Source organism: Cibotium barometz, chromosome 26 (assembly GCF_041138505.1).
Source record: "Cibotium barometz isolate CiBa-2024 chromosome 26, ASM4113850v1, whole genome shotgun sequence".
In the NCBI taxonomy this organism is placed as follows: Eukaryota; Viridiplantae; Streptophyta; class Polypodiopsida; order Cyatheales; family Cibotiaceae; genus Cibotium; species Cibotium barometz.
In genome coordinates, this window is record NC_141071.1 from 37616358 (window position 1) to 37760536 (window position 144179).

The 144179-nt window shown below is 42.6% G+C and overlaps 1 protein-coding gene across 4 annotated transcripts; it reads right to left on the reverse strand.

The window, feature by feature from the left end:
- Positions 1-22546: 22546 nt before the first annotated feature.
- UBP26 (ubiquitin-specific protease 26) lies at positions 22547-89948 on the reverse strand. Of its 4 annotated transcripts, none has more exons than XM_086820579.1 (15): positions 89807-89948; positions 89451-89707; positions 88452-89051; positions 47038-47293; positions 46170-46909; positions 45835-45943; positions 44254-44435; positions 43874-44158; positions 43537-43744; positions 43286-43360; positions 42655-42864; positions 42301-42558; positions 24090-24231; positions 23829-23959; positions 22547-23426 (listed from the first exon to the last, which is right to left on the reverse strand). In XM_086820579.1, the coding sequence occupies exons 2-15, from the start codon at positions 89525-89527 to the stop codon at positions 23223-23225; spliced, it is 3477 nt and encodes a 1158-aa protein (XP_086676705.1). In that variant the 5' UTR covers positions 89528-89707; positions 89807-89948; the 3' UTR covers positions 22547-23222. The 4 variants fall into 4 exon arrangements, with proteins under 4 accessions (XP_086676705.1, XP_086676707.1, XP_086676704.1 ...); XM_086820581.1 differs by having other exon boundaries at positions 22547-23414; positions 89807-89929; XM_086820578.1 differs by having other exon boundaries at positions 89451-89862.
- Positions 89949-144179: the final 54231 nt, after the last annotated feature.

Here is a 144179-nt window from a genome sequence, read left to right on the forward strand (position 1 = left end):
ATTAATTATGCAAGAAATATAAATATGTTTTTATGATTTGTTATATTTTAATGAAGTGTCATTAATTTTTAATTCTATAGATATAAGTTTAAAAATAAATATAGCTTGAAGTATATATTTAAGTATAAATAATAATATAAGTAACTATGTAAATAATAATAATAATAATAATAATAATAATAATATAACATGAAATAGAAGTATGATTTATTATTTATTATATTTTAATAAAGTGTCCTTTATATACTAGAGTATAAACTATGTAAATAATAATAATAATATAATAATAATATAATGTAACATGAAATAGAAGTATGATTTATTATTTATTATATTTTAATGAAGTCTCCTTTATTTACTAGAGTATAAACATAAGGTATAAAAATAAATATAAGGTTATAGATATTTGTGAGTAATATAATAAACACAAGTATAATTTTATTAAAAATATTATAAATTTAAGTGTAAGTATAAATATAAGTATAAGTTATAGATCAAACTCATTTATACGATCTATTCTCTAGCTCTCCCTTTGTGTGCTAGCTCTCTCCCACTACCCATTATGGCCGTCTCCCCTGCTTTCACCGTGTGGGGATGAGCAACTCGCTATGCTCACCTTGGGGACCAGATCTGTAGCATTATATGGTAGTGATGTGTGTGAACACACTTAGGACCACCGGGGTACTTTTTTCCTCACTAGGAGGTTTTTTTCCCCGTGCGTAATCTACTCATTTTGGGATGTGTACTTTTCTTTTGTATTTGGCACACATTTGTTCATCTATTCTAGTGAGTTTGTGTGCTCTCAAGCTTCTCTATCTTGTGTGTGTGCATTGTTGAAACCCTAACCCTAATTCCAACAATTGGTATCAGAGCTAGCTTCCTTGACACTTGATTTAGTAGTCTGCCTCCCTTCTCACGACCCTATTTTTCTGTCTCCGATTGAGATACCCTCTTAGGAGAAGAAGGTGTATACTATAGTGTTCTGTATACTTTGTATACAACATTTTCAGGGTCTGCGGTGCAATTTAGGTGCGTTTTGGGCACCGCAAGGTTTCTGCAGACGTTCTGGAGAGGCGTCATTTTGGATTGGTTCTGTTTGGTGTTGGGTGTTTGGGCTGTGTAGCAGCAAAGATTTGGTGTGCAGTAGCATCCATAATGTCTTCGATAACATTAGCCATCATACTTTTTCCATTGACACTCTATTCTCTACTCTGTGTCATTTTTCACACTTTGCAGGTGATTCAGTTAGTTGGCAGCCATCCAGGGTTGCATTCAGTGAATACTGAGTACTTGCAGTGTGTTGAAAGATTTTGCATTTGGTAGAAAGTCATGGCTGGCAATAGTGATGTATTCAACATGTCTATTGAGGACAAACTTGATGGGACTAACTATCCATTGTGGTCCTATATGATAAGGCATGTACTGGTTGCTAAAGGCCTTTGGAATGTGATTAGTGGTAGTGAAACTCATCTTGTTTTACAACTACCAGTGCAACCGGGTGCTGCAGGTACATCTGAAGTAGAATCTGATACAGATGTGGCTCCTCCACATGCACCACCAGTACCTCCCACTACTGCTCAAATGAGATGGAATGGAAGAGATGCACAGACACATGCATTGCTTGCACTTTCTGTGGAGCGAAGCATTATTCCTCATATTCGATCATGTAAGACTTCAAAATAAGCATGGGATGCACTTACTGCATTATACCAGGTGCACAATGAGGCACGTGTTGCATATCTGCACAAACAGTTGGAGCCTGAGCACATGAATGAGAGAGACTCAATGGATAGCTTCTTGACCAAGATCAAAGATTTGAAGGAGCAACTTGCTAGTGTGGATGAGATATATCCTGATAGTACATTGGTGCCCATAGTTCTCAATGCATTGCCGGATTCTTATCAGAGTTTTACCTCTATCCTTAGACTCATGATGAAGGGAAATCCAAATGCCCTTACATTTGATGAGCTGGTTTCAGTACTCTTGCAAGAAGAGCAGTCTAGGCAAAACAGATCTAATATGCGAGTTGGTGACCAAGCTTTTGTTGCTAATCAGAAATGCAAAGGTAAAGCTTCTTCTCATGGTGGCTATAAGCCAAAATCAGAATCCTCAGGTAAGGATGCAGATAAAGAAGATGATAAGCCTAAAAAGAAGGGCAACTGTCACTATTGCAGGAAACTTGGGCACTACATACATGAGTGCAAGAAAAGGCTGGAGAAGGAGAAAAAGAAAGAATCGGGCATGGTTGTGGCTTTGTGGCTGATGCATCTGCACCAAGTGCAGAGAAGAAGGAATCTGTAAGTTTTGCTCAAGATGATTGGGCATGGACTGTACATTGCAGTTATGACCCTTCTGTTCATGTGATGTATGCATGTCAGTGGTGGCAGAATCGGATGCTTGGTACTTTGACATTGGTGCTAGTAAGCACATTACTTCACAAAAAAGTTTGTTCTCATCTCTGGAATCTGTCCCAAGTGCAGGAACCGTCACATGTGTAAATGGTTCCTCATATCCTGTCAAAGGAGTTGGTAGAGTTGTGCTCACTGCTACAAATGGGGACACATTTACTCCTTCAAAAGTTTTATATGTGCCAGAGGCATTAAGAAGAACTTGCTGTCAGTTTTAGCCTTAGCCTTGTCAGGCTTGACAGCAGTGAAATTTGTGGATGACAGATGTACAGTTCAGGATAGAAATGATGGTTATTCTATCATTGCCTCAAGAACCTTGTTTCATGGCCTATATAAGATGGATGTATTTGAGAAGTCTCTAACGACTAGTGCTATGAGTGATGTAGAATTATGGCATGCACAATTTTGCCATCTTAATTATGGCAGTTTGTTATGCCTTCAAAGGCATGATATCGTGTCTGAGTTGCCAACTCTTGAGACCCCTACTAGACATGTATGTGAGGGGTGTATTCGTGTCTGAGTTGCCAACTCTTGAGACCCCTACTAGACATGTATGTGAGGGGTGTATTCTTGGTAAAATGCATCTGCATCATTTTCAAAGGATGGATCTGTGTGAGAGTTTATACGAAATTACAGCTTATATATAGTGATATATGTGGTCCCATGAGGACACCATCTATTGGGGGATATCTCTAATTCATCACTTTTATTGATGATTATTCCCAGATATAGCTGGGTGTATCCATTAAAGTAGAAGTCAGCCCCTCGATTTGAACGAAGGGTGCCAACTTTACATTCACATGCATTTTCAACCATGGATACGAAGTGCTTAAAGCACATAAAAACCTCCACAATAAAATGAACAATCATAATGATATGGAGATGCCCCACCATTCTTCTCATAGCATTGAATTGATTTTATAAATCTCATCATCAAAATCATTCAATAGAGAAATATCATCAATATAAATAAAATTGATGAGACAACATAAGAAATATATATAAAGCAGTTCTCAAAAATATTTGGGATGATATCCCAACTCCTTACAAAAGGAGCATTGCTACCCCATAAAAAAGCTCAAACTTCTTGTGAAAGATAAAAGGCCTCAATAGTTTTAGCATCAATAACATCCCAAAATAAGAAAATCTCAACTCGGCATGGGAATAATAGCTAAAATGGAGTGTAATAAATAAAGGTAAATGAAACATTAAACCTCTGCCTTGATGAGATATTGCTGTATCTACTCAAGCACCCTTGTTAGAGCATCATAGATCCCATGCTATAAGCAATTTAAAAAACGGCTTCATCATCATTGGCTTTCAGGACACAATAGTTACAACATCAATGGTAGGAGGCATTGCTAGATTGTTAATGTAGGGGCCTAACTGGACGAGAATCCCAATGCTGATGATGTGGATGTTGGTAAAATCTAAAATTAGTCAATGACAAGTGGTGGCTATCTTCCGGATGCTGGAAAGAGATCATAAATCACGATCTCTAATGTGTTAAGTGCATAGCCTTCACATAAGATATTTACAAATAGAACATACATATAATAGAGAGAGATCTTTGTCATTCTATTAATTGTACTAATGGACTGACTTGTGCTTCGCACATCTCCGCAAACCGCCAAATTTAAATTCTACCCCAACATCCTCAAACCTCCTCCTCCTCTTCTCGAACCTCCAAATTCTTGCCACATGGTAGCTTTGTGAAACTCTTCCTTTATATAATAAAGAGATCAAAGGGTACATTGCCAAAGCCTACATTGAGACTGAGGTTCTAGCACCATTATTAATAATGTCCTTGCCTAATATCCATGTGTGTGTGTGTGTGTGTGTGTGTGTGTGTGTGTGTGTGTGTTTGTGTGTGTGTGTGTGTGTGTGTGTGTGTGTGTGTGTGTACTATCGAATAACATTCCCAGCTCCTCCCAAATGATCATTTCTTTTTCATTTCACTTGGAGGTCTTTGACCTTTGTCAAAATTTATGGGCCTTGTTGCCAAATTAAAACTTGTGTAGTTGATGTTGTGATTAGCTTCTAAGTTATCATTCCATTTGGAGGTGACCCTTGTCTAGGTTAAAGACCGAGTTACAATGTCATTGCTTCACTAGTTAATTGACTGGGTTACAGTGTCATTGGCAATTACGAGAATAAGAAAGCCCAGGATAGTACATTTTGAATTATGAGATTGTTAAACACCTCCTTAGCATTGGAAATGGATCCATTCCAGTTATCATTCCACTTGCGTCCACAAGAAGCATTAAGAATATATTCATCATCATGTGTACGGTTGATAATGGTAGCCTAAAAATTTGGATCGTCAATGTGATCTTGATCATCAAGAAGTAGAATATCCACATGAGGATGAATATCATCATAAACTATGGCATCACCATCAATAATAAGATCATCACCATGAGTAATAATATCATTATGTGAACATTAGGTATATCATCAACAACATGTGGAATAACATCATGTGAGAAACATCATCAAACGGAAATCATAATATGATTGCATAAAGTATCTACATCATGTGACATTGAATCATCCCCATTTGCATTAAGGTGTAATGGACTATCATCACTATCATCAAAATAGGAATCCGAGAGACAATTAGAACACCGAGCTAGGTGTGCAAGTGAGGAATCTCCTTATCTCTCACAATGGCCATCACCCTTCTCTATCATTGCCACCTTAGCCTTTGCCACCCTCTCATTCAAGAGCTTATATGAACCATCCATTTTGGAATACACATCATACAAATTCCACAAAGCGCATGCGTGTCCATGGTGTTCACCACAATAAAATGAACAATCATAATGATATGGAGACGCCCCACCATTGTTCTCATAGCATTTAATTGATTTTATAAATCTCATCATCAAAGACATTCAATAGAGAAATAGCATCAATATAATTTAAATTGATGACAACATAAGAAATATATATAAAGCAGTTCTCAAAAATATTTGGGATGATATCCCAACTCCTTACAAAAGGAGCATTGCTACCCCATAAAAAAGCTCAAAGTTCCTGTGAAAGATAAAAGGCCTCAATAGTTTTAGCATCAATAGCATCCCAAAATAAGAAAATCTCAACTCGGCATGGGAATAATAGCTGAAATGGAGTGTAATAAATAAAGGTAAATGAAACATTAAACCTCTACCTTGATGAGATATTGTTGTATCTACTCAAGCACCCTTGTTAGAGCATCATAGATCCCATGCTATAAGCAATTTAAAAAACGGCTTCATCATCATTGGCTTTTAGGACACAATAGTTACAACATCAATGGTAGGAGGCGTTGCTAGATTGTTAATGTAAGGGCCTAACTGGACGAGAATCCCAATGCTGATGATGTGGATGTTGGTAAAATCTAAAATTAGTCGATGACAAGTGTGGCTATCTTCTGGATGCTAGAAAGAGATCATAAATCACAATCTCTAAGGTGTTAATTACATAGCCTTCACATAAAATATTTACACATAGAACATACATATAATAGAGAGAGATCTTTGTCATTCTATTATTTGTACTAATGGACTAACCTGTGCTTCGCACATCTCCGCAAACCGCCAAATTCAAATTCTACCCCAACATCCTCAAACCTTCTCCTCCTCTTCTCGAACCTCCAAATTCTTGCCACACATGGTAGCTTTGTGAAACTCTTCCTTTATATAATATAGAGATCAAAGGGTACATTGCCAAAGCCTACATCGAGACTGAGGTTCTAGCACCATTATTATCAATGTCCTTGCCTAATATCCGTGTGTGTGTGTGTGTGTGTGTGTGTGTGTGTGTGTAGTATCGAATAACATTCCCAGCTCCTCCCAAGTGATCATTTCTTTTTTATTTCACTTGGAGGTCTTTGACCTTTGTCAAAATTTATGGGCCTTGTTGCCAAATTAAAACTTGTGTAGTTGATGTGATTAGCTCCTAAGTAATCATTCCACTTGGAGGTGACCCTTGTCTAGGTTAAAGACCAAGTTACAATGTCATTGCTTCAATAGTTAATTGACTGGGTTATAGTGTCATTGGCAATTGTCAACAAGAATAAGAAAGCTCAGGATAGTACATTTTGAATTATGAGATTGTTAAACACCTCCTTAGCTTTGGAAATGGATCCATTCTAGTTATCATTCCACTTGCGTCCACAAATAAGCATATCAAGACATGGAGAAGCATTAAGAATATATTTATCATCATGTGTAGGGTTGATAATGGTAGCCTAAAAATTTGAATCATCAATGTGAGCTTGATCATCAAGAAGTAGAATATCCACATGAGGATCAATATCATCATAAACTATGGCATCACCATCAATAATAAGATCATCACCATGAGTAATAATATCATTATGTGAACATTAGGTATATCATCAACAACATGTGGAATAACATCATGTGAGAAACATCATCAAACAGAAATCATAATATGATTGCATAAAGTATCTACATCATGTGACATTGAATCATCCCCATTTGCATTAAGGTGTAATGGACTATCATCATCAAAATAGGAATTCGAGAGACATTTAGAACACCGAGCTAGGTGTGCAAGTGAGGAATCTCCTTAGCTCTCACAATGGACATCACCCTTCTCTATCATTGCCACCTTAGCCTTTGCCACCCTGTCATTCAAGAGGTTATATGAACCATCCATTCTGGAATACACATCATACAAATGCCACAAAGCGCATGTGTGTCCATGGTGTTAACCATCATAATGATATGGAGATGCCCCACCATTCTTCTCATAGCATTGAATTGATTTTATAAATTTCATCATCAAAATCATTCAATAGAGAAATATCATCAATATAAATAAAATTGATGACAACATAAGAAATATATATAAAGTAGTTCTCAAAAATATTTGGGATGATATCCCAACTCCTCACAAAAGGAGCATTGCTACCCCATAAAAAAGCTCAAACTTTTTGTGAAAGATAAATGGCCTCAATAGTTTTAGCATCAATAGCATCCCAAAATAAGAAAATCTCAACTTGGCATGGGAATAAGCTGAAATGGAGTGTAATAAATAAAGGTAAATGAAACATTAAACCTCTGCCTCTTGATGAGATATTGCGGTATCTACTCAAGCACCCTTGTTAGAGCATCATAGATCCCATGCTATAAGCAATTTAAAAAACGGCTTCATCATCATTGGCTTTCAGGACACAATAGTTACAACATCAATGGTAGGAGGCGTTGCTAGGGCCTAACTGGACGAGAATCCCAATGCTGATGATGTGGATGTTGGTAAAATCTAAAATTAGTCGATGACAAGTGGTGGCTATCTTCCGGATGTTGGAAAGAGATCATAAATCATGATCTCTAAGGTGTTAAGCGCATAGCCTTCACATAAGATATTTACACATAGAACATACATATAATAGAGAGAGATCTTTGTCATTCTATTAATTGTACAAATGGACTGACCTGTGCTTCGCACATCTCCGCAAACCGCCAAATTCAAATTCTACCCCGACATCCTCAAACCTCCTCCTCTTCTCGAACCTCCAAATTCTTGCCACATGGTAGCTTTGTGAAACTCTTCCTTTATATAATATAGAGATCAAAGGGTACATTGCCAAAGCCTACATTGAGAATGAGGTTCTAGCACACCATTATTAATAATGTCCTTGCCTAATATCCATGTGTGTGTGTGTGTGTGTGTGTGTGTGTGTGTGTGTTTAGTATTGAATAACATTCCCAGCTCCTCCCAAGTGATCATTTCTTTTTCATTTCACTTGGAGGTCTTTGACCTTTGTCAAAATGTTGCCAAATTAAAACTTGTGTAGTTGATGTTGTGATTAGCTCCTAAGTTATCATTCCACTTGGAGGTGACATTGCTACCCCATAAAAAAGCTCAAACTTCCTGTGTGAAAGATAAAAGGCCTCAATAGTTTTAGCATCCCAAAATAAGAAAATCTCAACTCGGCATGGAAATAATAGTTGAAATGGAGTGTAATAAATAAAGGTAAATGAAACATTAAACCTCTGCCTTGATGAAATATTGTTGTATCTACTCAAGCACCCTTGTTAGAGCATCATAGATCCCATGCTATAAGCGATTTAAAAAACAGCTTCATCATCATTGGCTTTCACGACACAATAGTTACACATCAATGGTAGGAGGCATTGCTAGATTGTTAATGTAGGGGCCTAACTGGACGAGAATCCAAATGCTGATAATGTGGATGTTGGTAAAATCTAAAATTAGTTGATGACAAGTGGTGGCTATCTTCCGGATGCGGAAAGAGATAATAAATCACGATCTCTAAGGTGTTAAGCGCATAGCCTTCACATAAAATATTTACACATAGAACATACATATAATAGAGAGAGGTCTTTGTCATTCTATTAATTGTACTAATGGACTGACGAACCTCCAAATTCTTGCCACATGGTAGCTTTGTGAAACTCTTCCTTTATATAATATAGAAATCAAAGGGTACATTGCCAAAGCCTACATCGAGAATGAGGTCCTAGCACCATTATTAATAATGTCCTTGCCTAATATCCATGTGTGTGTGTGTGTGTGTGTGTGTGTGTGTGTGTGTGTGTGTGTGTAGTATCGAATAACATTCCCAGCTCCTCCCAAGTGATCATTTCTTTTTTATTTCACTTGGAGGTCTTTGACCTTTGTCAAAATTTATGGGCCTTGTTGCCAAATTAAAACTTGTGTAGTTGATGTTGTGATTAGCTCCTAAGTAATCATTCCACTTGGAGGTGACCCTTGTCTAGGTTAAAGACCAAGTTACAATGTCATTGCTTCACTAGTTAATTGACTGGGTTATAGTGTCATTGGCAATTGTCAACGAGAATAAGAAAGCTCAGGATAGTACATTTTGAATTATGAGATTGTTAAACACCTCCTTAGCTTTGGAAATGGATCCATTCCAGTTATCATTCCACTTGCGTCCACAAATAAGCATATCAAGACATGGAGAAGCATTAAGAATATATTCATCATCATGTGTAGGGTTGATAATGGTAGCCTAAAAATTTGGATCATCAATGTGAGCTTGATCATCAAGAAGTAGAATATCCACATGAGGATCAATATCATCATAAACTATGGCATCACCATCAATAATAAGATCATCACCATGAGTAATAATATCATTATGTGAACATTAGGTATATCATCAACAACATGTGGAATAACATCATGTGAGAAACATCATCAAACGAAAATCATAATATGATTGCATAAGGTATCTGCATCATGTGACATTGAATCATCCCCATTTGCATTAAGGTGTAATGGACTATCATCATCAAAATAGGAATTCAAGAGACATTTAGAACACCGAGCTAGGTGTGCAAGTGAGGAATCTCCTTAGCTCTCACAATGGCCATCACCCTTCTCTATCATTGCCACCTTAGCCTTTGCCACCCTCTTATTCATAAGCTTATATGAACCATCCATTTTGGAATACACATCATACAAATGCCACAAAGTGCATGCGTGTCCATGGTGTTCACCATAATAAAATGAACAATCATAATGATATGGAGATGCCCCACCATTCTTCTCATAGCATTGAATTGATTTTATAAATCTCATCATCAAAGACATTCAATAGAAAAATATCATCAATATAAATAAAATTAATGACAACATAAGAAATATATATTAAGCAGTTCTCAAAAATATTTGGGATGATATCCCAACTCCTTACAAAAGGAGCATTGCTACCCCATAAAAAAGCTCAAAGTTCCTGTGAAAGATAAAAGGCATCAATAGTTGTAGCATCAATAGCATCCCAAAATAAGAAAATCTCAACTCGGCATGGGAATAATAGCTTAAATGGAGTGTAATAAATAAAGGTAAATGAAACATTAAACCTCTGCCTTGATGAAATATTGTTGTATCTACTCAAGCACCCTTGTGAGAGCATCATAGATCCAATTGCTATAAGCAATTTAAAAAATGGCTTCATCATCATTGGCTTTCACGACACAATAGTTACAACATCAATGGTAGGAGGCGTTGCTAGATTGTTAATGTAGGGGCCTAACTGGACGAGAATCCCAATGCCGATGATGTGGATGTTGGTAAAATCTAAAATTAGTCGATGACAAGTGGTGGCTATCTTTCGGATGCTGGAAAGAGATCATAAATCACGATCTCTAAGGTGTTAAGCGCATAGTCTTCACATAAGATATTTACACATAGAACATACATATAATAGAGAGAGATTTGTGTCATTCTATTAATTGTACAAATGGACTAACCTGTGCTTCACACATCTCCGCAAACCGCCAAATTCAAATTCTACATCCTCAAACCTCCTCCTCCTCTTCTCGAACCTCCAAATTCTTGCCACATGGTAGCTTTGTGAAACTCTTCCTTTATATAATAAAGAGATCAAAGGGTACATTGCCAAAGCCTACATCAAGACTGAGGTTCTAGCACGATTAAAAATAATCTCATTGCCTAATATCCATGTGTGTGTGTGTGTGTCTCTCTCTCTCTCTCTCTCTCTCTCTCTCTCTCTCTCTCTCTCTCTGTGTGTGTGTGTAGTATCGAATAACATTCCAAGCTCCCAAGTTATCATTTTTTTTTCATTTCACATGGAGGTCTTTCACCTTTGTAAAAATTTATGGGCCTTGTTGCCAAATTAAAACTTGTGTAGTTGATGTTGTGATTAGCTCCTAAGTTATCATTCCACTTGGAGGTGACCCTTGTCTAGCTTAAAGACCGAGTTACAGTGTCATTGCTTCACTAGTTAAATGACTGGGTTATAGTGTCATTGGCAATTGTCAACGAGAATAAGAAAGCTCACGATAGTACATTTTGAATTATGAGATTGTTAAACACCTCCTTAGCTTTGGAAATATATCCATTCCAGTTATCATTCCACTTGCATCCATAAATAAGCATATGAAGACATGGAGAAGCATTAAGAATATAATCATCATCATGTGTAGGGTTCATAATGGTAGCCTAAAAATTTGGATCATCAATGTGAGCTTGATCATCAAGAAGTAGAATATCCACATGAGGATGAATATCATCATAAACTATGGCATCACCATCAATAATAAGATCATCACCATGAGTAATAATATCATTATGTGAACATTAGGTATATCATCAACAACATGTGGAATAACATCATTTGAGAAACATCATCAAACGGAAATAATAATATGATTGCATAAAGTATCTACATCATGTGACATTGAATCATCCCCATTTGCATTAAGGTGTAATGGACTATCATCATCAAAATAGGAATCCGAGAGACATTTAGAACACCGAGCTAGGTGTGCAAGTGAGGAATCTCCTTAGATCTCACAATGGCCATCACCCTTCTCTATCACTGCCACCTTAGCCTTTGCCATCCTCTCATTCAAGAGCTTATATGAACCATCCATTTTTGGAATACACATCATACAAATTCCACAAAGCGCATGCGTGTCCATGGTGTTCACCACAATAAAATGAACAATCATAATGATATGGAGACGCCCCACCATTCTTCTCATAGCATTGAATTGATTTTATAAATCTCATCATCAAAGACATTCAATAGAGAAATAGCATCAATATAATTTAAATTGATGACAACATAAGAAATATATATAAAGCAGTTCTCAAAAATATTTGGGATGATATCCCAACTCCTTACAAAAGGAGCATTGCTACCCCATAAAAAAGCTCAAAGTTCCTGTGAAAGATAAAAGGCCTCAATAGTTTTAGCATCAATAGCATCCCAAAATAAGAAAATCTCAACTCGGCATGGGAATAATAGCTGAAATGGAGTGTAATAAATAAAGGTAAATGAAACATTAAACCTGTGCCTCTTGATGAGATATTGCTATATCTACTCAAGCACCCTTGTTAGAGCATCATAGATCCCATGCTATAAGCAATTTTAAAAACAACTTCATCATCATTGGCTTTCACGACACAATAGTTACAACATCAATGGTAGGAGGCGTTACTAGATTGTTTATGTAGGGGCCTAACTGGACGAGAATCCAAATGATGATGATGTGGATGTTGGTAAAATCTAAAATTAGTCGATGAAAAGTGGTGGCTATCTTTCGGATGCTGGAAAGAGATCATAAATCACGATTTCTAAGGTGTTAAGCGCATAGCCTTCACATAAGATATTTACACATAGAACATACATATAATAGAGAGAGATCTTTGTCATTCTATTAATTGTACTAATGGACTGACCTATGCTTCGCACATCTCGGCAAACCGCCAAATTCAAATTCTACCCCAGCATCCTCAAACCTCCTCCTCTTCTCGAACCTCCAAATTCTTGCCACATGGTAGCTTTTTGAAACTCTTCCTTTATATATATAGAGATCAAAGGGTACATTGCCAAAGTCTACATAGAGAATGAGGTTCTAGTACCATTATTAATAATGTCCCTTCCTAATATCCATATGTGTGTGTGTGTGTGTGTGTGTGTGTGTGTGTGTGTAGTATCGAATAACATTCCCAGCTCCCAAGTGATCATTTCTTTTTCATTTCACTTGAAGGTCTTTGACCTTTGTCAAAATTTATGGGCCTTGTTTGCCAAATTAAAACTTGTGTAGTTGATGTTGTGATTAGCTGCAAAGTTATCATTCCACTTGGAGGTGACCCTTGTCTAGCTTAAAGACCGAGTTACAATGCAATTGCTTCACTAGTTAATTGACTAGGTTACAGTGTCATTGAGTCGGCAATTGTCAATGAGAATAAGAAAGCCCAAGATAGTATATTTTGAATTATGAGATTGTTAAACACCTCCTTAGCTTTGGAAATGGATCCATTCCAGTTATCATTCCACTTGGAGGTGACCCTTGTCTAGCTTAAAGACTGAGTTACAATGTCATTGCTTCACTAGTTAGTTCACTGGGTTATAGTCTTATTGGCAATTGTCAACAAGAATAAGAAAGCTCAAGATAGTACATTTTGAATTATGAGATTGTTAAACACCTCGTTAGATTTGGAAATGGATCCATTCCATTTCACATGGTTTTGATGTTTACATCAAATGGAATTGAACCCCAACACTACGACTTATTGTAAGCTTGGAAACTCTCAAGAGTTGCATTATAGGTTTTGCCCTTATTAGATCTAGGAGGTTTGGATGTGGGTGTTCTGGTTTGGGTATGGAATTTTGAGGTAATCGTGGTTATGTGGGTGTTCTTTTTTGGGAAACCAATCTTACAACTTACAAGTCTTTCTCATGGGACTTACATGACCATAACTCACATGACTACTTACAAGTCTTCTTCATGGGAATTGCTTTTGTCATGGGAAAAGCCCACAGCCTACATGACCACTTGCAAGTCTTCTTTGATTAACTTCTCGATTGGATGCCTGTGATAGAGTACCTTTTCAACTAGCCATATTCCTTAGGCTTCTCATCCTTTCGAAACTTGTCAACGTTTCTTGTTTGGAATAAATTACTTTTTCAACATGTCGTTTTCCCTAGGCTTCTCATCCTCATGAACCTTTGCTATGAGATTATGCACCCGTGTGATGTAATCTCGCACTTGATCTCTTTCTTGGTTTACCTCATGTGATTTGTTGAATGTGTTGATCCCAAAAACCTACATGCTAGAATTGCTTTATGTAAGCTGCATGTAGGTTATCCCCCATATCTTTGTGGCTAAGAACATTGGTGAATCCATCAATGACCACTGAACAAGTAGTTTCAAAGTGTGTATAGGTACTTTAGAGCATCTCCATGTAGAGGTGAACATGGCTCCAAAGATGAAGTGAGAGGAAGGAGAGATGGAGAGATCAAGCCATGGTGACTTGGTGCATAGACATGAATGGGTGGAAGAGAGAGAGAGAGAGAGAGAGAGAGAGAGAGAGAGAGAGAGAGAGAGAGAGAGAGTTGTTGCATAGCACAACAATGATTGTATGATAATACAAGTCATTCTTGTCCTCCCATATCACGATTTTGTGGTCATCTGGCTGCAGGCTTCTTCTTTGTTCCTATGACAATGTTCCATACTCCTCCTTGTATTAAGAGAAGTCGAATCTTAGTCTGCCATGTCTGGAAGTTTTTCCCAATAAACTTCGCAATGGACATGTTGCTTCTATGTGCCTCTATAATATGGGAAGCTATCAAGTGGTGATATGGCTGATTTAGGAAGAAATGCACATGTTGGTTGTTGATTTCTTTTGATAAGGAGATGATCTTGTTAGGGAGATGTTTGTATGTGTTGAAAATGCATGTCGGCGATAGTAGGGAATATTGTGCATCAAAAAAACGTACCAATGAAGAGAGCAGTCCAAAAAAAAAACATAGAGTTTTATCATGTGTTCATAAAAAAACCAAATCATTTGGTGGCGATGGGTAATAGAATGGATGACGAGCTAAAAAGACGTAACATTGAATGAGAAGTGAATGATGGTAGGTTGTAGAGAGAAAAACATAGTTGAATGGAGGAAAAAAAATGCAAGTGTGATGGTAGGTTGTAGAGAGAAAAACACAGTTGAATGGAGGAAAAAAAATGCAAGTGTGATGGTGAGTTCACCCATGCTCTTATACCTTGTAGTTGAGAACATGGTTCCAGCCAAGAGAGAAAGAGTGAGAGGAAGGAGAGATGGAGAGACTAAGCCATGGTGACTTGGTGCATATACATGGATAGGCGAGAGAGAGAGAGAGAGAGAGAGAGAGAGAGAGAGAGAGGAGAGGAGAACAATGCTTATATTATGATAATACTTCCACCATGTGCAATACTTTATATAGGCACCAAGCCCCTATCTTATGTTCTCTTAAGAAGAAGGGGTGTTCACACCTAAAGCGTTCACACAATGTTCTCTTAAGAAGGGGTGTTCACACCTAAAGCGTTCACACAATGTTGGATATTTAAGGTAGTACTACAGTGAGGCCATGTACTTATGCCATATGCACTTTTATCCCACTAGGTTTCTTCCCATAGCCATCCAAGTGTGAACATTCGTACCTTAGGGTTAGCTAGTATATAAAAAACCCCAACCATTGTTTAGGGTTGTTGCCCATTTGTACTTTCTCCTCCTTTGTACTTGCAAAGAGCTTCATCCCTCTCCCCTTTGAGCTAGCCATTCTATCTCACTCTACACCCTTGTGTTCTGATTGAGCATTATGTGTGTGTAAGTTCAGCTCCCTTGTGAGCTAACATTGTGTGTGTGTGAGTATGAGCTAACGGTGGTATTAGAGCAAGCATCAAAGCTTTGGATCTTTTGCAAGCCTTCATTGAAGGTTCTGATTGAGCATTTTGTGTGTTAGTTCAACTCCATTGTGAGCTAATAGTGGTATCAGAGTAAGCATCAAAGCTTTGGATTTTTGCAAGCTTTCATTGAAGCTTCACTTCTTGCAGTTTTGGAGCTCTTTTCTCTTGTTTCTGGTTTTGCTTCTAACATTGAAGCAATAGGATAGACATCTCATTCAACCTCTCTATAGTCATCTCTTCAACATTATAGTTGTCTCTTCTGCAAGACAACAGGTAGCTTTTTCAATCTCTTCAAGCTATAATCGTCCAACTTACTGCAATCAACAAAACGACTTGCTATGATACTTGAACCTGTAGTCCCGAGTTTTAACAACAGACTCGACTTCTTTAGCTCCAACAGGTGACTCGTCTTCTACAATCTAGTATCCAATAGTTGGATGCAGTTGGGTGCAATGTCAATGTTGTTACCATATTACTACTTTCATCAAATTTCCATCAAGACACTGCTTCTCTACTAGAACTTGACCACGTGGAGGATAACTTGACATGTGGTCAACTAGTTCTACCAGTTCTTCCCCAGACAACCAAAGTGCCAAGAATGAGGACTCAGGTTAAAGAAAAGAAGAAAAAGAAATCTAACAAAGGTTCTACTAGTTCTACCCCCCAGACAACTAGAGTGCCAAGAATGAGGACTTTGTAAATGCTATCCTTGAAGACTTCTCACTTATAGATGTTTGCAGCTTTAATCTTGACCATGATTCATGTCTCAATGAAACTACCAGTGCAACTGCTTCAGAGAATTTGTATCTTGATAGTGGTGCTTCTAAGCACATTACTTCTCAAAGAAGTCTAGTCAAGAATATGAAACCTGTGCAGGATGGTCACAACAGGATGGTCACACTGTTATGTGTGCCAATAATTGGTGAGATTTACCTTACTACTACTAGTGGTAAGGATCTTTGTCTTCAAAATGTACTTTGTGTTCCAATATAAAGAAAAAATTGCTTTTAGTACGCCCACTCTAACAAGGGGGGTCTTAATGTTGAATATGCATATGATAAGTGCATTATCTGTGTGGTGATAGAGGACATGACATGAAAATTGTGCTTATTGGAACTCTAAGTCAAGATTTATATAAATTGGACATATATGACAAGTGTGATGATGCTTATTTGGACACTTCAAATGCAATAAAAGATGCCCAATTGTGGCATGCTAGGTTTGGCCATACATTGATTGGTGGATTAATGCTTTTACAAAAACCTAGCATGCCCAATTGTGGCATGCTAGTTTTCCCATACATTGATTGGCGGATTAATGATTTTGCAAAAAATATGGAATATTAGAGGACTTGCTTCAAGTTGATCCCCCACCCAAACATGTTGTGGCATGCTAAGTTTTGCAAAAATATAAGATGGTAGAGGACTTGCCTCAACTTGATCCCCCACCCAAATATGTTTGTGAAGGATGTATTCTTTTAGCAAACTCTCCCACCACAAACCTTTCCCAAAGAATGCAACGGCTAGAGTTGACCACAAATTGTAGCAGTGCACACACTGATGTGTGTGGTCCAGTGCGGACTCTATCAATTGTCACGGCTCTTTAGAAGTAACCATCCAAAGTGGTTGACCACAAATTGTAGCAGTGCACACACTGATGTGTGTGGTCTAGTGCGGACTCTATCTTTGGGAGGAAATCAATTGTCACGGCTCTTTAGAAGTAACCATCCAAAGTGGTTGATGCTTCTACTTCTTCCATTCTTTGTACTTCTCTCCAAAAACAATGATTGGATGCCTGAGATAAAGTACTTTTTCAACCAGCCATTTTTCTTAGGCTTCTCATCCTTTGGAAACTTTTCTATGTTTCTCATTTGTAGTAAATTACTTTGTGAACATGTCGTTATCCCTAGGCTTCTCATCCTCATGACCCTTTGCCTATGAGATTATGCACCCTTGTGATGTATTCTCACACTTTATCTCTTTCTTGATTTACCTCACGTAATTTGTTGAATGCATTGATCCCAAAACCCTACATGCTAGAATTGCTTTATGCAAGCTGCATGTAGGTTATCCCCCATGTCTTTGTGGCTTTTGTCAAATCGACATATTATCCACCTATAGCACCTACTACATTACCCATAGAGCACATCATTGGAAAAGCTATTCGTGTAAATTGTGTCCTTTCTAATGGACTAAGAAAATTGGTGAATCCATCAATGATCACTAAATAAGTGGTTTCAAAGTGTATGTAGGTACTTTAGAGCATCTCCTTGTAGGTGAACATGGCTCCAAAGATGGAGTGAGATCAAGCCATGGTGGCTTGGTGCATAGACATGGATGGGTGGAAGAGAGAGAGAGAGAGAGAGAGAGAGAGAGAGATTTCTGCAGGATGAGGTGGAAGATGTGTTGAAGCATTTGCTTAAAGGAAAAAGTCCAAGATGGGATGGGCTCCTCAATGAGCTAGTATATCGATGAGTTGAAGGTCCCTCTCGCTTCTATTTTTTAGTAGGTGTGGAATACTGGTATCATGCTTGCGAGTTGGAAGATTGGACTTGTACATTTATTGCCTAAAGTTTCATCCCTAGTTAATCTACGTCAATGGAGACCAATCACATTGATGGAGAACATGTATAAGATATTTGCAAAGGTCTTGGCCAACAGGTTGCAACGATTTCTTCGTACTTTGATTCATCCAAGAAGGCAATATGGATTTATTAAATATCAAAATATTTTGCATAATATACAAAATATACAAATTGGAATTGATTATGCAAAGGCTTCAAGGAAAGAGGTAGTTATGATTCAATTGGATATTGAAAAGGCTTATGATCACGTTAGTTGGTCTTTTCTTTTCACAGCTTATGCGCACGCTATGGGATTTGGCCCTCGCATGGCTTCTTTGATTTATACTATCAGCCAACGTGCAGTGGCTAGGCTTATGATGAATGTTGGGGTGACTGAGCCCATTCATTTGATGAGATCGATCAGGTAGGGATACCATTTAGCCCTTGCTTATTTGCAATTGTTAAGCTAGTGGAGGACGGTGAAGTTGTAGGGTGGCATACTCTTCCAAGTGGAGAGTAGATGGTCGGCCAAGCATTGGCAAATGATTCTTTTATGTCCCTTAAGGGTCAAAGAGATAATGTTCAAAAGACTATGGCTGTTTCGGATACTTTTGGTCTTACTTCAGGGATATACATTAATATGCAAAAATTTGCTCTGATAAGCTGTATCGAGAATGATTTGCTTGGTTTGGGATGAAATGGACAGGTCATACAAAGGGAATGCATCACACACCACTTGGGTTATTCGATTGGAGTTGATGTTGATTCACAAGCTTTGTTGGCATGGATTTCTGCAAGGATAAAAGGTAGATTTGTGTAGTGAAAATCTTAGGGTTCGCCTATACATGTTCAACTCAAAGTGGCACAATCCATTATGATTAGCATGATATCTTTTTTGTTGCCTTTATTGCCTTGGGGATGAAAAAATCTTTGCATCAGATACAACCACCAATTATATTTATGCTATGGAAAAGGGAATGCATCACACCACTTGGGTTATTCGATTGGAGTTGATGTTGATTCACAAGCTTTGTTCGCATGGATTTCTGCAAGGATAAAAGGTAGATTTGTGTATTGAAAATCTCAGGATTCGCCTATACATGTTCAGCTCAAAGTGGCACAATCCATTATGATTAGCATGATATCTTTTTTGTTGCCTTTATTGCCATGGAGACGAAAAAATCTTTGCATCAGATACAACAACCAATTATATTTATGCTATGGAAAAGAGCAGAAAATAAGCCAGGATAGACGTGGATTTCTTGGTGGGAATATGTTACTACTCTGAAGAGAAGTGGAGGGGCAACCCTATTAGATGTCAGATTACATTTGGTCGCTAGGAGATGGCCTTTGCAAGATATGTATCTCAAGAGCCATGGGTGGTAATGGCTAAGGCCCTCATAGAGGAGGTCGCACTTATGCATGGTAATACCAGGATTGATGATACATGGTGGGATGTAGTGAATGATTCCCAACAGGTTCAAGTGGTGGCTTTACCTCTCCTTTCTCATTTGATGATCTCATGGAAGGAGGTGTTAGCACACACTAAATGAAAGCCTTTAGATCAACAGCTGCAGTAGAATTCCATGGCTACTTCACGACTTCTGGAGTGGCAGGTGAGGTATTGGCTACTTTAGGACTTCTGGAGTGGCCTAACAAACTTATTTAGTTGCCAAAATTCAATAGAATGGCTTGATTGGGGACTAGTGAGAATTATGGATGCTTTGTTGCCACACATAGAGACCACTTATTGTCTTTTCGAAAAATCCATCAATATTTTCGAGTTCCACCTGGATATGTACAGTTATGGGAGAAGGTGAGGGCACGACTTACACCGTTTGGTGATATTCCTCAGTTTTTGGAGAGTCAGTAACCTTGGTTAGATTGGGCATTTAGAAATCCTCAAGACATTGTCCAGTGTACAACAAATTAAGTATACCATATAATGGTGGAAGATAAGCGCTAGATCACTGAGAAGGCTAATAGAGTATGAAACATTAGAAAAAGTAGGGCCTAGTGGAAGGAAGTAATCTTACATGGCTAGTGGTCTAAGATTTCGTATCAGGGAAAGGTGTTCCTATGACACATGCTAGTTGGATACCTATCATTGTTGGGGAACTAGTTGCGAAAGCGATGGATTACTTTTGGTAATTGTGTGTTTTGTACTACATGCTTGAAAACATGCCCGCGTCTTTTCATTTCATGTCCGATGGCAAAGGTGTGGGATTTCCTTTCTCGCGTATGTATTCCATTCACAGATAGGCTCGTATTGGTTAAAGAGTAGATTTTTGACAAGATTACAACTTGGCTGGATAACCTAGAACATTCAATTTTCTTTCAATTTTTAATGTGGATAAGTTTGTGGCATATCTGATTAACTAGGAATGCCTTCATCTTTGATGCAAAAGTTGGTATTACAGCTCATAGAGGTCGTATAAAAGAGCTACTATTATGGCAAGTCTCTTCCTTCGCTCAGCTCATTCAGTGGAGAATGACACTGCTACATATTGAATGAGGATACTCCAAGCTCCACCTATGGTTTTCAGAGTAATTAGTGAGAAAAAGCTAGTACATCACAAGGCGACCCTTTGGCCATTTGTAAAGTAATTTTTGATAATATATCTTCTATTACGAAGAGAGAGAGAGAGAGAGAGAGAGAGAGAGAGAGATGTTGCATAGCACAACAATGATTGTATGATAATACTTGTCATTCTTGTCCTCCCATATCATGGTTTTGTGAGCATTTGCATGTTGGCAATGCCGTCATCTTGGCTGCCACGTGGAATTGGTCCCTCATGTAAAAAGGCTTTGTTTCAAGATATTCCCAAATTACAATACACGCCACCTTTGCTGCATATTGACACCATTGGGAGATATTGCTAGTATGACAAGTACTCAAATTTACAATACCTCGTATATTTGAAATATATGGAGTAACATTATTCGCTGTTTTTCACCTCGGCCTACATACATGGATCTTCTAGCGCTGTGCACACAAAAAGGAACACATTTATAAGAGTGGAAGCACAGTATTTCCTTCTCCTCTACTCCTACAAGGCTCTTCTAGTAACATAGTGCCTCCCAATCGATTGAGCCCTCCCTTCCTATCTAGATCCCTTTGTATGATTGTATTTTACTTGGTAGAAGTCTTTTGAAAGCAAAAAATAAAAAGAGACCGTTTATTGGAGGGGGGGGAGAGAGAGAGAGAGAGAGAGAGAGAGAGAGAGAGAGAGAAATTAAGGTAATTGTGTGTTTGGTACAACATGCTTGGAAACATATGCCCATATCTTTTCATTTCATGTCATTCGACAAAGAATGTGGGATTCCCTTTCTCCCGTACGGATTCCGTTAACAAATAGGCCTGTAAAGATTACTCTCGATTTTTGGCAAACTTCGAATGGGCCGGATAACCCATAACATTCAGTTTTCTTTAATTTTTTCAAGTGGACAAGTTTGTAGCATATCTAGTTAACTAGGAATGCCTTCATATTTGATGCAAAGTGAGTATTACAACTCACATAGGTTGTATAAAGAGCTACTATTGTGTCAAGTCTCTTCCTTACGGTCAGCTCATTTGGTGTAGAATGACACAACTATATATTGGATGACAATACTCTGAGCTACACTTGTGATTTGGAATAATTAGTGAGGGAAAGCTAGTACATCACATGACAGCCATGTGACCATTTGTAAAGTAATTTTTCATAATATATCTTCTAATAAGAGAGGAAACCTCATATTTGTAACTGTGCACACAGACAATGATTTGTATATAGGTTATGGGGGCCAACAAAGAAGGGTCAAGAAAGGGACGAGACAGCAAACTTGAAGAAAGGGAGACGGCTGTGTGCCTACAAGGGATGCAAGGAACAAGCCCTTAAATATCCTAGAATCTGTTGATAGTCTTAGGAAGCAGCAGTGCACATGCAACGACCAAGAAGCCCGTCTCCACTACTCATTCCTTCTTAAAGCCTAGCGAGAAGCCATATTGCCACCATGCAGGATAAACTGTGGCGTGCAGATTCAACAACTCCTGCAGAGTCAAACTCAAACCAAAAGTAGCCCAATCCATTGCTCAGGCGGATGATTCTAGCCTCAAGTTGTGTAAGAGGTAACACAGGCTACTCTTACCACCTGGCATTCGACCCCATGAATATGATACAACGAAGTTTTTCTTGGAACAAGCTGAAGGTCGTGTAAGTCTGCAAGATTGCCTTTGAGCGTCCCTGGTCAAAGGTGATCAGATGCCGTCCTATGGGTGCCACCAAAGAAACCTGAATGCCAACTCACCGTACCTGCCTGACAAGCAAAAGCATGCAGGAGGAGGTGGCACACACTAGCTTGCTTTAGCTACATAGAAGCTCTGCAAACAAAAGATGTGATTGACAAAACATCTGCAGACAGCCTCCAGAAGCCATTATTTCACCCGCTGCTTAAACAACATGACTTTAGCATCCCTCTTGTGAATTTAAAGCAGACATCTGGTGAATTTAAAGCAGACATCTGCCGCCATACAAAACTGAGCATTTTTAAAATTTACAACACAATGACAAGAATTTCTGGATTGGCGTCGCCATTTGCAAATAGCATCTTCTGTTGACTCCTTGTATGAAGATCTTTCATCCACAGCCAGGGGTGGGGCCATAGACGCATACATGTAGGGATGGCTTCCCAAAAAACAGCCACACTGGGCCAATCACAGCTAAAACCACACCAAGAGATCCGAAAAAAAGGTGAACCAAAACGGACAAATGGACGCCCCCAATCTTCACCTTCACCGGAGCTATAAAACACACAGATGACTTTTGTGAGACCAGAAGAAAATCATTCCCTTATGCAGAAAAGTCTCCTGAAATTTTTGCAGCATTCAAGAGCACTCAGTCTCAACAACAGCATCATCTTGCATAAGCACCTTCACCTTCTTGCCAGCCCATTCAGAGATCGCACCCACACCTGTTCAAGCTCTTCAGACACGAACAAAACACCTTGTAATCTTTCACCTCATCTTGGAGAAGATCTCATGGAGCTAGTCTTCAGCCAAGCTGAGCCATGCCATCATCATCCCCTCTGTTCACCTCCCACATTGAGAATCGCGTCTTTTGACTGACACCTGCCTGTACATGCTCCTGACTTATCCTGACCTCCCAACAAAGAGCTCGCTGACAAGCCTGGACTGGTATTTGTCTCCACATAGTTGAAGCAAGCTGGTCCATTTAAACCCTCTGTTGAACAACCATTCTTTTCACAAACCTGAGGTAGCACCTGCCCACAAAGAAAATTCCATTAGTTGAAGCCCCTTCATAAACTGACCTTATCCCAGAAACCCAGTGAAAATCTAGCTCAAGAGCATGCAAAGTGTGCTGGGCATATTTTGGCCAGGTGGTATGGTCGTCGACAACCTGACATGCAGATGGCAGGGAAACCTACATGCCAAAGCTTTAAGAGGGTGCAGAAGACATGGTAAAGAAGATCAAGGTGCAAACAGGTCTAAAGCCATTAGAGGATAATGCAAGCTCTTAGCTGGCGCTACGAACCACGAGAGCTTCTCCAGATGTGTTAAGAGCCTGACACAGACGTGGAGGTAGTAAACCGTGGAAGAGAGTCTTGATGAAACCTTTAAATATTCATTTTTCTCGTGTGTAGCATAAGCACTATTGCACTTACATCTGAACCAAGTGACTCATTAGCCTCCTTCAAAGAGAATGATCTCGCAAGAGTAGGCAATCTAGCAAGAAGGGTGCCACTGAAGCCTTCCTCCATAGATACTGAGTTAGCATCTTGCTTATAAAATTCCTCTGCACACATGCCATCCATGTAACTGCAGTGTATTACACCTAAAAACTTCACTGAACAAACAGCACGGGACATTAATAAAACAAATCATAAATAAAATTTTAAGAGAAGCATTGATAAAAGAGCTGACACCTGCTATATCACGGTTTTCATGTAGCCCCGTGTCCATAACCCAGAGATGGGCACCAGGTAGAATGTTTAAGTCAGATAAAGTGGCGGAATCATCAGTCAACTCTCTTGTGCAGAAGTATACACGCTGGTTTTCTTTTACAACCTGTACACAAGAAGTCATGGTGCCTTGTGTTATAGCCTGCAAAAGAACTCGCAATGGGTCTTCTGTAACCAAGCCTGAGCCAAAAACAGTTGAAAACCTGAAAAATTAAAACAATTTTCCTGACGTTCATGAAACCTTGCCATGTGTAGTGTCTCTCAAAAACCAAGCTATCTTGACACGGAGGAGGATGAGATAGGAGCTGGAGCTCCTTCTAGCAAGTCTTTCAAGTGGGATACTTCTTCCTACCCTAGCAGCCCAGCAAATTTGACAGGCTCAGAGCCACCAGACCTGGAGGGGTCTGCTGCACCTCGTGCAATGTCTGTTCTCACTATGTGAGCATTACCTCATTCATACCCTCCTGTGGCCAACAAGAGAAGCCCTAGTCCTTTTTGTAGGCCTTGTGTGGCTCTTCCTTCCCGTACCCTCCCAGGAAGGCCCCCTCTCTTTCGCCTCATTAGGAGTACAAACATTTACTTGAATCATTTTGTGAGAAAAGATATATTTTGCTATTACTTAGATCTCAACTGAAATGGTGTTATCTATAGACCTGCACAAACCAAACTTTGTCCCAGGTCACAAACGCAAAGCAGTTAAAGGGTGTTGCTTGGCACATAGCTTTGCCTTTTACAACTTAAAGACAAATCTCCAGTTCCAGAGAAAATGCATGTTTATTGTCCCGCAACATTACAGATAGGCCGCTATTGGTGCTAACGAAGAAATTCATGTTTGGGTTCAAAGGCAAAACTTTCTAAACTTATCTCGAATAATGGAAGTGAGTGTAAAAAAACATCCCAACAACTAGCTGCTCTGGAACACCAAAAGCACGTGCACTTCATGTGCAGAGCGCTCTCCAAATATTCTATTAGGTCTCTGGTTCAACTATTAGTATCAAAGTTGAACCTCTTAAAATATTCTAGAAAATACTATGATCCAACCAACTTGATGATTTAAAATTTCTGATCATGCTATTTCTATGTGCGCTTGCAATCTCTGCAGAACTGCAATACATTTTTCTGCTTTAGCACCAGTTGTTAGTGTGCTCAAAATTTCCTGATCTCACCATCCTACCGCTTGTCTTGCTTGGTTTTGATGCTACTTGCCTACTTGACACACATTCTGCCTCCTCTGCCATAGGCCTTGTGTCCAACCACGCAGGTGCCGTCTTAGGAATTCTGCCCACTTGGTGATGGACACTCCAGTCATTGCAACATGACTACTCCTGCTGCCTGATCTCACCCACCACAGAGCTTGCTGCTTGAGAGCCATAGAAACAAACAAACGCGTTTTGTGGTTTGGAAACCTACAAAACAATTCAACCTCAAAACGCGGTTGAAACCTCACAAAACCTCTAGGAAAAAAATACTGCCCAAAGTTTTTGCATTTTTCCCTTTTCTTTTGCCAATTTCATGCATGTATTTTTGCCTTGTTTCAGTCCCTTCTATGTGACTCATTTCAAGGTTGTTTCAGGTTGTTTCAGGTTGTTTCGAGCCCATTTGCAGCCCTTTGACACACCATAGCCAATTTCCTCTTTCCTTCTCCCGCGGTTGAAACCTCACAAAACCTCTAGGAAAAAAATACTGCCCAAAGTTTTTGCATTTTTCCCTTTTCTTTTGCCAATTTCATGCATGTATTTTTGCCTTGTTTCAGTCCCTTCTATGTGACTCATTTCAAGGTTGTTTCAGGTTGTTTCAGGTTGTTTCGAGCCCATTTGCAGCCCTTTGACACACCATAGCCAATTTCCTCTTTCCTTCTCCCTCACCTATTTTTGTCTTGTTTCCGACCCCTCTATGCAACACGTTTCAAGGTTGTTTCAAGCCCTTTTGCAGCCTCTCCTCTTCTCCTCCTTTCTCTTCACCTTCAATGTGGGGATTTTTTATTTTGGGAAGATAGCAGAAAAAACACAAAAATCCCCAAGTGGGATTTGGGAATTTTAGAAATGTCACTTCAATTTCACCAAAAATAAGTGACATTTAAAAAATCCCTAAGTCCAATTTGGCTGATTTTGAAATTTCACTTTAATTTTAGTGAAATTTATGTAATATTGCAAGAACCCCCAAATCCAATTTGGGAATTTTAAAATGTCACTTCCTTTCCTAAAGGCTTTAAATATTTTTGAATATTAATAAATACTTTGATTTTTCAAAAAATAGAGGATTTTTTGTGGACGACTGAAACGTTTCTATGCAATACATAAAAAACCTCAAAGAAAGAAAATGAACCTTTAAATGTCTCTGGCCTCACTAGTATGGCGTCCAATCCCTCATCGATTCTCCAATCCGGTAGAGATGACCATCGCTGCCTCCCCGGTGAGGGCTCCCCCGCCAGAGTCCCCAGGTGGGGCTCCCAGGATCCTGGGATAGTCTGTGGACTACAATTTCTTCCGGTGTCTGCCAATGGAAGGGACTGACATATTTGAGGAGACAGTAACCTCTGTTCAGGTATGTGTGGTTTTTCACCACTCTAGGCCCTCTACGCCAGATAATGGCGCGATGATCTTCTCTTTCCCCTTCTGTGTAGGCCTGAGGACAGAGTGGGATCCTTAGTTAGTGGTAGCTGCCATTCAGAGCCAGGCAGTCGAGCTCTCCCACCATCTCCACGATCTCCGTATCACCGACATTCTCACCCATTTCTGGCCTTTGGCTAGAATGGAGCTTGGAGGTTCAGCCCATTGAGGCCAGGACGAAGCGATGGTAGTATCCAGTATGGAGGTGCTGCTCTTTGTGTTCATGCATACCTCCGCTCCGGTACCTCTTCCCCCCTCTTCCAGATACCTATACTGTGAACGATGGAGTCCGGAGCATGCATATGCACATGCTCGTACAGAGTGGCGTCACATGGAGGGTAGGAGCAGGATTAGTACCCACCTGGCGCGCCTTCGGCCCCACACGGATTGTGATTATTCCGGGTCTAAACCCTCGCCCAAGACTCTTTGAGTGGAAGGCAGTTTTGCTAATGCCGCATCACACCAAGATTGATATGCGGATTGTTTCATGGAACATTCAAGGTTTAGGGGGGCCTCGGTGCTTTTAGAGACGAGGCGTCCTACGAGGCGAGACCTTCAAAGGGCCATAGTGGGGGGACCCATAGACATTCTTTTCCTCTAGGAGCATCATCTTTCAGAGGGGCACACCCGCAGATGTGGGAAGATTCTTCCAGGCAAGAGTCATACTTTTTGGTCCCCATCCTTCGGCCCCTCGAGGAAGCAAGGAGGAGAGTGTATTTCTGTCAGTGAGCAGTTGTTGTCGACCGTGACTAGCTCAAGAGTCATTGTCCCACGGCGGGCACAGTGGATTACCATTACTATTGGAGAGGATAACGTTGGCTTCCTCAACATCCATGCTCCGAATGCTACTGTAGGTAGAGCCCTCTTCTGGAGCTCAGTACGGCAAGCCCTCCCTCAGGCTGACTTTTGGTGCTTGGGCAGTGACTTTAACATGATAGAGGCAGCAGAGGACAAGCTTGGAGGTGGCACGGCCACAATTTCAGGAGCAGAGTACTCAACCTGGGAGGAGATGATTCTCACAGTCAGGGGACAAGACCCTTGGCATCTTCCAAAGTTTGGGCGTAGCCCTGGGAGGGTCTGCTTTTCGAGATCGGATAGGAGGAGCACCGGCCCCAGCCTCTCTAGACTTGACAGGTTTTATGTTGATGAGTGGACTTGCAGCCAAGATGGTATGATTGGTATTTTGGCAAGTACCTCCTTTTCTGATCACGCCCCGGTTATTTTGTCCTTAGAGGACCCCTGGAGGCATGTGAGCTCAAGGATTCCGGACAGCCTCATTCAGGACCCCGAGATATGCAGCAGGATAGAGTAGATATGGGCGAGATTGGATTTTCTTTCAAGCTCCGCTGTGTGCACATTGGATGAGGGCTTAGGGGAGATCAACAATTTCTTGCAGGAGGCAGCCCTGAGTAGATTAGAGGATTTCCGGGAGCAGGAGAGGAGTTTGAGGAGTGGTCTTGCCTCTTTACAGCGACTTCAGGAGAGGTCCCTGGATAGCCAGTGGATCGAGAGTCGGATTGCCGCCGCTCGCACGGAGATTAGATCCATAGAGGAGAAGAGGGTGGAGTACAGATATCATGCTAGGGCCTCTTTCTGGACATAGGCAGGCGACAGAGTCACAGGGGATTTCTTTGAGATAGTTGGACCCCACAGGAGGACAGATGGAACTATCGTTTCAGATCCCCCCCCCCCCAAGTGAGAGCCATCGCCACGGACTTTTTTCGATCCCTCCTCACTGGTGCCCCACCATCTTCACAAGTGATGGACGCACGCGAGAGGGTCTGGCGGCATACGAGGGAGGGGGTTTCCCCTTCTCTTCGGTCATTTTTATTGACACCATTTAGTGCCGAGGAGTTGGTGGAGGCATTGATGGCACTTTCCAAGGGCGGACAGGCTTCCGGTCTCCTTTCTTCGCCATTGGGACCTCATGGAAGGCGGCCTTCGAGCTGCGTGCAATGAGATTATGATTACAGGTGCCATGCCAAAGAGGCTCTCAAAGGGCTTGATTCACTTGATTCCCAAGGAGGGTCGTGAAAGATTGAAGATCCGACAGTGGAGACCCATCACTCTCCTTGGGACAGCCTATAGGATATTGGCCAAGGCCATCAGAAGGAGACTTCAGCCTTTTCTCCTAGACTTGATCCATGACACTCATACTAGCTTTGTCCAGGATAGGAGCATCTTGGACGACATATTTACCTTCTGGGAGGCGACAGCTTCAGCCAAGATGTGGCAGCATGACCTCATTGTGCTTCTCCTAGATTTCGAGAAAGCATATGATACGGTGGATTGGAGCTTTCTGGAGGGCACAATGAGCCGGATGGGATTCCCCGTGGAGTGGATTCATGGGGTTTCAGGACTCTACTCAGCCTCGCATAGCCAGCTTCTCATTCAAGGGGCCCAAGGTGATAGATTTCCCCTTTCCCGCTCGGTTCAGAAGGGCTGTCCATTGGTACCTTACCTCTTTCTTTTCGTCACCCAGGCCATGAGCAGTTTTCTCTTTGCCTAGGAGACCGGGCTCTAGGGATTGCGTCTTCCCCTCCATACGCAGGAGGAGTTGCTCGATTCGGAGTTTGCAGATGACACAACCTCCTTCCTTTAAGGAGATGTTAGGAATCTCCATAGATTCGCGGAGGCGATTGAGATTTTCTTCCGCGCATCAGGAGCACAAATCAATTGGCAAATTCGTGTGGTTTTTGGATAGGTTTAGCACCCGCCCCAACTTGGAGACCAGTTGAGGCTTTCCAGTGTATCCCGAGGGGCACTCCAGTTCGCTATCTCGGTTGCCAGGTTGCCATTGATATCTCTCCCGAGCAACAGCTCGCTCCGCTTCTTCTGAGTATTCGAAAGAAGATTTTATATTGGAGCTCGACGAGGCTCCCCCTAGCAGGTAGAGTGGTGGTGGCGAACTAGGTACTTCTAGCCACCATGTGGTACATCACTTCATGCTGGGCCTTTTCTCGGGCATGCATTGGCCAGGTACAACGATGGATCCGGAACTTCTTAAGGGCCAAAAGTGATGGGAGGCCAACCAGGGCCAAGGTGAAATGGCTAGTGATCATTCAGCCACAGAGCTGAGGGGGGTTCGCCTCATCGATCCTGCTATTCAGAGCCGTGCCTTGTTGGGCAAGTTGATTGTCAGAGAAGTCCTTCCCGGTGGTGAGCCCTAGAAGGATTTCTTATTGGCCCGGATCTTAGCCCACACTCTGAGCCTTGGGGACCCATGGCCACAGTGTACCCGATGCATCTTCACAGAGATGCGAGCTGGTGGTTTTAGCCCAACTTTTGAGGACAGATTTGCAGCCAGTTTACTTTGGACTTGGGATCATCTCAAGCTAGCCCTCAAACAGCGCCCTCAGACAGACAGTACCAGTTCCCCCAGAGGAGCAGCTTTAGCATCCTTTGGTGTGGAACCCTCTGATCTGTTTACCCAGTGGCCACATGTTAGTGGCCCGACCGCATGTATCTTGGGGAGCCTTGAGGACGGGACCAACCAGGTCTCTTGGAGATTGAATTGCACACAGGCAGTTACCCCTGGAGGAGCAGGAGAGAGGCCTGGCTGAGATAAGCTCAGCATCGACATTGACTCAACTATTCCTCAGGAGTGGCTGATGCCTATTCCAAACCCGACCCCCCCCCCCCCAATGTGGCTAGGAGTGTTCACCAAACATGATATCCTCATGGCGGTCCATGGAGTAGAGCTACTCACTTTTCTATTAGTTCCCAAGGCAGATTAGAGAGATCAGAGTCTCCCTTGGAGGATTTCAAAGGCTACACCTTGCGGAGGATGAGGGTGATCGATTTTTGGGCATGGGAATGGCACATAGATCTAGCACCGGCCAAGGCGGCCAGGGAGAGACTATGGCGGCTATGGATTTGGGAGTGCCTACCTCTCACGTGGCTATAGCGGGACCCGGGAGAGTGGACTTGGCATGATCCTGTGGATCGGGAGGAGACTCTGGATGCCCCCTTCTTTGCATATACAGCACGGCTAAGCCATAGGATCCAGATGTCTGAGATAGATGGCACACCACAGCAGCAGCACATCGGCAGTCACAAGGCCTATCACAGCGCTTCCTTTCAAATTTATGGAAGAGGCTTTGGGACAGCTTTCGACCTAGAAAGATCACACTCATCACACTCTTTCTTTGGCTGATGGCTTACAGGAGTTTGGCGGTCGGTACTTGGCTGGCAGTTGGGGGTCGGTTAGCAGCTTGTCCGCGGTGTGGCCACCATCAAGAGTCTCAGCGACATTGCCTTTGGGATTGCTCGAAGGCTCAACAGATTTGGCACCCAATTCTCTGCATCTTCGCTATAGACAGGGCATTGACCCGGATCATCACTTGGGGCACTGCCACTTGGGCCACAGAGGCTGGAGTGATCAGGGCTTATGAGGAGAAGGGGGGAGGACTAGCCGTTCAAGTCTCTCACCATCGTATTGCAACAGTACTAGTCACAGCCCCCTCCTACAGGTGACTGGCGGCCAGGCTCATGCCAGAGATGGGAGATTTTCAATAGCATCGCAAACTGGCACATTTGGCGTGCTAGATGCAGTGAGGCCATTGAGGGTACCCACACTCCGCCAGTTGAGACCATCAAGAGCATATGGCTCAATATCATTCACACCCTCCATGGTCAATGGGGGAGGTTCTCACCGCATGCGGAAGCCTTCTTGAGACTTTGGAAGCCTGCCCTTTCCTCACAAATAGAGGTGGTGACCCCATTTGGCATTACAGTCCACAATGTGGTTGTTCCCCCCCCCCCCCCCCCCTTCCGCCTGTATGAGATAGCCTTCTTCTCACAGAGGAGCCAGCCGGAGAAGATGAGGCGAGTTTGTGTTTAGCCCTTCATGGTGGTTGTCATGTGCACATTGTGTATCTACCATGTGCTACACGCACACAAGACTAGCTTCAAGGTTGGGAAAGCTTGGAGCTAGGCAGGCTGATTGGCGAGCTGAGTTAGGGATAGACTAACGGGCGGGCACCCAAGTATGGACGGGCAGGCACCCAAGTGTGGACAGCCGATGACCGGCCAAAAGCCTATAAAAGGGTGGCCAAGGTTAGTCATTAGTTCATAGTGTCTCGCGAGTCCTTGTGAGAGCTCTATGGTCAGGAGCCTGGATCTAGTGCAGAGGTGCACCTGCTTCATGCAGCCGAGGCCGGCAGCAGTCTCGAGGCCCGCGAGGGTAGCTTCGTGGCGGTATGGGACGTCACGAGGTAGAGATTGGTCGGTACGTCCATCTAGTTAGCTCACCTCGTGGCTCGGTAGGGACAGCCAAGACTTGTGGGCTTGCCCACGGCTGTCGAGTTTGGGAGGTGAGTCAGACCTGCACCCCCTTCACGTTTGTTTCGTTTGTTTGCAGGTTTCGAGTCTTGTACCAGGAGCGTTCCACGAGGAGATTCTATGGGGATTTGACAATGGTGTCAGAGCAAGCCTCGTGAACGAGCAAGTCGGTAGGTAGAGAAAAGAGGTCGAAGAAAAGGTATGAGTTCGAGAAGCTTGCTGTTTGTTCTATGCATACTGCTGTTTTTTCAGATTCAGTATGTTGCTTTTTCATCATGGGAACCCGTGAAGAAGGGTTGGTCTAGTTGGGTTGTTTGTTTTACAAAGAAGAAGTTGGATGTGTTTTTGCAACTATGTGAACAGTTATGAAAGAGAGAAAACGGAAAAACCCTTCGGCTGTTTGTAAGAGAGAGAGAGAGAGAGAGAAGTAGCGCATGTGTAGCTGTATCGCCTGTGGGATTGCAGCATATGAGTGGCTACGCATAAGTCACTGTGTGGCGCATAAGTGGCTGCGCAGCCCTTATGAGCGAAGACGCCAGCCGTATGAGCTTTACACCAGTTTCAGGCAGGCGGGCTGGTACATGCTATTAGGCGGTATACACAGGCAAGCAAGCGGTGCACACAGGTAGGCGCAGGCACCCATGATGATGTGCGGGTGGCCAGGTATGCCAAGCAGGCGGTTGCGCCCAGGTACACACGCGCAAGCTCGTACACGCGTGCAGGTGCAGCCGAGTCAGTATGCGCAAAGGCCGATTGCAAGTGGACACGCTGCAGGAAAACGCGAAAGCAAAGTCGCCGGGTGGTAAGTTTTTTTTTAGCTTTATATATATATATATATATATTCTTTCTTTTTTTGGAAAAAAAAAACACAAAAGCAAAATCTAAGTAAGCTTTTGGGAAAGCCTATAAATTCCTCTTAAGCGGGCTTCTTGCCACACATCTCTCAAGTCCTCAAGCTCTCAAGCTCTCGAGTTCTCTAGCACTCTTATTTGTGCAAGATCAACTTTTTCTCTTACCTTGCCCTCTTCAAGATGTCGACCCAAGAATCCGAGTTGGAGCCCCTTATCGAACGTGAAGGCCTGCCGGCTACGGACGACACCGATGCCGATCTTTTCGACGATTATGTGTCAAAATCACATTTCCAAGAGTTTAAAGTTGCTCTCGAAGCTTCTTCCTCAAAACGTCAAGCACAAAGCGCCGCGCAGATGCAGGCTTTACAGAACTCCATCTCTTTGTTGACCACTACCCTATCTATTCTTTCGGGTATGGATACCTTGGCATCTGCTTTGGGCCCCAATATTACTCCGGAACAGTTTGGGGGCGAGCAAAAGCAGCGTACCAAGGAGATAGTGGACACTTGGCTACATAAGTGGCAAGTCCATTTTCAGTTTCATCCATATGACGATGGAAAAAAGATCCAATTAGTAGCAGGTTTTCTCTCAGGCAAAGCTTTGCTTTGGTGGAAGGAACTCAACCCTAAACCAACGACTTGGACACAGTTCGAAGATGTCTTCAAGAAAGAATTCCTCAAGAAAGAGGATGACTATGATGTTGTTCCCCGGTTTACTACTTTGACTATGACCTCGCAGAACCTTACTTATTAGGTCTATCTACAAAAATTTACGGACTTGCAGATGAAAGCTATGAAGATGGTTCCCACAACTCTTTTGGGGTTCTTCGTGGCCGGTTTACCCGACTCATACCGTTTATAGGTTAAAAACAACAAATGCAAAACTTTGGACGAAGCCATTCATTCCGCTCGTATCTATGATGATACAATGGTCTCTTCCAAGTCTAAACCCGTTACCGAGCAGAGAGAGAAACACAAAAGGAAGTTATCCACACCAATAGCTAGCACGACTGAAGGAAAATCTTCGGACCAACCTTCAAAGAATTCAACTTCAACACCAGCGAAGAAGAAACGTCTCCTTAAGGCTTTGAAGCTCAAGGAGGAGGGATGTTGCTTCATCTACGAAGAAAAAGGACACATGCGTAATGAGTGCCCGAAGCAAAAGGGTGCAAAGACCAACGCAGGACCCAAGCCAAAGGCAGCTAACCATTTGTCTTTGACAGGTACGTCAGTTACTGTACTTTCTCGCCCTAGTACATGTTCTGATTGTTTGTTCAACTCTAAAGTTTTTAACTTGCATGATCTTCTCCGAGTTTATGGAAAAGTGAATGGCTATAGAATCCACATTCTTCTAGACCCTGGTAGCTCACACAACTTTGTTAATTACAAACTTGTGCAAAAATTGGGTCTTGATACAACGCCCAACGATCATACCTAAGAGGTACGCCTACTTGCGGGTCGGCAAGTACGGGATCGAAAGGTGGAGATGCTACCGATCCGGATTCATGACTACAAAGATACTCTGGAAAACTATATTATGCACCTAGAACATGTAGACTTGTTATTAGGGATTGAGTGGTTTAAGACTCTTCAAGTCCAGATAGATTGGTCTAGTCATATTTTTTCTTTTTAGCATAGGAACACCCAGTATAGTATCTTAGGTGATTGTATACATCCCTCTCAAGGACCTCTTGTAAATACAATTGATTTTGGCAATATAATGGATTCTTCTTTGCATACTGCTTTCCATTGTGTATTGATTCCACTTTCTTCATTTCTCATACCTTCTATGGATGTCAATGAATTAAGTGTATTTCAAAGCAAAGAATTACAGAAGATACTTGATTCGTTTCAAGATGTATTTCCTAAGGAACTGCCATCGAGCTTACCACCTGAAAGGGCAGTAGATCTGTATTGACCTGATCCCTGATGCTCACCCTGTTAGTATTCCACCTTACAGGATGAGCCAAGCTGAGGAAGATGAGTTGGCTAAACAACTCAAAGATTATTTGAGGATAGGCCAGATCCGTCCAAGTAAATCACCTTGGGGTGCACCTGTGTTGCTTGGGAGAAAGAAGCACAACACCTGGAGAATGTGTATAGATTACAAGAGATTGAACAAGCTGCCAATTAAGAACCGTTATCCTCTCCCTAGATCAGATGACCTGATTGACCGGTTAGCACGAGCGAAATATTTTACGAAGATAGATTTACGTACTGGCTATCACCAGATATGTACTCATGAAAGGCATGTCGAAAGAACCGCCTTTCGGACTCGGTATGGCCATTTCGAGTTTCTCGTATTACCTTTTGGATTAACCAATGCTCCAGTTACTTTTCAGCAAATGATGAACGATCTTTTTCCTGAACATTTGGGAAAATTTGTGGTTGTGTTCTTGGATGATATTTTGATTTATAGTCGTACTCTTGAGGATCACGTTAGACACCTTACGATTGTCTTAACTATTTTTAAGACAAAATCGACTATATGCTAAATTAAATAAATGTGAGTTCTTCATGACAGACATCATTTACTTGGGACACAAGATCACTAAAGATGGATTGAGCATTGACTATGACCGAGTTCAGAAGGTTATAGACTGGCCTATACCGCGAACAGTGAAACAACTTCGTTCTTTTCTCGGTTTTGTTATTTTTCTTCGGAAATCTGTATGGGAGTACTCTTATCTCACACTACCGATGAGCGACTTGTTGAAAGGTCGTGGACGTAAGTCAAATCAACCTATCACTTGGAATAACGATCTGGATATGGCCTTATCTTAGCATTACCCGATCCTAGTCGAACTTATGTTCTTGAAACTGATGCCAGTGACTATGCCATCGGGGTTACTCTATTTCAAGATGATAGACTTGTTGCTTTTGAAAGTAAAAAGCTAGACGACACTCAATCTCGTTGGCCAACCCTTGAGAAGGAGCTTTATGCTGTGATTCACGCTCTCAAGGTTTGGAGACATTATTTATATGGCTCCAAGTTTGTGATATTGACTGATCATCAGTTAATCAAGTATGTGTGTGATGCAGATGATTTGAGAGGAAGGAAAGCTCGATGGACTGAATTAATGCAAGATTTTGATTTTGAGATTCGTTATAGAAAAGGTCCATGAATAGTGTCGCAGATGCGCTTAGCCGAATTAGAGAGGTGAATACTTTGTCGTTCACCGAGATTTCTACTGATTTATTTCAGTCATTGAGAGAGCTTTGCAGGACTGATAGTTATTTTGGTCCATTTCGGCAGAAGATCCAAGACGGAAGCTCATTGATTGACCAAGACTCGATGACTGAGCAGTCTACCATTCAGGTTGCAGGAGGATGATTCGGAATGGTTTACTATTCCGTAATGACAGAATTTGTGTACCACAGATCCCGAACATTAGGTCCAAGATTCTTAAGGAGTGTCACGACGCCCCTTCTGCTCGACACCCTAGGGTACACAGGACATTATCGTTAGTGAAACACACTTTTTATTGGCCAAAGATGAAAGGGTATGCAGAAGATTATGTTCTCAAGTGTCAAGTTTGTCAAGCAAATAAAGCTGAAAGCTTTAGACAAGCTGGGTTGTTGCATCCTTTGCAAATCCCAGATAATAAATGGGAAAGTATTTCCATGGATTTTATTACTGGATTGCCAAGAACACATCAAGGCCACGATTCTATTTGGGTTGTGGTAGATCGCTTGACAAAAATGGCTAGATTTTTACTAACCCGGAAGACCATTACAGCTACGCAATTAGCAAGGCAGTTTATCGAGCAATTGTTTAGACTGTATGGGTTACAGCAGGACATAGTTAGTGATAGGGACTCTAAGTTTACGAGTGATTTTTGGAAACTTGTTTTTGAGAAGTTGGAAACAACTTTGAATTTGAGTTTCTCAGATCATCCTCAATCTGATGGCCAGACTGAAAGAGTGAATCAAATTTTGGAGGATATGCTTCGGGCATATGTATCCAAAAGACAGAGTTCATGGGAGAATTATCTTCCTATGTTAGAATTTGCTTATAACAGTACTAAGCTTATGAGTCCAGATTTTAGTCCTTTCATACTTATGTATGGTTTTCAACCTAGATCACCTGTTACAGTGGGATTCTCAGGACTTCAGCATGATGCAGCACGTAATTATTTGCAAGATATGCAAGAAATGTTACAAGTTGCGAAGAAATCTATTAGAAGTGCTCAAGACCAAGACAGATTTTATTCTAATAGACATCGTTCACCCAGAGAGTTCTCTGACGGAACGATGGTGTATTTGCGAGTTCCGAAAGATTCCTAGACTTTACGGACAGGTCGATCTCCGAAATTATCCCCTAGATACTCTGGACCATTTCGTATTACACGACGGATTGGTTCAGTCGCATATGAATTGGATTTGCCTTCTCATGTCAGAGTTCATCCTGTATTTCATGTCAGTAGACTTAAGGAAGTATTGGGTGGAACAGACCAGTTAGTTACTCCTCAAGAAATCATAGATGTCGAGGACATGACATTTGTTCCACACGAACCTGAAAAGATTCTTGGATTTCGTGAAAGAAGATTGCGTAATACGCTTATCACGGAATACAAGATCAAGTGGAAGGATCGTGTTGAGGAGGACTCTACATGGGAGACATTGACTACTCTTCAAAGAGATTACCCTGGCTTTTTAGTGAGCTCAGGAGTGAGCACTTAGAGAAAGGGGAGTATGTCATGTGCACAGTGTGTATCTACCATGTGCTACACGCACACAAGACTAGCTTCGAGGTTAGGGAAGCTTGGAACTAGGCAGGCTGATTGGCGAGCTGAGTTAGGGATAGACTAACATGCGGGCACCCAAGTATGGACGGACGAGCGCCCAAGTGTGGACGCCCGATGAACGGCCAAGAGCCTATAAAAGGGTAGCCAAGGTTAGTCATTAGTTCATATAGAGTCTCGCAAGTCCTTGTGAGAGCTCTATGGTCAGGAGCCTGGATCTAGTGCAGACGTGCACCTGCTTCATGCAGCCGAGGCCGACAGTAGTCTCGAGGCCCGCGAGAGTAGCTTCATGGCAATATGGGACGTCATGAGGTAGAGATTGGTCGGTACGTCCATCTAATTAGCTTAGCTCGTGGCTCGGTGGGGACAGCCAAGACTTCTGGGCTTGCCCACGACTGTCGAGGTTGGGAGGTGAGTCAGACCTGCACCCCCTTCACGTTTGTTTCGTTTGTTTGGAGGTTTCGAGTCTTGTACCAAGAGCGTTCCACGAGGAGATTCTATGGGGATTTGACAGTTGTACTTAGCCCTTTGTGGCTTTTTTTCTTTAATTAATTGAAGGACCTCTTTCTTGGGGGGGGAAGGGGACCTCCAGCTCCTCGCTTCAACAGTTGCATCCCTAGAGGCCTCCACTTTGGTGTGCAGGATTGTTGGTAGCCGCCCAGTGCATGGACAACTTAGAAATCTTGTTTAGGCTAGCCTCCTTGGAGCGCCTGTAAAGATCATTGATATTCATCCTTTGGGGACGCAGTTACTACCAGGTTGAGTTTGACTCGCCAACAGCGTCAGATAGGGTCATGCAGTAGAGCCCTGTCTCACTGCGTACGACCCAGGCCTTCTTTGCAAGGTGGCAACACAGCTTTGACCCCGCATCCAACCCACTCACTGGCGTTTGAGGCTTTCCCGTGACAGTCTGCATCCAACCCCATCCTGCAGAGAGTAGAGTACTCCGGCCTCCTAGGCCAACGTTTCATATGCAGGCAGATGGGAAATCTCGCCAGAGCTTGTCCTCGTCGCCAGTCCCCACCCCCCCTCTCCCAACGCACAATCCCAGCTCAAATCATCATCAGGGGGTTGGAAGAGATGCAGGCCCTCAGTTAGCAGAGCACCAAGACCCAGCAGAAGATGGCTCTACCGTCGGAGAGTGCCAAACCATTGGCCGATGCCCGAGTTGCCAACCAACTCCCAGAGCTGAGCGGCATCGCCGAGCGTGCTAAGCTGGCAAAGTACAGGACGATTCGGTTTTGTTAGAGAACTATTTTGAGCATTTATCATAGCATCCACCCGTCGGAGATGCCCCCCCCCTCTTTTCTTAAGTCACTTCGAGGGTCCCACCACTGGCCCCTCCGATCTGGCGACCATTACCCCGTCGAGATTCCAGCTGGCCCCACCGAGCCCCTGGCAAGCCCCTCTCCGATGGATCACTCCTAGCCGCTTCCATCTCCCTCTTCCCTGCTTTCCCATCCCCATCCCCATCCCCATCCCCATCCCCATCTGCCTCCTCCCAACCCCCCCCCCAATCCGCATCCTCAACCCTCGCCTCCAACTCTTCCCGCAACAATCCCCCCTTGCCCTAGCCTCCTCTTCTGAGCCCACACTCCCCCCTCCCTCCGCCTCTCCTGAGCATTCCCGACGCCCTGCGGCAGCAGCGCCCAATCCGAAGCGGAGGCAGCCGGCGAGTTCCATCTGTCGTTTGATTCATCGCTTCTCGGAGCCGATGCAGATGACCATTGACGCGTCCCCAATGAGGGCTCTCCCGCCAAAGTCGCAGCCCAGTATCCTGGATTACAGTTTCTTCCCATGTCTTCCTAAGGAAGGAACTAATATTTTCGACGAGACAGTGGCTCCCATTCAGATCTGTGTGGTATTTCATCATTCCAAGCCAACCACAGAGTGGTGTGATGATCTTCTCCTTTCCCTTGAGTGCAACCCCAGGGATGCAGTGGGACTCGAAGTCAGTGGTTGCCGCCATCTAGGGGCAGGCAGTAGAGCTTTCGCACCATCTTCATGATTTGAACATCACCGACGTGCTCACCCATCTCTAGCCCCTAGCTTAGATGGAGCTAGGAGGCTCAGGCCATAGAGATCCGAACGGGGAGGTGGTGTCCTCCAACCTGGAGGTGCTGCTCTTTGTGTTCCTTCATATCTCAATTGCAATACTCCTTCCCCCCCTCTTACAGATACCTTCATTGTGATCGATGGAGTTTAGAGTATGCTTACTCTCACACTCGGACAAAGTGGCGATAGATGGAGGACAAGATCTGAGCCCACCTAGCGCGCCTTCGCCTCAAGACCGACTATGTCTACTCCCCTTCGAAACCCACGCCCAAGACTCTTCGGGTAAAGGGCCGTTACGATAGTTCCGCCTCCCACAGAGATTGATATGCGGATAGCCTCATGGAAAATTCAAGGTTGGGGGGGGGGGGGGGGGGCGGCGGGCTCAGTGCTTTCAAAGGTGAGGTGTCCTTAGAGGAGAGCTCCATAAAGCTACAATTGGGAGACCCATTGACCTTCTTTTTCCTCAGGAGCACCATCTTTCCGAGGGACGTACCCGTCGCTATGGAAAGCTTTTACCAGGGAGGAGTCACACTTTTTGGTCTCCCTCTTTTGACCCCTACAAAATGCAAGGGGGAGTTTGTATTTCTGTTAGTGAGCAGCTCTTGCCGGCAATGGCTCGCTAAGGTGTCATAGTCACAGCTCAATGGCTTCCTCTTGGCCCGGATTTCAACGCGTGCTCCAAGCCTGGGGGGCCCTGGCCGCAGAGCATCAGATGGATCTTCACAGTGGGCATGTGGCTTTAGCCCAGCTTTTGAGGAAAAATTTGCAGCCAGCCTACTCCGAGCTTGGGATCACCTTAGGCCGGCCCTCCAGTAGTCAACTCCGGTAGCCTCGGAGGAGCGTCTTCGACAGCCCCTGATTCGGAACCCCTTGATCTGTTTACCCAGTGGCCACATGTTGGAGGCCCGACCTCATGTATCATGGGAAGCGTTGAGCGTAGGACCTGCCAGGTCCCTTGGAGATTGGCTTGCATTCAGACAGCTTCCCTTGGAGGCTCAGGAGAGATGCCTGCCTGGGATCCAGGGTAGAGGCAGACAGCCTCGACATCGACTCTGCTATTCCCCAAGAGTGGGTGACCCCTATCCCAAGCCCGACCCTCCCCCCCCCACCCCCCGCCCGGTTGTTGGGCATGTTTACTAGGCATGATATTCTCTTGGCAGTTCATGGCTCACTTTTTCTATTGGACTCGATGGCAGATTAGAGTGATCAAAGCCCCCTCTGGATTGACTTCAATGGCTGCACCTTACAGAGGGTAAGGGTGATCGGATTTCAGGCACATGAGTGGCACACGACCCCCCCGCCGGCCAAGGTGGCCAGGGAGAGACTCTGGTGATTATAGATTTGGGAAAGCCAACCACTAACGCGCTTCCAATGTGACTCGGGTGAGTGGTCTTGGTGTGATCGTGCTGACCCGGAGGAGACACTGGGACCCCGTTCTTCACATACATCGCGTAGCTAGGCCGCAAGATTCAGATGCCCGAGGTTGAGGGCACCCCAATAGCAATAGCACATTACCAGTCACACCGCCTGGCACAACGTTCTCTCTCAGATTTTTGGAAGAGGCTTTGGGATAGTTTTCGCACTCGAAAGACCACCCTCTTTCTTTGGCTACTGGCACACAGGAGTTTGGCGGTCAGCACGTGGTTGGCAATTGGTCGGTCAACCAGCTACTTGTCCGAGGTGCAGCCACCCTCAAAAGTCTCAGCGACATTGTCTCTAGGATTGCCCGAAGGCTCAACAGGTTTGGCAGTAATTTCTCCAGATTTTCACGATGCACCGGACCTCGACCCGCATCATTTTATGGGACACTGTCACTTGGGCCATTGAGGATGAGCTTGTCGTGGCCTATGAGGAGGAAGGTGGGGAGCTAGCCCTTCAGGTCCCTCACCTTCGCATTTCGGTAGTAGCAATCCCAGCCCCATCAACTGATCATTGGACTCCAGGTTCGTGAAAGAGATGGGAGAACTGTAGCAGAATTGCAGCTTGGCACATCTGGCGAGCTAGATGCAGTGAAGCCATCGAAGGCACCCACACTCCACCTGCAGAGTCCATCAGGAGCATTTGGCTTGATATCATTCATACCTCCGCGACCAGTGGGGGAAGTTGCAGGGTGGCTCTGACCGCATGCGGAAGCGACGGGAAGCCTTCTCGAGGCTATGGCGGCCTGGCCCTTTTCTCACAGATAGAGGTGGTGAGCCCACTTGGCACTATAGACCACCTGTGTGGTTATTCCCTCCCCCTGTATGGGATAGCCTTCTCCTCATAGAGCGGCCAGCCAGAGGAGATGAGCATATTTCTCCACCCCTTGATTTCTTGATCCTCACCCCGCACATGGAGGTGAGTTTGTATCTAGCCCTCCGTGGTTGTATTTAGCCCTTCATGGCTGTTTTCTGTTAAGGATCTTTTCCCATTAAAAACAAGAAAATGGAACTACAACAAGAGGAATAGGTAAGATCTCTCTTTATCTATTTCTTCTCTTGCACCAAATTTAATTTCCTGGTATTTCTGTGAAAAAACTAACAAGTTTGAGATACAAAAACCAAAGACCCTTCCCTGACCTGAAAATGTTCCAAATGCTAGATCTGAAATTGATATACCACTGCAAATTTCAGGGTAAGTAGTTTCTAGCTTACTGAAAAAGATTCCCAGATCAGCAGCTTGAGTTGATATACTGTGGTATCTCCAGAAACCTTCAAAACGATCCGCTTGTTCGAAGATGCAGGGCTTCGCCGGGCTCGCTTAGATACACGTCTCTCACCTTTTGAAGGCTCAAGAAGTGATTTTGGGGGCTCTTTCCCATCTACCATATCCACGTAGATTTCTTCATCAACATACTGAAGCTTCTTTATAAGCTCTGAGCTCTCCCTTTCCTCTATACAAACATTACACACCTGTTGCATCATAACTAAGTTTAAACTTCAAATCAAATATGCAGAACCATCAATCATGGTGCTAAAGATCACCAGAACATAATATGATCCCCAAACCTCTGGTTTCGTGAACAAAATTGGAATAGTAGTATCATCTTGGCACCCTTCAAATCCTTCCGTAAGTGCAGTTTCTCCTGTGCTAGTTACAGTACCCCCTTGCTTTGTGGGCTCCACCACAAGGGCTTCAACAGATTGGCACGGACTGACATTCCATCGCCCACAAAGTTCTTTCCAATCTTCCTCAGAAACAACTGTGAATGTGTCATCCTGAACAAAGGCAAATATGTTTTTCCCTGAACATAGAAAATGCTAAAACAGATAAAAACAAGTGCATGCTTAAGCTTGTGAGAAGCCATTACTTCAAACAAGAAACTTGGCTGCCCATAGCTCATAATGAATCCCTAATTACCATCTTCCACACAAGCACGCACACGCTTCCATCTGCACCTAAGCATGCCCATGCACACCTGCTGCCACCCAGCCCACTTTGCAACCACTCGCAAACTTGGCAGATTTTAAGCAAACATAACCTAAACTTTCATAGTTTTACCTCCAGCTAAAAAGTTCCTACTCTCTCATTCGCTCTCTCACTATAGACACACATAGTAGTACCTCTAACAACACTTTCCTCGAACTATCATCAGGAAGCCAGAGAGAAGAAGAGACAAATTGATAACACAAAGCTTACATTTGAAATGCTTTGCACAAGTTCGCCACGCCGATTCCTCTGCAAGTTTGGGGGTCTAAAGAGAAGGCGTTCATGCTGCAAGGCATCGTGAAAACCAATACCAAAGGGAGCAATCGAAGACCTTACAAATCAATACAGTTTTTGCACTGGAAAATTACACTTAAAGACACTCTAGCAACCAGGACAATTTTCTGTTGCAAATTAACAATGTGAAGGACGTTTTGGAGCCATCAATTGGAATATTTGCAAACCTTCTGGCAGAGAAGGTCCCGTAAGCTGTCCTCCAGCCCAAGGGGTTCTTCAGCCTTGAGTGACCTCTTGCCACTTCCTCCCAAATATGAGCGCCATTGGCACAGCCATACTGAAGGCACTAGATAATATGTAGTCCCAGGAACTACCACAATACTCTCTCCAGAAAACAGCACTTCATGTTTCTGTCTTTCTTCCATCTTAGTAGCCCTGAAATAAAAGAAAGTAGTCGAAAACCACACTGATTGTCGCACGCCTGCGTGTGTGCGGGCATCACTCATATAACACATCCATATTTCGCAAGATTGTTACTTGTGAACAGAAATAGGGGATTCTTACCTGAGATCTTGCTGCTGAGATGCAACCTCCATCATCTCTGCATCACAGATCGAGCAAGTAGGAGTATCCACAGGGAAACCTAGGCATCCATCACCCAAGTTTTCTTGGATTTGTAGTGCTACTTTTAAAAAATATTTCCAAACTTCCTCAGGTACTGCCTGGCGCTTGGCACCCGTAAAATTTTCGGGAAGCAAAGCATTGTGAGGGCAAGTTATGGCAGCGGTAGGAGATGCATCAACATCAGTAGGAGCTTCTGTTGCTTTACGACGCAACCACGTTTGAAGCCTGCAAAGCACACCCAGAGCTTAGGCCTCTTCAATGTCCGGTAACCCTTTTGAATCTCTTAGCCTGAATATACTTAATCATAAGAGGGAACCTACCATGTTTTAGAGACATAGTAGGATTCCCTCTGGATTCCAGCAGCAGCACTAGCATCTTCGACCATTTGTTTGATTTTCATCCTTTCGTTTTTGAAAGAGCTAGCTGATGCAACACTCCTGGCATTCTCCATGACACATTCAATACAGCAATCGTTTGCAGAAAGCTCTGGTCCACCTCCATACTAATGCATTATAAAACAGGAGTGAGAAAGGGACAATTCCTTGAACGTACAAAAAATGAGTGGTGTAAAGCAAATTGGGAAACTTTGAATCAAGACTTGTGGCAAAGCAATTGATAATATCTATCTGAAATCATAGTCGCAAGAAACGTTTCAATGTTTTCAAGGTTTTGTCTAGAAATGTTTCATCCCTAGGAAAAATAAAACAGGTCTTTAAGGGGGGGGGGGGGGGGGGGAGAGAGAGAGAGAGAGAGAGAGAGAGAGAGAGAGAGAGAGAGAAGGGCAAGATGGACATGGAGGAAGAAGAGAGAGAGGAAGATGAAGGGAGAAGAGGAAGACGAAAGGAAGAAGAAGGGAGAAGAAAGCGGCTGCAGCAGATGAAGAGGAGGGAGTGCACACATGAATACTCTCGATGGGAGTAGACACCATGGAAGCTTCCTCATGGGCAAGAAGATGAGTAAAAATGATTAGTATGAGTTGACTATGATTAGGCCCATTTGAGTTCACTATACTTATTATTTGGCCTCTCTACACGTCCGGCCTCATATGTCCATGGCCTTTGGCCCATACACACATATCCTACGCTAATATGTATATGGGCATGGTCCACCACATAACAATTATAGCCCCTTACCCTCTTCAAAGACTACAATGAACATAACAAAAACCTCACCACCAAAGATACAAGCAGCAATAACGAAGCCCAATCTCTAGTACCATACACAGAGTTGGAAACCATACATTGCTGCACCCAAGAAATTTGAACCACCATCGAACAAAAAAGGGATGTAGAAGTCGTGCACACACACAGACCCCCAAAATTTTTAAAAAAAATCAAACTCAATACTGTTGTAAAACTTTTTAGCTGAGAGGTTTTTTAGAGTTTCAGATATGTAAGTTTCTAACCCTAGAAACAGAGCTTTTTAAATAGTATGTCTAAAATGCATGTGTTTATTTGACAAGGATAAAGAACAACGGAAGACTTGGCTATAAAATGCATGTGTTTGTTTGACAAGGATAAAGAACAACGGAAGACTTGGCTATAAACATCCAGAGGTGCCTAGACAGAACAACTCAGCTTTTAAAGATCAGCTAAGGGCGGTCAGGACATAACTATCATGCAATTTCCCATAAAATAGGAGCTGAATTAGCTTTATGCTTTCTAAGAAGTGTAGGAGGAGAGGCAATTGGTTGTTTTGTGGGTGTTGGTGGGGGTGTTGTTTTTTTTTTTTTGGGGGGGGGGGGGGGGGGGGTGGGGTGCGCTCAAGTGATGCGTACAACTGACGATTTGACAAATTTTTGCAAGCATTAAAAAGGTCAATTTCAACACATAACATTGATTATTTTAGTAGTAATGCATACAGCAAGAAAACAACCCTTGCTTGCGCTTATGCCGACATACCTTAGATTGTAAGCTGGCCCAAGCTCCTTGAGAGATACGCTTCATCACACTAACTTTGGCTGGGGGCACTTTGCCATGTTCACATAACAGCTCACCATTGTCAATGGGACTGCAAAAAAAGACATGAATGCATGATAAAGGCTGCTTTAAAATACCTTTATTATACACAAGGTAAATGACGCTTAGAAAACCAACCATCTTGGCCTGCATTTGAAATCCTCACTACACTGCAAGGATCAGACCTATGAACATCTTAAACCCAAACCTTCTTGCAAATACTATCACTTAAAATATCCCATATGTAGCCCAAGAGATAGGTTTTGGAAGTTTCTTACAGAGGTTCAAGTTCATCAGCCCATGAGCGAAGCCAACTACTTGATATCCAGAAGCATTTATCATCTTGTCTTTCCACTGAAATCTCCGATAAAACAGTCTTTATTTCATGCTTCCGATCCACTCTATCTGAAAGCTCTTTGTTGATCTTCAACTTATACTCTGCACACCTGTCTGCTAGCTCTTTATTCTGATCATCTATCTTGCGGTGCAAGTCATCAGGCAGACGAAAAAAATCATCATTCGTAAAGACAGTTCTTGCCCCAGGCGGTTCTCTGAGATTGTAGATCAGCATATACGCGTCCGCCGAAGTCAGACAATTCTTGTTTTGATCAGGTGCTTCATCCTGTGCTTTCATTTCTGATACCGGTAAGACCTGTGGCACCACATCACAAGATGCTTCTTGGGAGCTAGAAGCCTTTCCGCCTCTAGCATGAGTTTCCTTGACAACTGTTTCCCTTTTGGAGGGGGCCGTGGAGAGTTCCCCAAAAGGATGGGATCCAAGGCTTGTTACAAGCTCATCATCAAACTCCCACCACTCTCCTGTGACATCGTCCTTGATGTTTGCCACGTAATGCCCACTATTTGCTGTGGTTCCCTTGTGAATCAGAATGCCAGATAGATCATATAACAAAGGCACTTCAAAATGCATCCCATTTAATCCATCAACACTTAACCGGAAGCTCATGTCAAGAGTTTGTGGGAAGCTAAATTTTGAAGTCACCTTCTTCTTTGTTGCAGTCTGTGAGGAAACATGAGAAACGATCCCATAAGGTACTAAACTGGTAACCATCACAGGTAATCATACCATCAAGGAGCTTGACATTCCCAAACATTACAAAAAGAGGACATACATCAGTGGGAAATGACCTTGGCATCAAATACAAAACGCTTGAGTTGGAAATTTAGCACTGGTGGAAGTGACCTCAACTTGCTGCAGTGAGTTGCATCCACTCTCATATTGCAAGACTCACATAAGAATTGATTGTCCCCAATCAGCTGTTCTATACTAAGGTAGTCATCAAGGCTTTCTTCCAGACTCGTCAACCCCTTCACATTGAGCTCCAGTTCATAAAAATCCACAACTTGCTTTGATGCAGCAGACTCTTGCCCACATTTTGAACACCTTCGAATCATCAAGATCAATGAAGGAGAGAGTTAATAACCACATTCAGACAGTTAGATGACGCCTTATGATATATCTGCTATAATCCCCCCAGTAAAAAAATCCCAATCTGCAGTTTGCCCTATATGAGCTCAGAGTTGATAAAGAACCAACCAGAGATTTTCAGCAAAAAGCAACACAAATGCATCCTGTAACAATAACCATAGGTCTCCAATAGCTGGCATCAGACAAATTGTGTGTGTGTGTGTGTGTGTGTGTGTGTGTGATATGCAGCGGAAGTCTTTGTATTGGAAGATCCTGTCACACAAATGCTCACATCGTCTTCTGTATCTTGAGTTTCATGAGTTTAGCAATCCACTTTAATACTTCAAACTTTCATGAGATGAGAGAGAGAAATATGAGAACTGTACACCAAATTGGGTCCCGAATTACCCACTGAAGGGCCCCCTATCCCGATAACGAGATAGTATTTGCTTTATTACTTTAGAGAGAATGACTGTGGACTGTAGATAAGCCAAACGCAAAATCTCGGAGGATCTGAACCTCGCTCAACTGTACACGGCTGTAGAAACACCTCAATGAACTGATCTCGAGCCTATGCACTCTTCCCAAGGGCATGAGGAAGGGCTGCACACCTAAGGCTGAGAAAAGAAGGCGGTGGACCGTTCTAAGCTATGTTAGAATGCTGTAAATGCTTATGAATGCTGTGTTACCTTCACCAGATGATTGATGTATGCCTGGATGATGCACTGAATGCTGGATACTGATGTAGACTGATGAATCTAGGCTGAAACTGCTGGAAAACTGCAAACGCAGGGCTGTAGACCTGATTACTGGTGTAGGACTGATGCTGGACTGAAACGCAGACTGTAGGGGCTGCTGCTGGACAGACCGGCTGCTGGACATGCAGAAAACGCAGGTGTACTTGCTGGATATGCAGAAAACACAGGTGTACTTGCTGGTTATGGCCTGTGTATGACTGTATGGCTGCGTTGAAGAACTGTGGGCTGCTGTACTGCTGCGTTAAAGGACTGTGGATGGTTGAAGGCAAAAACGCAGATGCTCAGAGCGCTGGAGAAGCAAAACTCAAGTACTCCAAGGCTGGATGAGACTAGTCTAGTGCTGAAGGCAAGGGTACTCCTAGGGCTGAGGAGGAAAGCTCTTAGCACACTGAAGACTGAATGAGAAACTAAGCCCTATGCAAGCCTATTTATACTAGATAGGGGTTGGTCAAGTTGGCTAGTCATAATTTAATAAACTTTATTTTTATAAATGACATTAAATGCTAAATAAATACCATAAAATATGGGAAAAATACCAAATAAATCCTAGTAAATTCCCTAAGGCTTTTGGGATGTTCTAAATGATGCTGAAACCGGCCTCTGATAGAAAACCAGAGTGCGGTAGGCGCAATCACTCGTCCACTTGTAGTCTAGATGAGAAACAAAACACAGATTGGGGCTAGAGTGCCCAAATCTGAAAACACAGCGACACTTGTTGGCCCCAAAGCTTGGCGCCCCTTGCGGTATTTCTTTATTCAATTAAAATAATATGTATGGCTGAGTACAACACAAAGACCATCCAAGAGTTTACACCTGTAAGTCCAATCTGACGGCCCACAAATCCTTCTCAGCACAGAGGATCTATGCACACAGATCTGTGTCCTCAAGCAACACACTGTGCCTCCCTCTGATCAGCCAAGATCACAAAGCAGGCCAGCCATGGGCATACATCTGGCATAACTCAAGAGCATGATACATCTTCTCAGCTCAAACATACATGTGCTGTCCAATCTCTGTCTTAATCCCTTGTCAATCTGCCAAACTCCTCCTCTCACAAGGAGCCAGATAACACATACCTGTAGCAGACATCAAGCAATAGAAAGAGAGATAGATGAACAGAGTCAAGGCTTACCAAGTTCAGCTCGTGAAACAACACTGGAGGAAGCAACAGCACTAATCTGTGCCTGCAGGCACTTGAATCCACAATCCTGCTTCACACGTGTGCTTGCACTTGCCTGTATCCTCCTCCTGATACTCACTCCTATGCTGTCCTTGTAAAGTACAGATCTGAAAATCAGCACAGTACCCGTCTGTACCGCCTCGAGATACGTGCCAGGCGTTGTACTAGCATAAACAACCTGCTGTCCACTTCTGTACCAGCCTGAATCAGCATACACAGGTCTGTCCAGCACCCAGAAAAGCGCCGCCTGCACCAGCAGAATTCAGAAAAGCATGCGTCAGCCCTGTCCGTACACTGTACGGCTGTCGTACAGGGCTGTACGACCTGTGTACTTGCTGGTACAGCCTGTACTGGCCTGTGCGCAGAGTTTCCAGCAGTAGTCTGTGCGCAGCCAGCAGCAGAGAAGAAAGAGAGAGAGAGAGTCTGCCCAGTTCTGGCCGTACAGTGCTGTACGGCTGGTTCCACTCAGAAAAACAGCAACCCAACTGGTCTTCAGCAGTCGCCTCCTCCTTCTTGAGCTTTTCCACGCTAGAACATCATGCGCATGAAGGAACCTCTCCTTTTGCTACACGATTCCCCAAAAAGGGAAGAGAGAGAGGGAAGAGAGAGAAAACTCCTCCCCAATTTAATCCCTAGGGCCCCAACTTAATAAGTTCCTAGGGCCACTAAGGCCTAGGGGCAAACTCCAATAATCATTAAAAGTTTAATGTCTAGTTCCCCCCTTCACACCTAGGGATGTCCACACATCTTAAACACTGTCCGGGCACCCCCCATGTGAATCATAAAATATTCTGACTCTGCAACCACCATGCCCACACTTGTCCTGCTCCATTTTCACAGGGCCATGACATACCCCCCTCTTGAAAGATGGCAAGCGTCCTCGATTGCATTCTGGTGATGCATCAAAATATCCAAAGTGAAATATACAATATGGCAAGATCAGCGTCCCAATCTCTCTGAGCCATACACATGTATCAACATTCACTGCAAACCAATGGCATAGTAATAGTCCAAGTTGTATACCACTGTGAACCATACATATCCAGAAAAATCTCCATGTGACTAGTACACATATATCATAGAAGTCCCATAAACAGATGTACTGTCAGCCTCAGTACCTTCGGATGAGATAAAATCTGCACCAAGCGACCTCTAGATGTCATCTGAGCCTGTCTGTACCAAGGGAGTGGAGGTGCTACCCCCCTCTTGAGCATCAGGTAATGCTCCAGACCCATGCTCTGCTGAACCTGAATGAGCCACAATAAGAGTCGGCTCTAACTCAAAGGCATCGAGATAAAGCTGCAAAACCTGAGGTGAATCTGTTAAGTCACCTTCCTCCATCCACTTCGCATCCATCGGTGAATAGTTCTTGAACTTCACAAGATAGCGACGGGAAACTTTACCTCGTACCTTCCTTTCTTTATGTGCCAGTATCTACTCTGGAATCAGAACCTCATCAAGTTCCTCAACTTCCGGCTGAGCCTCATCTGATACATCCTCAGGCACATCCCCACGGAAAGGTCTAAGAAGACTCACGTGAAAAGCATTGTGAATCCTCCAGTGATCTGGTAACTTCAAACGATAGGTTACCTCACCAATCTTTTCCAAAACCTGAAAAGGCCCATAATATCGCATGCTCAACTTAGGGAATAAGCGCTCTTTACCCTTCATCTTCTTGAGTCTAGCCTTTTCAAAGCGCAAAAGAACCCAATCACCCAATGCAAACTGTAAATCACGTCTGTGACGGTCTGCGGCTTTCTTTTGCTTCTGCTGAGTTTTCTGGAGGGCCAACTTAACTCTCCGATAAGCTTCATCCAAGCTCTCCACATACTGATCAGCCTCAAAGATCTTATCCTTTATATGCAAAATGGGTGGTACTTTCTTCCCTCCTTCTACAATCTCAAAAGGCGCCTTGCCTGTCGAGCTATGTACAGTGTTGTTATATGCAAACTCCACCAAAGGAAGATACTTTTCCCATTGTTGCTTGTGCTCTGACACATAACACTTGAGAAGATCCAACACTGTAGAGTTAGCCTCTTCTGACTGACCATCTGTCTGTGGATGAAATGACGATGAAAACTTGAGAGTTGTACCCATGTTGTCAAACAACCCTCTCCAAAACAAACTCGTCATTCGTGGATCACGGTCACTAATGATAGACATAGGCAAGCCATGATACTTGAAGATGTTCGCAATGAACAACTTCACCATATGATCCACTTTAATTGTCTTCTGCACGGGAATGAAATGAGCCTGCTTACTGAACCTGCATATGATAGTCCAGATGCCATCATTTCCCGTTTGTGTCCGTGGAAGATCAAATACAAAATCCATGGCAATGCTCTCCCAAGGTCTATCCGGAATAGGTAAAGGCTGTAATAACCCTGGTGTCTTCTGACGGTCAAACTTTACCTTCTGACATACGATGCATTGCCTCACAAAGGCATCAACATCTCTTCTCAAGGTTGGCCAATAAAAGAAAGTCTCCATTGCTTTTACCGTGGCGTCAATACCTCTGTGACCTGCATACGGTGGAGCATGACTTTCAATCATAACCTTGAGTCGCAATGGCCTGGTAACACAGTCTGCCATGCATCAATAAAAACCCATCTCTGAGAGTGTAATGCTCATGCCGCTGACCCTCAGACATCTGATCATACAGTCCTCATCATGGGCATACTGCTCTTTCATTTCATCAAGCTCATGATGATAAGCAAGTGAAACTGCAGAGACCTGTGGCTTGCGTGACAAAGCATCTGCCACTACATTCTTTTTGCCTTCCACATGTACAATCTGGAAGTGAAACATTGACAAAAAGTTTGCCCAACGCATATGCTTCTGTGAAAGCTTAGTCTGCGTGAGGAAATAACGCAAGGTTTGATGATCTGTCTGTACAGTGAAATCAGCCCCAAGCAAGTAGTGTTTCCATGTAGAAAGAGCGTGAATTACAGCCAACATCTCTTTCTCATACACCTGTAAATGCTTCTCGGCATCTTGCAAAACTCTACTCTCATAGGCTATCACATGTCCCTCTTGCATGAGAACTGCACCAATGCTACTTCCACATGCATCACACTGGACAACAAAAGCCTTTCGGAGGTCCGGTAACACCAATACTGGGTCCGAAGTAAGCTTTTCTTTGAGCTTTTTGAATGCTGTAATTTCCCGATCAGCCCATCTAAACGGAGTTGCTTTCTTCGTCAAAGCATGAAGAGGCGAAGCAATTTCAGCAAAGTGCCGTATGTAACGCCTGTAATAGGAACACAATCCTAGAAAACTGCATACATCATGCACGGTCCTCAAAGCTGGCCAATTAAGTATTGCTTCCACCTTTGCTGGATCCATACAGACTCCATGACCAGACACAATATGCCCCAAGAAATGTATATCCTGCAAGAAAAACTCACTCTTCTTGCCATTAACTACCAACCTATGGTTTCTGAGTTCTGCAAACACAATGGCCAAATGCCTTCTATGTTCTTCCTCATTTTGTGAATGCACAATCATATCATCAAAGAATGTGCCCACAAACTCTCTATGAGGCCTGAAAATCCTGTCCATCATTCTGTTAAATGTGGCAGGCGCATTTGTTAAACCAAAGGGCATAACCAAGAACTCATAGAACCCAAACGTGGTTCGGAATGCTGTCTTATGCACATCCTCGGGTCTAATGCGTATCTGATGATACCCGCTTTTCAAGTCAATACGACTAAAAACTGTGGAGCCCTGTAAGCGGTCCAAGATATCATCGATCCTCGGTATGGGGAATCGATTCTTGATGGTATTCTTATTCAGCGCCCTGTAATCTATACACATGCGCCAAGAACCATCCTTCTTCTGCACTAAGAGCACAGGTGAGCAAAAGGGTGATGAGCTAGGCTGAATCAACCCCTTATTCAATAGCTCCTGCACCTGACTCATAATCTCTTCCTGTTGGGCTGCACTAACACGATACGGCGGTCTATTCGGTGGAGTACTACCAGGAATCAGATCTATGGCATGATCTTCTGGCCTCTCAGGAGGTAATTCTCCTGGCAATGACTCGGAAAAACAGTCTTGAAACCCACTTAAGAAATCAGCCCTGTCCTTATCTAACATTGACAAATTAGACTTAGACTCATCATCCTGTGCATCCTTTACATAAATCAAGTACGCGGAAAGATGCTTTTTCATTACTGATGAAATCGCCGAAGCGGATACAATAGGAACAGATTCCCCTTTGAGTTTTACATCCAATACATGCTCTTTCCCTCTATGAGTCAGAGTAATTTTCCTATTGTAAGTATCCACCACCGCATGTACCCTGTGGCACCATGGCATCCCCAACAAAACATCACAGCCATCCAAAGGCATGATGAAGAACTCCTCGCTGTCCACATAACCCTGCAAATGAAGCCGAAGCTTCCCAATGATAGGAGTAACGGGTTCTGCATACCCTGGACAAGCCATATTTGCCTCATGTAACGGCCCCATGTCCTCTGCGCGAATCCCCAATCGGCCAGCCAAATCTGGTGAAATGAAGTTGGCTCTAGCACCTGTGTCAAAGAAGATCAAAGCATTCTGATCTCTCACTTTGCCCCATGCCCTGCACAACTCTGTAGCTTCACCACCTAGCTGCTCTCCCACAAGATCAAGAACTAAGCCTGCAGAAGGCTTCGGTTTCTTTGGCTTGGGCTCTCCTTTGTTGTCAGGATCCTTTTTGGACGTTCTTTTGGGACAATTGAATGACATATGCCCCTCTTCAGTACAGTAAAAACACTTTTGAGCATCTCTCAAAGCCTGTCTTTCCTCAGAAGTCCTCTTGGGCATTGGCAACTTCTTATACTTTGTCTCTGTAGACCCTTTAGCATCACGGGAAGCATGCCCAAATTTTTCAGCTTTCTTGCCCAACTTCTTACTGCCTTTAAATCCAGATGAACCACCTGTGAGTAACGCATTAGCTGTCATAGCATTTTCAATCATCTGTGACATGTTCGTTACTCTTGTCTTTATACAATAATCTCGTACCTCCTTGGGCAGCCCACAACAATACTTCTCTACCTGCTCAGATAATGGCACGGCACGATAAGAAGTCACTGGGAGTAGAGCTTCCCAAAACTTCTTGTTATAATCCTCCAAACTATCACACTTTGAAGCATCCAGCTTGTGCCATGCGGTCATAACATCCACCTCAAATGTAGATGTGAGCCATACGGAAGAGAAAACCTGTTTGAATTGGACCCATGTGATGGGTGCTATGCCCTGCAAAAGAAGAGTAGACCACCACTGCAAAGCATTGCCCTTGAGAAAAGTGGCAGCTTTCCTCACCTTTGAGGACTCTGTATAATTCCCACCAGAAAAAGCAGCATCAAACTGCTGTAAAAAGGTAAGTGCCTTCAATTTATCCTTGGCTCCACTGAAAGTGTCAAACTTCACTGCAGCTCCCCCTTCCTTGTAATCCTTCGCCTTGCCCATAGGCGTTAGATTATCATATGGAAGTGGTTTCGTAAGATTGCTGCCCCCAACATTCATACCCATCATTGGGTCAACATTTCCCATTCCAACACCAGGCATACCATACATCCCAGCCATGTTTCCATACATTCCATGCGGCATACCTGGCTGCATGCCACCAAACATATTGCCTTGCATCCCAGGTTGCATGCTTCCAAACACATTTCCTTGCATACCGGACTGCATACCACCATACATATTCCCTTGCATGCCAGGCTGAAAACTGGCTCCAAAAGGCCCATACATACCCATGCCTCCCTGAGGATAACCCCCAGTCATGGATTGGAACACCGAGCCACCACCAAAATACCCTGGATGCATGTTCTGCTGAGGAATAGGTGGCTGTCCATAGAAGGAACTCTGTGGGTTAGCACCAAAAGCATGCTGCATGTTTGAACCGAGCATCATCATCCTCTTTACCATGCACATCTTCTGGCTGTGTTACATCCTCATAAGGCTCAACATCTGCAGCCTGTTCTCCTGCAAAAAATATCCTCACATACATCTCTTTCAGGAGAAGACTCTTGCTCTTCTTCTTCTTGATAGAAGTACTCTTCCTCTGTATCAGACATGATTGCTGAATTTTCAGCGATGGCTTTCTCCAAAGCAACCACGAGCTCACCCCCTTCAGAAAGTTGATGATTGGTCCCGGCAACGGAACCTTGAAACCGGCCTCTGATAGAAAACCAGAGTGCGGTAGGCGCAATCACTCGTCCACTTGTAGTCTAGATGAGAAACAAAACACAGATTGGGGCTAGAGTGCCCAAATCTGAAAACACAGCGACACTTGTTGGCCCCAAAGCTTGGCGCCCCTTGCGGTATTTCTTTATTCAATTAAAATAATATGTATGGCTGAGTACAACACAAAGACCATCCAAGAGTTTACACCTGTAAGTCCAATCTGACGGCCCACAAATCCTTCTCAGCACAGAGGATCTATGCACACAGATCTGTGTCCTCAAGCAACACACTGTGCCTCCCTCTGATCAGCCAAGATCACAAAGCAGGCCAGCCATGGGCATACATCTGGCATAACTCAAGAGCATGATACATCTTCTCAGCTCAAACATACATGTGCTGTCCAATCTCTGTCTTAATCCCTTGTCAATCTGCCAAACTCCTCCTCTCACAAGGAGCCAGATAACACATACCTGTAGCAGACATCAAGCAATAGAAAGAGAGAGAGATGAACAGAGTCAAGGCTTACCAAGTTCAGCTCGTGAAACAACACTGGAGGAAGCAACAGCACTAATCTGTGCCTGCAGGCACTTGAATCCACAATCCTGCTTCACACGTGTGCTTGCACTTGCCTGTATCCTCCTCCTGATACTCACTCCTATGCTGTCCTTGTAAAGTACAGATCTGAAAATCAGCACAGTACCCGTCTGTACCGCCTCGGGATACGTGCCAGGCGTTGTACTAGCATAAACAACCTGCTGTCCACTTCTGTACCAGCCTGAATCAGCATACACAGGTCTGTCCAGCACCCAGAAAAGCGCCGCCTGCACCAGCAGAATTCAGAAAAGCATGCGTCAGCCCTGTCCGTACACTGTACGGCTGTCGTACAGGGCTGTACGACCTGTGTACTTGCTGGTACAGCCTGTACTGGCCTGTGCGCAGAGTTTCCAGCAGTAGTCTGTGCACAGCCAGCAGCAGAGAAGAAAGAGAGAGAGAGAGAGTCTGCCCAGTTCTGGCCGTACAGTGCTGTACGGCTGGTTCCACTCAGAAAAACAGCAACCCAACTGGTCTTCAGCAGTCGCCTCCTCCTTCTTGAGCTTTTCCACGCTAGAACATCATGCGCATGAAGGAACCTCTCCTTTTGCTACACGATTCCCCAAAAAGGGAAGAGAGAGAGGGAAGAGAGAGAAAACTCCTCCCCAATTTAATCCCTAGGGCCCCAACTTAATAAGTTCCTAGGGCCACTAAGGCCTAGGGGCAAACTCCAATAATCATTAAAAGTTTAATGTCTAGTTCCCCCCTTCACACCTAGGGATGTCCACACATCTTAAACACTGTCCGGGCACCCCCCATGTGAATCATAAAATATTCTGACTCTGCAACCACCATGCCCACACTTGTCCTGCTCCATTTTCACAGGGCCATGACAGATGCACAGGCATATGAATGCATATTATGCAGGATGCAGAGTGCTTTCTAATGCAAACCCTAAGGCTTCTACTAACTCTACATGCATGAATGATTCTCTCCAAGTGGGTTAAGGGACTTGACTGACTGACTGACCCGCTAAGGCTTAGGAATGACCTACGTAGATCGTGCCTGACTTATCTTGGACTGAGGATGTACAATGGGGTCATGGCGTACAACAAATATCATCCTACTGGGTTCTAATAATGTACAAATGTTGCACTGCTGATGATGAGGCAGTTTGTCACCATGCACTGAGTGCAGAGTGCATGTGACAGAGAGAGCGAGAGAGAGAGAGAGAGAGAAAGAAAGAAAGATATATTAACGTCTACGAGAGGCCAAAGTCGGCCTATGAGACAAAAAATAATACAACTGTGTTCTTCCGGTCATCGGAGAAAAGAAACAAAAGAAAAAGTGTGCATGTGTCTGGATACAACTGTGAATCATCATGGATCGGTGGAGCCCATATACAAACAATATAAGGGGGTGGGGATGTGGATGGAGTGCTAAGGCAAGATGCATCTCTATATGCTGAAGGGGTAGTACAAGCATGCTATGCAAATCTATGTCTAACTCCATCCAGTGCCATAAGAGGGATATAAGATATCATACATCGCCGATGCTGAGGTTGTGAATGGCATGAACATGTACCCTGAGTCTGAATGAAAGCGAGCTAGCCTCTCCTGTGTCTCCAGCTGGTGTCTCATTCAGATAGCTGCTATCTCTCGGTGACGGAGTTGTTGGGGTAAAGGCATTATGCCCACCCTTATAGTGTGTACAAGCCCATAAGTTATAGTACATAGTACACTTAGTACTTTTAATGTACTAAGTGCACTATGTGTACTAGTGCAATATACATGTGTGATAGGGGAGTCACACACTCATTCCTATGAGTTGACTTATCCCCACAACTCTCTCTCTCTCCCTTGTTTTCTCTGTGTATGTCTCCCACATGAACTCTAACCCTAATTCTCTCTCCCATTCAACTGGTATCAGAGCCAGTCTGCAGCTCTCTACATGTGCAGTTTACTTCCAACAATGGTGGTGTCGAATTTGCTGTAGAGGAGAAGAAGGTGCAGGCGCTGATTTTTTTTTTTCTCTCTCTCTCTCTGTGAGAGCATTGAACGCTAGGCTGTCTGTGTAAGCAGCAAGGCGCTGGTGGCCACAAACTGTAACAAAGAAGCGAGGCTGGAATTCACCACTCGTGCGCTTGCAGTCGTGCGCGTGTGAGTGCTTGTAGTTTTGACAAACAGGCGCCTACAGCAACCCGTTGGACGTCAGACGCTTCACAAGCGGTGAACGTGTAGCGAAAACACGTGAGCGTTGGGCGAAGGCGGCGGCAACTGGGCGTGAGTGAGCATAGTCGGGCAAACACACAACGCGTGCCGTAAGCCACTGGACCCGACGGAGCGAAGGCGTAAAACCACGTCTACAAGCGATCCGTCGAAGCCCAGGCGTGTTATCGCTGGGCGATTTCAACTGGTCCCGGCTAGTTGTGCTGTCGTGGGAGAGTTGGCGTCTCAAGCAGCCACGCTGCCCAACCAAACAGCAGGCGCAGCCAAGCTGCCGAGTAGGCGCAGCCAAGCTGCTCAACCACAGCGCAGCATCAGCCTCTTCTTGGTATCAGCATCAACCTCAGCGCAGCATCAACCTCAACAGCATTCAGCAGCATCAGACGTGCCCCCCCCCTTCTCCTGCAACAACTGAAGTTCAGCCTGCAGATCAGAGAAATTCAAAAAAAAAATTTAAGAGGTATTTGCCTTCAATTTTGGGAATTTCTTATCAATTCAATCAATTGAGCAGGTACAGGTGCCCAATTGCTCAATTTTTGAGCAAAATTGGCAAAATTGGGTGACATTGGTCACAATCAAGATCAATTTGCAGGAAATTGGATGTCGAAATTTGGGGCTTTTGATGTAATTGTGCAATTAAGCAGTCATACATGCTGTATGATGTGAGAAATTGCACATTCGGGCAAAATTAACAAATTGCAGTGCAAATCAAGGGGCTTTTGTGCCGATTGGATTGATTTGCATGCAGGCAATCGCATTTGATGCTGTGGATAATGTGTTGATGCCTTACAAGAACTCAATGTGCCTGTAAATCAAGGGGCTTTCATGTATTGGATGTATATGTGGCCAGGGGGAAGCACTGTGAAAACTCTGGATGCCTTCATGTGCGTCAATGTACCATGTATGATCAGCAATTGATCTCAAATCAAGGGGCTTTTCAAGTTTTTATGCTTGTTAAGCTCGGCAAAGCAGCAGGCAAGACTTTTATGCCTTGAATCCTCAGAAATAAGCTTGTAGTCAAGGGGCTTTTGCCCAATTTCTGTTCGGAACTGTTGTATGCAGTGTTCGGGACTGTAAAAGTCTTATTTTCACTCATTTGGACAGCCAAGAGAGCATTTATTGTTACTGTACCTGCTGGTACAGATTTGGCACAGCTTTGTGCAAGTTTTGGCATGGCTGTACACTGATTTGAGTGCGGAAAAGGTTCAATTTCAGCTGCTGTACTTACCGGTACAGGTTTGGTACATCACAGGTGAGCACTTGGTACTGTTGTACAGTACTTTGGAAGGGCAACAGAGCACATTTAAGGTGCTGTCCTAAATCTGCAGCAACCAGATTTTGCTGATTTCATCACATACAGTGGGAGAAAAGTTGCATTCGTGCTTCCGCAGTGGGAGATAAAGCTTGGGAGAACAACTGTGAGCACTTTGTGTGCTTTTGGTGCAGTGTTTGCACATTTTGCAGGGAGTCAGGCATTGACAGGTTGCATATTGCTATGGCAACCACCACAGGTGAGAGCTCTTCATTGCTTCACATCAAGAAGCTTGAAGGCTCACATAACTATGATATTTGGCAAACCCAGTGCTATAATGTGTTGCTCCAAAAAAAGCAGCACAAGCCTATCAAAGAAAGGGGTGTAAAGCCCGCTTCTCTTACTGCTGAAGAGTGGGAAGATATGGATGAGCTGGCAAGATCTACTATCATGTTGTCTGTGTCAGACTCTTTACTTTTCAGCATTCGTGAAGAGAAGATAGCTTGGGGAATGTGGCAGAGATTGCAGGACTTGTATGCCCAGCAAAGTGCCTAAAGCAAAGTGTATTGGTTGAAGAAACTCATAGGTCTTCAGATGAAGGAAGGGGCGTCTATGGCAGGCCATCTAAATGAGTTTAATGGTATTGTCAACCAAGTTATAAATCAAAAGTTGGCAATGGACGATGAGTTCAAAGCCACCTTTCTCTTATGCACTTTGCCAGAGAGTTGGGACACATTCAGGACAGCCACTAGCAATTCAAATGCTATGCTGTCATATGCAGATGTTGAGGGTGCTCTTCTTCAAGGAGAGATGAACAGGAAAAACAACTCTGTTGGAAAGTCCAATGCAATGAATGCACGTGGGAGATCCCAGCAAAGGGGTAAAAGCCAAGAACGGGGAAGGAGCAAGTCTCGCTCCAAAAAGGATTTGGAATGCCATTATTGTGGCAAGAAGGGACACATCAAAAAGCAATGCTACAAATGGAAAAATGATCAAAAGGAAAAGGAAAAAGGCAAAGACAAAGACAAAGATGAAGCCAAAGATGCAAAGCCAAAGGGCAAAAGTGGAGTCAAGATTGAAGAAATCAATGTGTCACATGCAGGTGACAGTGAGGATGAGGTCCTATTTACGTCTTCACTTGATGCCCATTCACTTCTTACAGGTGGTCATGGTATGCACTCATGGATCATTGATTCAGGTGCCTCCTTTCATGTCACAGGTTGCAGAGACTTGTTTGTCAAGTATACTGCTGGCAATGAAGGAGTAGTTTATTTGGGTGATAACCATGCATGCAAGATTCTTGGCAGAGGTGATGTGAGGCTTGTGTTTTCAGATGGCTCACAGCTTATGCTCCATGATGTCAGGCATGTGCCTGAGATCAAGAAGAATCTGCTTTCTACTAGACAGCTTGATGATGCTGATTATGTTACCACATTTGGTCGTGAAAAGTGGAAAATTAGTAAGGGCTCACTGGTTGTTGCCAGAGGCTCTAAGGTGGACACTCTTTACTTTATGCATGCAGGTGTTTGTCACCATGCTAATGTAAATGCGACCGAGCTGCCGGAAATCTCTATGTGGCATAGCCGGTTGGGACACATGAGTGTCAAAGGAATGGAGCAATTGTCTCGTTTGGGTTACTTGCCTTCTCTAAAGTTTTCAAGTTTTCAATTTTGTGAGCATTGTATATATGGTAGGCAACTACAGTGCTCCCACAAGAAAGCTCTTGGACAGAAAGATGCTCAGTTAGTGCATACAGATGTATGTGAGATGCCTCAGCTTTCTTTGGGAGGGACAAAATACTTTGTGTCTTTTATTGATGATGCCACACGTAAGGTGTGGGTTTATCCTCTTCGTTTGAAGAGTGATACATTTTCAGTGTTTCAGAAGTTTGTTGCTCTTGTTGAGAATCAAACTGGCAAAACACTGAAGGCTTTGCGTTCCGACAATGGTGGAGAGTATATGTCCAAACAATTTCAGGACTTTTGTGATGCTAAAGGCATCAAGAGGGAGCTCTCTACTCCTTATGATCCTCCACAAAACGGGACAGCAGAGAGGATGAACAGGACCATTCAGGAGAAGGTCCGTTCTATGTTGTCACATGCTGCATTACCTCATGGTTTTTGGGCCGAAGTTGTTATGACAGCCGTTCACCTTATAAACAGGTCACCTAACACGAGGCTTGGTGGAAAAGTGCCAAAGGAAGTATGGACAGGGAAGCCTCCGTCATACAAGCACTTGAGAGTGTTTGGTTGCGTTGCGTACGTGCACATACGCAGGGAAATGCGCACCAAACTTGATCCTAAGTCTCACAAATGCATATTCCTAGGATATGGTGACAAAGGTGAAATGGGGTATAGACTTTGGGATCCCGTGAATAGAAAGATTATACGCAGCAATGATGTCATTTTTGATGAAACATGCATGTATAAGGAGCTTGCAAGGCAACAGGAGCCTGGCAGAGTCATCTTTGATGATGATGGACATCATGGACAACAACCAAGGGCTGTAAATCAGCCATTACAGCAGCAAAACCAGCCCTTAAATGGTGCTGAAAATGGTCCAAATGGACAGCCAGAGATGGCAGAAGATATCCCTATAGATATACCACAGTTAGAGGAAATACCGGGCATGATTTTTCAGCCTTATGGCATGGAACAAGAGCCACCAATGGGTGATATGCAGGCTGGACAGCAACCTGCAAATGATGGTCATTGGGTACGGAGGTCCACAAGACCCTCCAGAGCCCCTGACAGGTTTGTTCCAGGGGTTGACTACTTGATGCTTACTGACTGTGGGGAGCCCTCATGTTATAAGGAGGCTTTACAGAGGGCAGACAAAGCTCTTTGGGAGCATGCCATGAAGTCAGAGATGGATTCTCTGCACAAAAATGGAACATGGAAGTTGGTGCATTTGCCTGCAAGCAAGAAGGTTTTGCCACGCAAGTGGGTTTACAGGCTCAAAGTTGCACCAGATGCAAAGCCAAGATACAAAGCCAGGTTAGTGTCTAAGGGCTTCAAGTAGGAATATGGTGTGGACTTTGAGGAGATCTTCTCTCCAGTGGTCAAAATGACCACACTTAGAGCTGTGTTAGCTTTGGTTGCGCATGATGATCTGGACTTGATTCAGACGGATGTGAAGACTGCTTTTCTTCACGGTGATCTCCATGAGGAGAGATATATGCAGCAGCCAGAGGGTTATGCAGTGAGTGGAAAGGAGAAGCTTGTATACAAGCTGAAAAAGAGTCTTTATGGGCTCAAACAGGCACCAAGGGAATGGTATCATAAATTTGATACATTCATGAAATCCCAGAAATTCAAGAGAAGTGACATAGATCACTGCTTGTACACCAAGAAAGCTTTGGATGGCAGTCTATTGATCCTCATCTTGTATGTTGATGATATGTTGATTGCCGGGAAATCTCGTAAAGAGATGGATGCCTTGAAAAAGAGGCTGCATGAGACCTTTGATATGAAGGATTTGGGTGATGCAAATCACATTTTGGGTATGCGGATACTTCGGGACAGAAATCAGCATGTGTTGTATTTGTCTCAGAAGGAATACATTGGCAAAGTTTTGCAGAGGTTCAATATGGACGGGGGGAAGAAGACTAGTACTCCTTTGCCTCCATATGTGAAACTCAGTGCTATGGACAGCCCACAGTCAGATAGTGGCAGGGCTGATATGGCCAAGATTCCGTATGCTTCAGCTTGTGGCAGTCTCATGTATGCCATGGTTGCTACTAGGCCGGACATTGCATTTGCAGTGGGAGTGGTTTCTAGATACATGGCCAACCCTGACAAGAAGCATTGGGAAGCAGTGAAAGGTGTCATGAGATACCTAAAGGGCACACAGGATATGTGCATTTGCTTTGGCAAACAGGATGCATTAGTGCATGGTTACACGGATTCGGATTATGCCGGTCATCCAGATAACCGGAAGTCTACTACCGGTTATGTGTTTACATTCACAGGAGGTGCTGTGTCATGGATATCCAGGATGCAGAAGTGCACTGCCTTATCTACTATAGAGGCCGAGTATATTGCAGCCACAGAGGCTTGCAAGGAGGCATTATGGCTATCTCGGTTAGTGGTTGATTTGGGTTATACAGGGGATATTCCATTGTTGCATTGTGACAGTCAGAGTGCCATCCAGTTGGCTAAGAACCCTGTCTTTCATGCAAAGACGAAGCATGTGGATGTGAAGTATCACTTCATCAGAGAGGTGATAGAGAACAAGCAAATTCAGCTTGTTAAGATTCACACGGATGACAACCCGGCTGATCTGTTGACAAAGAGTTTGCCTCCGGAGCGGTTTGCTCATTGCAGACACTTGATGGACATTGGATGAGGCCAGTTTCAGCCTTGATATGGCCTTGTATATTATCATGTACATGCTGATTTTTCTTTTCCTTTACTTAAGGGCACTTTGCCTTTAAGTGGGAGGTTGTTGGGGTAAAGGCATTATGCCCACCCTTATAGTGTGTACAAGCCCATAAGTTATAGTACATAGTACACTTAGTACTTTTAATGTACTAAGTGCACTATGTGTACTAGTGCAATATACATGTGTGATAGGGGAGTCACACACTTGATGGGAGAAGGAACCTGAATTAGGGTTTAGAGTTCATTCATGGGAGACATACACAGAGAAGCAAGGGAGAGAGAGAGAGAGAGAGTTGTGGGGATAAGTCAACTCATCAAAAGCATGAGTGTGTGACTCCCCTATCACACATGTATATTGCACTAGTACACATAGTGCACTTAGTACATTAAAAGTACTAAGTGTACTATGTACTATAACTTATGGGCTTGTACACACTATAAGGGTGGGCATAACGCCTTTACCCCAACAACCTCCCACTTAAAGGCAAAGTGCCCTTAAGTAAAGGAAAAGAAAAATCAGCATGTACATGATAATATACAAGGCCATATCAAGGCTGAAACTGGCCTCATCCAATGCCCATCAAGTGTCTGCAATGAGCAAACCGCTCCGGAGGCAAACTCTTCGTCAACAGATCAGCCGGGTTGTCATCCGTGTGAATCTTAACAAGCTGAATTTGCTTGTTCTCTATCACCTCTCTGATGAAGTGATACTTCACATCCACATGCTTCGTCTTTGCATGAAAGACAGGGTTCTTTGCCAACTGGATGGCACTCTGACTGTCACAATGCAACAATGGAATATCCCCTGTATATCCCAAATCAACCACTAACCGAGATAGCCATAATGCCTCCTTGCAAGCCTCTGTGGCTGCAATATACTCGGCCTCTGTAGTAGATAAGGCAGTGCACTTCTGCATCCTGGATATCCATGACACAGCACCTCCTGTGAATGTAAACACATAACCGGTAGTAGACTTCCGGTTATCTGGATGACCGGCATAATCCGAATCCGTGTAACCATGCACTAATGCATCCTGTTTGCCAAAGCAAATGCACAAATCCTGTGTGCCCTTAAGGTATCTCATGACACCTTTCACTGCTTCCCAATGCTTCTTGCCAGGGTTGGCCATGTATCTAGAAACCACTCCCACTGCAAATGCAATGTCCGGCCTAGTAGCAACCATGGCATACATGAGACTGCCACAAGCTGAAGCATACGGAATCTTGGCCATATCAGCCCTGTCTCTATCCGACTGTGGGCTGTCCATAGCACTGAGTTTCACATATGGAGGCAAAGGAGTACTAGCTTTCTTCCCCCCGTCCATATTGAACCTCTGCAAGACTTTGCCAATGTATTCCTTCTGAGACAAATACAACACATGCTGATTTCTGTCCCGAAGTATCCGCATACCCAAGATGTGATTAGCATCACCCAAATCCTTCATATCAAAGGTTTCATGCAGCCTCTGCTTCAAAGCATCCATCTCTTTACGAGATTTCCCGGCAATCAACATATCATCAACATACAAAATGAGAATCAAGAGACTGCCATCCAAAGCTTTCTTGGTGTACAAGCAGTGATCTATGTCACTTCTCCTGAATTTCTGTGATTTCATGAATGTATCAAATTTATGATACCATTCTCGTGGTGCCTGTTTGAGCCCATAAAGACTCTTTTTCAGCTTGCATACAAGCTTCTCCTTTCCACTCACTGCATAACCCTCTGGCTGCTGCATATATATCTCCTCATGGAGATCACCGTGAAGAAAAGCAGTCTTCACATCCATCTGAATCAAGTCCAGATCATCATGCGCAACCAAAGCCAACACAGCTCTAAGTGTGGTCATTTTGACCACTGGAGAGAAGATCTCATCAAAGTCCACACCATATTCCTGCTTGAAGCCCTTAGCCACTAATCTGGCTTTGTATCTTGGCTTTGCATTTGGTGCAACTTTGAGCCTGTAAACCCACTTGCATGGCAAAACCTTCTTGCCTGCAGGCAAAGGCACCAACTTCCAAGTTCCATTTTTATGCAGAGAATCCATCTCTGACTTCATGGCACGCTCCCATAGAGCCTTGTCTGCCCTCTGTAAAGCCTCTTTGTAACATGAGGGCTCCCCACAGTCAGTAAGCATCAAATAGTCAACCCCTGGAACAAACCTGTCAGGGACTCTGGAGGGTCTAGTGGACCTCCGTACCCAATGACCATCATTTGCAGGTTGCTGTCCAGCCTGCATATCACCCATTGGTGGCTCCTGTTCCATGCCATAAGGCTGAAAAATCATGCCCGGTATATCCTCCAACTGTGGTATATCCATAGGGATATCTTCTGCCATGTCTGGCTGTCCATTTGGACCATTTTCAGCACCATTTAAGGGCTGGTTTTCCTGCTGTAATGGCTGATTTACAGCCCTTTGCTGTTGTCCATGATGTCCATCATCATCAAAGATGACTCTGCCAGGCTCCTGTTGCTTTGCAGGCTCCTTATACATGCATGTTTCATCAAAAATGACATCATTGCTGCGTATGATCTTTCTATTCATGGGATCCCAAAGTCTATACCCCATTTCACCTCTGTCACCATATCCTAGGAATATGCATTTGTGAGACTTAGGATCAAGTTTGGTGCGCATTTCCCTGCGTATGTGCACGTACGCAACGCAACCAAACACTCTCAAGTGCTTGTATGACGGAGGCTTCCCTGTCCATACTTCTTCTGGCACTTTCCCACCAAGCCTCGTGTTAGGTGACCTGTTTATAAGGTGAACGGCTGTCATAACAGCTTCAGCCCAAAAACCATGAGGTAATGCAGCATGTGACAACATAGAACGGACCTTCTCCTGAATGGTCCTGTTCATCCTCTCTGCTGTCCCGTTTTGTGGAGGATCATAAGGAGTAGAGAGCTCCCTCTTGATGCCTTTAGCATCACAAAAGTCCTGAAACTGTTTGGACATGTACTCTCCACCATTGTCGGAACGCAAAGCCTTCAGTGTTTTGCCAGTTTGATTCTCAACAAGAGCAACAAACTTCTCAAACACTGAGAATGTATCACTCTTCAAACGAAGAGGATAGACCCACACCTTACGTGTGGCATCATCAATAAAAGACACAAAATATTTTGCCCCTCCCAAAGAAAGCTGAGGCATCTCACATACATCTGTATGCACAAGCTCTAACTGAGCATCTTTCTGTCCACGAGCTTTCTTGTGGGGGCACTGTAGTTGCCTACCATATATACAATGCTCACAAAATTGAAAACTTGAAAACTTTAGAGAAGGCAAGTAACCCAAACGAGACAATTGCTCCATTCCTTTGACACTCATGTGTCCCAACCGGCTATGCCACATAGAAATTTCCGGCAGCTCGGTTGCATTTACATTAGCATGGTGACAAACACCTGCATGCATAAAGTAAAGAGTGTCCACCTTAGAGCCTCTGGCAACAACCAGTGAGCCCTTACTAATCTTCCACTTTCCACTACCAAATGTGGTAACATAATCAGCATCATCAAGCTGTCCAGTAGAAAGCAGATTCTTCTTGATCTCAGGAACATGCCTGACATCATGGAGCATAAGCTGTGAGCCATCTGAAAATACAAGCCTCACATCACCTCTGCCAAGAATTTTGCATGCATGGTTATCACCCAAATAAACCACTCCTTCATTGCCAGCAGTGTACCTGACAAACAAGTCTCTGCAACCTGTGACATGAAAGGAGGCACCTGAATCAATGATCCATGAGTGCATACCATGACCACCTGTAAGAAGTGAATGGGCATCAAGTGAAGACGTAAAGAGGACCTCATCCTCACTGCCACCTGCATGTGACACATTGATTTCTTCAATCTTGACTCCACTTTTGCCCTTCGGCTTTACATCTTTGGCTTCATCCTTGTCTTTGTCTTTGCCTTTTCCCTTTTCTTTCTGATCATTTTTCCATTTGTAGCATTGTTTTTTGATGTGTCCCTTCTTGCCACAATAATGGCATTCCAAATCCTTTTTGGAGCGAGACTTGCTCCTTCCCCTTTCTTGGCTTTTCCCCCTTTGCTGGGATCTCCCACGTGCATTCATTGCATTGGACTTTCCCACAGAGTTGTTTTTCCTGTTCATCTCTTCTTGAAGAAGAGCACCCTCAACATCTGCATATGACAGCATAGCATGCGAATTGCTAGTGGCTGTCCTGAATGTGTCCCAACTCTCTGGCAAAGTGCATAACAAAAAAGTGGCTTTGAACTCATCGTCCATTGCCAACTTTTGATTAATGACTTGGCTGACAATCCCATTAAACTCATTGAGATGGGCTGTCATAGAAGCCCCTTCCTTCATCTGAAGACCTATGAGTTTCTTCAACCAATACACTTTGCTTGAGGCACTTTGTTGGGCATACAAGTCCTGCAATCTCTGCCACATTCCCCAAGCTGTCTTCTCTTCACGAATGCTGAAAAGTAATGAGTCTGACACAGACAACATGATAGTAGATCTTGCCAGCTCATCCATATCTTCCCACTCTTCAGCTGTAAGAGAAGCGGGCATCACACCCCTTTCTTTGATAGGCTTGTGCTGCTTTTTCTGAAGCAACACATTGTAGCACTGGGTTTGCCAAATATCATAGTTCTGCGAGCCTTCAAGCTTCTTGATGTGAAGCAATGAAGAGCTCTCGCCTGTGGTTGCCATAGCAAAATGCAACCTTTAATGCCTGACTCCCTGCAAATGTGCAAACACTGCACCCAAGATGTGCAAACACTGCACCCAAAGCACACAAAGTGCTCACAAATGTTCTCCCAAGCTTTATCTCCCACTGCGGAAGCAAGAATGCAACTTTTCTCCCACTTTTTGTGATGAAAACACCAAAATCTGGTTGCTGCAGATTTTGGACAGCACCTTAAATGTGCTCTTTTGCCTCTCCAAAGTACTGTACAGCAGTACCAAGTGCTCACCAATGATGTACCAAACCTGTACCGGCAATTTCAGCAGCTGAATTTGAACCTTTTGATCACTCAAAACAGTGTACAGCCATGCCAAAACATGCACAAAGCTGTGCCAAATCTGTACCAGCAGGTACAATAGCAATAAATGCTCTCCTGGCTGTCCAAATGAGTAAAAATCAGACTTTTACAGTCTCGAACACTGCATAAAACAGTCCCGAACAGAAATTGGGCAAAAGCCCCTTGACTGCAAGCTGATTTTTGAGGATTCAAGGCATAAATGTCTTGCCTGCTGCTTTGCCGAAAAGCCCTTTGATTTAAGATCAATTTCTGATCATACATGGTACATTGACGCACATGAAGGCATCCAGAGTGTTCACAATGCTTCCCCCTGGCCACATATACATCAAATACATGAAAGCCCCTTGATTCACAGGCACATTGAGTGCTTCACAGGCATCAACACATTATCCACAGCATCAAATGGTATTGCCTGCATGCAAATCGATCCAATCGGCACAAAAGCCCCTTGATTTGCACTGCAGTTTGTTGCAATTTTGCCCAAATGTGCGATTTCTCACATCATACAGCATGTATGAATGCTTAATTGCACAATTACATCAAAAGCCCCAAATTTCAACATCCAATTTCCTGCAAATTAATCCTGATTGTGACCAATGTCACCCGATTTTGCGAATTTTGCTCAAAATTGAGCAATTGGGTACCTGTATCCTGCTCAATTAATTGAATTGATAAAAAATTCCCAAAATTGAAGCAAAATACCTCTGATTTTTTTTTGATTTTCGGGCTGAATTTGAAAAAGGGCAATTGATGCTGTTGCAGTTGCAAGATTTGTTGATTGTTGATGCTTCCTGTGTGTGTTGATTTCTGATCCTTGCAGGTGAAAAGGGGGGGCACTGTTCTGTTGCTGCTGCACCACGAGTCTCTTCCAAAAAAAAAGAAGTCGGGCTGCCTCTTTCCTGCTGTACTGGCTGTGCTGACACGTGTTTGTATGACAGAAGGCGCTTGGCTGGTTACGCACGACCTGGGCAGATACGGGATGCTCTGGCTGATTGCGTACGTGCTGATTTGCTGTCCCGTAGGGCTCCTGTGCAGCCCGTGTGGCTGCTGCTGCTGCTGCTGGGCAGCCCCTGCGCTGCCTAGTTGGGCAGCGTGGCTGCCTACTGGCAGCGTGGCAGCCCACGTGGCTGCCTAATGGCAGCGTGGCAGTCCACGTGGCTGCCTTATGGGCTGCAGGCGACGTGAACAGGGCAAGGCGACCAGCATAAACGACCAGTTATTGGTGACCAGCAAAACGACCAGCAGCTGTGCATACACAGGCGACCAGCAAAACGACCAGCTCTATGGAGGGCTCACAGAAATCAGCAATTGAATGACGGAGCAGCTCACAAATCAGATTAGGGCAAGCAAAACAGGTGCAGTAGAATATGAGCATGGTGCAGCCATCATGAAGGTGCAAGAGGGAGGGAACCTATGCTCTGATACCAGTTGATGGGAGAAGGAACCTGAATTAGGGTTTAGAGTTCATTCATGGGAGACATACACAGAGAAGCAAGGGAGAGAGAGAGAGAGAGAGTTGTGGGGATAAGTCAACTCATCAAAAGCATGAGTGTGTGACTCCCCTATCACACATGTATATTGCACTAGTACACATAGTGCACTTAGTACATTAAAAGTACTAAGTGTACTATGTACTATAACTTATGGGCTTGTACACACTATAAGGGTGGGCATAACGCCTTTACCCCAACAACACTCATTCCTATGAGTTGACTTATCCCCACAACTCTCTCTCTCTTCCTTGTTTTCTCTGTGTATGTCTCCCACATGAACTCTAACCCTAATTCTCTCTCCCATTCAGGAGTCGGGGTGCTCTATGTCCAGTCTGTCTAGGTCTCCTCCTGGCTCTCAATTCCTCTGCTCTCTGTGCGGTCACCCCACGTGGTACATCAGCTGGCACTGGCATAGCTCTCTGGAAGAAATCTGTGAGCTGGGACTGTCTCCCACCCCTAGTGGGAGCGGGTGTCTGGAGGAGTCTCTCTCGAGAACTATGAAGCTCTAGTATTAGTCTGCCAAGCTGTCGCTGGTCCGAGGCCTCCATCAACTGATGTAGTGAAGACTGCTCCTCAAACAATCCTGCATATCTATCTCTGACCCCCTGGTGGGCTCTACATCTACATACAAAGTGATCCTCAGTCTCCACCTCCTCGCGGCACAATCTGCATATCCACTCAGCTCTAGGAATCCGTGCCGTTCTCCCAGCCTCTATCTCTTGCTGATGTGATGAGACTCGTAGCTGTCCAATAGCAACGCGAGAGCTGTGTGGCATGTATACATCCATGTACCGCGGTCGATGTATAAACCCATCCCCTGCGATGCTCATAAAGTGGTCTCTGTAGTACAGCATCTTCGGTGGTAGTGGGCTCTTTGGTGCTATCCATGTCTCCTGTATGTAGTGCTGCCATATGTCCTGTCTCATCACTCTGTTCCTCTCATTGAGAGAGAGGTAACCCCGTGGAGCAGACTGATCATACTGAAAAGGTGGCAACCGCTCAATGTCTATACCATGATGTGAGAACCACTGTAGCATCTGTGCATACCAAGATCCAGTGTGTCCAGCCTCGGCCAGCTGTCTGGATGCCTCAAAAGCTCAGCGGGATAATCTCTCCATGGGCATCTCCCTCATCCTATATATAAAGGAGATCGTCTGGAACAATGCCTCCACTGCCATAGGTGGTGCAGCAAACTCAGCTCGAACAATGTCGTGCGGGACGGATGGTTTGCTGCGTATCATCCTCGAGAGCATCAAGATCTGTGGTCTCTCCAGCTGTACCCATGTGGAGGCTGCAAGCCCTGGTGCCCAAACCGCTGCTGCATACATCAAGGCTGGTGTCACTAATGTATCAAAGAGCCACCCCTTCATGCGGGGTTCCTGAAAATGTGCCTGATGACACTGACGCTCAAGGCCAGCAAGAGCTGCATACCCCCGGGTCACTGTCTCGGACTGCCTGAGCCATGGAGAAGCGTCCAGCTGAGCTAGTAAATGTGATGCCAAGGTAAACATAAGAGCTCACCACCTCGACCCGCCCTCCTGCTAATGTGAGAGTAGTGTGGCTCCTGACTACGGGTGAAGTGTGGAAGATCATAACCTTGGTTTTCCCAAGGTTCACTGCCTGTGAGCCCCTGCTGTGCGCAGAAGTCATCAAGAGCCACAAGGTGTCTTTGAAGCCCAACCTGCGTGTCAGATACCAAGACGATGTCATCAGCATAAAGCATAACATGGACAGTAATACCTGATAGCTCAACCCCAGAGCCTCCTCCCTGTGTGATGTAATCGACCACCTCATCAATATAGAGCCCAAAGAGCGTGGGGGAGAGCGGGCACCCCTGCTTCACACCAATGGTGCTAGCAGCTGTGTCAGACAAGCCTCCTGGGCATCGGACTCTCCCAAAGACCTGCTCATATAGCCTGTATATGCCCCACATCATGTCTGAAGGTATGCCGAGTGTCTGTAGTCGCCGAAAGACGCGCTCTCTGGACACACTATCAAATGCCTTGTGGAAATCCACAAAGCAACAATAGAGCGTTGCCTCCGTGCCTTGGCCTGATCAATCAGGCACCTCAATGTAAAAATGTGGTCGATGGTCGAGAAGGCTCGACGGAAGCCTGCCTGGCCTGCTGCTCTCAATCCCCCAACCTCTGCATGAGTGCTCAGCTCTGCCTCCAAAACTGCCCCGTATAGTTTGGCCAGTATATGGCCAATCATGATGGTCCTGTAGTTCCCGGGGTCTAGTACATCTCCCGCTTTATGGATCGACACAATAGTGTGCATCGTCCACTCAGCCGGAAACCCCTCTGACAGAGCTCTGTTGAAGAGATGAGCAAGAAATGGTGCCAATGTATCAATAGCATAGATGAGATGCTCTCCCTGTAATCCTGTATGATCTGTCGCCCGTCCATGTTGGAGTCGGCATATGGCCCTCCTAACCATAGGTGGGGTGAAGAAGGTGGAGACTGTGGAGCATGGCTCTGTGGGCTGTGGTATATGGGGCTGTGCAGGCACATCATAAAGTCTCTCTGCATATGTCTGCCAGGTCTAAGGATCGGCAATAGGTGTGGGAGGACGGGGCTCTCTGAGTCTCCTCCAAGCAACAGCAGCATCTGTGCTCATGAGCATGTAATATGTGTCCCAGTACTGAGCCTCCTCATAAGCTCGCCGCTTACGGCGGGTGAGAGTATGCATCCTCCTGCCTGCCTGCCTGCCTCTAGGTGATCTCCCCGCGAGCCCTCTGCACTCGGAGACTGCGGTAAAGGTTTCTGCACTCATCATCATACCATCGGTTCTGGGGCATGCTCCCAGATGTAGGTGGCCATCCTGTCTGTATGTGGTATGGGAAACTCCTGGCGGCTACGGAGTGCAGTACATGTGAGAGCTGGGAGGTGAGCATGGCCATGGGTGCCGATGGATCTAAGGCAAATAGCTGATCATGAACATGATAGTCGTACACCTCGGCTAGGTCCTGAGTGAAGTGAAAAATAGTGCGTGGTGGCTGTATGATGGGTGGGTGGGTCTCCAATAAGCTCCTGAAAGTGAGGGATAGGTATGTATGATCCGCCCCAATGGGGCATGGTGGTACGGTGAAGTGAGACACCATATCTGCTGCCTCCCGGGATCCCATCACATAATCCACTGTACTACTGCCTTCTCCCACTGGAAAGCAAGTCAACCCACTTGAATCTGGCCACTGAGTCATCCCATTATAAATAACGAGATGGTGTCGGGCCCCAAGCTCCAGCAAATGTTGCCCATATCCAGTGCTGTCAGCTCCTCCATCAGCGGAGATCCGAGTGGTCCCTGTATCCTCTGTAGCTAGCGGCTCTAGTCTCAGAGGATCCTCAAAGTCATAGATCTCGCACTGTCTGCTCTAAGTCCGTGCATTGAAGTCCCCCATCAAGAATACTTCTCCCAGTGTCGAATAGTGTAAGATCTCCTCAGATAAGACAGAGTATGGAGACTCACTAGCCTCTCCTCCACCCGGCTCCTCGGTGGTGGCAAACCGCAACCCCTTCGGAGGAAAGTAGCAAAGGGCGATATAAATCCATCTGGTCTCCGAGAGGCGTAAGCTAATCCACATGTATCTCGCCTCCGAGTCTCGTGCTACGACTCGAACATGCTCATGTAACCCATGCCTGAAAAGCACTGCAATACCTCCTGAACCTCGGGAGGTGACCTGTCTCATCCCCTGTCGGTGAGCTCACTCCCACTGATAACCCTCAACCCGTGGTAAGCCCCTCTCCGGGCTCTTATGTGTCTCTGTCATCAAGATGATATCCCGGCCCTCCATCACCTCCTCAAGTCTCCCTGGATGTGTCCATAGGACTCCATTACAGTTCCAAATTGCTATGTGTATCTCTTTGTCCTCATGTTGTTTCCTCCATGTCTCATAGGCCAGATGGCGCTATTCGACCCTCTTCCCATCAATGTAGATGTGACCATCCCTATAATGTGCCTTCTTCCCTTCTTTGCGTGCCGCCTTGATCTTCGGCATGCATAATCTTCTATGCTCCAGTTGCATCCATGTGAGGTCATCATCGAAGTAGATGGGGTCCCCTGGCAAGCTCCTCAAGATAGCCCGTCTTCTCATAAAGCTCATCCTACTCTCCTCGTCCGGGAACTGTAGCACTAAGGCCTTGCCTTTAGTGGAGTCCTTTGGGGTTGTCCTCCATACTCTAGTGAATGGGAGCGGCTCATCCTCCTTTAGTCCTAGCTTGGTACATAGGTTCCGCCCGTCAATCTCAGGCGGAGGTAGTGCTCTCTGGTATCCCAGAGAGAGAGAGAGAGAGAGAGAGAGGAAGGGGTATGTCATGTGCACAGTGTGTATCTACCGTGTGCTACACGCACACAAGACTAGCTTCGAGGTTTGGGGAAGCTTGGAGCTAGACAGGCGATTTGGCGAGCTGAGTTAGGAATAGACTAACGGGCGGGCACCCAAGTATGGACGGGCCGGCGCCCAAGTGTGGATGCCCGATGACCGGCCAAGAGCCTATAAAAGGGTGGCCAAGGTTAGTCATTAGTCATATAGAGTCTCACGTGACTTTGTGAGAGCTCTATGGTCAGGAGCCTGGATCTAGTGCAGACGTGCACCTGCTTCATGCAGCCGAGGCTGGCAGTAGTCTCGAGGCCCGCAAGGGTAGCTTCGTGGCAGTATGGGACGTCACGAGATAGAGACTGGTCAGTACGTCCATCTAGTTAGCTCAGCTCGTGGCTCGGTGGGGACAACCAAGTCTTATGGGTTTTCCCACGACTATCGAGGCTGGGAGGTGAGTCAGGCCTGTACCCCCTTCTTGTTTGTTTGTTTTGTTTGCAGGTTTCGAGTCTCGTATCAAGAGCGTTCTACGAGGAGATCCTATGGGGATTTGATAGTGGTATCAGAGCATACCTCGTGAACGAGCAAGTCAGTAGGTAGAGAAGATGAGGTCGAAGAAAAGGTATGAGTTCAAGAAGCTTGCTGTTTTTTTTATCGAAGAAACCCGTGATGATGGAGATGGTGGTCTAGAAAGGGTTGTTTGTTTAGAAAGAAGAAGGGCTATGTTTGTGCAACTGTTTGAACAGTTTGAAGAGAAAGAAAACAAAAAGCATGTCGATTGTTTTTTTTTCTTTTTAGAGAGAGAGAGAGAAGGAGAAGTGTCGCTTGGGTAGTGGTAGCACAACCTGTACGTGCCAAGAAGCTGGTATGCGCAGCCAGGGCAACTGGATAACTAGTCGCTAGCGGCTGATATACACAGGCAAGCGGGCGTCACCAGATGCGTAGGCGGGCGCAAGCGCACAAGTGCGCAATCGGCAACATGGGCAGGCGGTTCAACCAGACACACGTGCAGGTACACGCACGCTGGCAGTCAGGCGTCAGGCACGTGTGCTGGCGACAGCCGTACGCAAGCAGCCGATTACGTGCGCAAGCGTTAACGCTGGCAAGCACCCACGCCACGGTTCCTTTGCTTTCGTTTTTCCTGAACCTTAGTAAAGGGTTTTTTTTTTTAACCCGGGGTATGGATACCTTGGCCTCTGCTTTAGGCCCCAACATTACTCCGGAACCGTTCGGGGGCGAGCAAAACCATCGTACCAAGGAGATCGTGGACACATGGCTACGTAAGTGGCAAGTCCATTTTCAGTTTCATCCATATGATGATGGAAAAAAGATCCAGTTAGCAGCAGGTTTCCTCTCAGGCAAAGGTTTGCTTTGGTGGAAGGAACTCAACCCTAAGCCGACGACTTGGGCACAATTTGAAGACGTCTTCAAGAAAGAATTCCTCAAGAAAGAGGATGATTATGATGTTGTTGCCCGGTTTACCGCTTTGACCATGACCTCGCAGCACCTCACTTATGAGATCTACCTCCAGAAGTTTAGGGACTTGCAGATGAAAGCTACAAAGATGGACCCCACTACTCTTTTGGGGTTCTTCGTAGCTGGTTTACCAGACTCATACCGTTTACAGGTTAAAAATAACAAATGCAAAACATTGGACGAAGCCATTCATTCAGCTCGTATCTATGATGATACGATGGTCTCTTCCAAGTCTAAACCCGTTCCCGAGCAGGGGAACAAGCATAAAAGAAAGTTCTCTGCACCTATGACTAACACAATTGAAGGAAAGTCTCCGAACCAACCTTCGAAGAATTCAAGTTCGACACTAGCGAAGAAGAAACGACTCCTGAAGGGTTTAAAGCTCAAGAAGGAGAGACGTTTCATCTGCGAAGAAAAAGGACACATGCATAACGAGTGCCCGAAGCAAAAGGGTGCAAAGACCAACGCAGGACCCAAGCCAAAGGCAGCTAACCAATTGTCTTTGACAGGAACGTCAGTTACTGTACTTTCTCGCCCTAGTATATGTTCTGATTGTTTGTTCAACTCTAAAGTTTTTGGCTTGCATGATCTTCTCCAAGTTTATGGAGAAGTGAATGGCCATAGAATTCACATTCTTCTATACCCTGGCAGCTCACACAACTTTGTTAACTACAAACTTGTGCAAAAATTGAGTCTTGATGCGACACCCAGGGATCATACCTATGAGGTACGCTTACCTGCGGGAAGGCAAGTATGGGATCGAAAGATGGAGATGCTACCAATTCAGATTCAGGACTACAAAGATACTCTGGAATGCCATATTATGCACCTAGAAAATGTAGACTTGTTATTAGGGATTGAGTGGTTTAAGACTCTTCAAGTCCAGATAGATTGGTCTAGTCATATTTTTTCTTTTCAGCATAGGAACACCTAGTATAGTATTTTAGGTGATTGTATACATCCCTCTCAGGGACCTCTTGTAAATACAGTTGATTTTGAAAATATAATGGATTTTTCTTTGTATACCGCTTTCCATTGTGTATTTATTCCACTTTCTTCATTTCTCATACCTTCCATGGATGTCAATGAATTAAGTGTGTTTGAAAGTAAAGAATTACAGAAGATACTTAATTCGTTTCACAATGTATTTCCTAAGGAACTGCCATCGGGTTTACCACCTAAAAGGGCAGTAGATCATCGTATTGACTTGATCCTTGGTGCCCATCCTGTCAGTATTCCACCTTACAAGATGAGCCAAGCTAAGGAAGATGAGTTGGCTAAACAACTCGAAGATTATTTGAGGATGGGCCAGATCCGTCCAAGTAAATCACCTTGGGGTGCACTTGTGTTGCTTAGGAGAAAGAAGGACAACACCTGGAGAATGTGTATAGATTACAAGAGATTGAACAAGCTGACGTTTAAGAATGTGTATAGATTACAAGAGATTGAACAAGCTGACAATTAAGAACCGTTATCCTCTCCCTAGATCAGATGACCTGATTACCGGTTAGCAAGAGCGAAATATTTCACGAAGATAGATTTATGTACTGGCTATCACCAGATACGTATTCATGAAAGGCATGTCAAAAGAACTGCCTTTCGGACTAAGTATGGCCATTACGAGTTTCTCGTATTACCTTCTGGGTTAACCAATGCTCCAGCCACTTTCTAGCAAATGATGGACGATCTTTTTTGTGAACATTTGGGAAAATTTGTGGTGGTGTTCCTGGATGATATTTTGATTTATCGTCGTACTTTTGAGAATCACGTTAGACACCTCACGATTGTCTTATCTATTTTAAGACAGAATCAACTATATGCTAAATTAAGTAAATGTGAGTTCTTTATGACAGAAATCATTTACTTGGAACACAAGATCACTAGAGATGTATTGAGCATTGACTATAACCGAGTTCAGAAGGTTCTGGATTGGCCTATACCGCGAACAGTGAAACAAGTTCGTTCTTTTCTCGTTTTTGTTGTTTTTCTTCGGAAATCTGTGCGGGAGTACTCTTAGCTCACACTACCGATGACCGACTTATTGAAAGATCGTGGACGTAAGTCAAATCAACCTATCACTTGGAATAACAATTTGGATATGGCCTTCAGACTTTTGAAAGATAAAGTCAAGAAAGCACCTATTTTAGCATTACCCGATCCTAGTCGGCCTTATGTTCTTGAAACTGATGCCAGTGACTATGCCATCGGGGCTGCTCTATTTCAAGATGGTAGACTGGTTGCTTTTGAAAGTAAAAAGCTAGACGACACTCAATCTCGTTGGCCAACCCTTGAGAAGGAGCTTTATGCTGTGATTCACGCTCTCAAGGTTTGGAGACATTATTTATATGGCTCCAAGTTTGTGGTATTAACTGATCATCAGTCAATCAAGTATGTGTGTGATGCGGATGATTTGAGAGGAAGGAAAGCTCGTTGGATTGAGTTAATGCAAGATTTTGATTTTGAGATTCGTTATCGAAAAGGATCCATGAATAGTGTTGTAGATGCGCTTAGTCGAATTAGAGAGGTGAATACTTTGTCGTTCACCGTGATTTCTACTGACTTATTTCAGTCATTGAGAGGGCTTTGCAGGACTGATAGTTATTTTGGTCCATTTTGGCAAAAGATCCACGACGGGAGCTCATTGATTGACCAAGACTCGATGACTGAACAGCCTACCATTCAGGCTGCAAGAGGCCAGTGGTGGATGATTCGGAATGGTTTACTATTCCGTAATGACAAAATTTGTGTATCACAGTTCCCGGACATTAGGTCCAAGATTCTTAAGGAGTGTCACGATGCCCCTTCTGCTGGACACCCTGGGTACAGGACGCTATCATTAGTGAAACACACTTTTTATTGGCCAAAGATGAAAGAGTATGTAGAAGATTATGTTCTCAAGTGTCAAATTTGTCAAGCAAATAAAGTTGAACGCTTTAGACAGGCTGGGTTGTTGCATCCTTTGCAAATCCCAGGTAATAAATGGGAAAGTATTTACATGGATTTTATTACCGGATTGCCAAGAACACATCAAGGCCACAATTCTATTTGGGTTGTGGTAGATCGCTTGACAAACATGGCTAGATTTTTACCGACCCGGAAGACTATTACAGCTACGCAATTAGCACGGCAGTTTATCGAGCAATTGTTTAGACTGTACGGGTTACCGCAGGACATAGTCACTGATAGGGACAAGTTTATGAGTGATTTTTGGAAACTTGTTTTTGTGAAGTTGGAAACAACTTTGAATCTGAGTGCCTCAGATCATCCTCAATGTGATGGCCAGACTGAAAGAGTGAATCAAATTTTGGAGGATATGCTTCGGACATATGTATCCACCAAAAGACAAAGTTCATGGGAGGATAATCTTCCTATGATAGAATTTGCTTATAACAGTACTAAGCATACGAGTACAGGTTTTAGTCCTTTCATGCTTATGTATGATTTTCAACCTAGATCACATGTTACAGTAGGATTCTCAAGACTTCACCATGATGCACCACATAATTTTTTGCAAGATATACAAGAAATGTTACAAGTTGCGAAGGAATCTATTAGAAGTGCTCAAGACCAAGACAGATTTTATTCTAATAGACATCGTTCACCCAGAGAGTTCTCTGAAGGAACGATGGTGTATTAGCGAGTTCCGAAAGATTCCAAGACTTTACGGACAGGTCGATCTCCGAAATTATCCCCTAGATACTGTGGACCATTTCATATTACACGACGGATTGGTTGAGTCGCATATGAATTGGATTTGCCTTCTCATGTGAAAGTCCATCTTGTATTTCATGTCAGTAGACTTAAGGAAGTACTAGGTGGAACAGACCAGTTGGTTACTCCTCAAGAAATCATAGATGTCGAGGACATGACATTTGTTCCACACGAACCTGAAAAGATTCTTGGATTTCGTGAAAGAAGATTGCATAATACGCTTATCACAGAATACAAGATCAAGTGGAAGGATCGTGTTGAGGAGGACGCTACATGGGAGACATTGACTACTCTTCAGAGAGATTACCCTGGCTTTTTAGTGAGCTCAGAAGTGAGCTCTTAGAGGAACCTTCAAGGTTTGGGGAGCTTGGAGCTAGGCAGGCTGATTGGCAAGCTGACTTAGGGATAGACTAACGTACGGGCACCCAAGTATGGACGGGCGGGCGCCAAAGTGTGGACGCCCGATGACCGGCCAAGAGCCTATAAAAGGGTGGCCAAGGTTAGTCATTAGTCATATAGAGTCTCGCGTGATTTGTGAGAGCTCTATGGTCTGGAGCCTGGATCTAGTGCAGACGTGCACCTGCTTTATGCACCCGAGGCCGGCAGCAATCTCGAGGCCCGCAAGGGTAGCTTCGTTGCGGTATGGGACGTCACGATGTGGAGATTGGTCGGTACGTCAACCTAGTTAGCTCAGCTCGTGGCTCGATGGGGACAGCCAAGACTGTGGGCTTGCCCACGACTGTCATGGTTGGAAGGTAAGTCAGGCCTGCACCCCCCTGTTGTTTGTTTATTTGCAGGTTTCGAGTCTCGTACCAGGAGCGTTCCACGAGGAGATCCAATGGGGATTTGACAAGGTTGCTCAACATACACCTCCTCTTGCAGGTCATCATTAAGGAACGCAGATTTTGCATCCATTTGATACACGGGCCACCTCTGAGAAGAAGCAAGGGCAAGAACGGTCAGAATCGTGGTCATCCGTGCTGTCGGTGCAAAGGTATCCTCGTAGTCGATGCCTGGCCGCTGAGCATAACCTTTAGCCACGAGTCTGGCTTTGTCTTTATCCACCGATCCATCTGACGCATATTTGGTCTTAAAGACCCATTTGACAACAATGACTCACCGTTTCGACGGCCTCGGTACCAACTCCCATGTGTTGTTCTTCTCGATGGCATCAAGTTCCACCTGCATGTCTTTCCTCCAAGTATCCTGTGAAAGGGCTTCCTTAACAGAAGTGGGCTCCTTGTCCCGCATAATACGAGACATCAAAGCATAGTTTACCTGAAGAAGCTTTGCTGTATTGCTTTTGTCGCGGACTCTGTGCGATCTTCAAGGGCCGTCCTCTGTGGTCCACTCGGAGGGTAGCTCCATGACACCTGACTCCCGAAGGGTGTCCATCAACCACCTAGGTACTCGAACAAATCGTGGAGCCTCCTGCCGTTGCGGAGCTCTACGGGCTCAACCTCCTTGGCTGACAACAATCTCATCCTCTCTGGATCATACAATCTGTATCCCTTGGAAAGAGAATTATACCCCACAAATGTAAGCTTGCGGGATTTGGAGTCAAGCTTCCCCCTCTGCTTCTTCGGAATATGTACATACGCATCACTCCATCAACACGGAAGTGGGAGACATCAGGTTTCCTGCCAAAGTATGCCTCAAACGGAGTCATATTAGGTACTGAAGTCGTTGGAGACGGGTTGAGGATATGGACAGCCGTTGCCATAGCCTCTCCCCAAAGTGGACGAGGAAGATCACGATGCACCAGCATGGTCCTCGCCATCTCCACCACATATATGTTTTTGCGTTCTACAACTCCATTCTCTGAAGGTGATCCTATATTGGCCAGTTCCCTCTTGATGCCATGGTCTGCACAAAATCTGAGAAAAACATTCGAGGAGAATTCACCCCCTTTGTCAGCCTTGAGAGTCTTTACCTGCAATCTAGACTCTTTTTCCACCATCACGTGCCAATCCTTGAACCGTGCAAAAGCTTGGTCCTTCTGTGAAAGAAAGTAGACCCACGTGAATCTGGTACAGTGAAAGGATTCCCTGTGCTGCTTACCACGTATGCAAGAATTGCAACGTCCTTGCCTGCTGCCAACGTCTGGCAAGCCAACCACCATCTGGTCCCGAAAAGCTCGCCGCAGTGCATCCACATTTAAGTGGCCATAACGAAAGTGCCACAGATCTCCGACCTGAGAACCTGTCAATGAGGAGAGTGCAGAGAGCTTGTAGATACCATTCTCCACACCGCCTTCCCAAACAACCTGGCCAGTCTCACGGTCCCGTAGAGCAACTGAATGCTCCTCAAATTCCACCCAAAAGCCAGTCTTGCATACTTCATGCACTGACAGAAGATGAAAACCAAGAGCAGGGACGTAAAGAACACGGGAGGCATGCTTGCCCCCCTTGCCGTCGGGAATAATCTCCATCCGGCCCTCATTGTGTATCGGAATGGTGGAGTTGTCACCAATGAAAATGCAACCTGACTGCCGTTTCAGATCCAAAAAGAAGTCTCGGGACGGAGTCATGTGCCTGGAAGCACTACTGTCAAGCATCCATTCCCGGGTATCCTTTGCGGTGAAGCCAACTGCCTCCTCGACGTTAAAGCATCTGAGTCCATCATCTCTAAGTGCACAAATGCAGGTGTCACGTGCACACCCTTCAGGTGTACAGTGACATGGCATCATTTCTAGCATCATAATCATCATCAAATATTTATGTATGATTTATCAGGAATTAAAAGCATTTATTTCAGCTTGTACATCATTGTATGGGGCTGGAATGGCACCTACAACAATGTACACATCATCTGCATCACATGATTTATTTTATGTAATTTTTTAGGCACATTTCTGGGGCAGCCGACATGCAGATAAAGGCATTTATGCCAATCGTGGGCATTTGCATCTGGCCGACAGCAGGTAGGCTGGCCGACCAGCAGCCCTCACTCATATATAAACAGGCGCCTCTCCATTCAGCACCTTAAGTCCATTTTCAGCAAAGTGTTCTCCATCGTTTCTCCTCCAGGATGCCTTGGGAGCAGCAGTTCAGCCACGCATCCATCATCTTCAGCATTCATCCTCAGATTTCAGCATAAAGACATCTCTCATACTCCTACAAAGAGGGACAACCAGCAGCATAAGGGTTTACCTCAGCATTGGAGCAGGGATCAGTCTTCATTCCTCATTCTTCAGCATGTTTCCCTCTCTTCCAGGGGTAGACATCATCTAGGACAGCAGAGATCCATTTGGATCTCATTGTAACCACATTCATCATCTAATATACCTGCATTGCATTGCATTGACACTCATCTCTCTTGTGTCCATCTCAGTTAATCATTTCTTAAGTAAAGTGTAGCACTAATCCAAGGTTGCTTAACATCGATCAGTCATCACCGCATGTCATAGCAGGAGTCTTTGCAACTGAGGCTGAAGAATCAACACTCTTCCCAGTCCGCTTAGGACACTTCCTCCAATAGTGGCCTTTCTCGCCACAATCATTGCAGGACCTCTCCGCCTTCAGTTTCTCTCGTTCTGTGTCAGGCTTCTTCTCAGAAGACTTCTCCGGTGAAGCCTTCCCTTTGCCCTTGTTGTTATTCCGGCCTTTCAACCATTGGCCAGTTAAGGCCTCCGAACCTCCGCTGCGACGAGGGTTCATGAATCGTTCCTCCTGGTCCAAGACCATGGGCACAAGCTCCTCCCAGGTACTGGCGCTAAGCCTGCCACTAGTAATCAAAGAGGAGTAGAAAGCGGAATACTGAGCAGGTAAGTGGGACAGCAAAGTAACGGCCATATCTTCTGATGATATCTCCTTCCCAGCCTGGAGGACTTCTTGCTGAAGGGCCTGCAGCTTGTTAATGTGCTCCCACATCGTTGACGACTTTGCAGGGTTCATAACCCGCATCTGTACTTCCAAGGAAATCCTCTTCATGGGCGATACCTTGTTATAAAGAGAAGCCAAGTGCTACCATATGCCTTTGGCCAGCATCATATACTTTACGTGATTGATTACTTGCCGTGTGCAGTTGAGGAAGATAAATGAACGGACCCTGGCGTTGACACGATCCCACATCTGTGCCTGTGCCTCGCGATCCTTCCTCGTTGACAGTAACTCCCCTTCCTCTGCTTCCGGCCGTGGAACCGCGATAACGATGAAATCAGCAAGGTCATATGACTCCAGCACAGACTCCATCATAACCTTCCAGATACCGTAATTGTTCCCGTCCAACTGACGGTTCACTGGGAACGTGGGGAGTGTTGGGATCTTCACATGCTCCTCAGCCATCTCTAACAAATCTGCCATCGCGGGGATGTAACTAAAAAAGGGTGGGTGGGTGGGAAAAAAAACTTTAAACTTACAAGTGGTTGTCTAGCAACTAAGTCCGTCTTCCTCTTGCTTCTTCTCTTCTCAAACAGTCCCTAACAATCCACCAATCAGCAACGCAACAATCTGTCAGAATATGCAACGGAAATGATAACCAAACTTGGGTTGACAAGAGCAAGTAGAGTGCAAAAAATAGACAGCACAAGAGACACAGAGAAATAGGCGTGTAAACTCTTCTCTATACACAAGATCCCGCAAATGACTGGATGATAAAGTGGTGGGGAGCGTGGGGCATATTTATATGCCCCATGGATGCAGTCGGCCTGCGCTAGAGGCTCTCCACGACTGCATAAAGCAGTCGGTCAGCGCATGATGGCCCTCCACGACTGCATAAAGCAAGTCGGCCAGTAGAAAACTCCACGCTTGCTGAATAGGCAGTCGGCCAGCCACCCCAACATCTGGCATCCATCCACACCACCAAAAAATGGAGAAAAATAGGAAAAAAATACGGGGAGTGAGGAAAAATGATAAAACACCTATACAAGGCGGGCACACCCACAACAGAGGCCCTGGTGTATAAAAATAGACAGGAGATGACTTCTAACACAATCCCCCTCTTGCTCAAAAAACTCCCAAGATCTTTCAAGAGCCTAGGGCTCTGATACCATGTCAAAATACGCAGTGGAGATGATAACCAAATCTAAGACCACAAGAGCAAGTAGAATATCACCAGTCGGCCAGCTTCTCAGGGTCGGCCCTCGCACGTGTGGAGTCGGCCAGCAGTAGAGAGAAGCTGGGACTGCCAGTGACCAGTTGGCCAGCATTTGGTACAACCGACAGGTCCAATATTGCCTCCCACACCATGGAAAAATAGGGAAAAAATATGGAGAGCAGGGGAAAATGAGAAAACACCTACAAAGGGCGGACACACCCACAACAGAGGCCCTCGTGTCTGATAAAGACAGAAGATGACTTCTAACAAATAGTACATCTCTGCAAGCAAGCCTTTGTGCCCAACCAATCTCCAACACTTCTCCATCGGAATGAATCACGATGTATGAGAAACAAGCAGCCCTCTCTCAAAACGGAGAGAGAAAGGGGCTAGACAATAGCAAACAGTCAACCAAAACTTGGCGGAAAACACCCACAAAGGAGGTAGATCCATTCAGGCTGAAGATGCCACAAGTCTGTGGCGCTCCACACGCGAAGAAGAGGACCACCAATTGTTGTCCAAGGCTCTTCTCCAAACGCCAACCCCGAGAAAGAACAAGACCGACAGCCCCCTCTCAAGCGAAGGCAAGGCTGAAGCATACGCAAAGAAACACCTCCACTACTACCCAAGGCTGATAACGCAGTCCACACACCACCACCACCATAGGAGAGAAAGAGCTGCTGCCACCACAAAAAACGCACCCACTGAAGCTGAAGCACAGCACCCTTGAAGAAAACGCAGCCACCAATGTGAAAAACACAACCTTCAAGATGAAAACACAACAGCCAGAGGAAAACACAATAGCCAAGTGGTGAGGAAAAACATCGTCCTGTCTGTTGCACTGTAGCAAGTGCCTAATCTTGTCCACTAGGAGGGAACTTTACCTGCTCTTGAGAAACAAGGATAGATGCCTCCTCCAAGACAGAACCCATATCCATGGCAATAGTACACCTCTGCAAGCAAGCCTTTGTGCCACTGATGATCTGAACACTCCGCAACCAATCTCCAACACTTCTCCAACGGAACAATGTATGAGAAACAAGCAGCCCCCTCTCAAAACGGAGAGAGAAAGGGGCTAGACAGTAGCAAACAGTCAACCAAAACTTGGCGGAAAACACCCACAAAGGAGGTAGATCCATTCAAGCTGAAGATGCCACAAGTCTGTGGCGCTCCACACGCGAAGAACAGGACCACCAATTGCTGTCCAGGGCTCTTCTCCAAACGCCAACCCCGAGAACGCACAGGACTGGCAGCCCCCTCTCAAGCGAAGGCAAGGCTGAAGCATACGGGATGAAACACCTCCACTACTGTGCCCAAGGCTGATATCGCAGTCCACGCACCACCACCACCACCATAGGAGAGAAAGAGCTGCTACCACCACAAAAAACGCAGACACCGAAGCTGAAGCACAACACTCAGAAGAAAACGCAACCACCAATGTGAAAAACGCAGCCTTCAAGATGAAAACGCGGCAGCCAAAAGAAAATGCAATAGCCAAGTGGTGAGGAAAAACACAACCGCCTGGAAATTTGCACAAAACGCAACCCTCTGCTACATATGTAGCAAAAACGCAAGCCTTCTACTGCTCCCAAAACGTTGAACTTCTTGCAGTAAGGAAACTCGTCGTCGCCGCCTTGAAGTGCCGGTCACCTACACGATTGATACCATGATAAAGTTGCACAATGCGGAAGCAAAACATAGGAGAGTGGGAGAGCAAAGGGGAGAGAGAGAGAGAGAGAGAGAGAGAGACATCAGACAATGAACATCATGTTTTGTAGCAAGAGGCTTTTACAATGGCAATGTCAACCACCATATGGTGTAGAACATGTGCTTGTCAAATAGGTTAGATGGATGATCAAGTGAATATGGGAGGGCCCCTTTTATAGTGATGCAAGGGAGCTCGCCGATAGCTCACAACCTTCTAAATAGGAGAAAAATGGATAAATACCCAATAAATGGGCACACCCCCAATACAGTAAGATACACAATTTCTAACAGATCCACTATCTCACGCACCCTTCTCTCTCTCTCTCTCTCTCTCTCTCTCTCTCTCTCTCTCTCCCCCCCCCACCCTCTTGTTGGAGATGCAATCCACACTTCTAGAGAGAACCAGCTCACGTGGTGAGACTGGGTTTGAATCTTGGCAAGTTGAGGTTTCTACAAATTGGATTACCGGAGGTCACCTAACACCTTAAGGTTTTGGGGTCTGGATGGCTAGACCAATTTGTGAAACACCTCAGTTAAGCACGCTTGTGCAGGAACACAATTGGGATGGGTGACCTCCCGAGAAGTGGGAGGATCCATGTTTCCAACATGGTAACAGAGCCCAGGTTGTGATGTTGGAAGCTAAGACCTCAACCAAAAGTGTGGCTTGAGGGGGAGTGTTGGAGATGCAATCCACACTTCTAGAGAGAACCAGCTCACGTGGTGAGACTGGGTTTGAATCTTGGCAAGTTGAGGTTTCTACATATTGGATTATCGGAGGTCACCTAACACCTTAAGGTTTTGGGGTCTGGATGGCTAGACCAATTTGTGGAACACCTCAGTTAAGTGCACTTGTGCAGGAACACGACTGGGATGGGTGACCTCCCGGGAAGTGGGAGGATCCATGTTTCCAACACCTCTGAACCACACGTTTTACGTATACATGGCAGAAAACTGAAAAGGCACCATACCTTCTCAAGCGAGATCAAAACCCTAGCAAATACCTCAGATTCTCAACGTACTTGCAACCATGCATGAGACATGCAAACCTTGCTTTTCCACATCCATGTTTAGGTTCACTCTGATACCATCTATAAGATCCTCCCAAGAAATCACCTAAATCTCAGGCTAAACACAAGATTAGTACAAACAACATAGAAGGGTGCGAGTACTCACCACCCAACCATGACCCGCATCCGTAGACCTCCTGTAACATGCGGAAGCTTCAGGGGAGATCGGTAACTTCAATGCTCAGAAATCAGCACACTTGTCGCAACAAAATTAACGCACAAAACTGAATGTAGATGTGCAAAAAAATAGAGAGAGAGAGAGAGAGAGAGAGAGAGGGAGGGAGAAGAGGAAGGCTGCATATACGCAACGGGTGGGAGGGAGGGGAAGGGCCCGTGGCCAGTTGACCTAAGAGTTGCAATCACAAGCTCAATAAAGACCGTCCCACATGAGTATCCCATTATCTAGAGCTTTCACACCACCATGTGCCTGTTCTCCCAACGCATGCTGCAACAGTCTGGCCTGCCCATTTCCATGCTGCTGGCTGCATGCAAATCACACATCCCTAGTGGGGCCACTTGACAGCCATCCTTAAGTTTTTAAGTAGAGCTTGCAGGAAACCTTAAACCTCAGATTCTCGTGTAGTCAATTACCTTTAAAAGCAAGGTAATAAAAAACCTCACAAAAGAAAATGTACACCTAGCAAGTGAAGTTGCTGAAACTCATCAGTAGAGTTGCCTCCTTTATTGAAATAAAGAGGCATTCAGACATCCAATTAAACAATCAGAAGGACAAGCAACAAAACATATAGCATCAAAACAGCTTGTGTCTCTCGAGAAAACACCAGAAAGTATTATATAGAGCATGAAAGTGCTTTACACACCTGGTTACATGAGACAGAGTTCCTCGAAAAACATCTTTCACAACTGTCCTTGCTTGAGGATGCTTTGATAATCCCAACAACCCTTCCAGCGAAGACAACAGAAGCTTCAAAAACTCTTGGCCATCCTGCTGTATTGAGTTATTCAGCTCCAGCACCTTAGCTAATGGAGCTGAATCCACCGCTTTCTTTCTCCCAAAGTGCAGCTCACCAAAAAGAAGTGCAAGCTTCTGGAGCACAGATTGCCTTTCAAGCAAATCTGGCTCTGCTGCAAAGAAGCCCCGTATAAATGGCTTGATTCTGTACAGGCACTGCAAGACACTATTTACATAGCAGGTTGCCCCCAAATTTGTTAAACCCGAAGGCGAATCCGCACTGGGGCGAAGCAGTTCTTGAGGGTCAGGACCAAGCTTTGCCTCTGTGTCGGACAGTTTCTGCCAGACTGTTCCACTCTTTCGGAAGCCCCCAGGTGGAGGAATGAGTGCACAAAAACAGTTAGGAGAGTCTTTGTTATTCACACGACAACCTTGACAAGGCAGCTTGTTGATCCGGTAAAGCTCGAGAATGTCGTCGTGGCTGACTTCATTCCTTTCGTCGATTTGTCTGAGCCACAAACAGAAACACTCTACAGTAAGGGATACATTGTTTGCAGCCATTTTCATGCACAGACAGCAGAAAACACATGCGCTACTGGCTAAAATACATGGAAAAACACTAGAAAGCAAGACACCACAGTGTATAGCAGACAAGAGCTAGAAAATACCAAAAGAAAGACATCAACTCTATGTAGCTTTCGAAAAAAACCCTAAAAGATGTAGCTTTGTAGCAGGCAGAGACATGAAAACCCTGAAAGTAAAGACCTCAATGTTTGTAGGTTTTTTTCAACTCGAAAACCCTAAAAAAGAGACTGCATGCGTAGCACTTTCTGTTGAAAATCCTTAAAAAATAATGCAGAAAGAGAGTAGAAAACCCTAAACAAGCAAAAAAAGTCCATTACTGTACCTAAGAATCGATATCTGCGGATCTTCAGCAGTGTTCCGCTGCCTTCTTGTTTTGTATCGGCTGCCGGCCCCGCTCATAGCTCTTGTGTGCTCAGCAAAACCTGCAATACTCTGACAATGAACTGCTTTCTGACCAGCTAACCCTTCGAATGCCAACAAACACCGGCTTGTAATGCACAATCCATGTCATTAATGAAGCTTAATAAGGAATGAAACATGAACAAAGTGTGCAGATTCGGGCGCGATTAGGACAAAAATCTGCGCAATTAGCCAGAAGATTAGCAATGGATTAGTAAAATGATTAAGAGAAGCCCGGAAGCTAGGCCGTCCGGGTAAAATTAAAACTCAAAAATCTACCTCCGGCAATCATAAAAGGATAGGTTCATGTTCTCCAAGATCAGAGCACCCTCATGCATAATTTTAAAAGGTGTATAGTTATTTTTTTCTTTCTAACTTTTGTATTGGAGAAACAAAAACAAGGTATATATTCATGTATGTGTGTGTTTTATTAAGAATTTGCACGTCTTTCTACTCGCAATGCTTTGTGGAGTGTTTTACTAAGAATTCGCACCGTCTTTCTACTCTTGATGCTCTATCAAGAGAGCATCCTTTGCCTCTTCTGCTTGCCTCCCCTGTTTACTAGAGACAGCGACTGTCTTCCTATACCTTGTACCCTTGAGAGAGTTAAGCATGCTTGAGACCGTTAGGTTAGAGATCTATGGAGCATAGCAAATCTCTTTAGAGAGAGAGAGGTGTGTGGCGTTGCCCCTTCACGTGCCTCGTATATCTGAGAGATGTGAGTGTGCTTAACATCAAGACATAGCACAGGTACAGTAGCACAAGTACAGCAAGCTATACAAAGAGTTGAGAAGGTGACTATATGTGAGAGATGTGAGCATGCTTAGCATCAACTGCAAGTTGTATCTATTGTACATTGAGTTGTACAACAAGTATAACTTGCAAAAAGAGCCAAGAAGAGGTGACTACATGACATGCAAGAGATGCATGTGAGAGATATGCATGCAAAACAAGTGGTAAACATTCCAAAATTAGAAGGCTTTTAGATCTCTACTAAATGAATTGTATACCTTAGCATGGCATGTCTCTTTAATTAATGCGACTATCAAAAATTGTGAGGGGACATATTATACATAGAATGTTTGTGAGACCATAAACTTAACCTTACTAATCCAAGGCAATAGATTAAACCTTGAGCAGCCAATATGTTTTTTCTTTTCAACCTTCCTTTTTAGAACTCTCTTTTCGATAAACATTTGTGGATCGCAAGTCCACGATCTCCACCACATATTTAAGTCGACAAGATTCAAGAAACATCAGGGGTCCCTATATGGTGGAAGGCCGATTCGCAATCATCTAGGTTGTGCAACCCTGAAGCTACAACATGTAAAGACCATAAATCGCATAAGATTTGCCTCTACCCTTAGTGCTTAGTGCAATTTGATATGGGTATATCACCCTACACTTATATATAGCCTATTTGTTGGCATGATGCCATACCTACTTAAATCGTATCTTTTATGTCTTGCCACATATAACCCATCCCATGTGTCTTGTTGACGTTGGTCTGTTGGGAATCCATGCTACTCATACACAAAGTAGCTTCTCCTAATACTTCTCTTTATAAAGAGACCTTACAATGTAGAAATTCTACTAAAGGAAGATACTCTTCCCGATCAAATTGTCTCACAAAGATATGTACACATAGCATGTCCTCCATTATCTAATTTACAAGCTCTCCTTTCTATTTGTCCATTGTATTTAGGATGATAGCTCATAATTTGCTTTGTGTCCGAATTCTTAAACACCTCACACCAAAAATTTCGAGACAAGTGAAGGATCACATCACTAAGCATCACTAAGAATTTCAATAAACTTGACAACAAATACTTAAGCAAGTTGCATAGCACTTTAGTAGGGATAAATCTTGCTAGCTTAGTGAGTTGGTCTCAAAACAAATGGAAATATTTCCCCTCAAAGTTTGTTGCAATCCATATAAATACTCTACCATTTGTTTTTGGTATTTTTAATGAATACAACAAGTGACCACATCTCAAGTGCTCAGCTTTATTAACATTGCTGACAATTTTGATCATATTGTTTGGCATTAGGGTCGTCACACGACACTTAAACAAGATGCAACTCCTTGCACCATCCATATCAAGTATGGAAACCTTCCCTTTTGAGATGAACAAACTGTTCCAAATAAAATACTCTCTGAAACTAACACTATTAAGGATCGTCCTAGTGTGGACTTTATCCCAAATTTTTTTAAGAATCTATCTCTCAAATTCAAATACAAGTCCTTAAGAGAGTCGTAAAGGTTAGACTAAATCTCAGTAAAAGAATGATAATTTTACATAAGGTATCCACCACCTTATTTTAGTAGAGCCTTTTTGGTAACATATCTCAAAGTCAAATTATTGAATAAGCTTTGACCTATGAGCTTTTCTCCCCATTAATTCATAAGAATTGTAAAAGCACTTTAGAAGAGTTAATCCACATAGACCACAAACACAAAGCTATACAAATAATATCTCCACTTTTTTAACACATGGATCATAGCATAGAATAGAGCTCCTTCTCATGTGCAGGCCACTTAATTTGCAGATCAGCTAGCTTTTTACTCTCAAAAGCCATTGGCCTACTACCCTAGAATAGAGTTGTTCCAATATCATAATCATTAGCATCCGTTTTAATCGTAAATGGCTTATATTTGCATACACAATTTGGAGCACAAAAGCTGTAGTAGCCTCTCTTTTAAATTCTTGTCTAGCTCCTAAATGCAAGAAGATACAACGTGTGGTGTATACAACAAAACACTCACAAGAAGTGCGATCTCAATAACAGAGACAAAGAAGAATATTGTATTTTACTCAAGCTATACAATAAATGGCAAAGCCCCACACCTATTCGTTCCTGTGAAGGGAGCTTTGATGGTTGATCTGAAAAATGCTAAGATAGAGGTTGTATGCTAGTAGAAGCCATTTAACCATAAATGGCTTATTAAATACACTATTTGGAGCACAAAAGTTGTAGTAGCCTCATATTTCAACTCTTTGAAACACTTGTCTAGCTCCTTAGTGTAAGAAAATACAACATGTGGTGCATACAACATAACACTCAAAAGAAGTAGGATCTCAATAATAGAGATAGATAAGAATACTATATTTTACTCAAGTATACAATAAATGGCAAAGCTCCACACATCGTTTGCTCCTATGAAGGATGGGTGATCCAAAAATGCTAAGATAGAGGTTGTATGCTAGTGTGCTAATAGAAGCTAGGGAGTTAACTCATATTGATGATTGATGAAATGAGTGGAGAAGGGGTTGGCCATGTTTCTATATAGGAATGTATACACAAAGGACGACCATGTTTCTATATAGGAATGTATACACAAAGGACGACCATGCATCTATCTAGGAATGTATACACACAAGCCGACCATAACATGATTGTGTGGTTCCATGGTTATATTCATTGCCACCATCCCATGTTGTAGACTCAAGCCATAAAGATGTATTGGAGCCTAGCCCCAGCCTAGCCCCACCTCCCATAAGCCATTCAAGCTCATCTTGGGCTCCATTTCTAGCCTCGCAATGTCATGACAAGAGGGAGTCCAAGAGTAAAGTTTACCTACTCCATGTGTGGGTCATTATGGGATAATGAGTCTAGTGTAGCACGTGGTCTATTTGGTAGTGTGCCAAATCTAGTCCAAGCCGTCTATAAATCATTTGGCCCACCTAGGCCACCATCCTATGTGAATACAAGGATGATGAATCAACCTGGCTACTCCTCATAAACGGGGGTCGTACAAACATGAGCTAGTAGCTAGTGCCTAGATAATCTAACATGAGGGTGGAGCATTAATATATAATGCTTATTCCATTACAACATGCTTGTACTTATTATAATTTCCTTGCTCCACCCCTTTATAAAGATTCAAAAGAGGCAATGTCCAATCTTTGTATAAGTCCAAATAAAAGTCTTAAAGAATTTTACAAATCCAAGAAAGGATTTGACTTGGGTGATGGTGGAGCATTGATATCTAACACTTATTCCATTACAACATGCTTGTACTTATTATAATTGCCTTGCTCCACCCCTTTACAAATATTCAAAAGAGACAATGTGCAATCTTTGTATAAGTCTAAATAAAATTCTTAAAGAATTTTACAAATCCAAGAAAGGATTTGACTTGGGTCATGGTGGTCTTCAAAATCAGCCATTCATACACTTTAATAACTTTCTTGCACTGTCATACATTATTCGTAGTAATAACGTATCCAAGATACATAAGCTCCTATTGAAGAAATCATGTTTGCTTTCTTTTACAAACATGACTTCCTTTATGCAAATTTCCAACACAGTTCTCCAATGTTGACCATGTTCCTTACCATTACTATAAACCAGTGTGTTGTCTAAGAAGTCTATCTCATAAACTTTCCTATATATGCACAAAAGATATCATTCATATCCATTTACTTGAAAGTGGCCAACACACATTACTAAGTTCAAATGGTAATAACAAGGAATTATAATGCCCATATATAGTTATAAAAATAGTCTTATAGACATCACCCTAAAATATCCTAATCTAACTATAACCCATTCTTAAATCAATCTTTAAGAAGTAATAATGAGGTCATACATCCTAGCTAAAGGATATCTATCATTAACTATAAAAACTCCATCCTAGGTTAATATTTGTTACTTCTTAAATCAATCTTTAAGAAGTATTATGATCCACAAATTGATTAATGAGGTCATCCATCCTAGGTAAAGGATATTTGTTAACTAACTATAAAAACTTATTAATACCCTTGTAATCTAGATGACACGTTCTCTTCTTGTCCACCACTAAGAGAATTGGAACTCCCTAATGCGACTTACTAGGCCTCACATGCCCCATCCAAAGGTACTCCTAAAGTTGTCTTAGCATCTTCATCCTCCTCATGCTAACTCAACCTACAGGGCTACCATAACATTGGTTGACAGTGGCTTGAAAAGGTTGAGGTTTGTAGTAGCTAAAAATAATAGGTTAAGGTTAACAAGTGCTCAACATTAGGTCGAGAAGTTGCCAAAGGGATATTAAGGATTCATATATTCCAATCAACCAAAATTGGATAGAATTTTTTGGTAGAATTCGATTACTTACAATAATAAGTTGGTCTTAGATATGTCACTACATCCAAGATGTTAAGGGTAGCATACAAATAAAGCAAGATTCAAGGCTTCAACAAGGTGATTTAAGCTTATGGGGTACCATCACACCAAGAGACATGCTCAGTATAGCCCATGTGTTATCCACATGGTTTGTTTGGTATGTATAATGCATCATTCATAGATCATGGCCTTAGATGGTCCATATGGTTCATACATTTATGGAATGGGTTGTATGGGATCTTCACGTGCTTTGTCTTCTCTCGGTGTGCTCTATATAGTCCATGTGAGCATATGGTTGGAATGGGTGTCTATATGCTTGTTCTTCTCATGATGTGCTCTATTGTATGGGATCTTCACGTGCTTTGTCTTCTCTCGGTGTGCTCTATATAGTCCATGTGATTAGCATATGGTTGGAATGGGTGTCTATATGCTTGTTCTTCTCATGATGTGCTCTATTGCATGGTCCATGTGGTCTGTATGTGCTTATAGTATAGTTCTTTGCGGTCTATATGGTCCATATAAGGTGGGAATGGGTTGGATATAATCTTTATGAAGTTGTTACTGTCCCTGTATGGTTTGCATAGTTTATATGGCACATTTATGATTCAGATGGCCTATAAGTGATCTTCACATGCTCATTGTAGTTAATGTTGCTCGTTATAGTTGTTATTTGGTCCATATGCTCTATATGATCCCTATAAGGTGGCGATGGGTTATATGCATGGCCTATATGTTTCATATAGCACTTGCATGATTGAGATGGCTTCCAAATGAAATGTATGTGCTTTAGAATAGCCCATGGTTGGGTTTGTATGTGCTTTAGAATAGCCCATGGTTGGGTTTGTATGGTCTTTATGGTTTGTGTAGGGTAGAAATAGATTGCATGTGAACTTTATGTGGCTAGCATTATCCCCATGTGGTCTATGGTCAATACACCATGCATATATTTCAGTAATATTGTGATCTTGATATGCTTGGTCCCCCTTAAGATATGCTCTGTACAATCCATGTGATTTGTATTAGGTGGAATGGGCTCTACGTGATCTCTATGTGCTTGGATCTCTCATAGTGTGCTCATCATGGTCCATGTGGGCTATACATGGTTGGAACGGGTTGTCCGAGATCTCTGAATGGTTGGTGTTATCCTGACATGCTTAATATGGTCGACATGGTCCTCACATAGTCAAAATAAGCGTCTCGACATGTTTATATACTCAGTGTCATCATGTTGTATGGTTGGAATGGGATGCATGTGATCTTAGTATATTCCTTGTGTGGTCTGTATGGTTTAAGTGGAGATCACATGTGTGTGGTGTTCATTTATTCTATGGAGCATAAATGGTCCGTATTCCATGTGATGTTTATGGTCTAGACGGTTTGTATGTGTGGCCGTAAATGTGATTTGTAGTTGGTCAATGTATATGCTGTGAATGAAATTTGTGCATTGTCAATATGGTTCATATGGTATGTACATTGTTGGAATGGGTTACATGTGATATATATGTGGTGGTATTGTTCTTGTCTATTCTATACACTCCATATAACATGTGTATTATTGGAATGGGTTGTTTGTGATATGTATGTGGTGGTATTGTCCTTATCTATTCTATACACTCCATATAATATGTGCATTATTAAAATGGGATCCATGTGATCTTTATGTTCTTAGTATAGACTTTGTGTGGTCCATATGGTCTATATGGTCCGTATAAGATGGAAATTAGTTACACGTGATCCTTTATGTGGCTGGTATTGTCCCCAGGTGCATATGGTCTGTACATCATCCGGATGACTACATGTGATCTTGATATGCTCAGTATACTGCTTGGGATCTTTATGTGGTGGTATTGTTTTTCTCTAATTTATATAGACCATGCATTGTCGATATACATATCCACCAAGGTGTTGCCAATAAACATGTCCACCAATAAGCATACATGGCATTAACCCGTCTCATTGATGATGCCACCCCATAAAATTTGATCATCACCTTCAAGGAACACAAGTACAAGGCACTTTACACTCAAATACAAGGCACTTTCAAAACATAAATAGAGAGGTTATGTTTGGAACTTTGTAGAGTCTAATATTTTCATCTTTTAGAGTCAAATATTTACATCTTAGAGAGTCAAGATTATTATACTATTAAGGGAAGGGTTTACAAAATTGGAAATATCATTTGGCATAACCGCGAGAAAAAAATAAGTGGACATCAGCCTCGAGGAGAGAAAGTTGGCACTTGGAGATGATTTTGGGATTCAAGGATACGTCACATTAGCCTTGAGGGGAGCAAAAAGGAACTTGGAGATGATATTGGGATTCAAGGATACGTCACATTAGCCGAATGGGTGATGCCCATGGTGAAGAACTCGGGTGTATAAACCCTTTCTTCATATACTCGGCTAATAGTTGTTCCACTTCCTTTACCTTGGAGTGGCTTAACCTGTAAGTAGGTTTGCTTATAGGTTTTGACCCTAGAAGCACATCAACGCCATGGTCAAGCTTCCTAGACGGTGGAACCCCATCTGGGAGATCATCGGGAAGCACATCCCTGAACTCTTGTAATAAATCACTCAAAGCAATTACATACTTTTATTTTATTGTCTCAATTTTAGCCTTGGTATTTACGTTTTGTTCACAAGAAGACAAAATAGGTTTTGGAAAGCATTGGTCTCTACCAAGGCCATTTACTTAAATTAGTTTCAACTACGAAAACTTTATCAATCACATTTATTTTATAGGATGAAATCATGGGGTGCTGCTGGAACCTCCTGCTCACCCTGTAGCCTCAACACTCTACTACTCTCCCCTCATGCATAAACTCTAGGCTATTGTCTTGGTAGCTACGACTTGGGGTAGGGCCAAGGTTATACCACCACTCCCTACCTAGATAAATATTGGCTCTGGCCAAGTGCATGACCTGAAAATCCAAATACGCCACATAGCCCTTCATAGCTAAAGGTAACCACAAAACCACTGTCCCAAACAGTCTTATCGCCAATAATACAATGTACTTATGGTCGTTCTTGGTCTTTGGCAATCACAACTTCTCAACCAAAGCATAGTTAAGGAAGTTGTGAGTGGCTCTATCATTAATCATGAGACGGTGACTCTACGACCACCTAACCTGCCATACAAGCGAATCAAATCATGTGGTCCCACTAATGGCATATCACCTAAGTAATGCAACAAGTGTGGGTACTATCCGTGTGTCCTACAGTCACCTCTCTGAGCTCTGTGGAACCAAGTGCTAACTGTTAGATAGTATGTAGCTGTCGAGAGGATTTACGATCCTTCTTGGCATCGTTATAACTACCTCCAGCTCCTAGCTTTGGACATGCTGCCTTGCTATGTCCAGGGTTGAAACATTTAAAGCATAGATTTTCCTTTCTAGATTTCTCATACTATTTCTTCTTAGTGGATTTAGATTGGTTTTTCTCTAAAAAACGATGCGTTTTTTTCACCCAGTGTCCACTCTTCCCTCTTTGCTGCTCACTCTATCTCCCTTGCATCCTGTCGCCCCGAAATAATTTCCTCTTAAAGCTAGAGCCCTCTTTACCCTCAATTATCTTGCTAAGATTGGATTTAGAGCGACATGCAATGTCATCATAAATTTGCGCATACTTTATGGCCTCATCAAAATTTATCGGCTGCTTAGGCTCTACAAAAGCCTCATATTCTGGGTGTAAGCCTCTCATGAATCCTAAAGTCTAAAACTCATCGATTCCCTTTAATTTCAACACAATGTCACGGTAGTTGGAGATGTACTGTGTGAGGGAGATGCCTTGCATTGAGCATTTATCCAAATCATGCTAGGACCTCTACAACAACTCATTCACATGGCAACAACTCGTTTCGAAACATCGTTTCAAACTCTACTAAGGTACTTGAAAGTCTAGCCTCTACGAACCTCACATCCTCTAGCGCTTGCTTGAGGTTGTGGATAGTCGACCATTTTGACAGAAAGATTTTATCGAATCCTTGTTGTATTCTTTCTCCTCTCCCCCAAAGATCGACGGCTTGAGGTCCTTGAGGAGATTAGCAGTTGCTGCGAACTGTTTCGCAGGCACTCCAACCCACGATCCTACTCGAGACACTACGTTCTCGGTAGGAGGAAAGTGCACCTTCCTCTATGTTGATCTCGGCATAACAACACTCCCTGCAGAGCAGTAGCAGGAGTAGTAGGACTAGCATCTAAACATGCATGAATACTCCTAAGCATGGAGAAAATCGTAGTCTAATTTCTCTCCAATGCACTAGTTCTTGCAAACAAATAACTGGGCTATGGACCCCCTCGAGATATCTATCTCGACCTCTAACTCCACATCCGTGGGTCGAGTATCATCTCCATAGACATCCTCATCATCTCGAGAAGATCATCCTTGGATTCATTCTCATTAGTGTCGTTAGCCTGCAAGGGCTGCTCGTCCACTAACTCCATGTTGTTCATTGTCATTGTGGACAGACCTATGGGGTCATCTACAAATAGGGAAACATCAGGAGCTACGTAAATGGGAACATCTCTGGTCCCTCGTGAGCCCAAAGGAGATCACATCATCTCAGTCTGGTAAGCAATCACTGCTTGATGAATATGGTCAAGATCAGCTTAGATAGGTCGAAAATGGAGGATAACACATGAAAAAACCCCCTTAATCCACCTAATAGTGGCAAACTGCTAGCCATGTTTGAATTGGATTTTTCAAGTCTTATTTTTTTAATTTTTTAATTTTATAAATAAATAACAAAATGTGATAAATAAATAAATAAATAATAAGGGAAAATTGAAACTAGCTATCCGATTCCCATAGTGTGTCAGTCGCGTTGGGGGACGCGGTCTTGTCGATGTGCAGTCAATGCACTACGACGTCGATGGTAATCTCCTGCGCATTGCGGTGGTGAGGCTACTCGAAGGGACAACTGACATGCTACGACGACTGTGTCGAGTCTGAGAGAGAGAGAGAGAGAGAGAGAGAGAGAGAGAGAGAGAGAGAGAGAGAGAGAGAGAGAGAGAGAGAGAGAGAGAGAGAGAGAGAGAGAGAGAGAGAGAGAGAGAGAGAGAGAGAGAGAGAGAGAGAGAGAGAGAGAAAACAATGGATATGTCTCTGTGTGTGACTCCTCAAACCTCCTCAAGCTCCAAGCTCCTCACACCCCCAAATGGCTCAACCATCTCCTCTCCACACAGTCGGATGCAATAAAGTCTCTCCTCTCCACACACCCATGTGGCTGCCCATGCAGAGAGAGAGAGAGAGAGAGTATTGTATTGTGTGCCTCTTGAGGTTGATGCGCACGCTGGAGAAAGAGAGAGAAAGAACGACTCTCCTTTCTTCTCTATAGTCAACTTGACGGCTTGCTTCTCTATAGTTGACATAAGTTATGGCCCTAGCGCCTTGAGAGAAATAGAGAGCTTACGCTCTCCTCGACTATACGTGTGTCCCTATTATATTGCTTCTGCACATGGCGATGCTCCCCCTTGGCTGATTGTGCTATGCTATCGTGGGCGCTGTCTGGCCTGCGCTATTAATCATGACCATGCTGGCTGCATTGAGATGTGGGCCTCTCTTTGGTTCAACAAGCCATGTGGGCAAGCTGGCAAATGGGTTTCTTGTGCGCTATGTGGCCATCCAAGGTCTCTTGCATTGCTGGATGCCTGTTGTATGTGGTGAGTAGGTTGGCCCCTTTTGCACTTCTGTTGACTGCGTTTGATGTTGTGCACATAAGAGAGAGAGCAAGAAAGTGACCTCCCTCCTTCTGTTGGTGCTGCGTGAACGTTGGAAGAGGGTGAGAGAAGGAGTCGGCCCCTTTTGCTACTATGGTATGTATTCTTCTCCTAGAGTTGGGTCTAGCCTATAGCTCCTTGGTTCGTGCTGCAAAGTTCCCATGGTTGCGTGTTTTGGATTAACTCCTTGGCTCTAGTGGCTTGAGTGGTTATTATGGCCTCTGTAATCATGTTGAACTTAAATCCCCTTGCACTGCTTGTACTGGGGTCTGATATCTGAACAAAGCTAGAATGAATAGTGAGTCTCAATGCTGTTCCAAAGGCTCCAAGGTTCGTGTTCTATGAGCTGGCTGAGCCAAAAGTTACAGATGCAATCGTCGTATCAACAACCATTCCAGTTGTCATTCAAAGAAGGATTACTCCTTCCTCTATAGGGTTGATGATTCTCATTCTTGAGCCAGACTCGTTAGGTCCATACCAAAGCAAATGCCTTCGTGTTTAGTCTTTCTAGTATATCACCTCTCCCTTGCTAGACAGCTTAATGCGTCTTTGACTCCCACTCCTCATGTAATGATATTTCTAATGATGTATACAAAACTCCTTTGAGTAGTTGTGGGGGATTCAGGCACTCCAATTTCTTAGTCCATACATGTCTCTGAAGAAATATGTTCCCGTGAATAGGCCTCATTCAAGATATCCTTGCTCGAATGCTCAATTTCTAGGGTTGCTTGGCTCTTGTGAGGTCTGGAGGATTGTGAAGTGTGTAGAGATTCCTCTTGAGAAGGCACTCTTGATCTGACGTCGTTCAAGGCAGTCTCCTCTAGCATGGGATTGAGTCCAAAAAACCCTACCTAACCTCGTGTTCATGTAAGGGTGATTAGCTTGGAGCACTTCCCCTTAAGTCTAGTAGTGGTCCTAGATATCGTTCAAGGCACTCTCCTCTAGCATGGGATTGAGTCCAAAAAACCCTACCTAACCTCGTGTTCATGTAAGGGTGATTAGCTTGGAGCACTCCCCCTTAAGTCTAGTAGCGGTCCTAGATATTCTGGATTTAACTGAATTTTTTAATTTTTTGTCCTTGTTGTACTTATGAACATGCATTCATAAGTTAAGCACATGTGTAGCTAAGTAAGTTGGGAATGTGTGTGGCCATGTCCAGTTAGACTTGTGAACGCACGTTCACAATGTTTGAAATGTGCATGGGGGAAATAAGAACGTGCATGGCCAAGTTAAGTTAGCGGATTTGAAAATGTGAGTTATGAGATATGTGCATTGCTAGGACTTATGAATGTACACTCATACTTGCCAAAGTGGGAACACGTTCTCACAAATGGGTGGGGAGCAAAAAGAGAGAGAGCTATGGAAAGCTCAACCTTTATTTCGATCTATTTCAATGCCACGGTGAGTCAAAGCATGAGAGAGTAGACAAGAGTAAGAGAGAGGGATGAGAGAGCATATATCAACACCATCACTCACCCACACAATCCATAAGCATGCATGCAACAAGAAGAAGAAGAGAAAAACATACAAGCAACTTTAATCACAAGAGTAAGAACACTCAAACTTAATTGTGAGAATAGGATTCTATCTCTTCTTATTAGTCAAAATGTATAATATACAAGACTCATTTATACAATGCCCAATCACCCAACTAATGTCCAAGGGCCTAGTAAGCTAGTCTAGGCTAATTTCCTAGCCTAAATGTACATCACTAACATTACACAAGTCATAAGATTAGAGATATCCATAATCATTTTACATGAAGTGTGCAGTACAAAAATATGGTTTGAAGAAGTTACCACGTGTGGAGTAATGTTAGCCAATGTGGTTAACAGATGTGATTGTCTATTGCTAGTAATCTTTGACTAACTTTTAAAACATAATCTTGGAAATTCTTGTTCATGCATGACCAAAGAAAAAGCCTCTTAAGAAGATCATAAGTCTTCTGTATTATGGAGTGTCCACACACTGATAAAGAAGTTGGTGCTATAGGTTATGATCACTTGGTATGCATACTCTTTCTTTATAGAGTAGATATTTGTTACATCTAGGACATGTCCATATAGGCACCCAAGCCAAAGGCCAGGTGTAGCACATGCCTAGTAGTAGATGATCCAACCCACATGAGGAGTGGTAGGTGTGATTAGAAATCATAATGTTTTAAGTGCTCTTAATGGCATCTACTTTGATTCAAGAGCTCTCACACCTCAACCCACCATGAAATTTATCAATATTAATATCCCTTCCCTATCTTATCTCCACTTTTTTTTAATGTAGCAATCTTTGTTGTTTTGAGTCGTGCCATGAGTAAGTTGGTGGGATGACATGGCAAGGTATAATCCATTTTTGTGGCAAGGGTTGTAACACTCTCTATCTAGGTATTTTGGAATATCTTATCCACATTTCCATTCTTTAAGGGATGGAATCCTCCGAGAGGATTTCAATTTTATAGCCTTGTCAGTGGAAAATACCATATCCTTTGGAATATCATTATAGCCTCCTCTTTTTAAATATAAACTTTATTACAAAATGTATATTACTACATCTATCCATGTAAAATGCTTACAACACATGACATTGTAGAAAAGTATGGTAGCCTATATATTTTATCTCCTTTAGATGAAAATCATACTTCTAAGGGAAATGGAGGTGGAAGTGGATTTCGAAGGGTATCACTAGGCCAATCTCCCATTGTGTGAAAGTTCATCATGGTTTTAGATAGCCCAATCTCCCATTGTGTGAAAGTTTGCTCATCGTGATTTTAGATAGCCCAGTCTCCCATTGTGTGAAAGTTCACTCATCATGGTTTCACATAACCATCAATTTTTTTGCCAAACTTGGAATTTTCTTCACTCAATGTACTCATACCTTCATAAATTTTCAAGTGTGCATTAGTAGCTTAAGGTAGGTGTTAGTGGCTTTAGTGGTCGAGGGTTCATGGGAGCATTTGGAAAGTTTGGGTTGATTGATGATAATTTTGCCTTTTTTTGGGGGGGGAGGGGGTCGATGATGGGTGTGTGTGTTTACTTTGGCTGGTCCTATGAAGAATGATGCCTACTCAATCCCCACAAGGCCTACTCTAGTATTTTCCTAGCACTATGGCTACTATCAAGATTCCTTCTTAGGAAGCTTGCCTTCTTACCAGGGAAGCACTTTGTTAAATGTTGATTGCTCTATGAGACCAAAATCTAGGTGGGTTTGAGGATGTATAGTTTGATGGCCATTGAGGTGTGAAATTGATAAGGGTTTAACACCTTATCCTTATCTCTTAAATTTAAAAAAACGTGAGGTGTCCATTTTGTTGCCAACAGCGAGCTCCTCCAATCTCTCATAACCGCTTGTGATGATTGGGAATCCCTACAACATCTGTTGTTGCCTATCTACCTCGCTTGAAATAATCGACCCTTTTTTCCATTGGACTTTAAGTGTTAGCCATGGGAGCTTGCCATTACTGCCTCTCTCTTCCCCTTTGCTACGAGAGAATGAACGCCTTGCTGAGCTGAGCCTTTGTTGCCCACCATGCTTCTGTTGTGTTTTTCGATTTGCTCAAAGCCCCTTGTCGAGTGTGGCCTAACCTTCTTCAAGTCTTTCACCAAATGTGCGCTTGTTGTCTACCATTGGCTCTCTAGTAGAGGTTTGCTGCTCTTTGCTGCACTTGCTTTTTTTTTTAGTAAATAGCCTCTATGCTGGTGGAGCTTCCTTGCAACTTCCATGAGCTACTCATGGAAGGCTACCTTGTTGCTTCTTTCTTCCTCATACTCAAGCTTGAGACACACTCCTTCTCTGGTACCTAACCTTCCTCCTTGTTGTCAGAGTTTTGCCATAGCTAAAGCTCTGAGACACGCTTGTGCTCTCTTTCCCATGCTCTATAAATCTGCTACCCATGTGCTCTATTCTCTACTCATACTGCTTAGTCTTGAGCAGCTACTGCTACTAGATAATCACATAAGGTCGCAACCTTCTTTATCTCCACGTGATCATGAATTTACAGCTTCCATATCTGATGGTTCTCCTTCCTATGCCATTTTCAAGGCTCTCAATAGCTTTGCTACTTTTCTCAGACGCCAAATAATTTTGGCCACAAGCCTTTCTTTGCCTTCTATGTTGTTGCTTGCATAGACTCATTCCAATTTGTCTCATATGTCTTGCTTGAATCTCTTTCAAGCCCTTCTTTCCAAGGTCCAATAGCCATCACTATGACCATTGTGAGCTCCCAAATGAACTCCATAATCTTGCATGCTCTCCTCTTTGCATGCTGAACCTTCAAGGGTGCTTTTCACATGGTCTCTCAAATGAAACCATGTGTGCAAAACCATTATGAAAGTCTCCATTGCTTACACAAAAGTTTGCTCAACTAGCCTTATCCCACTTTACACATCATCATCCATGTGGCAACTCCTTTTCCACTCTTTTCCACTCTTTGGTCAACACTCACACACCATACAATATTACATGTGGCATTCTTATCTTGCCACAATATCTTGCACCTCTAGGGTGCGTTCACACACTCAACCAAATAACCCATTCATTTTACATTGCACATTTCAACACCCCTCCTCAATGTAAACTTGGGTGTGTGCATAACATCTCTCCAATCAATTTTATCACTTTGTTTAGGCAAGCTTATGTCATGTTAAAATGTGACTTACGTCGTGCATTAGGTGTGGGCTAGAGGCTCACATGAATTTGTGAACTTAGTTCACATGAAATTGGTGAACTTGGCTTACCTGGGTTTGGTGGGCTCATATCTCACTTGTGCTGGCTCATGTCATCTCAAAATTTAACTTGCTTGGCTCACAAGGTTTTGGTGAGATATGCTAATATGCTTTTGGTTTCTAGGTCGAAAGTGGAACTTTGTGCTTTTAATAAGGTTAATGAGCAAATTTTAAATAAGGTTAATGTGCTTTTAATAAGGTTAATGAGCAAATTTTAAATAATAATTTGGCCTTTAGTGCTCATAATTGGAAAGGAAAAGATTTTTCCTTTCCAATTACGGGTATACATTTTTGATGCAAAATGTTTTTTTTTGGTGAGTCATTATAGTTTTCAAGACGGTGCTACTACTTGTACAATATGTGGTGCCAACTATCCCTAGGCTCATGGTGGGTTTTGAACCAAGCTCATGTCATGCCTGTTTAAGCTCACGTCATGTCTTTACACGCTCACATTTTTCATGCTTATATCACGTCTCTGTAGAAGGCTTATATTATGCTTAATTTTTGCAAGACTATGAGCTCATGCAGATAATCAAAGTGTGCGACCTCTTTTCCTTTACAATAGCTACTTTAAGGTAATGGTGGGAGGATTACAGACAATGCTGAAAACTATGGCATCATCTAACTTGGAAACTCTCCCATTTGAGCAGGTAGTAGCGAGAACAATGAGATCATAGAGGATCTTAAGGATGTTTGAATTATCAGAGCCTTAGTGATGTGGGTTGTGTCTAGGCTGTTTGGTGTGAACACCCTCTAAGGTGTGAATGCCCCTTATTAAGGGTTAGGTCAAAAGATAAAGGCATTAGTGCCTATAAATACATTGTACATGGTGTGATAATTATCATTGTACATGGTGTGATAATTATCATTCATAATATAATCATTGTGTTCATGTGCAATCTCTCTCTCACTTGAGTTCTATTGCATCTCCCTCTCCTCTCTCTCTCTCTCTCTCTCTCTCTCTCTCTCTCTCTCTCTCTCTCTCTCTCTCTCTCTCTCTCTCTCTCTCTCTCCATGTCTATGCTTCCACACACCATGGCTTGATCTCTCCACCTCTCCTTCCACTCTCACTCCCTCCTGGACCTAGCCATGTTTCCAACATAGTATCAAAGCTAGGCTCCATTCCATCGCCATGCTTCACCTTCTCCCATTCTGCATTTTTAGTGTTTACATTTTTTAGGGTTTTGCGTTTTCAACCTTCCATGAGCATTTGTGTGTTTTTCTCTTCATAAGCCACCCCCTTCATATGCTACATTTTTTCTTCCCTTCCCATGCTACGTTTTCAGAACTGATGCTTCACAAGTAGCCCATACAACCGCCTTACGTGATGTGTTTTCTCACCCTTGATACACCTTCACATAGTTCCCATCTCTAGTGCATTAAACCTGTTGTTGTTGACCTTGCAATCCGCCATATAAAGCTATATTTTTTTTTCGAAGGGGTGTAACCAGCCCATGTAGGCGCCTTCTCATATGTGTGAACTTAATGTAGCCCCTATAGTTGCCCTTATAGATGTGTTTCAGACCTGCTTATCAGCTCATTATATTGTGCATTTTCATATGATGTGACCACTCCATAATCAGTGTTTTATCTCATGAAGAGTACCATGCAGTAATAGCCCATACATCTAACCTCTTTTTCATGAAAAATCTTATGCCATAACCAACATACATTCATCATTTTCTTCATCAAGAGGACCCTCTCCTATGCTCCACAAGCTAACCTGAACCTGCAGCTTTATTAGTTCATTCATCAAAGGTCTTCTACAAGAGTTCTGAAGCATGGAGGCATACTTCATCAACATCATCAACAATTTGTACGATAACTTTTCGATGCTTCTCTAATAAGAAGTTTAATGGATTGTAAGTTTTTTTAGCGGCTTGCTTCCTTTAAGGAAGAGGCACATGCAGCACAAAACATGTGCTTTAACTTATGATGCTGAGACCACCACAAGGCACATGCAGCACAAAACATGTGCTTTAACTTATGATGCTGAGACCACCACAAGGTTTACCACCTATGCTTCTTTCATGAAGCCATGGGATCTTTTGGATTCAACATTAATGCCTATCTCAAGGTATATGTGTTAGGAAACGTGCTTCAACTTACGATGCTGAGAACACCACAAGGTTTACCTCCTATGCTTCTTTCATGAAGCCATGGGATCTTTTGGATTTAGCATTAATACCTATCTCAAGGTATATGTGTTTGGCATCAAAAATCACTTCTTCAATTCACATATCTAACTTCCGGCCCTCTGCCCTGGCTCATGAGCCTAAAAGGATGACCCAAGCATCCATTGCCTGGAAACGTTGCCAAAAAAGAATCTTCATCACTGACATATGTTCAAGGGGAGATTCTTCCCCACCTTTTAATCTATTTTCTATTCTATGTTGAGTCAAGGGTTTTTTCCCCAGGTTGTCCCCCAAAATCTGTAATTTTGGATCTTTTAGAGCTGTTGTATAGCCTTGATGCTGTAAAAGGTAAAGATATATTCTTATCCCAATTAGGAGTCGAGAGGGGTGACTAAGAAATAATATAGGCTTTGGTCATAAGTTGATTGAGGGAATATTTATGGCACGGGGTGTGCGCATGGCTAGGTTGCCTCTATAGTGATGTGATGGAGTTGGAGGTTGGTTGCTTCTTTTGCGTTCGGGTCTCACCACCTTTGTTTTGAGAGGGGGGGCATTGGAATTATGTGAGCCTAAATGATGTGGGTTGTGTCTAGGTGTGAACACCCCTTATTAAGGGTTAGGTCAAAAGATAAAGGCCTTAGGGCCTATAAATACATTGTATATGGTGTGAGTATTATCATTCATAATACAATCATTGTGTTCATTTGCAATTCTCTCTCTCTCTCTCTCTCTCTCTCTCTCTCTCTCTCCATATCCATGTCTATGCTTCCACACACCATGGCTTGATCTCTCCAACTCTCCTTCCACTCTCACTCCCTCCCTCCTGGACCTGGCCATGTTTCCACTAGAAGAAAAGCGAGAATAAACCTAAGAAGAAGAAGATTAAGTCTGAGAAAGGAAAAAAGAAAGAAAAGGAGTCTTTAATGTCAGGATCTGAAGGAGAAACTTTTAACTCAGACTTCAGATATACTGAAGAAGAGAAAAAGTCCGCAAAGATGAAAGAAAGGAAGCAAGCAGTGGTGGTTGCCCATGAAGAAGTGAGGGCTGCCCTAGCCAAGCTTTCCAGAGGATTTGGACTGAGATTGTGGATGTCTAGTGCAAAAAGTGTAAAAATCAGGGTCACACTAAGGCGGAATGCCAATTCCCGTCTACTTTAGTTATGTGCCATCTATAAAACAAGACTAACCACACCATTGACAACTTCTACTATAACACTAGGAATAAGAGTCCTAGGTAGCAAAGTGGCAACAATGTTAGAGAACTACCACTAGACATAGGCTAAGCACCTCAAACTAATCACCCATAAAGGAAGAGGAGGAGGTTGAAGGTTATTGCAACATGCCTGGTCACAAACCGATAAACTTTCCTATCTAGAATAGATATCAACAATAGCAACAGTTGCAAGACATCAAGAGAATAAAGAAATGCACTTATAAGAGGACCCCGATCTGATTGTAAACATGGTAAAAGTGGATGCTACACTCGAGAGATTATAACAAGAAAAGCTCCCAGGAGTGTTGGCAATAACAAGGTCACAACTAGTGAAGGCAATGATAGAGTAGAGATCTGAGAAAACTAGCTAAAGCAAGATCAATGGGTGGGGTAGAAGAGGGTCCGTGAACAAGCCACCAAGCTTGTGAAGAATGCACAAGGAGTGATTTGGCAAATGCCAGAGAACCCATGCCTATTAAGGGAAAGATGAGGAAAATCCAAACAAGACCACTCTAGCTGAGAAAAGAGAAGAATTGCTACAGGCAAGAAGTCACAAGGTAGAAGATGAAAGGGTGCAAGAGTGCGAGAGAGCACAATCTTCCGTGCAAAAGAAAACATGAGTGTGGACTAAAGGCAAGACACAAACAGAATCCAGATAGAAAATTGGCAAGAAAAAGGAAACATTGAGCAAGGAGAGGGCGGCGAGTAAGTTCTCACACGAGTAGGAGAGTGGCAACACTTGAGAGGATATGAGCTATGGGAAGACCATAGAAAAATGAGGCTCAATATCCCTCTCGACGAATTCTTGAACTTGATGCCTAAGTACATGATCCATAAAATAGTGCCCACAGAGAAGTTGGTGGAACTTCCAATTATTGATAATGAAGCACCACTTACAATATGTGGAAATAGAACAGGATTACGACACTTTGTAGTTCTTGAAGTAATAGTTAGCATAAGAGGACAAGTGGTGTGCCAACTGATCTTGGACAGATTACGTTAGATGACCTAGAGGGCTGCCATTGTGTGAGCAAGTGGCCTTGATTTGGATGTCAAGCTCAATTAAATGAGGAAGTTACCTAGGGGTTAGACCCAAGGTTTATAAAGAAGGTGCTACCAAAGGGGTGTGAAGACTAAGGTGGTTTGTAACGGCCATTTAGCACACATTCAGCTAGGGGGAGAGAGAATGGCCCAAAGGTGTAAGGAAGCCTAAATAGGGCTATGAACAGGGTACGTGAAAAAGACCCATAAGGTACATGCCGGTGAGCCCTTAGTATTTCTAGTCATGAATGCAAAGGCGAATTTGATAGTAAGCTAGTACTTGTCAACCCACATTTGTGCATGCTTGATTAGAGAGGAAATGTTCAAGGCATCCATTGGCGAACTTGTAATCAATGCTCACCTCACCCATTGACTATGTGAACACTTTCTTTTCAATGCTTCATCAAGAAGCTTGATTGCTGTTCAAACCTACAGTAAAGGTAACTCATTTCCACAGTAAGAGAGAAACTTTTTGTTCACATTGCTTGAGCAGATTTGAGAGCAGGCGTGAAGCATGTTTGGGACTATTTTCTTCACCCCTAATATTTGAACGGAGCTATTTGGGTCAACTCAAAGATGAACTAGCCCTCTGAAGCTCAGTAATGGCATTCCAAATTTCCCCACAAGTTTATAATAAAAGCCTACTCTAGATGCTCTAGTATTTTCCTAGCACTATGGCTATATATGAGAGATTCCTTATTGGTAAAAGTTGGTTTTTCGAATTATGATTGTGTAGAGTGACTCTTGTATGCAAAGTGTACGCAAAGTGTGGGCTCTCAGACACTCAGCCGGCATTCCCTCGCCTCAACTCACACGTGTACACGTGTACGCTCCTACACGAATGCAAACACACACATGCTAGCACGTGTGCACACGGACAGGACCATCATTTGCTCGCAGATCAAAATTTTATATTCGCAGCTAAGGCATTATTATTTACTGACCGCCCCATTCATCAACACTGTCAGTACAAATTCCAATAAGGATTTGCAAGGGAGAATGATGCACTCAGAGATCTCTTCCATACATGCTTCATAAGAACTACTGAGTTGTGTCCGACCGTGTCCATTGATTGAATACATTGTCAGAAAAATCCTATGATCACATTATTACATCAGAAGAAAATTTTTAGTATACATGGAGCATATACCTATCACTCAAAAAAAAAAATCGCATTAATTAATTAATTAAGGGTTGGAAAAAAAATTCACATTGTTTTACTAAGGTTCTTACCTTAGTATTTTTTTCTTTAGGTGTAGACCTTAGTTTCTATATAGAATTATATATTCAATGGTTTGCAAAAAATATTTCTATCTTTTTTTAAAAAAAGCCATAAATTTACAAATTACACCACTAAATTCAATGGTTTGCAAAAAATATTTCTATCTTTTTTAAAAAAAAGCCATAAATTTACAAATTACACCACTAAATTCAATGGTTTGCAAAAAATATTTCTCTCTTGTTTTTAAAAATGCAAAAAATTGACAAATTGCACAAGATAGATAAATTTTTGACGACAATATATATATATATATATATATATATATATATATATATATATATATATATATAGAACAAATTTTGCACAAAATTTCATAATGTACAAGATAGACATTTTTCGAAAAGTTATTGCATATATTGCTTCGTGTATGTACAAGGGTGGAGTACTATTTACATTGCATTCTGAAAACTGATATTCACATCAAAACAAAATAGTTTCTTTCTTCAAAGTCACATGAAAACAACATGTTTGGTTGTCTTGCAAGCACGGAACAAAGGCACATAGTCGGAGCCATCTAGTAAAGATCCATGATTCCCTTCTTTAGACAAGGAACCACCCTCTCCACACAAAAGAGTACATCTTCGTCACTTTCAAGATTGATGGGGTTGCTTCTCGAACCGGGCTTCCTATCATCTTCTTCATTTGCTTCATTGCCAGCATCCACATCCGGATAATACCTATAAAAATGAGAAGAAACCAAAAAGAAAATTTGATCAACATCAATCGGTTGAGAGAGATGCGGTATCTTCATCACTTTCCATGCTGCGGCGGCGGCGGCTGCTCTTTTTTTATCCATCCAATTCCCAGTTTCCACTGGGAAGTACTACCATCTAGTTTCCACTAGATGGTAGTACTTCCCCATGCGTAGTATACGCAAAAGTGTTGACTCCAATGTTGACCCAAGCCTATTAGGAATGTAGTCATCCATGTACACATATGCTCGGTCAAATACATTCAATGGTGACAGAGACACTTTGTACTTAAATCTCCAGCCCCATACAATGCATATTGCTCCCGCCCCCTAGTAATTTCTTCCGCCACTACATTGTGACAAAAAAACTTAAAATGAGGTTTAAACATATCTTTCATGCAATAACCCAACATGCCTTCGAATGTGTGCAAGCGAACTTATTTCGAACCCTTGCACATGACAATGCCCCCAACTGGTTTTGATACATCCCATGCAAGATATTTTTTGATAATGTTGCCTACAGAGATCAAGGAAATTGTCATTACTTTAATGGCCATTTGGAAGTGGATATGAGTCAATGTTCCACCCTTCTCAAGACCAAACAAACCACTAATACATTCAGATCGAACAAAGTCTTCCAGTGGTTCCCAGAATGTAATATCTATGTCACCACTCCCAACACCTATAGTCACAGAAACCTTAAGCAGCATGGTCAACCTAATAAGTGGCCCTTTTTTGCATTTGGTGGTATTGTTAATGCTAGGGTTAGAACCTACAGACCTTGCCCTACTCTTGTTATTTTTCATACACTTTGCAGGTGATTCAGTTAGTTGGCAGCCATCCAGGGTTGCATTCAGTGGGTGAATACTGAGTACTTGCAGAAAGTCATGGTTGGCAGTAGTGATGTATTCAACATGTTGCTACTGCTAAGGACAAACTTGATAGGACTAACTACCCATTGTGGTCCTATATGATGAGGCATGTATTGGTTGCTAAAGGCCTTTGGAATGTAGTCAATGGCAGTGAAACTCGTCCTATTTCACAAGTACCAGTGCAACCATGAGTTGCAGGTACATCTGAAGTAGAATCTGATATACAGTTGTGGCTCCTCCACATGCACCACCAATACCTCCCACTGCTGCTCAAACAAGATGGGATGGAAGAGATGCATAGGCACATGCATTGCTTGCACTTTCTGTGAAGCCAAGCATTATTCCTCATATTCGGTCATGTAAGACTTCAAAACAGGCATGGGATGCACTTGCTGCATTATACTAGGTGCGCAATGAAGCACATGATGCATATCTGTGCCCGAGCACGTGAATAAGGGAGACTCAATGGACAACTTCTTGATCGAGATTAAAGATTTTAAGGAGCGGCTTGCTAGTGTGGATGAGATGTATCCTGATAGTACATTGGTGCCCACAGTCCTCAATGCATTGCTAGATTCTTATCACAATTTTACCTCTACCCTTAGACTCGTGATGAAGGAAAATCCAAATGCCCTTACATTTGATGAACTGGTTTCAGTACTCTTACAAGAAGAGTAGTCTAGGAAAAATAGATCTATTATGCGAGTTGGTAACTAAGCTTTTGTTGCCAATGAGAAAGGCAAAGGTAAAGCTTCTTTGCATGGTGACTATAAGCCAAAATTAGAATCCTTAGGTAAGGATGTAGAGAAAGAAGGTGATAAGCCTAAAAAGAAGGGCAAGTGTTACTATTGTAGGAAACCATGGCACTAACATGCATGAGTGCAAGAAAAGGCTAGAGAAGGAGAAAAAGAAAGAATCGGGCATGGCTTTGGCTGATGATGCATCTGCACCAAGTGCAGAGAAGAAGGAATCTGTAAGTTTTGCTCAAGATGATTGGGCATGGACTGTATATTGCAGTTATGACCTTTCTGTTCATGATGTATGCATGTCAGTGGTGGGCAGAATCTGACAGTGGTGCTAGTAAGCACATTACTTCACAAAAAAAATTATTCTCATCTCTGGAATCTATCCCAAATGTAGGAACTGTCACATGTGCAAATGGTTTCTCATATCTTGTCAAAGGAGTTAGTAGAGTTAGCCTTGTCAGGCTTGACATTGAAATTTGTGGATGACAGATGTACAATTCATGATAGAAATGATGGTTATTCTATCATTCTTATTTCATGGCCTATACAAGATGGATGTATTTGAGAAGTTGCAGCTTGATGATTGCTCAGTCTCTATGACTCATGTTATGAGTGATGCAGAATTATGGCATGCACGATTTAACCATCTGAATTATGGTAGTTTGTTATGCCTTTCAAAGGCATGATATGGTGTCTGAGTTGCCAACTCTTGAGACCCCTACTAGACATGTATATGAGGGGTGTATTCTTGGTAAAATGCATCGGGCATCATTTTCAAAGGATGGATCTGTGAGAGCTGTTAAGAAATTAGCTTATACATAGTGATGTATGTGGTCCTATGAGAGAGGACACCATCTATTGGGGGATACCTCTACTTCATCACTTTTATTGATGATTACTCCAGATATAGCTGGGTGTATCCACCATTAAAGAAAAAGTCAGAGATTTTATGTGCTTTAGGCCCTTCATATCCATGGCTGAAAATGCATGCAAATGTAAAGTTGGCACCCTTCGTATGTCCAAGGAATTTCATGCATATATGGCTGAAAAAGGCATAAGGCATCAATGTACAGTGCCATACACACCTCAGCAAAATGGTGTGGCTGAGAGGAAGCATTAGGAAAATTCTGGACTCAAAAGAGGGCTGTTTCAACAATAATATAATAATAGACACATAGATTGAGTGACATGTAATCTACGAACGAGATTCACCGGTGGGTGGGACCTTTGTACAAACCCACCCAAAACGTGGAGAAACTCTTATCTTCATGAAATATTAAAAAAAACCATCACCTTGTCTTAAAATATTTAAAACTGTTTTTTTGTCAGAAACTAACACAATAAAAGAATGTTTTCCACATTCCTGTGTTAGACGTGGAGCACTAAAAAATTCTTTCCACCACCCCTAGAACTAATGAAGCTTGAATGCTTGGAATAGATAGATACACATTCTCCTGGTTATTCCCTCAACTTGGTTCCACTTTTGAATCTCGAAACATCTTTGGCGCCCAAAAGAACACACCGTCCCTCATTTCTTCTTCCCTCCTTGATCCACAAAAGCGGTTAGCCCAGTCATCCACTTTCTGCTACTTCTTCTTTCTCATACGTCTGTTAATCTATCATGGCACCCGAAAGTGGACTGAAACGAGCAATGAGCAGTATCTCATCTGTTGTGTTGTATAACATAAAAGACGAGAACGAAGAATGGATTCCCCAAGTATACAGGAAGTACTCTTGGGTCACTATGCAGCCAGGAAAACAAGGCCACTACTGAGTGAAGGGAAAGGCATCTGAAGACTTGGCCAAACATTGGAAAGAAAGGATCCTTGACTTTAAGATGGCACCAGGAGGGAAAACTGTCAAAGAAGTGTTGATCCAGCATGTATTCATGCAAAAAGAGATCAACGTGGGACCATTGGAAGGACTTCCAAGACACAGACCACATTGTAAGTGCTTGTGTTTTGTATTTCAATGTTGCAAATAAGGTGATTGATATACATTTTTCTGCCTTGCACAGATTTGTACCCATCCAATCTTCAGGAGTGGGAGCCTGCACAATGCTTGACGGGATTCTTGAATGTCGTACATGGTGAGGTGGGGGAACTTCAATATGAAGGTCGTGCACCAAGTGATATTGCAAGAAGTAGAACATATTTCTATGACTCATTTTATACCTTGCCCACTCAATCGAGTCGACATGGAAAGTTGGAACGTATTCCGTTGCCCGCACTTGATAGTCCTGAGTGGCCATTGCTTGACACAGAAGTGATAGAGTCATACAGGACCAAAATGTTTAATGATATTAAATGTGCTATGAAGCCTAGCATTGGTGCAAGAAATGTGCACTTAAGTTTGTTTGTTCCAATTGCATGCTTTGTTCATTTATTTTCTGATTGTAAACAATTGAGAAAAACTAGAACAACTTTTGTGTGCAAAGATGTAGATGAAGCCTGGCTTGATCATTTGTTTGACAAAGGTTGGAGAGTGAAATCATCAAAGGGAGATGATTTGATCGAATGTCGATTGAACACCTCCGACATTGCATTTCGGTGAGTGTTATAACATTATAATGTATTTTTGTGAAACAGTTACAACGCTTATTTGATTATACTCGAAAAATTATCCTAATGATATTTTGGAATCAGATACTATATTGCCAGGCAACATCTGTGCATGTCATTTACTTATAGAAGGTGGCGATGGATCAACAACAACTGGGAAAGCATGGACCAAGATACAAGAGATGGCAGCCACTCTTGCTTGATAGATATAGTTATGATTCGACAGGGTCACCCATCTTTGACATTGGAAGTGGAAGAGAATTGGACTCTCGAATATGTTAGGAAGGAATTAGAAGTAGCTATTCAGAATCCTCCAGATCAATTTTGCTTCAAGCTCGATGGTCGGAAGCTAAGTAAAAGAAGAGAGCATCAGATCATTTGTAAAGATGTTGCAGCCCCACATGAATTGGAGGCACTAGAAGATATATGATGTGACCATGTATACGGTGACAATGTATTTTCCATATGCAATAAACTTATCTATTCAGAACATTGCTTTTGTAATGCTTTATTGTTTAAAACAATGTAATGAAGGCAAGAATTCCCCAATTGAATTTTTATGTACACAAAAAAGGCTTAAAGTAAGAAAGCAAGCAATGAAGGAACACAATAGCAAATTTGATCCTCTGATTTTCAAATGAAAAGTGTATTTACAATTGATGTTCTCTCTCCAATACATGTATAGCTGCATATTTACAAACGTACATTTGTTGAAAGAAGGAAAAAACTATTTATTACTGGAACCCATAGGTATCGGCGGCTTCAGGATGGAGCCATGGCTCTTCTCCCAAGTATGGAGCCCATGTAAGAGGCTCAGGGGGGCCTATCCCCCCTCGTGGATTGGGCGGGATGAAGTCCACTGGCCCGTCTGGAGGCATAACTTCAGCGACCTCGATCAATTTCGCAATCGTTTCCTCCCTAAACGTTTGGACGTCTAGGTCCACGTAGCGAGACATTGATGGAAACTGCCATCACAATTCATTAAGGCATAAATAAGATCAACATGACAATATATAAGAAGATAAACAAGAGCACGCATGCGTATGGGAGCTGAAAATGCTTACATCCTCTGAAGGGAGCTGAAAAATGCTTCGTAGCAGCAACATTGCATTAAGTGCAACCCTCCACCCATAGCTGTAGCCATCTTCTTGTTTGGGGACACTAACCCTTCGGATGGTCGATCGATGGTCGATCGATCCAGGGTGTCGATGTCTATGCTGAGGCTCTCGTAAGCTGCCATTAGTTTCCTGACTCCACTGTAAACAGAGACCAATCATTATCCTGATCAATCCGGACTTCTAACTCAAACAATAATATGTATCTTAATGATTTTTACTTACAGCAAAACATTTCCATGGACACCAGATGTCGAATTTGCAAGGTAAATGACATTTTCTTGCACGTCGACTAGTAGAAGACTCCAATGGGAACTGTACAATAGATTTCTATTAGTTTCAATCCAAAGGAAGCACTATATAACTCGTGTACGGTGATTCCTATAAACATCATGCAAGAGAGAGAGAGAGAGAGAGAGAGAGAGAGAGAGAGAGAGAGAGAGAGAGAGAGAGAGAGAGAGAGAGAACTCACTTTTCATGATATGCCAAAAAAAATACTCGGGCATCGTCCAGCTGGACCTCCCGAAACCAGTTCAGCACATCGAGGTACGGAACTGACTCTACTAGCAACAGTGTTGAGACCAGTGAATCAATCTGGAACACTCGTTGCTGTACATCCTCGGGCAATAGCGAAATAACAAAACTTCACAAGGAAACATATCAAGAGTGAGGCATCAACTTTAAGAGCCAAGAATGAAAAATTGTGGGAGGACAGAGAAAAGAGTATACCTCAAAACACATCTGAGCACTTTGTCGTTGACTTCAGTTTTGGAATCAAACAAAATGTTGATTTCTTCAGCATGAATCGGGAAATAACATCTATGCCCTCTAATATTAAAGGGTACATAGAACTCCGGCAACAAAAATTGCAGCGCCTCCCGATTCATGGCGTGGAGTGCGCGAACATTTTCCCTTTTTGTTTGCAATGCAAGCATTGCAGCTTGATGTTCCCTTTGAGCGCTTGTCATTAAATTTGCCCGAGTCTGATGTTCATGATCTGGACCTCCCTCGGTCACCTCTTCAATTCTCACTTTTTGTACAGGACGGACATCCAAAATTTGTAACATTCGTTCATCAGTAAACGTAACTGGTCTAAGTAACTTATCGTATCTGACACGAAGGGCTACTAGGCTGAAAAAATCTTTGTTCATTACTGTCACCCTGTGTGCATGGGCAGCAAGAACGTAACTATCCAAAAAAAATTCGATCATCCAATCTTCTGTGGCCTCCTGCAAGCAAAACAAGGCCGATGCCTTCCACCTAAACAAAATTCCATTCTGCTCACAAATTCTCCTGGCAAGCCTCTGGAAAGGCAATCTGGGAATAGTAGCTGTCGGGTGCTTCATAAACTTTTTGATTTCTCGCAGGGCTGCCGAATGCTCTGCGAAACGCCTTAGTCTAGGCTGCGTTTTGGACAATCGGGAAGGACTGCTTGATTTCCTGGATCTTGAGGCTTTCAGAATGCCCATCTTCTTCCCAGTAGATGAGGGAGCTGCATTGTCAATGGGTCTAGCTGTATGCCTTACACGAGCCATCTGAAAACGCAAGAAAAAGCAGAAAACTTTGCTATTCAGTAGTACACGATTAACAATTCACCATCAAGCGAGAGAGGGTGGCCAAGAAAGCAATATGCACTTCCTCGCGTTATGGTGAATCCATTCACCATAACGCGAGATGAAGGCCCACAGAAACACAATAATCCTTCTCGCATTATGGTGAATTCATTGACACCAATAAGAGGCGGATTATCGTGCATCCTTTGAGCTTCGATCTTGCGTTATAGTGATTTGATTCACTATAACGCGAGACTAAGAGCCAGTCAAAGCAAAACAATCCTCCTCGCGTTATAGTGAATCGATCTACTACAACGGGAGGAGGGTTCTCCCGAATCTCTTACCATTCCGTCTTGCATTTTGGTGATTCGATTCACCATAACACAGATTAGTATTGAGATTCTAATGACTCGTCGTCTGCTTTACGGTGAATCGAATCACCATGACAGAGGGCAAACAGTCGAAGAGAAAACAATGGCAGAGGGCAAACAGTCGAAGGAAAAACAAAACAATCAAGTATTCTACAAGAAACTCACAAAATAATCAAGTAATACACTTTCATCACATTCTATGAGTGGGAATGGATGGAGACTGTCATGTAGGAGGTGAATTAATTGACACCAATAAGAGGTGGATTATCGTGAATCCTTTGCCCCTTGGTCTTGCGTTATGGTGAATCGATTCACCATAACGCGAGTCTAAGGGCCAGTCAAAGCGAAACAATCCTCCTCGCGTTATAGTGAATCGATTTTCTACAACGGGAGGAGGATTATCGCGAATCTCTTACGTTTGCCTTCTGCCATGGTGATTCGATTCACCATAAGACATGGAGCTTATTGAGATTCTAATGGCCCGTTCGTGTGCTTTAAGGTGAATCGAATCACCACGGCAGAAGGCAAACAGTCGAAGAAAAAACAATGGCACAGGGCAAACAGTCGAAGAAAAAACAAAACAAACAAGCAATATACAAGAAACTTACAAAACAATCAAGTAGTATACAAAAACTTACATTTCTTGCGTGCGAATGGATGGAGACTGTCGTGCAGGAGGTGGAAAATCGGTTCAGTACTGTGGCGGTGCCGGAAGTCACCTGGAGGCAAGCAGGAGGACGGACAAGGCAAAATCGATAAGAGGACGAAAAGGTGGCGTGATTAACGGCTTTGATTAGTCTTTAGAGCGAACACACGTGCTGGCGGGCTGCGAGGGCGACTAGGCGGCGCTGACGTGTCGCATAGCATTAAAAAGGGCTTTGATTAAACTTTATAGCTTGTACACGTGCTAGGTACACGGCGGGCTGCCACGTGGCATTCATGGAGGAATGGCGGGTGAAAACGCGGCGCTGACATGTCGCGTAGCATTAAAAACGGATTTTCTAGGATACTCATCTCATTTATTGCCTCTCTTGGAGTTCGTATTCTCATTTATCTCCACACCAACGGCCTTCATCTCCATTAACGACTGACTATCTCCTCCAACCCTCCTTCATCAATCATCCTCCTGTATCCAACGTCAAAGACAAACCTCCAACCTCCTTCATCTCCATCTCCTGCGACGATTGTATACAATTCATTTTCCTGGTATTTTTATCTCTTTTGTGCTTCCTTCTTCTTTTGTTATTTCGTTGTTTTGGTTTCAGTCGTGGAGAAATTCTTGCTTTGTCTTTTCATCGCGTTAAGGTGAATTGAAAACCTATGACTCCTCGCCTTATGGTGAATTGACTGCGAAGAAGAGTATTTTAATTCGTTTGACACCTCCTCTCTCAGTATGGGTACTGGAGAACTATCTTTATTTGTAATTCACCATAACATAAGAGGCGTTGCCAAAGGATGATAAAGTCGTCATGTTGCGGTGAATCAATTCACCATAACGCGAGCGAAGGTCCCATAGGAAGCACAATATTCCTCCTCGCATTATGGTGAATCGATTCACCATAACGCGAGAAGAGGTCCTTGACTTAGCTGCAATTTTATTTGCGTTAGGGAAAATAGATTCACTACAATGCGAGGAGGAATACCTGGATTCCTCTGGCATCTCCTCTCGCGTTATGTTGAATCCATTCACACCACACAGAGATTTGTTGTTTAAGATCGACTATCTCTTGATTCATTGCTTGAACTAATATTTTCCATGTCTGATCTACACCCTTGAATTCAGCCATGGCACAAGTTCAAGTCGAGTTTGATGTGGACGAAGAGATTAAAGAAACACCTGCAACTCTATTATATGACTTCCTCTACAAATGTCGACATCATGATTTGCACCCTGCAATTTCGTTGATGTTCAATTGCGATTTTTCTCTGGAGGATACTATTTCTAGCCATCATGGATACTTTGAAGAGGCAAAGCAAGAGTTTGACGAGCTCACAAATGAAGAACCAATGATGATTGGGAAAAATCACATTCATTTTAATCTCAAGGTGTCGCCGGAGAAGAAGCAGAGGTTAAACAGGGATTGGCACAAGGTGCCATGTGATAAGAAGAGAGCTTTGCTATGCCCTTTTCACAAAAGAAAATGCCGCTTGATGGAATACTCTTATGCCTTCTTATGCTTCTTGCACATGAACGTGCAATTAACAGATGAAGAATGTACAGAGCCGCATGCAACAAATGAAAGTGAAGACACGATTTCTCGTCAGGCTAGTCCCACCGTTGAGGATGTTGCTGAAGAGGAGGACACTCCTCATGTGATTGAGGAGTTCAATGTTGAAGAAGAGAGGAAGCTCAGTTCGACGGTTGATATTGAGGCAGTTAGAGAACAAAACAGTGATATAGGTCAGCTTGTGATTGAATCAGATGACTCCTCCCCCATTCCAACGCCATTACTCCCCTCCTACCAAGTAGGAGATTCAGAGTATATATTGCTGACAGACATACAACATGTATTTAACTTAAGGGAGGACCATTGCATAGCTTTCATAGCCCAAAATCTGGAGGTCGATGACAATTTTGTAGATGATGATGGGATAGACAAGTACTTACTAGTGGATAGCCATGTGAAAGACACCGAGTTCCTATCTGCTCTGCAGCAACACTAAAGATGATCTATGCTGATGCCCTTAGATATGAAGGAAAAGATGCCACAGAGGAAGAGCTACAAGAAGCAAGGGACAGACTGAATATCACCAACATGGGAGGGTTTAAGGATGTGCCAAATAAGTCAGCGGAAACCGTTCCTAGTTCGAGCACTAATTTATGGCAAGACGCCTTGCTTGAAGTAGATGAGAACCAAGAGGTTAGTTTTTTTTTGTTGTGGATTTGGCTTCATCAACTTTGTCCTGAAATGTTTGGTGATGTTGTTTCTGGCTAATGTTCCTTTATTTTTTCAGTTCGAAATATATGAAGACACATTCCTCAAACGTGCTTCAGGCAAGCGTATGGCAGGATTGGGCCACGATTCGACACTAGGAACATATATACATCGCCTAAAATTCCCTCAAATTGTGATATTTCACGCTAGCTTCTCCAAGGACAATGCCAGTTTTCCTCTGATGGTGATAAAGACTCTATCCAGGTATTTAGGTGGCTATCACTTAAGGCTGAATGCAAACAAGGCAATACTTCTGGAGCGGCAAGCAGCTGTTCGAATTTTTGGAGAGGGACCTGGAGTATATTCGTTAAGATGTAAATATTATTTAACATATGCTGCTTACGGGTTGGCATGTGGAATCACAGATCCTAATCTGTTGAGTGATTGCGGGAAGAAGCATCTTCTTAGAACAGCAAGGCCAAAGGTCCCTGTTGTGCCATTGATAGAGGATGAAGAAGATGATGCAGAAACGTCATCAAAAAAGGCTCGGCTGGGAGAAGTCTCTGCTCCAGATTAACAAATTTAGATTGTTCTAGTTGCTAAGGAGTTTCGTCATATTTCTCAATACTCTTCTTGTTTACCATTACAAACTATGAAATGCATATATATTGGAAACATTTATATGGGACATAGATGAAAGCTCTTGTTCTTTTAAAATCTTTCACAGTTACATCATTGTTTTAAATATATATTTCAATGATCAATTTTCTTCCACACTCTGCCCTGTCTTTGTCGTTGTCTTAGCCATTCAGCATGATTCTGCTTTCCCTGTGAGGAGACATATATTGAACGTCTCCGTTCAGCCTGAACCTTTCTTATTGCATGACACAGCTGATTCAGCATGTTTGATCTTCACACGAGCCCTCACTTGAATCCGCCTATACCACCACTGACATAGTTGCTTCATGGGATTACTTTTCTTTATTCCTCCTCCATGTTGAGTGCCCCTTTGATAGGCACAACGTGCTTGCCAATGAGATCTTTCCATGCCTTGGGTAGACCAAATCCCAAGGCTTCCAAACTCTTCCGCAAAAAAGGTTCCATGTGCATGCAAAATGTGCTACAAATGCTCAACAACAACAAGACATTTAGTATCGTACAATATTTTTTGAACAACAAAAAAAACTCAAAGCTGTAGGTTTTCAAGTAATAACCATGTATTGTGTCAAGTTTGTCGCACCCCATGCCTTTTCATAGCTAGTGTAGAACTTTGTCACAACTGCCTCAAATTTCTCAACATCCCCATCTTCAAACCTTGCTTTTTGCAACAAAGGTGCTAGGCGATCAAGTGCCAACCACGCTTTGGCCTTTGCCACCCTTGCTTGTCCTGAAGAGCCTCGATCAGGTACAGCTGCATGAAGCTTCCTCCACACCTCAAAATCTGTACCCAGATGACCTCTCTGGGTATGATTAGATAAGAACTTTCTGGCTTTTGCACCTCCAAAACATGGTTTGCTAGGAACATTTCCGGTCTTCCCTGATCTTCTCAAGTCCTTCTCAATCTTCACTTGACCACAATGTAAACCTGCATCTGAAAGCACTTGCTCTATTTTTTTAATAGTTCTTTCACTCTCTACTGCTGGTTTCATATTCCATGAAAATTCGATGTACATGTAGACTAGTTTCTCAATTATTCTAACCAGCGCATGCAAAACACAAATATGAACTCTGATCAAAGGGATAGGAAGAATTGGATCCCAATTAGGATCCACTCCTGGAGCATCACGATTTGGGGGTTCACGCCTATTACTGATTGCATTTAGGCATTTCCATTCTCTCTCTTTTCCTCCTTTGGAGACACCTCGTTCGGTCATACAATACAGGCAAGGATACTTGGCCATTGCTCCTTGGGAAATACCAAACATGCATTTCAAGGTTTTAAGATCTGCAGCCAGGTGCCATTCAACCTCATATTCACCATATCCTTCTACATAAAGCTTTTCGTAATTCGACTGCTGCTGGTTGGATAGTGGAAGGAAGCTCAGTCTAGTTGAAGTACCACTTCAGAATTTCATGGGTCTCTGTTGGAACCTGTTAACAACAACTGTTAGATTGTCTACAACATCATAACAAGAGGATAGCAACATAATATTCTTTTTTTAAAAATGGATAGCACGTCACCTCAAATGCAGCCAGCCACCAAATCTCATTTTCGGATTGTACACTAAAGTGCTTCTCATCAGCATTACTGATACTTGCATCCAAAGCTCTATTCATTAAAGTAATGCTAACCTTTTCCAGCTTCTGTCCTTTGATCACCTCACTCTCATCAAGTTTCAAAACAAATTTCAGCCTTCCATTGCACTCATGTACACTGATGTCATAAAATTTCACCATAGCCATTTGTAATTTCCGAACATCCATGATGAAATTGTTGAACTCTGTAAGCTCTATAATTTTCTGTTCCCCGCTCTTTTTAGTCACTGTCAATGTGCTAGACACGTGACAAGGCTCTCCAACAAGTTCGACCATTCCCAAGTTGAGAATATTTCGAGCTTTGTTCACGTGAAATGGTTTTGGAATGGGAATTACTGTTTTTTTTTCAAGCTTACAATTGAAACCCTCTTTAACTTTATTAAACAACATCCTGTAAGACTTTGTGCTTATACCAGCCATGTCACATATACCTTGTGCATCTGCAGGCGTGAATGCTTCACTCACCTCCTGCAAGGATTGCTTTGCTATGTCTGATCGAAGTCTTGCAAACTTAGGATGCTGTATTGCTGACTCCACGATGTCTTTTGTCAGAACTTTGCCAAATATATCAGAACCTTGCTCTTTTGGACCCACAACATCTGTGACCATCCTGAAGCAACAACGATAGCTATTTCAGTCCACCATTCATCTAACTATACCACCCCCACACCCAATCCCCCATCTCCAAAAAAGGAACTAAAGATGAAAATGAAAGTGAGTGCTCAAAGAAATTTAAGCTCAAAGAAATTATAGATCCCAATACCTGTAAGCTTTTACACGACGCTTCCATTGGCCACCTCCAACATTGAGTTCTTCCAATGGTTTGATCTGTCTCTTGCGTAATCGAGTACCCAATGGCGTGTCTTTCAAATATTACAATTTTCTGTTGAACTTTTCAAGTTGTTTTCAAAGGTGTGCATTCTCACTCTCCAATGTGAAATTGTTGATTTCTCGAACTGCCAAAATTTCATTCTTCTCCTTAATAGTGTCCTGCATCTTACAAATAGTCTGCTGCAAATGATCAAACTCTTTTTGTAACCCAGCACAAACTTTTGCTTTGTCCTCGTTTGAAGCTTGCAAAGCTGTTGTGATCGATGCCAAGTAAAAATTCGCACCTTCAAGCATTTTTATCCTGGCATCTCTATCACTCAAATGTCTTTCAAAGATACTTTGACATTGGCCAAACAGTCTTTTGCAATACCCAAGCAATCCATTTTCACCCTCACACACAAACTTGAAGAAACTTGTCAACCCAAAGAATGATGGAGATTGAGAGGAGGTTGGATCTGGTGGGTAAATACTACCATCCAACCATAGGTCCATATTTTTCTTTCCTTCATTTCGAAGCTCAGTAATGCGGGCTTCGCATGCTGGCCTAGACCAATTTCTCTTACAGCAGCAGGGAGCATAATCGGGTTCTACTTGGAAGTGGATGTCCACCTTTTTCCTCTTTTACTGCACAGGTTCCATTGCATTGTTCTGTGCTTTAACAACACCAAAAAGCATCATGAACTCACACTTTAATAAAAAAAAACCAAAGATATTACACTTATCTCATGTGAAGAAGATTGCTTCATTAAAACCAAAAGACAACATCACTAAATAATACCTCCTTGTCCATCAAACAAACTTGTTGGTATCCTGGATGAACCAAAATGTACAGAGTACTTGTAAGCACAACCCTCACTTGAAAAAGGTAAGAAATGGGATTGTTATTCATGCACAAGCAGGTATGGCGCATGAAGAACAAATACTTTTCCATCCTTTTTCAAAACTTGCCGCCTTGAGAAGAAGAGAAAATCAAAAACCTCCCGCTCAAAAAAATTCGGATTTGGAGTGGTTGTGGTTGTGCAGTCGGGAAGACTAGCAAAGTTGGCTTCGTTACATTCAAAAGTGTAATGAAGAAAGAGAGTGGTGTCTTTTTTCAATAAAATAAGGCACCATAGTGGGAATAAAAAACTATACTCAAGATGCATTGTTTTGAATTAAAAAACACCCTACATGTTAGTTAATGGAATAAAGAACTCAAAAATGACGCACGTACCCTCCAATATTATATGTGGATTTATTGGCTTGCTTTGTCCACATCACCATCCCAAGGGATCTCTTACAAGGCCCCTTTTTGAGTCCAAATTTTCCCTAATGAATAGGTCTCTCATGGAGATGGCAGGATGTATGGTGAAAGCCCAAGATATACCTCATGGTTTTTGGTTAGAGGCAACTATGCGTTGAACAAATACCCTACCAATGCCTTGTAGTAGTCTAAAACTTGTAGTCTAAAACTCCTTTTTATGAAGCTTGGCATGGCAGGAAGCCTTATGTGGTTCATTTGCATGTTTTTGGTTGTCTTGTTTATGCTCTTGTGCTTGAGCAACAATGCAATAAACTTGATGATAAGGCAATTAAATGCATATTTGTGGGATACATTTGAAAAAGCAAGGGATATAGACTCTATTCGGTCTCAAAGCAGATTTTGGAAAGAAAAGATGTTGTTTTTATCGAAAACTCAGTTCATCCCATGTTTTCATGCAAAAAATTGAGAATGTATGCTCACAGGACATGTTTGATTCGCTCCTACCTTTGTTTAATGGAGGGCAGCCATATGTAGAGCAATTGAATGCTCAACCAAGTGCTAAAATTTCTCCTTTGTTTGCAGGTACAAAATCAGCCTGCAAATTAGCCTTTTGATGAGGAAATCATTGAGGATGTAGTGGATGAGGAGAGAGTAGCCATAGAAGAATCTAGGCGTATGCCAAAATGGCTTGTGTATACATTGAGGGGATAGCAAGTTGGCAGCTCCTTTACCTAGTAGAACTCGTGCAGGTTCTCATCATGTAGATTATTCTCATGTGGATCATGTTCTCATTTCTACTTTATGTAATGAGGAGAAACTTGTTTCCTTTGAGGAAGCACAGGATAATGATCATTGGATGCATGCTATGCAGAATGAGTATAACTCTATACTCAAGAATGACACCTCGTATTTGACACATCTATCTCATGGGCAAGAATGCCATTGGTACTAAGTGGGTTGTGAGGAACCTAGTGTTTCATGCTCGCACTAAGCACATTGAGGTGCATTACCACTATGTCAGGGAAAGAGTCTTTGTGCAGCAGAGATCAGCTTCGTCTATGTACCTACACATGACAAGATGGCAGATTTATTCACGAAGGCTCTTCGTCGTGAAAAGTTCAAAGCTTTTCGTAAAGCTTTGGGCTTACTGCCTTGGGGTACTTTTTCCCTCACTAGGAGGTTTTTCCCCGTGCGTATGTACATCCTCTTATTTACTCATTTTGGGGTGTGTACTTATTTTTTTTATCTGGCACACATTTGTTGATTCTAATCTAGTGAGTTTGTGTGCTCTCAAGCTTCTCTATCTTGTGTGTGTGTGTGTATTGTTGCAACCCTAATCCTAATTCCAACAATCCTAAGTGTAGTTTATCATAATTAAGTCATACTCTGACTGCATGATGATGGCCCCCCTTGAGCTCAAATCTACTTATTCTTCCTCCAAGTTAGCTAGCTTATGTACTTTTATTATCTGAGTCATCAAGGCTATATTAACAAGAGGAGGCTTCTTGTGCTCCTCTATTCCCTTGGATTTTGCTGGCTCTTCTATGATTGTGCCAATGGAGATTTTCCAACATGAGATGTTACACCCATTATGATATAGCCCCTTTCTATGGTGTTGTGAGACACTTCTCTTCTTCATCATCTGATAAATCCACCTCTCTTATGGAGACTAGTGGTTGTGGTTGTTAGGCTAATTCTTCGTTATAAAGGATGGTGCCTTGGCCCAAAAATAACTCTACATTCCACTCCCGTTAAGCATACTTGGTGCTATCTCCACAATTGTGTGATTCTTGTGCTTTGCTATAACACCATTTTGTTGAGTATGAGCAGCTGTCAAATCTCTCTTGATCATGTGCTCCTTGTAGTATGTATTGAATTCACTTGATGTGAATTCTTCTCCTTGATTTGTTCAAAAAAATTTCAAAATTCACCTGATGTGAATTCTCCTCCTTGATCTATAAAAAAATTCTTCAGCCTCTTTTCTATCTCATTCTCTATTAAGCTATGCTATATTCTAAATTTTCCAAAAGCTCTAATCTTATCCCCAAAAGAAAATACACCCATATCTTCCTACTCAAGTCATTGATTAATAACAAAAAATAGAAAGAACCACCCAATATAGTGGTTGGCTTTTTGCCTCAAAGGTCTGCATTGACAAAGCTCTAGAGGAGCCTTTATATGATTCTTGTTTCCTTGTGGAAATGAATGTTGATGCTACTTGCCTATCATACAAGCTTCACATACATCTAACATGTGAGAACAAGATCTGTCACAATCCTAGTCCTTTGCATCTATTTTAATACTATAAAGTGCAGGTTCTCAAAGCTTTCATTTTACTACAAGGGTCTGTAATTTACCTCCACAAAGATCTACAAGGACAAGCTTTCATTTTACTACAAGGGTCTGCATTTTACCACAAAGATCTACATGGACAAGCTCTAGAGGAGCCTTTATACAATTTTTGCTTCCTTGTGGAAATGTATGTTGATAGTGCTTTCCCACATCTGGTACTTGATTTTAAAATCAAATTCCTGTAGGGTCTGCATCCACCTTCTTTGGCGCATGTTGAGATCCTTCTGAGTGAAGATCCACTTAAAGCTCTGATGCTCTGTCATCAAAGTGAATCTTTGACTGAGTAGGTAATGTCTCCACAACTTCAAGGCATATACTACTGAAAGTAGTTCCAGGTCGTGGACATCATAATTCCTCTCATGCGTTCTGAGTTTTTAGGATTCATAGGCCACTACATGACCTTCCTGCACCTCCGAGGGCAAAACCATTGGCATCAGTTACTACCTCAAAGGGTAGAGAGAAATCTGGCAGCTTCAGAACGGGATTGGTTACCAAGGCGGTCTTCAGCTTATCAAAAGCACTCTGGCACCTGGCAGACCATTGAAACGGGATATTCTTCTTGAGAAGATTAGTCAAGGGGAAGCTATGAGAGCATACTTTGGTATAAAAATTCTATACCAACCAGTCAATCCCAAGAATCCCCTGACTTCTTTCACTGTTTTAGGTTCAGGCCAATCTATGACTGCTTGGACTTTTACGAAATCTGGAGAAATTCCATCTTTGGATACCAGAAAGCCCAAGTATTCAACATGGTCGGCAGAGAAAGTGAATTTGCTCTTTTTTGCAAAGAGTTGGTGCTTCCTTAGAATCTCAAGAACTTTTCTGACATGAGCTTGGTCAGCTACATTCTTTGAGTAAATCAAAATATCATCAAAGAAAACAAGAACAAAATCATCCACGTATTCTCTGAGAATGTCCTGCATTAAGCGATTGAATGTAGCTGGGGCATTTGTCAATCCAAATGACATGACCGTGAATTCTCTGAGAATGCCCATACCGAGTATTGATGGCTATCTTCGGGATATCTTGTTCATTAATCTTGATCTGATAATACCCTGATTTGAGATCTATCTTTGTGAAGATCTGGGCTCCACTTAGCCTATCCAAAAGCTCATCAATTCTGGGGATATGATACTTATTCTTAACTGTCAGAAGCTGATTGAGACCTCTGTAGTCCACACAGAGTCTTAGCGTTCCATCTTTCTTTTTCTGAAAGAGAACTGGCGCACCCCAAGGTAAAACAATGGGTCTTACAAACCCTTGTTCTAACAGCTGTCTAAGCTGTTCCTTGAGTTCGATGGCTTCAGGAACTGGCATTTTGTACATGCGCAGGGCCACTGGCTGAGCTCTGGGGGTCAATTCTATCACATGATCTACTTCCTGAATTGGAGGCATCTCTGTTAATTCTGTTGGGAATAAATCATCATAATCACTTAACCATTCAGGTTCTTTAGATTTTAACTTTGTGTCTACTGGATTCATTTTGATAACATAAATGAGCTGCTGCTTTCTAAGTCCTTTTAGTAACTTAGAAGCCTTTACTAATTGCAGACTTGGGGATTCTGAAATTTCGGTTCCTTGAACTTTATTTCCGTGAAGGTCACGGAAGGAATTGGTTCCATTATGACAGTGAATGTCAGCTTGATTTTTATGGAGCCAATCCATTCCAAGGATCCCGTCGAAAACTCCCAAAGGTATAACTCTGAACTGACAGTCAGATAAATTCCCATCTAGATTGAACTGAATACGATCTGTCTCAAGGTGAGTGAAAAGAATCTTCCCACTGGTCAATTTAACTTGCATAGGTTTCCCTGATTTCTGTTCTAAGACTAGCTTACGCAAGCATCCTGGGGGAAATGAAAGAATGAGTACTGCCTGAATCAATCAAAATCTTAAAAGGCTTACCCTGATACTCAGCTGGAGTATGGATGACTGAGAATTGGCGATTTGGCCCTTGGTTTTCAATTGCTGCATAAATTTGTCCTCTTTCCTCTTCCACTACTTTTGCTATTGTGACTGCTCTGGTTGCTGCTGCAGCCTGAGGCGGAACTCTTTCTCTTTGGTTGCCCCAATTCTGGGAAGGAGTTCTGAGGCTACTCTGGACAGAGGCAGATGTCTGAGCCGGAGTTCTCTTGGGATTTCCTTGATTTGGTCGAGATGAACCCTGATTTGGACCTTGATTTGACTGATATGAAGGGGCTGGTCTCTCTGCACTCTTGGTCTTTGACTTCCCTGTCCCCTTGACATGGCAGGAATCGGGCAGTCTTTCAGCTGGTGACCAAAACCCTGGCATCCAAAACACCGGTTCTCACTTCTGAGCTCTTCCCTCTAAATCCTTGCAAGAGGCGGGGCTCCTGAGAAAGTGTTCTAAGGGAAGGGTCTTCCTTCACTTCTGAATCTTCCCACATCCTGATTTTGAATTGGGCCTTGCTGCCTCTTTGGGGGAGGAAAGTTTAAAGTACTTCTCGGGGGTTGGAATCTTTTAAAGTTAGAGGGTGCAGGCTTCAGGGGAGGAAAGTTTGAAGTACTTCTCGGGGTTTGGAATCTTTTAAAGTTAGAGGGTGCAGGCTTCGGCGGGACCTTAACAACAAAGGCTTTGGCAAAGTCCTTTGCCATTCTTACTGCTTCGACCATTGAGATAGTTTTGGCATTCTTTACTACGCTGTCCAATGGCTCGTTCATTTTTCGAATGAATTTGCCATCAGCTGCTCTCAATTGCAGGGAATATTTGAGGAGAAGGGCAAAAGCTTGATGGTACTCTTCAATTGTCCGGCTATCCTACTTTAGTTCTAAGAACTCTTTCATTTTAGTTTCAAGGAAGCCCAGAGGACAAAACCTCTTTCTGAGGTAAGCTTTAAGATCGGTCCAGGTCTGGGTATTCCGGTCGAGACGGTTAGTCTCGTAGTGATTCCTCCAAGCGACCCTGGCCGTTTCCACAATCTTTAACCTGGCGAGAGCCATCTTGCTTCTCTCATTGTAGCCAGTTACATCAAAGTATTCTTCCATATAGCCTCAATCCACTTTTCCAGTACTTCACCCTTCACCCTTGAAGGCACCAGGTTGGGATCTGTGCAGGGCTTTTCGAACATCCAGATCTAACTCTTTGTCATCGGTTAGAGGATCCGGTTGCCTTGCATGGGCCGCACACCTCATAATTCTAACAAAATGAGATTTTCATCAACTTAACTTTGACAACAGATTTATGATTATTTAATTTTTACGATTTATTCTTTAAACAGATAATTATTTCATCATACTTCATGAACAAGATTAACCATATTCACAATCATGAAAGCAATTTGCAAAACCTCATTTATTATCAAAAGTTTTCGATATATACATAGAGCATCACGGCTCCCAAAATCACTGCCTCAATCGTGTACGCATAAAGAAGCGAAACTGCGAAGGAGACATACCATGGTACACACAATTCATTACAGAAAGAGATGTTGTAATTCTATTTCTAGGGATAAAGCAGCTAAGAAGCCTAATAACTCGGTATGAAATTCTAAAGTTCCTGGGTGAATGATCAAAGAGTTGTACATGCGCTGAACAAGCCCTAGCCTTATCAGAATCATGGCTAAGAAAATATTTTGCCTGAGCCTTTGACGCTGACTGGTACTGATATTACCACATATACCGACATCGCTTAATAGGATCAGGAAAGTAAAGACTCAAAATGACGTGCGAGTCTCACTCTGCTTACTTGGGTCGTAGCAGAGTTGATGAGGTGCTCAAATGCAAAGGCTATCTATCCTGACTCTGGGAGAGTTCAGGATTGCCAGATAGATTCGGGGTATCCATCTATAAATTTTCAATTCAATTTATGAGTTTTCAATTTTTGAAGTTCATTCAACATAATATTAACAAGCGAAAACATTATTTTCCAGATTTACTTTAAAATTTTAAGCAATTTCTATTGATGTTATGTAAATTTAGAACACCGCTCTGATACCAACTGTGAGATCCCAGTGCCCCCTCTGCACACCGGATTCCCAGATGGTAGCACAACGGAAGTAGCTTCCTCTTGCGCAGGGCAGGGTTTCTCACTCGGGGCCTCGCCCTCGAATGTCAGAGCATGAGACTAAACTGGTGGTCATTCCGAAAATCGAAACCGAGAAAATTTTCCATGCCCGGAAAATGGGGACGATTCTACCATTTTTTTTCTTAACGAATTTTTCTAACGAGGTCAAGATACTGAACTAACCTTCATCTGATTAAATCAGATAGAAGGGAAACTATTATAGACTTAACTTGAAGGAATCAATGCTTTTTTCCTAATTGAATCAGGCATAGCCGTTGTGATCTATTCATTAGAGAAGTCTTCAGGCTTTTATTTAACTACTCGAGTTCTAAGCGTATTCCTATTAATCAATTTTATTATAAAAACTCTACTGATTCCAGCATTATCCGGCCCATGGGTTAGCCACCGCCCAACCATTGGAATCAGTAGAACCAGACAAGTACTCACCCACCCATAATTGAATGCCTTTCTTAACTTTTGCTTTAGAATACGGATACGCACACACTTCTCTTTAAACTTTAACTTTTAAAATAATCCATTGACAAACAATTATTGGTTACAGATGTCATAACTCAAAATTTCCATTCAATCCTTGTTTCTCACAAAACAGTATCACTCTGGACTCTCCGTTGAGAGACCAGCAGGTCAGCAACGAGATCCAATAAATAGATTACAATAATTTTCTCGTCATCATACATATATATATCTTCCATGACATACGCATGGGTGTCCTAAGCACCGCAAGCCCGTGCATCGCCTGGTCAGAACCCTCCAAGATCCTCCTTAGGTGTCCTGGCACTTCACTCAAGGACCGCTTCGTCGGCCCTCGCCCACATTGTACACCAGAAGCACACCATTTTTCACCATACCCAGGCTGGTCAAGACCTGGGCAGGTTTTTGCCGCGTGAGCCGTCCTTTGAACACTCCCCCGCCAGCTGTTGCAACCGAACTTCCCTTAGAAAAACACATATACCAAATGCTCCCTCCAGCATTCTGGCGTAATACAGCCCTTAAGAAAACAGGGTTTCTATGCGAGTTTTCAGTTTTGATTTTCTTTTGAATACAATGGGTATATCTTAAATCTGTATCCCAATACTTCTAGACCGTAGGTCTAAAATTCCAATAGAATTTCTTGAATTCTGTAACCTTGATCCTCAGATCAGACTCAAGGGTCTTAACTTGATTTCAGTTTCGGTGGGTGATTTGAGTGAATTTTCTTGAACTGGTCACATCGTCTTTTCTTGAAACTGACGAAGGAGTTATGTCTTGGTCATAGTCTGATTCAGGGTTTGAATCTGGAAAGGTTCTCCCTGAACTATCTTTCTCGAAGGGTAATATTTCAATTACTACTTTACTGTATTTCATTCATTGAGTATTTTGCTTAACTCAATTCTAATCAACGAATTCCTATGAGAAATAAATTATTCATTTATCTAAAATTTTGACTTCGATAGTTTTTCTGAATTTTCTCATTACCATCCTAGAGAATATGAAACGGTAGAATTTTCTCTCACAGAATATTTACTTATTCATTTACCAATATTCATGGGATTTAAACATAGGAATTAAAGAGAACTCTTATTTTGATATAAAAAAATATGTATGCATCTATTTATGCAAAAAATCAATTTTGATGAAAGTAACACTTTTATAATACGAAAAAAAAATTCTTTTATGCATAAAAATCAATATTGGTGAAAGTAATACTTTTGCAATAAAAAATTTCTTTTATGCATCATTTTATGCATAAAAATTAATATTGATGAAAGTAACACTTTTATAATAAAAAAAATTCTTTTATGCATCATTTTATGCATAAAATAAATATTGATGAAAGTAACACTTTTGTAATAAAAAAAATTTCTTTTATGCATAAAAATCAATATTGATGAAAGTAACACTTTTATAATAAAAAAATTCTTTTATGCATCATTTTATGCTTAAAAATCAATATTGATGAAAGTAACACTTTTATAAAAAAATTTATTTCCAATATGCATCTTTTTATGCATAGAATTTAATCTAATGAAAATCACACTTTTATAATAAAAAAATATTCAATATGCATCTTTCTATGCATAGAATCTAATCTAATGAAAATCACACTTTTATAATAAAAAATATCCAATATGCATCTTTCTATGCATAGAATTTAATTCTAATGGAAATAACACTTTTATAATAAAAATATTTCTAATATGCATTTTTCTATGCATAGAATGAAAATAACACTTTTAGAATACACAAACGTTGGGGATTGCTCTTTTTGAATAATAAAAGATAAAACTTATTTCACAAAATTTAAGAAAATTTTGCCATAACCTCCTTTGTATGGCTGACCATTTTTTTAATTTTTTTCTATCCTCAAGTTACTTAAAAATTATCCCAAATGGTTTAAAGCATTCTAAACTAATCAAATTCCACTTTTAAAAGAGAAACAATATGAAAAGTTTAATTCTAACAATTTGATTACTTAACTAGGATAAAGAAAGGCCGAATTTAAGAATGAAGAGAGAGGGAAAGCCTTTCCAACAAGGCATAACATCATTTTTTTCAATTTAAAGAAAATAAAAATTAGAAAACCATTAAAAGGAATAAAGAAAAAGTAGGATTTCTAGCTTACATGAATTTCTGTGAGCTTTCCTTTGGCTTGATGGTTGGCCACCAACTCTTTTGAAGAGGAAAAGGTCAAAAACTAATGAATTATCAATAAATTCACTGTTTTTGGCTCTGGGATGGAGTAGAGTAACAGTAAAACACTATTAAGCTTCTAAAAAGGGGGAGGCTTCTATTTATAGAAAAAAGTGAGATTCTAACCAAGCAAACTGATTCTAGAATTTTCCAGATCAGTTTGGTCAATTTTTGACCATTTTTGGGTCAGTTTAGCTTACTTTTTGGAACTAGACTTGAATTAGGAGAGAGGAGAGATGTAATATCTCAATATTTGAGAATTTAAAACTCCACCACACATGTGAAATAGGCGCCTCCTTCATGAGGGGGAATCCCCACTGTGAGGTGTCAAAAATTCATTTTTTAAGTATTTCCTTTGGTCCTTAGTCCACTCTTCATCTTATGTGAGTATTTACTCATTTTTAGGGGGATTTTCTTTATTTCTTTAATTTATCTCCTCCCTAAATTTGGATTAATCTGATTGACCCCTCAGAATCTTAATTTAAAATTTTCAGAAAATCTGGACCCTTAGGATAAGGCCTTTTGAACAGATTATAATTTATTTCTAATGCACCTTCTGAAAATCTTTTTGAACTTCTATTTCGGGGGAATTTATTTTAATAAGATGAGATATTTTTCCATCCAAAAATATTTAAAAATTGAATCACCTCTCTCTAGAAGATTTTCTCTCTCTAGGCCAAAACAGGAAGAAACAAGATCTTTTATATTTCTGAAGAGGGATTTGATTACAGGGGAAGATACTGGACTTCTTGAGAGGCTGGGGAGGAATCTTACACATCATTGATAGTGAATCACCACCACGGACAGTCAGCCATGCATGGCCGAGATTAAAGTAGTCAAGAAGCTATTTATGCTTAAATCTGATTATAAGCCCATGAACAAGAAAACTAGGCCTCGTATATCAGTCTAAGAGGGAAACCATAGAGATTATGCATAGCCTAAAATCCACAACAATATGATAATCTGTGTGCATAGAGGAATAAGGTATCCATAGATTTAAAGGATATTCCATGTTAATAAATTAAGCACATTGTTAATCATATAAAAAAACACTCACAGTGTAATGTAAAGGCTTGTATAATTAGCATTCAAAAATTAGGCAGCTTTAACCCTAAATAGGATCCTCGAAAAAAACCATTATCCAATACTATCACAAACGCTTTGAAGTATAAGCACAAAATGGGTCTCAAGAGTGTCATTAACCCATAATCTTGTACAGAGTCAAGGAATTTGTGTATGCAAAAAGCATCATAATAGCAAAAGTGGGATTCAAAACATTATCCTAGTAGTAATATAACGAAAGCTTCAATATGCAATACTTGAGGAGAGGAAGAACTCCCGCTGATGCGCCAAGACAATAGACATGGCAAAGAACACTGATATATGGGCTAAATGACTGTATAAGCACTCACCTTGCATGGTTTTTATAGGTGAAGCCAAGTTGTATCTGCCAGCAGTCGTCTCCATGAAAGCACCATACCATCGTGGAATTGATGCATAGAGTATTCACCCACAATCGGCCATAGCTGGGTGCACTCAAAATGAAGACCTTGTCTGGTGTGTAGAGTTTGCATGCAAGAGTTTTAATGTTTAGCTTCTTTCTTTGAAATTCGTGCGAATGTGAATAGCCTACTTAATGAAGGTGTTCGTGTAAAGCTACTCATGAAGTCGTCAAACCATTAGTAAAGGTTTTCTAAAAAAATGTGGGGTGTGGGTGTGGGTGTGGGTGTGTGTGGGTGTGTGTGTGTAAGAGAGAGAGAGAGAGAGAGAGAGAGAGAGAGAGAGAGAGAGAGAGAGAGAGAGAGAGAGAGAGAGAGAGAGAGAGAGAGAGAGAGAGAGTTTCCACTTAAAGGGACCATAGTGAAATGAGCTTTATAATAGATGAGAAGTGTGTGTGTGTGCAAGAGAAAGAGAGGGAGAAAAGGTCATAATGATGTAATTTTTTGTGATAGATGAGTAGTGTGTGTTGTTAAAATATGGTGCTCGTTATATCATGTATGGGGCACATGTATGTGGGAGAAAGGTAGATGAAGCCTAGAATGATATGAAATAGGAATGGATGAAGGTTAAGGTTATTTGGGCATGTAAATGGATGAATGTAAGAAGGAGTCAATGGTCAAAAAGTAGGTACATGGAAAGTGCAAGGGTGCATAAGGCATGTGGGCATTTATGGACACATGGATGGCACAAGGGTTCATGGAGCATGTGGATGAGAGCTATATAAGCATGTACTTGGATCAAGTTTGATTATGAATGAGAAATTGTGTGTTCTTGTGTTATTGTGAGCCCTTTGGTCTTTCTTAGTGTGGTTATTGTGAGCCCTTTGGTCTTTCTTAGTGTGATTAATTATATTTCAAGCCTCCTTTTCATTCTAATCTATAATTATGAGTTTAATCATGTGTTATGAGCCACCTCGGCCATGTTAGATTTTAACATGGTTTCACAGCTAGGTTGGGGTGGCTCTTAGTAAATGCATTAGGGAGTGATTAGACATTAGATTATATTCTCAGCTTTGCATTAGTCTTAGGTTTCTTCTTTCCATTTCCTTCATCTTAGGTGTATTCTTCTCCTCTCATAGCACCAAGAGGTGGAGTGAACTCAACATTAGCAAACATTCTAGAAGAGGCTATCAGAAAGAGAGAAGAGAGTGGCAGAGCTTCATCGAACACATGAGAGAAGGAGCTTGGAACTTGAGGAGTAAAGCAGAACATATCCTCACCAATTTACGAAAGCTAGTGAAGAAGAGAGGCAAGACTTTGGCTGTAGAAGGAGGCTTGGGCTTGGTGGGATGGCTTCTTGCGCAGGCACCATGCAGCAATTGAAACTAAGAAATGCAGCCGATAGAGGCGGCATTGTCAAGACCCAAATATTGAACCTGAAGTTTGAAGTACAATCTAAGGAGGAGCTATAGTGCAAGGGGGTTAACGGTGTGGTGGGCAGACCAGCGAGGAGAAAATCCACGATGTAGACTGTAGATAAGTTCCATTAAACAAAATGAAAAATTAATAAAATTAAAATTTCAAAGAATTGTGGTGAAAAAGAACTCTTCACAAGAGGCCATTCACACGAAACTATGAAAATAAATGTGATGCATGATGAGACTCCTTATGATTATAGATGTCATGTCATGTCTTTTGTTGATGTTAACCTTGGGATTGGGCAACCCTTGGTGAAGATGTGCCCATATGTATGTGGATGTGATAATGTTTATGTCATGTACTATGATGATGTCTATGTCATGCCAACCGCTGAGCTCATTGTGAGTGAGATAAGTTGGAAATGGGCAATTATGCCAATGTATGTTCATGTTGATCACCTCTAGCCACCGATGATGTAGGCTAAGTGATGTATGTATGTGTCTCCATTAAGGGGGGTGTTGAAAGCATGGTGCCAAGAAGCACAAGTTCTTGTACTAAGGGGAGCTGTGTGAACAACCTCTTGAGAAGAGGAAGATATTTGGGATATTATGGAGGTGAGGTGGCACCATCTTTTTTGAAGCTATGGACTTTCACCTACCCCTTGTACTATTGGTATTGTTTGTACCTACTGGCACCGATGATGTAGCCATGGTAGATTGTGTAAGGCAAGATGCCTAGTTTATGTGTAAGGCCAAGATGCCTAGTTTGTGTAAGGCCAAGATGCCTAGTTGTGTGTGAGGCCAAGTTGCCTGGTTAGGCCTAGATGCCTATGTTATATACCTCTCACCCAAGTGTCCAAGATGGCACCAAGGGGGGGTTTTAAAATATGATGCCCGTTATGTCATGTATGGGGCACATGTATGTGGGAGAAAGGTAGATGAAGCCTAGAATGATACGAAATAGGAATGGATGAAGGTTAAGGTTATTTGGGCATGTGAATGGATGAATGTAAGAAGGAGTCAATGATAAAAAAGTAGGCACATGGAAATTGCAAAGGTGCATAAGGCATGTGGGCATTTATGGACACATGGATGGCACAAAAAAAAATGGAGCATGTGGATGAGAGCTATATAAGCATGTACTTGGATCAAGTTTGATTATGAATGAGAAATTATGTGTTCTTGTGTTATTGTGAGCCCTTTAGTCTTTCTTAGTGTGGTTAATTATATTTCAAGCCTCTTTTTCATTCTACTCTATAATTATGAGTTTAATTATGTGTTATGAGCCACCTTAGCCATGTTAGATTTTAACATGTGTGTGTGTGTGTGTGTGTGTGTGTACCCACCCATTCCTAGGCACCATACTCATAAATGTTTGAGGCAATAGGCCCCATGAGTATGGGCCTACAACCTTAAAATATTGATAAGTAAAGAATTGAATCTAGCCCCACTCCATTCTTTAAAAGCTAGACTCTCAATGATTATATTAAGTACATCTTTCTTCCTGACTCCATTGTTACAAAATTTATTGATTAGTTTGGATATCTCTTCAAAGGCAACAAATGGGTTAGTTGAAGAAAAAATTACTAGGTGAAAGGGTCCTAGAATCATTTTAAGGCTTTGGATAAAAGGACGGTTGCTTTTTCTTTTTACAAACTCAGAAGGTATGATAGGGAGTTTTTCATGTTTCCAAGTATACCTCGTAACAAAGTTACCCATATAAGGGCTTATGAGGGAGAATTCGATATTTAAATAGTTAGTTTTAGTGATGAAAAGAGTATCATCAATATTTATCCCATGAATCCAAGTGGGAGATAGAGTTGGATAAATTTCTTTGAGAAAAAAAGCAAACACAAGATAGTTAAGATTGAGAATATCATCCATGTATCGAAAGGACTATGTGATGCCTTCTAGCATGGATTTGTGGACAATGTCTCCATGAGATGTGATAAAGAAATATTCAAAATAAGCAAAGTATATGTTACACATTACTAGGGAACATGAGAAGCCCATAGGAATGCCTTTATTTTGTTTAAAAACCTGTGAGCCTAGTTGAATAAAATTGTGGTTAAAGAGCCAGAAGAGCAAATGTTAAATCTCTACCCCATCAATTGTAACCGGGAATTCAACGGATGGTTTTTTAACCCATTGGGGAAGGTTATGACTAAGGGATATTTTAGGGAATCCTTCCTTCTTTATTTTTTCAAATATCATGTTGTTGCATACTTTGTATAGTATGTTCATGAGTCCCGTTTCCCCAATTAGTGGGATGTTCTCATAGCATTATGTGATATCCATAGTGAAAATGTGAAAGATAGAGTTTGGTAGGTTTAAGATTACCTCTGTAGAGTTTCTAATAATCCAAAAGGTATTAGACTGTATATTTAGAAAGGTTTTAAGCTCTTCTAACTTTATACCACAGATTTTATGAAAGTAATCAAGTACCACGTTAAGCACTTTGGTAATGATTAAGGTAATATCTGTGAAGATGCAATTAGCCGCAAAATCCATTTGAATTTATTTTTATGGATTTTGAATGTAGGAACCGATACTGGTATCCTAACGTTAGGCATATCAATATTCATATTTCTTCATTCCTCTTGTAGATCATTGGCAATCTTGAATGGATTGTTAGTAAGTTTGTAAAACGTATCCCCAAATAACTGCCTTTTTCCTGCCATGTAGGCAATCTTTTGACAAATGATGGATACATTGTTGGGTGCTTTATCCAGCCCAATCACCATGAATTTGTCAAGTATTGTTTTTATACTGAGTGTAAAAAGCTAGGATTAATTCAAGAGGGAATCCATTTAATTTTTTTCCATAAATAAGTGAGGCACAACATCTGCAAATTGAATTAAGTTGTGAAGACTCCAGTTGGGGCTTATTGGCAATGTTTGCCAGATAGTCTAGTATGGCACTGCTGATGGCCAAATGTGGATTTAGAGGTTCGGTGGGACACAAACCCAATCATTGAATGAGAGGACCTGTAAGATGGATCCAAGAGGAAAAATCTCTGGATTTATAGATGACATAATCTTGTTCTGAGCTTCTTCATCCTTTATACATGCCAAGACATGCTGGCAAGATTTCGATGGGGTATGTTCCATCAGATTCTTGACACCCCTTAGAAGTGGTAGGATCTAAAACCAAAAGAAACTTATTAGAGTTTGAGATGAGTATAAGATAAGGACCACCTTCAAACTAGCATGCAAAGCCACCTACGTGATACCTATCAACTCATAAAGCATAATGATAGTGAGGAGAACCAAACTTCTAAGGTCAAAAATATCAAACTAGAGGTTCCATACACAAGGGTTTGTGAGGAAGAAGGAGAGAAAACTCTGTTGAAGCTATCTTGCCCATGTTGAAGCTTTTTTCCCTTATGAAGCTTTGAAGATTTTGTTTTGGAGAATTCACCTTCTTTCCTTATGAAGCTTTTTTCCCTTATGAAGCTTTGAAGATTTTGTTTTGGAGAATTCACCTTCTTCCCTACAATGTTGCACGCAGATCTGGGGAGCTAGATGCACAGAGGCAATTGAGGGTGTCCATATTTTTGAGTCCAGTGCATTAGTACTATATGGGGTGATATCATCTATACTAAGAGAACACCACACCTGTGCAGAAGCTGTTTCTTCAACAGCGAATGCTTCTAGAAGCCAGGTCATCAATGGTGACACAAACGCCATGTTCAAGGAATTTATGTGCATCATAGCGCAACAAGGGGAATAGATGCAGGTGTCTTCTATGCAAGCCTTGGAGAAACAGATACCTCTTCAAGTAGCCTCAACACCCATTCCCTCGCCCCTCTCCTCCTCTAGTTTTACCGAGATCCTTTCCTAGACCGCTTCTCAGATCCCCGCTTCTTCGGCTTAATCGCTAGTAATCCACTAACTTCTCTCCATCTTCCTAACCCCTACTCGTAATGGTGGTTGTGAGAAGTCTTGGGGGATATTTAAATCATGCACAACTTGTAAGATTCCTCCCCAGCCTCTTAAGATGTCCAGCATCTTCCCCTATAATCAAATCCCTCTTCAGAAATATAAAAGATCTTGTTTCTACCAGTTTTAGCCTAGAGAGAGAAAATCTTCTAGAGAGTGGTAATTCAGTTTTTAAATATTTTTGGATAGAAAAATACCTCATCTTATTAAAATAAGTTCTCCTGAAATAGAAGTTCAAAAAGATTTCCAGAAGGTGCATTAGAAATTAAGTATAATCTGTTCAAGAGGCATTATCTTGGGGGTCAAGATTTTTTTGAAATTTTAAATTGAGGTTCCTATGGACCAATAAGATTCATCCAAATGTAGGGAGGATATAAATAGAAGAATAAAAGGAAAATCCCCCAAAAATGAGTAGATACTCACATAAGATGAAGAGTTGACTAAGGACAAGGTTAATAGTTAAAAAAGAGAGATATTTAGATGAAATGATGCATTTTTGACACCTCCGTATGGGGGAATTCCCCTCATGAAGGAGGTGCCTATTTCACATGTGTGGGAGAGTTTTAAACTCCCAAATAATGAGATATTTTTATCTCTCCTCTCTCCTGTTTCAACTAGATCCAAAAAGTGGACTAAACTGACCAAAAAATGGTCAAAAATTGACCAAACTGATCTGGAAAATTCTAGAATCAGTTGGCTTGGTTAGAAGCTCATTTTTTCCTATAAATAGAAGCCTTCCCCTTTGTTGAAGGTTAATAGTGTTTTTGCACTGTTACCCTACTTCTCCCAAGAGCCAGAAAACTGTGAATTTACTTATAATTCATTAGTTTTTTGACCTTCCCTCTTCTAAAGATTGGTGGCCACTCTTGTTTCAAACAAGAGTAGAACCCTCAAACCATCAAGCCAAAGGAAAGCTCTCAAATCCCTTCGTAAGTTGGAAATTCTCTCTTTTTTTAAAATTTTTTTTATGGTTTTTTTATGATTTTTGTCTTCTCTAAATTTAATATGATGTTATGCCTCATTGAAAAAAGGCATTCCCCTCTCTTCTTTAGTAAATCCAACCATTCTTTATCCTAGATGAATGATTAATGGAGAAAATCAAGTTTTTCATAATGTTTCTCTTAAATAAGTAGAAAATGTTTACATTAGAATGATTTAAATTCTCTTGGTGAACTTCTAATTAAATTTTAGAGAGTTAAAAATTGAAAAATGGTCGGCCATACAAAGGAGGTTATGGCAAAATTTTCTAAAATTGTGAAAAATAAGTTTTACTTTTTTTATTCAAAAAGAGTAATTCCCATCGTATATGTATTCTTAAAGTGTTATTTTTCATCCTAGGTATACAAAAATGCATACTAAAGATACTTTATTAAAAAAATGTTACTTTCTTTAGAATTAAATTGTTGGAATATATGATCAATGTCATGGTCTAAGGTTAAGGCACACAATGAAATGTAAAAGGAACATGTAATATGAAGAGAATCCAGGTGAATGAAGGGTAAACCCCCACTTGAGATGGGCGAGTTTCAGAAGATGCTCTGGAGGCTATATTCTAGGGAGCCATGTGGGGGGAGATGGCCTTGGATGCTCTTGATAATATGTAAGCAGTGATGTCACTCAACCATGTACACCTTGGCTATAAAATGGTGGCCCTCCTAATGAGAAAAACACGAATTTTTATGCTATGTAGAAGCTCCTTATCATGCTGTCATTATGTTCTCTTAATCCTTGATTAAGTGCTAGTTAATTATCTTTTTGCTCATGTGACCACCATGGATTATCTTGAACCACCATAGCTCATTTATCATTCCTTGCTCACATTAAGCTTGTATTATCACTCATTATGCTTTTCACAACATGGTATCAGAGCCATGATTATCCTTAAGCATAGTAATTAACCACATTAATTAGATTTCTCATTTTTTCAAGCTTTCCATTAAAGCTCCAACTCACCCCCTGCTGGTCTTTTGCTTCATACGAGCTCTATAGTCCATCAAATCACAAGATTTTTGATTCAAAAGAAAGCTAACAGCCGGCTCCATCGATGCTTGCCTAGCTCCATTTGAGCTCCCACAAACTACACGCGGTGCAATCAACTCTGCAACAATAGCACGCTTTTGCGCAACGAAATTCGTCAAATTAGCGCCGTACGATGAATGGTTTGCTAATTCCTCTTGTGAGCATAACATTGATGCTATGAAGCTCCCACATGTTGATTTTCATGAGCAATGGTCCACTGTAGCTGCTGTTTGAACTAATTTATCAGCGACAGTACATGTTGTGTTGCAGAGAAGATTTCCAGAGATTGAAGCAGCATCTTGACATGTTTGAGTGCTGAGTTTAAAGCCAACACCTTGGTTTTCACTTGGTTTAAAGCATTTTATGTTTCTCATTTGGGAAGAGCTTCATTCAATTGCTCAAAGCTCACTCTATTTTTGGGGCAGTTTTTTTCTCTTTGAATT

Bases quoted from the DNA above. Each gene is read 5' to 3' on its own strand.
- UBP26 (XM_086820579.1), bottom strand. From the start codon at position 89,527: ATGAGCGGGGCCGGCAGCCGATACAAAACAAGAAGGCAGCGGAACACT. The intron at 43,745-43,873 runs GTAAGAATCCCC...CTTTTATTTCAG, and splicing joins TCTCAGCAGCAAGATCTCAG to GGCTACTAAGATGGAAGAAA. The intron at 42,865-43,285 runs GTAAGCTTTGTG...GCCTTTGTTCAG, and splicing joins TTGTGCAAAGCATTTCAAAT to GATGACACATTCACAGTTGT.